The sequence below is a fragment of the Ochotona princeps genome, chromosome 2 (genome assembly GCF_030435755.1).
Source record: "Ochotona princeps isolate mOchPri1 chromosome 2, mOchPri1.hap1, whole genome shotgun sequence".
Lineage (NCBI taxonomy): Eukaryota > Metazoa > Chordata > Mammalia > Lagomorpha > Ochotonidae > Ochotona > Ochotona princeps.
In genome coordinates, this window is record NC_080833.1 from 80,529,488 (window position 1) to 80,661,663 (window position 132,176).

At 46.6% G+C, this 132,176-nt stretch overlaps 2 protein-coding genes across 5 annotated transcripts; one reads left to right on the forward strand and one right to left on the reverse strand.

Annotated features, from left to right (window-relative positions):
* Window positions 1-11,697: 11,697 nt before the first annotated feature.
* Window positions 11,698-88,407, forward strand: SLC44A3 (solute carrier family 44 member 3). 4 transcript variants are annotated; one of them, XM_058659343.1, is made up of 15 exons: window positions 11,698-11,789; window positions 12,520-12,627; window positions 16,503-16,645; window positions 18,650-18,786; window positions 19,639-19,732; window positions 30,861-31,021; window positions 32,773-32,862; window positions 33,994-34,118; window positions 37,363-37,549; window positions 50,285-50,450; window positions 58,829-58,985; window positions 61,587-61,673; window positions 83,431-83,568; window positions 86,854-87,090; window positions 88,050-88,407. In XM_058659343.1, the coding sequence occupies exons 2-15, from the start codon at window positions 12,589-12,591 to the stop codon at window positions 88,167-88,169; spliced, it is 1,881 nt and encodes a 626-aa protein (XP_058515326.1). In that variant the 5' UTR covers window positions 11,698-11,789; window positions 12,520-12,588; the 3' UTR covers window positions 88,170-88,407. The 4 variants fall into 4 exon arrangements, with proteins under 4 accessions (XP_058515326.1, XP_058515332.1, XP_058515311.1 ...); XM_058659349.1 differs by having other exon boundaries at window positions 11,701-11,806; XM_058659328.1 differs by lacking the exon at window positions 11,698-11,789 and adding an exon at window positions 11,976-12,088.
* Window positions 88,408-90,363: 1,956 nt separating this feature from the next.
* On the reverse strand, window positions 90,364-121,204 carry CNN3 (calponin 3). Its single transcript, XM_004582031.4, has 7 exons — window positions 120,855-121,204; window positions 97,323-97,444; window positions 97,056-97,122; window positions 95,299-95,436; window positions 94,852-94,968; window positions 93,130-93,276; window positions 90,364-91,498 (listed from the first exon to the last, which is right to left on the reverse strand). The coding sequence occupies exons 1-7, from the start codon at window positions 120,909-120,911 to the stop codon at window positions 91,157-91,159; spliced, it is 990 nt and encodes a 329-aa protein (XP_004582088.1). The 5' UTR covers window positions 120,912-121,204; the 3' UTR covers window positions 90,364-91,156.
* Window positions 121,205-132,176: the final 10,972 nt, after the last annotated feature.

A 132,176-nucleotide genomic window follows, 5' to 3' on the forward strand; every position in this document is an offset into this window, starting at 1 on the left:
CCTCATAGTTCTAGAGGCCGGACATCTGAGATGAAGGTGTCAGTGGGTGTGGGGTCTGCCCACTGCTGGACGGCATCATCTCACCTGGTCCGTCTGTGACTGTGACTGGGGCCAAATACCCACTTCAATTGAACCCCATGTTCAATTACTTATATCTTCAAAGACCCTGGCTTAAGCCACAGTCGCATTCCAAAGACGTGGGGTGCGAGGGTTACAGCTTCAACATGCTTCCGCCCAAAACAATGTGGCCATTTTAAGATGAGGTTCTCTGGAACTCCCATTCCCCAACGGAGAGTTCTCCTCGTTGGACTGTTGCGCAAGACGCGGACGGACAGCTCCGGCCCCATCCTCGGCCACGCCCCTCCACCACGGAGCGGGCAGCTCCTGCAGGTGGAGAAACAGAAGGTATCAGAGTGCCCTACAGCTTGCTTCTTCTGTCTGCTCACAAGTCACGTATCATTCAGGTATCCCCGAAAGGAAATAAAATAACCACAAAGCATTCCAGAAATGAAATAAAATAACCAGGAACACATCAGAGTTAGTCCTGTCCGCACGCCTTCAGACACGTGGAGAGCAGATGACGGAGTCTTACTTGGAGAGATGGGCCCAGGAACCTCCAGCTGAATGGGAGGTTCTGCTCTGGGAGCCTCTCGGTTGGGGACCACAGGCGGTGGTCACTAAACACGGGGCTTGTTCCGAACCCCCTGGGAGCCAGCTGGCTAAGTCACTGCCCAGTGCAGGCACATCCTTCCCTCTCCTAACAGATAGGTCTGTCTCATGTATCATTGTTTAAAACTTACATAACATTATTGAATCTGTTTGGGGCCAAGTTCTGTGGCAGGAATAAAATAACAATCCAGTGAATTTTGTTTTAAAGCTAAAGGCCACTGAGGCCTCCTGCAGGAGAGTGCTTCCCCCAAGCAAGGTCACACAGTGGTTAGGTGTCCAAGCCCAGCTTCAAAGCCAAGTGCGCCCTGCCCCAGGGTTCCAGTGAATTCTACACAATTAAATAAGGCATCTTTAAAAGTTCTGCAGGATCCGGCTCCCTGCTTGTGGCCTGGTAAAGCAGTAGAGGAGGTCTCAAGGCCTTGGGATCCTACACCCACGTGGGATACCTGGAAGAGGCTCCTGGCTCCTGGCTTTGGAAGAACTTGCAGTCAGGGCATTTGAAAGCTCAGGAACTTAACTCATTCCAAGTGGTGCTCAGCTTTAAATGTTCTCCATTCTAAAAAAAAAAGAAAAAAAGAAAAAAAAAAGAAAGAAAGAAAGAAAAGAAAGAAAAAAAATTAAGAACTAGCAAGCAAGCCCAGCACAATAGCCTTGTGGCTAAATCCTTGCCTTGGATCTGCCCATATGGACACCAGTTCATGTTCCATATCCCATCCAGCTCCTTGCTTGTAGCCTGGGAAAGCAATCAATGATGGCCCAAGGCCTTGGGACCCTACACCTGTGTGGGAGACCCAGAAGAAACTCCAGGCTCCTGGCTTTGGATTGGCTCAGCTCCAGCAGTTCAGAACACTCGAGGAGTGAACCAGTGCATTGAAGCCCTTTCTCTCAGTCTCTTCTCTCTGTAAATCTATGTTTCAATCAATCAATAAATAAATCTTATTAAAAAAAGAAAAAGACTAGTAAGCAACAACTAACTTTAATAACAGATTTTTGAGAGATAAAGCATTAAAGTAAATATCAATGTCTAGCTTAATGTATCTAAAAACTTTTGAAATATGAAAATAATGCAAATAATGCAAAGATTGAACCAACTAAAAAGCACATAATTTACAGCTGATTGGACAACACAGCCACTAGCCTACAGTACCACCTGCTGGACAGATGTGGAAACTACAATAGCCCTTAGAGTTGGGGATTTCCCAGGTATTTTGGTACCCAGGTATCCAACAAAGTGAGTGCCCGCACCTCAGTTAAGGCATGGATACAGAAAAAAGTAGCATCTAGAACAAGTCTTAAAATAATATGAGAAACAGAAAGAATTGGGTAGAAGAAACAGAGCAGAATAGGAAGAAGATATCATCCCTCTGATTAACATCTATCTCTTATGTGCCAAGATTTTTGAATATTTATCTCCAATCCATTTCATTAACCTTTTCCATTCACCCAGTTTTATTCCAAACAATATGCTTTTGTTTCTATGGAGCCTCTCTATCACATTTTTATGCTCTGTTTTACTGGCCTCTGCTTGTCTCTGCTTTTGGCTTTCACACATTTGCATTGGACTTGGTGCTCACACTTGTACCTGGTGATTTTCAGTCATAGGATTTCAGAGCTGGGTGGACAGTACACCGGTGGGGAAACAGAGAGGCATACTGCAAAACAGCTTCACTTCCTGGTGTGCTAGTCTCCATTGCACAGTTCATCTATGAGAAATATGTGTATACTTGTCCACCTATACATTTGTTTTATATTTATATTTTTGTATGAATGTTACCTTACATATGATGTTGTCTTTTGGGGATTGGCTTATTTCACTGAGCATACTGGTGTCTACTTGGGACCATTTTGTTGCAAATAAGAGGGTTTCTTCTTCTCCGTGGCAACGTAGCATTCCATGGAGTAGATGCACCACAGCTTCTTCATCCATTCATCTGTGGACGGGCATCTGGGTTGTTTCCTTGTCTTCCACATCTTCGCTAGCGTGGATTGTGCTGCTACAAATATAGAGTGTCATGTCACTTTCTCATGTGCAGATTTCACATCATTTGGATATATTCCCAGGAGTGAGATAGCTGGGTCATATGGTCCATCAATTTTCAATTGTCTTAGCACTGTCCGTACTGACTTCCACAGCGGCCGCACTAGGCTATGATCTCACCAACAGTGAACCAGAGTACCTTTTTACCTACACCCTCTAACCAGCCTCCTCAAAATGTTTCTCACCAGCACGGACAGTTGTTACACACACACATTCCATGGTCAAATCTCTAATATAATTGTCACATTCTACAGGAATGGAGACTAGAGTTTCCCGAATATATCTAACCCCTGTTCAAGCAGCATACATTTAGAGGTCTGCTACTGCTCAGAACACATGAGGGGTAAGAGAGAGACCCTAGGACCATGAAGAATTCATTTTAAGGGCTTCCCTCATGCTTTATGTTGGGAATTCAAACAGAGAGGTGGGGGGCTGGTATAGCCATTGAGACCCTGAATAGGATGCCCACATTGGAGTGCCCGGGTCCAAGCCCCAGCTCCACTCCATTACAAAGTCTGCCTTCCTGCTTTGTGCACCTGGGAATGCACCAGGTGAGGACTCAAGAAATTGGTCTGCACTTGGAATTATGGAAGTCCTGGCTTCTGACCTCAGTGACTTCAGCTTAGCTCAGCCCTGGATGTCGGAAGCATTTGAGGGAATAAAGCGGTGGATGGAAAACCTCTGTCTTCTCTCTCTCTCTCTCTCTCTCTCTCTCTCTCTCTTCTCTGCGATGATTTAATTATGTATTTCAAAGGCAGAGTTACTAAGAGAGGAGAAGAGATCAGACCTTTGATCTGGTGATTCACTCCCTAAATGGTCACAATGGCTAGGGCTGTGCTGAGTGGAAGCCAGGAGCCAAGAACTTCCTCTGGGCTTTCCACATAACGGCACAGAAGCCAATTATTCTGTATTTGAATTGGAGAAGCAGGAACAGTCATTGACACCATATGGGTTGCCAGCATTACAGACAGTAGTTTAACATACCTGCCCTTGTCTCGCTGTCTCAACTATCTTTCTCTGCCTTTCAAGTTAAAAATCAGTAGCTTTTTAAAAGGGATTCACATAGGTAGAAGAAAATGGTTTATTGTATGTATGCATGCATGCATGTATTTAAAATGCAGAGTGTCAGAGAGAGGGGGAGAAAGAGACAGATATTCCATCCACTGGCCACAGCAACTGGGACTTGTCCATGCTGAAGCCAGGGGCCCAGAACTCCATCCGGGTCTCCCCCGCAGAATGCAGGGGCCCAAGCACTTGTGCCATGATCCACTGCCTTTCCAAGTACATTAGCAGGAGCTGGATCAGAAGCAGCGCAGCTAGGAATAAATAACCCATTAAACCAGAGCTCCAACATAGGATGCTGAAATGGCAAGCAGTGGCTTAACCAATGGCACCAGAACCAGGTTGAACAAGACTGTTTCTGAAGTCTAACATGGACATGAAGCTCAAGTGCCCCTGCAAGAGGTGCCTTAGAGATGGGGACAAATACTTGACAAAGAAAGTAGTCTTGAGGTCATCCATAGGAGGGCTCTGTCCCACACCAACGCAGAAGACTGGAGAACAGAGGCATGCTGAGCTCACAAACAGCTCCCTCCCTAAGTGAATATGGTGGGACAGAAGAATGCCCACATACCAGACCAATCAGTCAGTCCCTGGCAGCTCACACATATTGGCCTCTATAGAAGGTAGAGACTCAATAATTGGACTGCTAAGATTCAGACAGACTAAGATTAAGTCTGTAAAGAAGCAATCTGAACTTTTAAAAAATATATATATTTATTTTTGTTGGAAAGGCATATCCACAGAGAGAAGGAGAGATAGAGAGATCATCCATCTGCTGTCTCACTCCCTAAATGGTTACAATGGCTGGAACTGAGCTGATCTGAAGCTGGGAGCAGGGAGTTCTTCCGGGTCTCTCACATGGATGCAGGGTTCCAAGGCTTTGGAGCATCCTTCTCTGCCTTTCCATGCCACAAGGAAGGAGCTGGGATGGGATGTGGAGCAGCTGGGATACGAACCAGAGGCCATATGGGATCCTGGCACTTGCAAGATGAGGATTTAGCCAGTTGAACCATCATGCTGGGCCCAGGAACAACCTGAATTTTAACCTAAACATGAAAGAAACCGATGTGGAATAAGAAGGTTCCAGATGATGCTACTATTCACAACACTATTTTTTCAAACATCCCCTAAAGAGTAAACTAAGTTATCTTACCTGAAGAGCGATGCTCAAAGGGTTGAGTGTATGGGAACCCGGCTGGTGATCTATGGCTCTGATCTATTGAGTGGCCGACTGCTCCAGAAAGTGGGTTTTGCTCTAGTGAGTTATTGCTCTAAAAAGAGGAAACTCGTAAGTAAATAATGAATGTATTTGGGACATCATCTGAATTCACAAATGACAAGGTCTTTTTTTTTTCCTTTGTTGGTTTGATTCTCAATTTGATTCTGGAATCAAGTCGATGCCGACCTCACATGCTGACTTCAAGATTGACCAGGCAATCTTTGCTCATTCTTTGTTTCTGTAGAAACTGGCATATTATAAGAAAACAGTTTTGTAGAAGCTAAGTTCCTCAAAAGCCTACAGACACATGTCAGGGTCATGAGGAGGACAAAGCAGATATTTGCTAAAATTTCAAAATTTCCACATTCACTGGCCTACTCAAGTTTTACCAAGTTTTATATATACATTTTCCATGAACTTACCCATTTTGTCCAGGTTTACATAACCCTTAGTTAATTCCTCTATCATGATCAGTTTTGTTTTAAATTTTCCTTTTTTTTTTTTTTTTTTTTTAAATCAATCTTGCCCAAGTTTGTCCTTGTAAATCTTTTCCATAGAACTGGCAGTGTTTTCTCCTCTTTTGTCTTTCCTTTGTTACCCTGCTTTCTGCCCATATCTTCTCTCATTCTTTCTTGCTTCATTTCACATGTTTGCCATCTTCTGGAGGAACACTTGGCGCCTTCATGTTTAACCGGTTTCCTGAAAGATGTGTGGAACTCTAAGTGTCTATCTGACTGGCACGTTAACCCTGTCTTGTGGCATTTTCATTAATGTGTGATTCTAAATATTTCTTGGTTTCCTTCAAAATTCATGTGGTTTCTGTTTTAATAAAACACTGTTTATAAATAGACTGAGTTTGGGCCTTCCCCCCCTATTCTGCTACATGCATTATTTATTATACACAGCAAACTACCAAAACTATAATCATTTTCAAACACTGCACATCTAGTATCTGGCAGTTTCTGGCATGTGGGAGTCCAGCCAGAGTCCAGCTGGGTTCTCTGTGCCCTTAGCTCCAGTCAGGACACGTTCCCCTCTGAAAACTGGACTAAACACTACTCTGCTCCCAAGCTCTTCCACAGAACCCACTCCCTCGCTGTACAGCCCTGAGCACTCCCATTTGGGGGCTGTCGGGCAAAGGCCATGCCCAGTTCTTCAAGGCTACAAGCAGAATGGTGAGGCAGCGCAGAGATATTCCACATCTGGTAAACCTGCATCTTCCAGAGCCACATATGATACTGCTATCACACGAGTGGCATCCTGTCTCCTTTGCCGTGATCTGCTGCTTGGGTCCTCAGAACTCTGCAGGGAACTGGAACCTCCAGGAGATATCTTATATATGAAGAGTTTTATGGGGTGGGCATCTGATGCCATCCTCCTGATGCCTCTTGAGTTGTCTGCCTTCCAGATCAAAGTGCCTGGTGTGAGTCCCAGCTCCTCTGCTCCCTTCCAAATCAGCTTTCTGCTCATGCATTCCCTACGAGGCAGTAAGTATATAGCAGCTCAAGTACTTGGATCCCTGTCACTTACCCACATAGGAGACTGAAATTGAATGTTGAGCTCCTGGATTTGAACTGGGCCACTCAGGGCTATCATGGGCATTTTGGGATAGAGCCAGTGGATAGAATATCCTGCAAATAAAATGAAAAAAAGTACACGAATTTAAAGAGCTTTATATGTGAAGAACTTGCTCACACAGTTATCGAGGTTGGCAAAGCCAAACTCTGCAGAACTGCTGCTCTAGCCCAAGTCCAAAGGCCAGAGCTGCCAGAGAAGCACAAAGCACTAAGTTCCAGTGCAGTGGACAGAAAATGGCTGCGGCACCAAGAAGAACCCATGTCCGACTTGTTCTTGTTGGGAGGCCGTTAGCGAAAGGACTCTGTTGCTGGTGGAGAGCCGGCCTTTGTTCTGTGCAGGTCTTCCACTGGACGGATGAGGCCTGTATCCTCCTCTGTTGTAACTGCTGCTCTGCTTAGGGGCAGTGTAGTATGGTGGCTCAGAGTGTGGGCTCTCACTACAGACTGCTGGGTTTAGGTCTCAGTTCTGCCATGTTCTAGCAAGTTACTTAACTTCAATTTCCTCACTTACAAACCAATGATGCTAGTAAGTGTATATCCATCCCCTACTTAGTTCCAACTTTGGCTCCCCACCCTCCCTTGCAATGACCATCAGGGTCACTTCAGAGCCACCCCACCAAAAAAAAGAAATAGATCAGATAGAGACCAATAAAGAAAGCCTAGAACAGACAGGAAACAGTCAGCTTGGACTCCCATATACCCTACTAGGTAGCATGCGAAGATTAATTACTCCTCACTAAAGCACTGAAAATTTCTCTGCACAACCCTCCTAAAATTGTTCTGCTCCTCAATTGTTAATATATGGCATGTTTGAGTTATAAGCCTGTTTGGACTAGCCTAAAATTCGTGAAGTTCAGAAGAAATCATGCTTGAATACTACAAGCTGCTAAATATAAAAATGAAAATAGACATGAGACAGCTGAATAGTACCCTATAGCAATTTTAAGATGGATAGCAGCTGATGTGCATAAACTAAAATTGAAATGTCAATGAAGCAGTCAAAGGATGTGGTTAAGAACTTACATTATCTAACATATTGGTCACTCAATACCATGTCAATTAACTCCATGATGTTATAAATTTCCATGTTTCTCCTTGTTGTTGAAGTTGTGTAGTGGCTTTTCACTGGAGGGGATGATATTCTTCCAGCTCTCTTTTCAGACCAGGGATGGTCTCCCAATGAAACTGTTGAATTTATCTGGACAATAAGATGCCAGACTTCTGCATGGTCCATGCTTGCAAAGAAGGAATAATGACTGATATGAACTGTACTACTGCAACAATATGGAGGAATTCAATATGGGGGGAGGGCTTTTTGGAGGGGTTGGGGGAATCCCAGAGCCTGTGAAACTGTGTCATAAAATGAAATTTAAATAAAGAGTATATCCATCTCATAAGGGAATTGTGAGCATTTAAAAGAAGCACTCAGAAGAGCATCCCAAATACAGTAAGTGCTCTGGGAATGTAAATTACTGAAGTTTATTTCTGTTATCAGATTGTGGACGTTTTCATCATTACACTTTCTTTTATTCGTTTTTCCTCTTTGTTCTAGCCTTTCATCAGATAGATATGAGCCGGAAAAGAAATTAATCTGCATCTCAACTCATCCAAAAAGTCTCAATGAAAATAGGGTCAGGGCCCGGCGTGATAGCGTAGTGGCTGGCATCCTCACCTTGAACGCACCGGGATCCCATATAGTGGCCGGTTTTAATCCCGGCGGTCCTGCTTCCCATCCAGCTCCCTGCTTGTGTCCTGGGAAGACAGTCAAGGACGACCCAGGCCTTGGGACCCTGCACCTGCGTGGGAGACCCGGAAGAGCTCTTGGCTCCTGGCTTTGGATTGGCGCAGCACCGGCCGTTGTGGTCACTTGGGGAGTGAACCATTGGACAGAAGATATTCCTCTCTGTCTCTCCTCCTCTCTGTATATCCGCCTTTCCAATAAAAATAAATAAATCTTTAAAAAAAAATAGGGTCAGCTGCACCCAAGAACTGACTTAAGATGTACCTGTGCTATACACTCACCTTCCCCAGAGCACCACCTCGCTGACTTCCATCACCGAGCACACCTTCGAGACCCCCGGGCTGCTGCGGTTCCCTCTGCAAGTGGCACGGCATGGACTTAGTGTAGTTTACGCAGCTGTTCACCCATTTCTGGACATTTGAGCAACTATGACAGAAGTTCCTCATCTTCTTTCTATGACAACAACTCATTCAGCCTAAATGTTTCTCCATTTTTACTACAAATATTGTATTGTTCCCTGAATGTGTTTTTCTTATTTGATTAGTTTCTCCAAGAATGTTATCCAAGTATTTCATAAAATATTTTCATTACATCCTTGTAGTCTAGTGATAATCTTGCAAAGAAATTATAGATTCAAGCTTATTGCTCCTTACTATGTCTTCTCCCATATGTGAAAGTTAATATTGAGTGCAAAAAAATAAGTGGATGTCATACTATTTGGTATATAGTTACATTGTCTTCACTGAATTATATCATTATGTAATAACAAGCCTTTGTTTCCTCACATTAGGATCATTCTCATGAATGCCACATAATGTGTTATTAATAATCCTGCTTTAAGAAAAAAAATAACAGGCACAATGGCTTAAAAGCTAAATCCTCACTTTGCAAGTGCGAGGATCCCATGTAGGCACTGGTTCAAGTCCCGCCTGCTCCACTTCTCCCATCCAGCTCCCTATTTGTGGCCTGGGGAAGTAGGGGAGGATGGCCCAGACCTTTGGGCCCTACACCCACACGTGAGACCTGGAGGAAGCTCCTGGCTCCTGACTTTGGATCAACTTGGCTTTGGATCAGCTCAGCTCTGGCCGTTGCAGCCACCTGGCAAGTGAACCACTGAATGGAAGATTTTTCTTTCTCTGTGTTTCTCCTTTGCTCTGTAAATCTGCCTTTCCAATTAAAAAAGAAAAAATCCCCACTGCCTCTGAGGTGTGATTCAAACTGCTCTTCCAATTACTATTCACCTTCAGTGCCTTTAATTCATTACTTCTCTCACGTCACTAATAAGTGGCACCAATACATACAACTACCCACAGTTTAATTTTCTATGGATTGAGTTACTCACTGTCAACACAGCCCAAACATGGAAAGTTCCAGAACTAAACAATTCATAACTCCTAAATTGCTTTCTGTTCTGAGGCACGTTGTCAAGTCTGGGCCACCTGAAGATGTGAATTTTTTCTCTGTATAGCGCATCCAGGCTGGGCAATCCTAAGTAACCAGATCTACTTTATGGGTATCCCAGTCCTGGCCTGCACATAACTCCTGTGTTACATAAACCTCCCCAAAGCACAAGTTGTGATGCTGGCAATTCAGATTTTCCAAAGAGAAACCATTGACTGCGTCCTTCAAGTGGAAACGAAGAATGAACGTTCTCAGTAAGGAAAGAAAATGATTATACGCTGCGAGTGCACTGTGCTGCGGGCATGCATCTGAAATGACAGAAATAAGGAAACAGCCGTGGCAGCTTTGCTGTCAGATCTCCGTCTGCAGAAATGACGGGCACAGTGGGCGGGGTAAGTGCTGAGCTAGGATGAAGACATTCAATTTGTGGATGGAAGTCATGATGAGACAATGTGCAACTTGTTATCAATGACCTATTTTATCAGTTATTGTCTTTTTTTTTTACTGTACGTTCATCTACAAACTTGACTTTATCACAGGTATGTGTTTAGCCAAGGTTAAAAAAAATACATAGTGGGGCCCGGCGGCATGGCCTAGCGGCTAAAGTCCTCGCCTTGAAAGCCCCGGGATCCCATATGGGCGCCGGTTCTAATCCCGGCAGCTCCACTTCCCATCCAGCTCCCTGCTTGTGGCCTGGAAAAGCAGTCGAGGACGGCCCAAAGCTTTGGGACCCTGCACCCGCGTGGGAGACCTGGAAGAGGTTCCTGGTCCCGGCATCGGATCGGCGCGTACTGGCCCGTTGCAGCTCACTTGGGGAGTGAAACATCGGATGGAAGAACTTCCTCTCTGTCTCTCCTCCTCTTTGTATATCCGGCTTTCCAATAACAATAAAAAAAAATAAAAAATTAAAAAAAAATTGATCACTGGTACCCAAAACAAAGATGAATAGGAAAGAATAGCATGAGAATTAGGTGTTTGGGCAAAGCAGAAAAGCTTCACCTTTAAAAAAAAAAAAAATACGTAGTATAGAAAGGATTAGGAATGAAGCCTCCGGGCATCCATGGGGTCTTGGAATATACCCTGCACAGATAAACAGACTACTGTATTCAGTCCACTACTCACCCCTAATATTTGTATTTATTTTAGCTCCAAATTTTGTCCTGGTCCATCCTGCCAACACCAGTCCTCATTTTCTTAAATGTATAGGTATTTATTACACCTGCTTAAAATCGTAGTTTTTCTCTTCTAACAATTCCGTTTCAATGGTGTGTTCACTTGGGGTCCTGTAATAGTCGTTACACTCCTCAGACGCCCAGATCCTGGACCATCCTCGCTGGTAAATGCGCTTCCGGAGGGTGGTGACGAGCTCCTGGGCGGTGTCCGGAACCTGAGAGCCACCCCACCGTCCGTCTGAGCCCCAGACTGTGAAAGGGGACGGGGAGCCGAGGGAGCCGCAGTTACTCCCATGCATGCCCCACCCAGCTCTTTGGCGCTAGTCCATTGCGCCTGAAGACTGCCCCACAGTGGCAGCGTGGGCTTGCCCCAGTTTCAATGGCGCAGTTGGCAATGGTGAGAGGTGATAGCCTTGGGCAATGCTTTCATCTCACCCTTTCCCACATGTGCACGGTGGTCTTCCCGCTCCTCGTGGCGGTTCCCAGAACTAGCGTGGCTTTCCAGGGCACACCACCCGGGAGGGAGCCAGCGGCCTCCTTGGTGGAGAGGGCAGCTTGGGGGCGCGCGCAGAAGAGCTTCAGAGAGGCCTCCTGAACAGCGTCTTGGCTCAAAGCCTGCCTGTGCCTCAGTTCCCGCCTCCCTGAGGGGTCGCAGTGGTGCCTTCCTTGGCGACTGGTTAGAAGCGCTCGGAAAGCGGTGGGCACACGCCCAGTGCCACCTGCCTGTCATCTGTATGGAATGTACCTGTCTGGGTCCCCGCCCGCAGGAGCGATCCGGGAGACTTTGTTCTTCCTGCTTCCAGCAGAAGCGGACAACTCAGCTTAACTCCAGCGAGGGCCCGCGCTGGGCCGGCTCTGCCCGGGGCCTCCTGATGGCGTCGCGGAAACGGACGGAGCCGCGGCCGTGCAGGTGCTTGAGGCCGGAGGGTAGGGTTCCAGACTTCTCCCGTCCCGACTTCCCTGTCAGGTCTTCTCCGACCCTTCGGGCTGCAGAGGCCGTGCAGGTAGCTAACGCGCAGCCGCCTCCTGAGCCGCGCGCAAAGGTGGCCGTGGGGCGGCGCTGCGCCCGGCCCGCCCCTCTCGCCGCCCGGCCGGGCCAGGCCGGGTGTGCCCGCTGCGGCCGCAGAGTCTCCACGCAGGGCAGGTGGTGCCGGCGGCTGCCAGGCCCCGGCCGAGCGCGCCATGCAGTGCCTGGGCGCCGAGTACCGGGTGAGTGTCCCACAGCGGCGGCTTTCCGGGGACATAGGAGGGAGAAAAGGTGGGCTCCTTCCTGCACACCCCTGGCCGGCCCAGATACTTCTGTTTCCTCTCTGTGTGCGTTTTTTCGGGGCCGCCTTGCCCTGGCGACACCTGGGTCAGGTGTTGGAGCAGAGGTGAGGGAGACACTGGCCGAGGGACACGAATTTAGGGCCGCCTGCAGCTGCATCTCCAGGTAATTATTTGGTGGGTGGAGACTTAAAATTCAAGCTGCGCACAGCAAGTGCTTCAAGGGCCCCCAAATCTTCAACTTGCCACGTTAAAAATAACAAATAAAAAAGATGTATGTGAAAGATTTTCTGGCAGGATTAGGGTTCGGTTTCTGGTTTGGAATCCGCCTGGCTTTTTAACCTCTTTTGCCCTCCTCTCCTCTTTTCTGGAAGGTTTCTGCGGAAGAAACGCCCAGGCCAAGAGAATGGCGACCCCAGATTTATAGGAAATGCACGGATAAGATGTGGTTGTTCCTGTTCTTTCTGTTTTGGGCTGGCTTGGTAAGTGTGAGTCTTGGCAGGGAGGAGGCCAGTGGGGGAGGGGGTCCGCTGGGAGAGCTGGGCGCCCTCTTGTAACCTGCCTAAGGTTTGTGCTGCCTCGAAGTACTCACCACGAGCCCAGGAAAACCATCCCACAGACAGACCTTATTCTCTAGAGTTCTTATCCCAGAGAAGCTGCTGAAGGCTAAGCCCTCAGGAGTAACCCATTAGGGCCTGGCAGTGGGATCATTCTTGAGGAGGGCCCCAGCATCAACTCTTGTTACCCTAGCTCCCAAAGACCCCCGCCACACCTGCAGATCAAATATTCCACAAGCCTGTGCTATCTGCTAACAGGAAAATTTCAGGGTGAGCCTAGAAATGAATGGCCTTGGCTTTAATGCTCTCGGCATGCTGTTTTAGAGGCTTAATATACCCTCAAGTTGAATCAAGAAGTGGTAGGCTTCCCTTCCCACTCAGGGCCCCTGACTGGTGCAGCTGCTGGTGGGCCACAGCAGGCAGTGCCTGGGCAGTCCTGGAAAAGTCTTTCAGGAGCTAAGTTTCCACACTTTTGCCCTTCTTTTTGAGTTGGAGGCAACTGCTGGCAAAGTCTCATTAAACTTGTTCCCCGAGGCCAAGTTGCTGAAATCAAGCCTGCCAGGTTGATGCCTGCTATTGGCTGCATGGTAAATGATTAATTTCCAGAGCCTGATAATAACTACCAGATAGTCTTTACCTTTGTTGAAAAGAATTCCGTTTGAACAAGGTCCTCAAACATGAGGTTTGTTCCTCTTCCCAAGTAAGAAAGGTATTTGTTCCCATGTTGACTTTCTGGACTGGTTTCATCTGAACACACTTGGCTGCAGGTGCAACGGATGGAAGGTTGGGCCTGGAAGGCCAACTGTGTGTGTGTGTGTGTGTGTGTGTGTGTGTGTGTGTGTGTGTGTTGCACTTAAGTTGTGGAACTTTCCTCTAGAAGTTGAAAAAGACAGCCACCTCAGTCACCTCCTGCTTGCCTTGCACACGGGAGTTGGGTGTTCTATCTGGGTCTGCTGTTCCATGAGCACCAGAAGCCAGGGTCCTGTCTGGTGCCTGGCAGCTTTGACCTTGCTGTGGTGACACTATTTGATAGTCCCTGCCAGCGACTCAGCAGTTCAAATCTAGCATCTCACTACCAAACTCTCCACCCTGCAGCCCTCCAAAGAGGAGAGCTGTAGCTGGCCCATCACAGTGAACAGAGTTATAAGCCAGCTTAGAGGTGGCTTGGAGCTGGAAACAGCTTGAACATGCCCAAGTTCTTCTTCCTGTATTCAGTCTTCATTATCAGAGCCCTTTCTTAGCTGGCTGGCTTTTAGATTCTTCCACTACATATTAGCCACAGATAGGCGTTTCCGACGGAGCAAGAAGAACTTTGTCTGCATCCTCTATTTAGCTCCCGGATCACAGGCTGGACTTCCCAAGAAGTCTTGAACTGGCCAGTATTATGCTGAGGGTATTCCCATGAGTTAGGGCAAGACAAAGGAGGTTTGGGGGAAGGGTCCAGAATTAGCAAGCAGAGATGCTCTTTTCAGATACAGTACCAGTCTGTGTATATGTGTATGCATAAAAATGAAAGTAGCTACATTTGCATATAAGACAAAGCCTGGACCATTTCTGCCTCTATTTGCCTCTCCTGTGTCTTCTCCTACCGTGCTCTTTCCAATTCATCTTCCATTTCCTGGATCTCTCCCTTCTTGGTGACCCCACTAGCCCCGTGTGCACACCTGCTGTGTCTCTCGTGGGATTGCACATGCATGTTTGAACCTGCATCAATAGCACTTTAAAGTTTATGGCAGGGATTTAGGAATACCAAACTCCTACCCCACTCTATCCCACCCTACTTATGCCCCCCTTAAAAAAAAAAAGCTTTTCATTTTTCCCCATAAGCTTTCCAAGGGACACATTACATAAATAATGATAGTAACTGGAAAGCAACACTTCCTGACTAGATCTCTGGTGAGCAAGGCAGAAGTGTGCCGTCCCTTTCCTCACCTGAAGTCCAAGTGCAATCAGGACCTCACTGCATTCCTCCTGGGGGAGACACGAGGCAAGCATGTCAAGGCTGCGCCTGCTTGCGATGCCAGCCTTGTGGGCACGTAAAGGGTCACACTACATCCTCAGCCTCTCAGCAGAGGGTCCCAGTCCACCAGCAAAGGTGACCCATTCATGCTGGAATCCAACCAGTTAGACCCCACGGGGGCTTGAGAGGCAAGCAGCAGCAGGAAGGCCCCTGTCCCCTAGCTCTGCTCAGCCTCTAGGTGGAGTTCCTGGAGTCCAGGGACTAGATGCCATCCATCCTTGTGTCCCCAGCAGCTGTGTCTCTGGCACACACTGAATACTTGAAGAAAGCTAGTAGTGACTGCAGAGAATCTTGAACATATTTGACCTTGGGACACTGTACCTGCAACATACATGTCAGTACCATGTACCATTGAATGATATAGTACATTATCTTTCATGAAATAAGCTTGTTAATATCAAATGTTGTTGGTATTGTACATATTGTATGTTAAAAAACTTAAACTAGAGTTTTACTTATTTATATTGGGAAACTTATAACACTAGGATGTGGGGAGATAGATATTCAGTTTTGATAGAGCGTGCACTGATGCAGATTAATACAATAGTTCTTTTGAATAAATGTTATGCATTCACCATGAAATCAGATAAACTGATTATAGATTGTTAGATATGCTTCTCCAAAAAAAACCCTGAAGTTTTTTTAATTGAATGTTTTAATCATTTATTTCCAAAACACTATTTTCCATCTTGTTGGGAACAGTATCTTGTTATAGTTATATAACAGTATAACAGTATCTTGTTATAGTTCAGCTTGTTATAGTTCAGCTGTGTTAACTCTACTGAGTCCCCTAAAAGTCACACAAAAAGGATATCAGGCTCAGTATTTGACACAGCAATTACAGCACCACTTAGTACACCCCCATTTCATATCAGAGTGCCTGGGTGTGAATCCCGGCTCCTTTTAGAACCCAGCTTCCTGCTAATGTGCCTTCTGACAGGTGGCAGGTGTTGGCTCTAATGACTGTATCCCTGCCACCCATGTGGGGAACCTCAAATGGGCTCCCAGCTCCTGGCTTGGTTCTGACTCAGCACCAACCTATAATGGGCATTTGGAGAGTGTACCAGCAGAAGCTGGGGTTGTCTCCCCATTTCTCTATCTGTCTCTGCCTTTCAGCTCATGATCATTTTTTTAAACAGAAGGTAAAACAACTCAGGGGGGGAAATTAGCCTAGTCCTTATGTACTTAAATTAACCAGGAACCTCAGGGAAAATAGATTGAAGTATCCTGATAGCTGAAAAAGAAAGGCAGGGGGAAGGAGGCGATGGTGCAACTGATCCTCCACCTGCAAGCTTCGGCATCCCATGTGGGCACCAGTTCTAGTCCCAGCTACTCCACTTCCTATCCAGCTCCCTGCTTGTCAGCTTGGGAAAGCAGCAGAAGATAGTTCAGAGCCTTGGGACCCTACAATCACATGGGAGACCCAGAACAAGTTCCTGGCTTTGGATTGGCTCAGCTGTTGTTATTGGGGCCACCTGGGGAGTGAAACAGTGGAAGAAGGATCTTTCAGGGTCTGTCCTGCTCTCTGTAAATCTGCCTTTTCAATAAGTTAATTTTTTAAAATATTCTTTTTAAAGAAAGAAGGTCAGAATCTTTACATTATGATCCCCACACCCTCCACCCCCAGTGTGCTAGAGCATGTCATCCAGTAGCTGGATCTAGGTGGCGCTGGACATGCTGTGGTCCTGGAGACTTGGGTTTGCCTGGTTCCATCGTGTGTCGGTGTCTGTGGGAGCATGGGGCTGTGGCCAGGCCCTCACGTTCCCCTGACTTTCGTTAGATGTTCCTCATGGGCTACTCGGTGGTGGCTGGCGCCGCAGGAAGACTGCTGTTTGGCTATGACAGCTTTGGCAACGTGTGTGGCAAGAAGAACTCCCCAGTGGAAGGGGCCCCTCTTTCAGGACAGGACATGACCCTGAAAAAGTAAGTAAGTCCCAACCTGTCGCGAGGCTGCATTTCAGAACTTTGAGTAAATCAGTCATTGAGAGGTAGAAATGGTTCTTCCATTCAAAACTATCAGCCTGTCTTATGGAAAGGCAGGCCATGGCACCATTAAAGACTCAAGCTTAAAAATTAGGTGGATTGGGCCTTAGCTCCTTTTTTCACCATGTGAGCCCGTTTGCCATCTTTCTAAGCTGGTTGTTGCACCCATCTCGGAGACTTGTTTTGAGCTAAGGGAGACATTGTAGAGCTAAGGCATGTTCATTGTTACCACTGTTATCCTCAGGGTGCAGAACCTGGATACCCAGGGGATGTGTGAACCCTACATGCTCTATAGCCATGTGTCTCTGCATGCAGATGGTGTAGACATGACTGGCACTTCCGAGGACCTGCATCCCGCTGCTTCCTGAGCTGCACTGTCAGCAGAGGCAGGCACTGTGTTATCTAATGCTCCCATACCCGCAGGAGGCAGAGTTGGCCGAATTCCCCTGCTGCAATTCCCTTTGGAGGTGACCGCCATATAACAACTTTTGAGACTCCAAGCAGCCCCAAAGAAGGAAACTCTAAGGATCTGAGGAGACCCAGAGTAGAACTTTGGAGTCACCAAAAGCAAATCTCAGATCCAGCCTCTTGTCCTCTACACAGAGGCCTTGATGCGGTATCTGGGCATGGATTGCCTGGATTAGCTCAGTTTCTCCCTCTGTTCACAGTGCTGTACTGAAAAACAGCCATTCCTCTTTGAAGACAAAGTCCCGCATTCCTGTTAATACCTAAAAAGTGGCAGCCGCCCAAGTGTCCATGGAGAGGTGAACGTGTGAGCAAGACATGGTGCACACAAGCCGTGAGGTAGCAGTCACCCAAAAAGGCAGCAATTTCTGGCACCTTTGCAGCCTTGAAAACAACATGTTAAATGCAATGCACCTGTCTGCAGAAGATAACTTGTATAATTCCACTCATGTGAGGCATCCATATTTGCCAAACTCATAGCAAAAATAGAAAGCAGAATGGTGGTTGGTAGGGCTGAGGGAAAGGGGGATTGGAATGTTAGGGAAGTAAGTGCAGAGTTTCAGTTTCACAAGATGAAAAGTGTTGTGTGGTGTGGTGGTAGTAGCACAGTGGGAATGTGCTTAATGCCACTGAACTGTTCAGTAGAAATGGTTGAAGATGGTAAATGTCATGCATATCTTCACGCAACCTTAAAACCCAAGCCAAGTGTATGTTTATCAAACACCCAGGAAATCCATTTCCTTGCACCACCACCCTCTCTCCCATCTCCAGTTGGGGTCCAAGTAGTGCCTAGGTCCCTGCACAGAGGGCGGCGTACTAGGCTTTCCTGCGATCTCAGCAGTCCATGTAGCATCAGGCAAGGGTCCAAGAACCATCCCCACCAAAATATAACTCATGAGTAGCAACAACTAGCTTTGCTCTTGGGCCACCTCACCCAGTACTGTGGCTGGCTGGCTGCAGACAGAGTCCCCTGAGTAACCTGGCAAGGACATCACACTGCAAGGAGGACCAGCGTTTCCTTCCTAGCTTGGCCCCTCGTAGCTAAACATCACTTCCTGTGTTCTGCTCTTCCCCAGCGATGTGCATTTGGGCACCTGGGACTCAGATACGCTTTGCAAGGATTCCATTGAGCTGTGTCTGCACTGGGTCAGAGCTAGCAGTCCAAAGCAGTCTGATTAATCTCTTCCTTGGCAACCTCCTAAGGTGACTTCCTAGAGTTACCCTCCCCAAAATGCTGAATCTGGAGAAGGGATATTTTGTTAGGTCATGAGTGTGGTTTGCACACACAATTTGTGCAACTCCACACATGAGGCCCACTTGACATCATACACGTTCAAGGTTGCTGAAACACTTGGCTGGCAGAGTCTGCCTTGATAATTTCTTCATCTGCTGGCATACAAATACATTGCTAAAGCCCACAGTTAAACCCACCGAGGGTCAAGCCTCTAAGATGCTCTCTGGGCTCATCTGTCTCCTCAGACACGTGTTCTTTATGAATTCATGCACCCAGGCACTCAAAGATGAGAAGCCCGGACCCACTGCCCTTTGCGTATCCAGCTGTCCAGAAGAGCAACTCAACACCCTGGAAGACGTCCAGCTGTTCGCCAACACCACTGGTAGGCTCCCAGAGGCTGCCCCTGCCCAGCGCCGTGACCAGAACATGGGCTTCATGGGGTAACCTGTGGGGACCTCGATGAGATATCTTATCCTGGCCCTGCTTCCTCTGGATACCACCATTCCTTACTATGGTACAAAGGCTGTAGATGCTTTCTCTTGAGCTTTTTCACTCGCAGTCAGGTCCATTAAGGTTTCTTTGAGACCTATGCTGCTCCAGCTGAACTACCTGGGTCTTATATAGGCAGCACAGGGTAGACAGTGGACATATAGGGCCCAGAGTCTGATTCAGACAGAGACCAAAGGGCTTCGTGCACCAGGCACGGCTGGTCCTAGAGAGGCCCCCGTGGCCTTCTGATTGGACTGCTAGCCAGTGGCTACTATCACTGACCAATGGCATAGTCCTGAATTAAACATTTGTGTAACTCAGGAAGCTTGGTCTGGGTGTGTTACTCAGATTTACCTTATAAGGATGAAATTAACAAAGTGGAGAACAAAGAAACTTGAGGCAACCCACTGTAAATATTATCTGATTAATGGCATGGCAAATTTTAAAAAATATTTGCAAAGTCATTTCTCTACAACAGATACAGATAACCTTTAAATCGTCTCAGGGCCAATTATTGAACTTTTAGGTTAGAATTTGGGGTTTTAGGAAGAAAAGGAAACCTGACTCAACCTTGGGTTGTAAGCATCTATCTGTTGGTAGTTAGGTCACCTGTTTCTAAATATGGGGTGGGAGGGTGTGTTCTGTCTCCTTCTCCATTTGGTAAAATAACTGCTTTCCTTACCTGCTCTGCTGGAACATGCTGATGATACAGAGGCATGTACAGTCTGTGTGTCTTCCTTCCCAGGGTCCTTCCTCTGCATCTACAGTTTGAATCCTTACAACTACACCCAGAGTCTGAATGCCTACTCATTGTGCCCCAAGCTGCCAGTTCCACCAAGGTAAACACTCCCATGCTTTTCTGCTTGTTATCAATAGATTTTATTGGGTACTTGGTGTAAGTCTGTTAGTCTTCCAAGCAGTGTAGGGGAACCCTGGCTGTTGGGAATTTACAGTCTATAGAAGGCCAAGAATAAACAAAGAGGAACTGCTTACAGTGTACATAGTGGAAAACAGATTAGTAACCAGGCTGAATGAGAAGAAAACTTAGCCAAGCAAAAAGGTGTATGTAGACTTCAACTAACAACAGAGTCAGCAAAACAGACATGAATGATCAGATGATTGATTTTGTAAATTAGTTGATACAATTTTCTCTTCTTCAATTGTTTAGTACAAAGTAGAAATTGGTTACTTTAGCATTTTCTTTGAAAGCAGGCAATGTTCTTTTTCATAGCTCTATATTTCTCCATAGAAACAAGCCTGGGTGGGCAAGTCAAGTACCTCTCTTTCTTTTCCATGGAAACAGAGAATACAGCTCCTTACCAACATTATACTTGGTAATCTTCTCGCAAGTTCTTATTTATCTCTATCAATTCATGTACTACCTGGTGCATGGAAGGCACCTTGTGTGTATTTGTGGAGTGAGCTCACAATGACGAAGTGGTGATTGCCAGGGCGAAGTGGCTCACCGTCGCAGCCTGGAGAAAGCTAAGGGGAAGTACACAGGAAGTGTTCATGGCCAACTCCGGTGTCTGAGCTGCAGTAAAGGAGGGCTTGAATTGATTTCCCATTGTCATGCTTTTCAGAAATTTAAGGCTATATATAATAAGTGAGAGCTTTGTGCAAAAAAAATAATATTCCTTATACCAATGAACAGTTAAGTAAAGCAAGGTATTCTGCCAGCCATCTAGTACAGCCTACATTTAATGCAGCCTCAGTTAATAAAAAGCGCAGTTCAGTGTATTACATCATAACCACAGTACACAAAAGCATAGTAAGTATACAACATCATACCCCAGTATACCGTACCTTCGTATGTATTTGTTTAACCAAAACATGAATCACACAGAGTTTTCCCCTGAAAACGTGATAGACACTAGTAGTTTATGTTCTGTTTCACTCTTTAAAAATAATTTTATTTCCCAATCATCTGGTCACAAATGCAGCTTAAAAAATGTGGATCCTGACCTGGCAGATAATCATAAAAAGCACTGAATGGAGGCTGCTTGCATATGGGCAGGTTGTGGTTCACCATCCCGGTGGGATTCCTTTCCAAAGGAAATGCTTGCGTTCTAGGTAATCACTGCAGAAGAGACTTGCTCGCAGGGGAGAATGCTCTTTCTATCTTTTCACTAGTCGCCTACATTTAAAATTTTTCTTATTGTCAGATCACAAACTTGTCTCCCTGAAACACAGCAAGCCCAGGAAATAGCTAGAACGTTTTAGTAGGTTAAAGAATAGTATTTAACACTTAGTAGAGTTTTCTGTTAGAACACTATTTTAACCACCTACACATGGAGTTGAAATGGACTGGAATTTTTTTTTAAGATTTTTTTTTATTGCTATTGGAAAGCCGGATATACAGAGAGGAGGAGAGACAGAGAGGAAGATCTTCCATCCGATGTTTCACTCCCCAAGTGAGCCGCAACGGGCTGGTGCACGCCGATCCAAAGCAGGGAACCAGGAACCTCTTCTGGGTCTCCCACGCGGGTGCAGGGTCCCAAAGCCTTGGGCCATCCTCGACTGCTTTCCCAGGCCACAAGCAGGGAGCTGGATGGGAAGTGGAGCTGCCGGGATTAGAACCGGCACCCATATGGGATCCCGGTGCGTTCAAGGTGAGGACTTTAGCCGCTAGGCCACGCCGCCAGGCCCAATGGACTGGAATTTTTAAGATTGTCATTAAGCCTCGATTAAATAATCTTCCTCCTACTATAATTAAGATAGCAACTGTAACTCCATGGAAAGCTTATGTCTTGGTACTGATAACAATAACAGCAAGCATTCTTTTTTTAAGATTTATTTTTTAAAGTCAGATATATAGAGAGGAGAAGAGCCAGAGAGGAAGATCTTTCATCCACTGGTTGATTCCCCAAGTGGCCAAAATGAACAGAGCTGAGCCAATCCAAAACCAGGAGCCTGGAGCTTCTTTCAGGTCTCCCATGCAGGTGCAGGGTCCCAAGGCTTTGGGTTGTCATCGACTGCTTTCCCAGGCCACTAGCAGAGAGCTGGATGGAAAGCAGGGCCGCCAGGATTAGAACCAGTGCCCAGATGGGATCCCAGTGCATGCAAGGGGAGGACTTTAGCCGCTAGGCTATTATACCAGGCCCCTACAGCACACATTCTTGAACCTTTGGGCCTTCATAGTTACTGTACTAGGCTCTTGGTATGCATTAACTTATTCAGGCCTCACAAAACCTCTATACTATAGGTATGTTTTCATCTCTGTTTTAGAACTGAAAAAATTGAGTAAGAGAGAGGCTTGGGTCATACAGCCAGCAGGTGGAAAACCTGACTCAGACAGCATCCAAATTCAGTTTTCTAGTCCAATGTAAACAGTGGAGGTTGAGTTGGTTTCATTCTGCCTGGCCAATGGCCTCTCCGGGTTCAACCAAGCTGGGGGCGGGGCTATAAATGTCCCCTCCCTGTGTCCTCAGGCCACCACCTTTCCTGTCTCAGAAGCAAGCCCTGGCCCTTTCTATCCTTCAATGCACAGCTTTCCCTACACTCCCTTTTCAAGTGAAGACAAAACTGCTGGTTGACTAGCCGTTCTTGGACAACGTGAGGGAGCTCTAAATAGCCTTAAGGGTTCCATTTCCTTTTCCTACACAAGCAAGTGCTTGTTGAAGTTGGAAATTATCATATTTAGCGTGAAAGAGCTCTGCCAAGATTAAAAGACTGGAAAACATGAGAAGCGTGGCTAGATGGTCAAAGGACATTTTCTAAATACCTTTTTTATTTAATTCACTTGTTTTCCTCTTCCTATCGGTCATATGAGGTACAGCATGCCCTTTTACACCAGCAGCCTCAGTGTCTGCCTGCAAAAATATGAGCTTTCAAGAGCAGTGGAAAAAGCAACGCAGAAGGTAACAGGCAGGCAGATCTGTTTCCCTTTGATGGTCAGCATAATATTGTATTTGGAGTTCCTTATTTATTTAAACTTTAAAACACTTTGAATTTTCTCCCCCCAGTAAACTTTGTATCTAGCCTCCCATATAAGTGCTCATGCATGTCACTGCCTTATTCACTTAGGTGAATCCCATATAAAGGGTTATCTAACATGCAGGGAGTTCTCCAGGTTATTCACTGCAATGTTAGAAAAGTTTTGTTAATGGGAAAAACAGTAGAATTGAGGGAAAACCTCAAGCTGTGATCTAAAGAAACACCCGTGCGGGGCTGCTATTCTAGTACTGTGGGTTAAGCTGCCACTTAACAATTCTGGCATCCCGTATCAGCCTGCTGATTTGAATCCTGCTGCTCTACTTCCAGTCTAGCTCCTCACAATTGCTTGCACCTGGGAGAGCAGTACAAGTTGGTTGAAAAGCTTGAGCCCCTGCCACCCCTGGGAACATGAATGAAGTTCCTGGTTTCTGGTTTCAGCCTGGCCCAACCCCAACCATTGTGGCCTTTGAAGTGTAAACCAGTGAATGGAAGATCTCTCTCTTTGTGTGTGTACATGCATGTGTGCTCTCTATATCTGACTCTATACCCTTCAAATAAATAAAAATAAGGAATGGTAATAAATCAATTTTAAAAATATATAAATAGGGCCCAGTGCCGTGGCCTAGCAGTTAAAGTCCTCGCCTTGAACACCCCGGGATCCCATATGGGCGCTGGTTCTAATCCCAGCAGCTCCACTTCCTATCCAGCTCCCTGCTAGTGGCCTGGGAAAGCAGTGAAGGATGACCCAAAGCCTTGGGACCCTGCACCCACGTGGGAGACCCAGAAGAGGTTCCTGGTTCCCGGCTTCGGATCGGCGCGCACCGGCCCATTGCAGTTACTTGGGGAGTGAATCATCAGATGGAAAATCTTCCTCTCTGTCTCTCCTCTCTGTATATCTGACTTTGTAATAAAAATAAACGAATCTTTAAAAAATAATAAAATAAAAATATATAAATAAAAGAAATATAAAATAAGGAAAAATGAATGCCCCAGTGAATGAAGCATCGAGGCAGTCACCTGATGTGGGTGACCTAAGCTTTACATGCTTCTTGGTGTCTCCCTCCAAAATAAGAGGGGTCACTTTTCATCAGCACAGGATTACCAAATGCCTACAAAACACCAGTGTTGTCAAAATTGAGGTCTTGGGAAAAGCAAATGACCTTAAATATCTATCTGATCTTATTTTTCAAAAACACTGAAGCAAGTTCACATAACATTCACTTTCAGAACAATCCAAACTTGTTAGGTGAAGAATCTGTTTAGTAATAGCAAGAAAAAAGAAATTAGAGGGTTTGGTAATTGGAAAGCAGGAGGTAGACTTGCTACTCAGCAGATAGTCTTCCCTCCCTAAAAGGCCACAGTGGCTGAAACTGGGCTAGTACAAAGATAGGAGCTTGGAGCTTCCTCTTGGTCTCCTGCATGGGTGCAGGGGCCCAAGGACTTGGCTCATCCTCTGCTGCTTTCCCGGGCACATTAGCAGGGAGCTGGATCAAAAGTGGAGCAGCCAGGACTCAAACCAGGCCTATATGGGCTGCTGGTGTCCTAAGCAGTGGCTTTACATGCTGTGACACAATGCCAGCCTCAAATCTGGACTTTTTTTAAACCTCATGCCATACATGAAAATAAATATGAGGTGAATCTTAGCCCTAACTCTTAAGGTTCTAGAAGAAAATGTACTCACACACATATACACATACAAACATATGTGTATGTGTGTATATATACACAATATTGCTGAAACCCAGAATATGTTTTAGATAGATGATAGATAGATACACACACATACATATATATCTAAAAGAATCTGTTTAAACCAAGGATAGCAAGGTTTTGGTGAAAGATCAGGTAAGCAAATATCTCAGACTTTGTAAGGCAGTGTGGGTTATATGTGCTCTGTGCGACTGTAGCACAAAGGCAAACATGGAACATGGGGAAAGGGCTTTATGACAAAAACAGACAGTGTTCAAATTTAGCTGTCTCTTGGTTTAAATCAATAAAAGACAAATAGCCCCCACAGAACCAGGCAACAGATTTAAACACGACTTAGAAGAAGATGTGCAAACAGCCGGTAGGTGTGTGACAATAGACTCACATCAAAGAAATTCAAATGAAAACTAAAGAGCAGACACATCTCCTAGAAGGACTTACAGTGTTTCTTTCAGTTCTGATAACATTTTCCTTTTTTTTCCCTTCAGAATGAGTCATAAAACAATTTATAAATAGATACCCAGTACTGGTGAGGATGTGCAACATCTAGATGTCTCATGTATCATTGGTACAAGTGTACAAAATAATGTAGTGTGGGAAAAATTGGTAGTTCTGCATAAAGTTTAGTATAAACTTACCATTCCACCCAGTGAACCCATTTGTAGGTATTAATCCCAAACGAGTGAAAAATGTCCATCCATAGATTATGATATATATGTACAAATATTTATAGCAACTGAATTTATAAGACCCCAAATGGAAACAGCTCACATGACAAAAAGCAGGAACGCAAATAAGCAAATTATGGCATGATTATACCGTGGAATGACAGTCATCGGAAGGATGCCATGGCTGCACAAAAGAAGAGGGGTTCAAAAGCATGCATCTCCAGTGACTCTGTTTCAGTGGAATTATGCAAGAGTCAAAAGTATTCTAGCAACAGAAATCGGGTCGGCGGTGCCTGGAAAGGGATGGGGCCAGATTGGAAGGTGCTCTGAGGAGATGTCGTGGGCTGCTGGAAATGCTCCCCGTCCAGAGAGGAACAGGGCAAAAGTGGCTCCCTGGATGCTTTTAAAATCTGCCTGTCGCTGCATGCAAATTGCACCTCATTAAAAATCAGAGAAATCTCTTCCTCTCTGTCTCTTCTCCTCTCCGTATATCTGCATTTCCAATAAAAATTAATTAATAATTAGTTAATTTTTAAATAAAAGGGCCCAGCACAGCGACCTAATGGCTAAAGTCCTCGCCTTGAATGCGCCGGGATCCCATGTAGGCACCAGTTCTAATCCCAGCAGCCCCACTTCCCGTCCAGCTCCCTACTAGGAAAGCAGTCGAGGATGGCCCAAAGCCTTGGGACCTTGCACCCACGTGGGAGACCCAGTAGAGACTCTGGTCTCTGGCTTCAGATCAGCACAGCTCCACCGTTGCGGTCACATGGAGAGTGAATCAACGAATGGGAGATCTTCCTCTCCTTCTCTCCTCCTCTCTGTGTATCTGCCTTTCCAATTAAAAAAAAAAATCAGAGCAGTCCCTTGCAGGCTGCTATGAACAGAGCTACAAGGTGTACTAATATTTGCTCAAGCCAACTAAAGAGCAGTATGCTTTTTGCCTAAAGAGAAGTACTGTATGTGTGCTTTATGTTTGTATACAGGCATAAACGAATAGATGAATACATTTTGTGTGTAACAATTAAGCAAGAGCAAATGATCAGAAATCGGCTTTATTTTTGTTTCTCTCATCTGTTTATGTATATCCAGTGGGGCTAGTTCCTTATCTACCCCTGCAGGAAAACAGGCAGGCAGCCAAGACTTCTCTGATCTTGTGTATGTTAAATTGAAAAGATGTTTTTGATTCCAACATTAGAATGTTCAACCCAACATGATCGACTTCTAGTGTAAGGGAAGGGTCAGACTTCTTCCCCTCCCCAGCTGAGACCAAAAGCATGTGAGGCTCAGGTCCCCAGGGGTTTGTGATCACCTCTCTCTCTCTCTCTCTCTCTCTCTCTCTCTCTGGACTTGCCCCACACTTCCTTCCCCAGCATGCAAAAGCAAGGAGAAAAGGGGAGAGGGCACCAGCTTTGTCTGGGCATGGGAGGGGTTCTGGCCAGTGCTTTTGGGGTCTTCAGGGCTCTCTTGCTGCAATGTCCTTCACATGCAACTGTCCTTCCTAAACATGGTCAACCACATTCTGCAAATTAACTAGAAAATAGCAGCATTGAACAATGCTAAATTGTGGACCATTTGGAGTAGCATGATGAAATCTTTGATTATGGTATAATGTTCAAATATTGAATTTATTGTTGTTACTCTGTTATGGAGTCATTTTTATAAGTTAAGCTTCATTGTAAGTATGTGTGGGTAGGAAAAAAAAAGCATAGTCTTTATAGGGTTTCATACTTGCTGTAGTGGCCGCCATCACCCCTGGGGTCCTTGGCACATACCCCTGTGCGTCAGGAGGATGTTGTACTCCAGGGCATCTCAATTCAGACTGGTCATTTGGGAGGCCCTTAAGCAACCACTTTAGCTTCCGTTAGAATCTCCACAACATTCTGTGTGACTGTGGTGGGTCTGAGCCACCGACTCCATGCTGGGACCCTTGCACATGTGGTCCACATCTGGACCTCAGGGAGCCACAGGGCAGGCAGTCAGCTGCTTAGCTGCAGCTATCCACTCTGTGCCCACACTCCCCCTCAGGTTGCTCAGGGTGGCTCAGAACATAACCCCTGGGGTTCCCTGAGCCCTCTCAGTTCCCCCTATAACCTCTCTCATCAGAGCTAGGAATAGCACCCTCCACCCCTCTTAGGGACAAGAGGGACAAGGATAGAGTCACACGAGTTCTCTAAAATAAATAAAAAACTTTTCAGAATTGCCTCTGCTCATATCAATGCCCAACATAGTGAACTTTATGCAAATAAAAAAGGTCTCAGAGAGCATAGCCTGACGGAAGAATCTAATCATTTGAGAAACGTATGATTGCTGCACAGAAAGGGGCAGAGAGAAAAGGAGCTCACTCAAAAACAGCTTTGCAACAGGGCATGGAAAGCTAAAAACAGAAAGAATTGTGTGTAACCATTGCTCTGGGTGCTAAGTCTGTACACAACAGGGGTATGGTTAGCCATTCAGAAAGTGTGTGGGAGGGATGACTGTAAGAGGGCCTGGAGCCAGTGAGTCCCCCAGTAGCAATGAGCACAATGAGCAGTGTCTATTTCTGCTCTCAAAGGGCTCCTTGGAGAAATGGTTGAGCCTAGAGCTTGGATCAAGAAAATATCAGCTAAGCCTGGAGTTACCTTGGAGAGCCAGAAAGCAAAGACAGCGGAGGGTGGGGATGGCAGGTGAAAGACCTCCAAGTGGCCAAAGATGGAACAGTTTGAGCAACAGGAAAAAAAGATTGAATTAAATTTTAAACCAAAAATGAATAAATGTGTAAATAAGATGCCCACAATTTACACTAATATAAATCAATGAGAAAATAAATGAGGGGAAAGAATTATATACTTCCTACTGGAGCTTTCCAAACAATATGGAGAGCTATTACTCCCTCTGGGAGTTGGAGCTTAATTTCCTTTCCCTTGAGCATGAGCCAGGCACCAGGGCTACCAAAGAAATGAATACAGAGGGCCCAGCGGCATGGCCTAACGGCTAAAGTCCTCACCTTGAACGCCTGGGATCCCATATGGGCGCCAGTTCTAATCCCAGCAGCTCCACTTCCCATCCAGCTCCCTGCTTGTGGCCTGGGAAAGCAGTTGAGGATGGCCCAATGCATTGGGACCCTGCACCCACATGGGAGACCCAGAAGAGGTTCCTGGTTCCCGGCATAGGATTGGGGTGCACAGGCCCGTTGCGGCTCACTTGGGGAGTGAATCATCGGACGGAAATCTTCCTCTCTGTCTCTCCTCCTCTGTGTATATCCGGCTTTCCAATAACAATTTAAAAAATCTTAAAAAAAAAAAAAAAAAGAAATGAATACAGAAAGAGAAAATCACTCCCCAGGCAGCCTGTGTCCAGGCATCCAAGTTAACCTCACCAGCAGTGTCATGTTGTCATTCCCTGATGTGATTCTAGGAGAGGGGCACTTCATCTCTGTGACAGTTTTTCTGAAGGCCCATCGTTGCAGTTTAAGGATGAAGAAAAAATAGGGGAGATTCTACAAATAGAGGACAATTTACAAAAATATGTGGTCATGAGAATCAGGGAGAAGTTAGGTAGTTCTCTCAGACAAAAGAGGAACCCGGACAATCCAATGCAGTGTGGTACCTTGGATTGGCTCCTGGAACAAGAAAGTTGTTAGACATAATACAGTGTGAACAAAGGCTTCAGAGTTTGGTTAATAGTACAGTTCTAATGCTAATTCTTGTGTAGTATGGCTATGTAAAATGCTAACCTTAGGGGTAGGGATTCATAGCAACTCTATCATCTTTGCAATTTTGTAATGTTTAAAATGCTTCTAAACTTAAACCCATTTAAAAAAAGAAAGATTTACATGTTTACTTGAAAGGGAGAGTGTCAGAGAAATGAGAAAGAGACAAAGACAGCGAGAGCTTCCATCCACCAATTCACTTCCTCCACTGCCTTCCTAGGCATATTGGCAGGAAGCTGGGCTGGAAATGGAATCGGGGAAACTTGAACTGGTGCTCTTACAGAATGTAAGCAGTAAGCAGTAGCCTAACCAACTGAACTACAACACTATTGTCATTTGCAACAATATGGATGAACCTGGAGTATGTGATACTAAGTTCAATAAGACAAACATAGGGACCAGCATTGTGGCACAACAGGTTTCACTGTTTCCTGTGATGCTGGTATCCTGTGAGAGAACTGGTTCAGGTCCCAGCTGCTCCACTTTCCATCCAGCTCCCAGCTAGTTTACCTGGGAAGACAGCAGAAAATGGCCCAAGGTCTTGGAACCTGCCACACTCGTAGGGGACCCAGCTGGAGTGGTTTCAGCCAGGCCTCGCCTTGACCGTTAAAGCTATTTGGAGACTACCAGTGGATGAAAGATCTCTCTCTCTTTTTTTATAAACATATATTTTTATTGCATTTCATTTTATAACAGCGTTTCTTCTGCTCTGATGTTCCCCCATCCTCTCCCCGCGCCCCCCATGGTGGATTACTCCATCTTATTGCAGTATTACAGTTCAAATCTAGTCTTGTTTCTTTCAATGCAAGCATGTGCCATGCATAGAGTCCAGTGTCTTTTTGTCCAGCTCAGTTCAACAGTTTCTTGGGGAGACCAATTCTGGTCTGAAGACATAGCTGGCAGAATATCATTCCATCCAATTAAATGCCATAACATAGCATCAACAACAGTTTCCAACATTATGGGGTTAATTAACATTGTAATGAGTGAATGATATGTTAGACAATGCGGAAGATCTCTGTTTCTTTCTTCGTCTCTTTTCCCGTCCCACTCTGTAAGTCTGCCTTTCAAATGTGTAAATGAATCTGCAAGGACAAATCCTTGCGTGATCGCATTGTATGTGAAATCCAGAAAAATGGCATTTATAGAAACAAATGTTGGGGCCAAGCGGGGGATGGCAGATGTCAGTCAAAACAGTATAGGTTTTATGGGCCCGGCGGCGTGGCCTAGCGGCTAAAGTCCTCGCCTTGAAAGCCCCGGGATCCCATATGGGCGCCGGTTCTAATCCCGGCAGCTCCACTTCCCATCCAGCTCCCTGCTTGTGGCCTGGGAAAGCAGTTGAGGACGGCCCAATGCGTTGGGACACTGCACCCGCATGGGAGACCCGGAAGAGGTTCCTGGTTCCCAGCATCGGATCGGCACGCACCGGCCCGTTGCAGCTCACTTGGGGAGTGAATCATCGGACGGAAGATCTTCCTCTCTGTCTCTCCTCTGTGTATATCTGGCTGTAATAAAATGAATAAATCTTAAAAAAAAAAAGTATAGGTTTCAGTTATGTAGGGTAATAAACTCTAGAGATATAATATATAACATGGTGACTATAGTTAATAATTTTCATTGGTAATTGAAATTCGCAAAGCAAGTAGGGTTAAGTGTTCTCACTAATAAAAATAGCAACTATGTAAGGTAATGCATATGTTAATTAGCTTGACTGAGGTAATTATTTCATAATTTGTGTGTCAAGACATCACTTTGGACACCTTAAACATATTCAGTTTTTGTTTTAAAATGTGACTCCCCAAGTTTAGGTGTTTCATGGACAGTTGTCCGTCCAAAGCACTAGTTAAGGACCAGTTTGCAAGCAAGGATTCATTGATATAAATCTTGGGCATTCTTGGTTGTTCAGGATTTTAAGGAAACATCTCTTTTTTTTAAAAGATAAGTAATGGACCTGTCTCTTATTTTTAGCAAGCCCTTTCCCTTGTTCAACCGGTGCATCCCTCAAACACCTGAGTGCTATTCCCTGTTCGCATCTGTTCTGATCAATGATGTCGACACCCTGCAGCAAATTCTGAGTGGGATCATGTCGGGAAGAGACACCATCCTCGGCCTTTGTATCCTCTCATTAGGTAATTTTTTTCCTTCTGTTTTAGTTGCTATTTATGGAATGCCTGAGTTTCTAATATTCATCTACATGAGACAGTGAAAATTAGTTTCTCTGCTTAAACACAAAACTTCATATGTATTTTTTTCTGGAAGCTTTCTGTATTTTGGTTTCAACTTGGGGAGGGAGCAATAGGAATGGGAGAAGACCAGCTGCTTCTGTGTGCCAAGAAGCCTCACTAGGTGGGGATACCAGGTGCAGTACCTAATCCACTGATCAAGTTCCAGTGTCTGGCCCTCAGCTCTGCATCGGGGTGAATGTGCAAGTTCAATGGCCCCGTTAGGAGCTGGCCAGGAGAGGCACAACCCCTGGGAAGAATGGAAACCATGTTCTCTGAGCAGAGTGCCCTCTCCGCATAGGGCTGCTGGTGAGCCAGGGCTGAGGACGGGGTGTCCAGGCAGGGGCCAGCTGCTCATGGGAGCACAGCTTCAGTGGAGCTGAGACCCACCTCCTGTCAGCATTTCTGAGAGCAGCTACTCACCTTGGCGCTTTGGCTTCCCATCTTTTATGCTTCTATTTGCCGAGCTCTGTGAAGAATCAGCACTGAATGGGTCAGGTCACTCCACCACTAATTTTAGACAATGCCGTTAGCATTTGGTCTCCCCTCTCTTTTCTATGGCAGCTTCTCCCTCAATTTCTTGTTTGAAAGAAATTCTTGGGTTAGGCATTAACGTGTTTCTAGAAGTTTATAAATTCGGTATTCTGTAATATTATTACCAAAGATGACCAGTTCCTGAAAACCTGAGGATGTTAATGACTCACAGCTCTGTAACTTCTAGACTTCTTATGTGGACTGAGAATGACTTTAGATAACTTATCTGGGATGCTGTGATTCCAAGAGTGACCAGCCATTCATGGGATCTTCAAGAATTTCAAGGAAAAATGTGCATCATGAACTATGCATGGTTTTGTACCAAAAGATACTTGCCCTTTAACTCAGTTGTTCCACAAGCTTCCTGAAAACCTGAAAGTAGAGACAGAGCTGAGGCCCAAGACCAGATCGGTCTGATTCCGTAATTTATATTGTTAACCATGGCACAGAAATATCCATGTGCAGTCTTGATTTCATGTTTCAAAACAAAATGTTTATAAATTGACTGAAATATTGAGGAAAAAGTCATAAGCCTAAAAGGCTAATTGGAAAATGAAATGACTGCTTATTTTATAATTAGAACTGGACATTTTCCATTTTAAAGGCATTCTTCTTTTGGATTTTCCGGGTGTCCCACGCCGGTGCAGGGCCCCAAATCTTTGGGCCATCCTCGACTGCTTTCCCAGGCCACAAGCAGGGAGCTGGATGGGAAGTGGAGCTGCCGGGATTAGAACCGGCGCCCATATGGGATCCCGGGGCTTTCAAGGTGAGGACTTTAGCCGCTAGGCCACGCCACCTGGCCCTAAAATTTAAAATCTTACACCTAGTCTTACAAGAGCAAAAAAAAGAGCTCTGAGTATTTGGAAATGATACTTAACTTTTCCGTTAGAAAGGAGTGTTGTCACTGTGAGAAGCTGCCTAACTGCCTTGCTTGACCTTGTCTGCGCTCCAAGGTCCAGAGTGTTATCTGGTTGTTTTCATTTGGGGTCTGCTAGGTGGCCCCAAATGTTGGGAGATTAGCTAAAACGCTCAACCTCTGCAATATTTGGTCATCGTCATCTCACCGTCTTTACCCTTTCCTCTGTTGTTGTTGAGCTTTGTAAGTTTCCCTTGTTTTTTTCCAGCCTTGTCTTTGGCCATGATGTTCACCTTCCGGTTCATCACAACCCTTCTGGTTCATATTTTCATCTCATTGGTTATTTTGGGAATGTTGTGTAAGTATCTTAATTGACATCTTTTGATTAATTGAAAAGCCTTCCCGTGAGTACACAACTTAGAATTTGGTAATTTTTTTTAATGACTTGGGGTCTTAGGGGCTACCTAGTCTAGCCCTAACATTTCACATCTGAGAAACCCCAGACCCCGAGACAACAGGAGCTTCTGACATCTCACAGACATGAGCCAAGGCAAGGCCTGGCCTGCTGCTCCTTCTGCTGTAGGTGTGTGGCCCTGGCGGGAGCCTGCCCACTGAGTGGTCCTGGGACAGGATCACATCCAGTCTTCCAATGTCTGTTGGAAGTATTTGAAGAATTTCTTCTGTGGAGAAAAGAGACATAGATCAGTGCAAGAGTAGGGTATTGGAGACTGTGTGCTGGATCTGTCATTTACCTCTGGGCCTTGGATTGTGAGTCTCACCGGAGGTTGTTTGGAAAGGTCTGTGGGTCAGGAACATGTGAGGGGCTCGAAGCATAGCAATTTGCCAACTGGTATGGCATGGTACTATTATGACTGCACTGATTCATTCATTCGATTAGGCAGCTCTGCCCCCAGCAGCAGGGTGCCCTGGAGCCCCATGAGGGCGGCCAGGCATGGCGACTCCTGAAGGATGTTCTCCATCTGGACTAGTAGACATCTGTGACCTTCCCATAGTAACAAGGACGTGGCATAGCGAGTGTTTGTACTGAAAGCTATTTACAGGGACAGTGTCTTCAGGAGGAGCCTCTCATGTACTTATTCCGACAGGTCCAACCGAACCACCTGGCTGTGTAGGTGAGTGGTCAGTACCCAAATCCCATGGGAGCATGTGTGAAAATTTTAGACTTTGGACCCTCCCGTGGCCCCTCACACACACACACACACACACACACAACCTATGGGCTAGACACCTGTGGTTCTGGGTCTTTCCAAGACAGGCAGAGGTCCCAAGACTAGCACATTCTCCACGGGCTGCCCCGGCTCGGCCCAGCCAGCCCTGCAGAGGGCAACAGCTGACAGCGGTGCAGTTCAGGGCCATTAGACCCTGTCTGGGCATGGCTGCCTGCTCTCCAGCAGGGAGCAGACTCCGGGGGACAGTTCCCCACCAGGCAGCTTCTCAGGGCAAAGTTCTAGTTGTGTGTGTTTTACAGTTGTCTGTGGCGTCTTGTGGTGGCTCTACTATGACTACACCAGCGGCCTCAGCATAGAGCTGGACACCGAGAGGGAGAACATGAAGTGTGTGCTGGGCTTCGCCATCGTGTCCACCATCCTCACGGTAAGAAAACCCTTGCCAGTAGGGCACCCAGTGGCCAGCCTAGACTCCGAAATCCAAGTCACTGAACCCTTGCTAGACTCAATGAACATTTGTTTTTCCTTCACCTCAGAGTGTGTATCCATGACTGTATCAAAGTTTCAGTCAGAAACTTCAAAGTAGAAAAAAAAGGGCTTTGGTCTCCTTGGGTTGGTTTTACCAGTCCAAGGGCTGCCTTGCATCCTGGTAGATGGCCACTGTCATCCCAATGCCCCTGGGTGCACCCGAGGTGGAGGGATAAGCTTAGGAGTGTCCGATTTCCTGTTTGGGAGGAAGCCACCCCTTCCAGCCAATCGCTGCCTGGCACTCTCGCTCCAGAGCTCACAGAGCCCTTTCTTTCCAAACCTGCTGGCCTGTGGGGTTATTTTGGTTCTCAGAGAACCTGCCACCTCCTCAGAGCACCTGCTTATTGAAAACAGGCAGACTGCAGGAACTGGTTCTTGGCCACTGCGACCCAGTAAAGTCCCTTGCTAAGTCGGGGATTTGGTTCAGGTAACTGCTGGTCATCAGGGCTGGTCAGTGGCCCTACTGGGCACTCCATAGACAAGTAGCAACAGGAGCGTTCCCCAAGCTCAGCGAGTCTCTCAGCCATGGCTGGTTCTCTCTCCCTGGAGAAGTGCTTCAGTTCCCGGATGTTGGGGTCTCTCATGCTAGGTGAGGCCATGGGAGAGGGGGTTGCTTTCACCTGTGTCCATTAGAACCCCACAGTGGCTGGTGGGAGGGCAGGATGCAGCCACGCCTCCAGGGGCAGAGTGAGCCAGCTCCGCTCTTCATCCTTAGAGCCCCAGATTCTTGGGCATCACCACTCTCACCCAGCTCCGACTGTGCACAGGGCTGTGTGCTTGGCAGTGCAGCCAGCCAGCCATAAAACACAAGCTAGCCCGTGCCCCACAAGAAGATGAAGGGCTACAGGGTGCTATGGCACGTAGGATAGGGGCCCAGCCCTTGCAGGTTGTGCTTCACCACCCACTGTATAAGCCTGAGACATGCCTGGGCCTCCTCATCTGTGCATTGTGAATGCTATCTCAAGGTTGTCTATGGGGGTGTGGCCTCCATCTCTCAAGGGGCGTATCCATCATGGAAGCTCAAAGGTAACCCGAAGTGGGTGGGGTGAGGTCCTAATGCCACCTGCAGGGCAGAGCCTGGTGCTCTGCTGGAGAACTTAGCAGGTTGTGCATCAAAGGAGAGGCCATGCCCCGGGGTCCAGCTTTAGATCCCCACTAGCCAGCCTTGCTCCTCCTCCCACAAGGCATTGCACAGCTCAGGAACAAGCCCATCAGAAGAGAAAGTCAAGTGCAGTCACTCTTGTCCAGCGTTGACCTCCAAAGGGAAGGAGGTGATGAGCCACTCTTCTCCTTTTCCCTCACTGCCCTTTCCTAGAGCAGAGGGAAAAGGGGGCCACCTGCCTTGCCTCTAATCCCTTCTTGCTCATCTCAACTTGTACCTCTCTGCCTTCCCATGTTACAACCTAGCAGTGACTCAGATAGCCTCAGTTAGTGGGGCTTGAATTGCAGAGAGACCCCTGCCCACTATGAGGACCAGCTGGGCAAAGTCTCTCCTGAGTTCCCCACAACTGCGTTACAGGCCAACTAGTGGACACTCTTCTAGAAGATGAGAGCCACCTGTGGACACTCTCTAAGTAGTTTCAACATAGCCTCCAGCAGCAACAGGTGCACTGGGGTGAGTGGCATTCAAGACTCACCCCAGGGCATCAGCTAGGAGGACATGTGGAAATTCAGCTCCCTGAAGCTGCTCAGCCCAGAAGAGCCAGAGTCTGGTCCTGACCTCTGCCACCTGCTTGCCTAGTCCAGGCAGCCTCGTCCCAGTCCAGGCCCGGTAGGTGACACTGATCTCTGTCAAGATTGGGGGAAGCAGTGAACGAGAGGTGACCCATCCCTTCTAATGGACATCCTTGCAGAGTGCCCTGAAATGTCAGGAGGGCATTGTCTCATCCATAAAGATTATGCCTGCATATATATAAAACATATATGTATTACAGACATGCATTTATATATACACATTTGTAAGCGTACCATTTGAGAACTAAAAGGCAAGTTTATTTGCTTAAACGTTTCCCTTGACTTTGATAAAATTGTAACTAATAGCTTAAGTCTGCCTTCTATGTTGATTGTGTTGGCAGTGAAGGCACAGGAAGCAAAGTCCCTGCTCAACACCCTGGACTCCCACTGGGGATCTTGCCTGGCCTCTCCTGACCCACACCGCAAGCACTGCAGACCCAGGAGGTTCTGCTTCCGGCATGGGCTTCTGCAGTTCATGCACTGCTCTTGAGTGTTCTGTCTCTACCGTGAGATCCTGCAGGGCAGCAGGAGACAGGACATCCCAGGGCACAGCAGCCATGAGGCCCCCTGGGCAGCCATGAGCCCCCTTGGCAGAACAGCTGATGTGAGTGTGAGAGGCAGGTCCTGGGAGGGCGTCACATGGTAAGGTCCCACTCTGCAGTCATTATCCAGAGACACTGAGAACCACAGATGGACTTGGAGCAGGCAGGGGGCATCTTGGCTGTGCCTTGCGCTGAGGTAGATGGAGGGATGGAGGCAGAGTGAGGATGTGGCTGGGGGTCCAGGGCAGAAAGACCACAAGGTTAGTGAGGTCTGGATGAGGTGAATCATCCATAGGGTATAAAGCTCTGGAGTTTGTGGACATTTGAAGAACAGGGCATGAGGGAATAGCTGGAGAGTATAGACAAGGCAGGAAGATTGGATGTGAGAATGAGAGGGATGGCAGTGGCTGGAGGGGATTGTGGGGCTGAAGGACAATTTTGGTTCATAGGAGAGATTTCTAGATACTTCCATGCGGGGAGGACTGCTTGGAGGTAACATCTCTGTCTTTCCCCTTTTTGCCCAATGTTCCTCAACCCTCTTTCAACATCTTGGCTTGGGACAGAGGGAACCACAGACATCTCCCTGGCCCTAGAGAACCTCATTCTCACTTTGTTCTCTTGCTATCTGAAAACTTCAGGAGTCTTTAGGGCAGGACCCTGTGTTGCCCATTCTGCCTGTAAGCCAGAGCACAGGGGCCAGCACACACAGGGGCTCAAGAAAGGGTTTGCACATTGCTATGTCCAATTGCAACAGAAGTGGAGAGCCTCTTCGCAGAGCTGTTGGCTGGGATGCAAGAGAGTGGGATTTGTTTCCCCCTGTACCTGGCATTTTGTTACCTTGAAATCACGTGTTGCTTCTCTCACCAGGCCGTGCTGCTCACCCTGATTTTGGTGCTGAGGAAGAGAATAGGGCTGACAGTTGAGATTTTCCAAGTCACGCATAAAGCCATCCGCAGTGCTCCGTTCCTGTTCTGGCAGCCACTGTGGACATTTGCCATCCTCATGTTCTTCTGGGTCCTCTGGGTGGCTGTGCTGCTGAGCCTGGGAACTGCAGGTAAGGGACTGGACAGGTCTGACATCTTGGCACTGTTTCTAGAAGCCATCACCATTTCTGTAAGCACCACGGCCCCTGTGCAGCCCGAGGTGTCTGATAACAGTGATGGAGCTGGGACTCGGTTGGTTGGGCTTGGGAGAGGCCCAGGGAATGAGGGAAGGGAGTGGGAAATACCTTTCCCTCTTTTATATGGGTTTTAAATAAAGAAGGCTAGCTTGTGTTTCATGAGAGAACAAGTTCAGTAAGGATTGAAAGCTTTAGGGAAAACTATAAGACTCATATGAACAAAGAATATTTATCAAATGTCTCCAAGTTTAATTTTCTCCAAGGGAATTAGCCAACCCCTATCAAGTCAGTAGGCAATAAAAGAAGGCAAGAAAGACTGTGTTTTAAAGTTTGTTGTGCCTAGCAGGCTCAGCTGAAGTTTAAAGCAAGTGCAGGTAGCAGTTCACATTGCTTTTGTCCCAAAACTAAAAGAGATACTATATCCTGTGTCCTCCTGTTACATCCAAACTATGGATCCCCACCAAAGGTATGCCTCAGGGTATGCAATGGTGCCTTCCTGAAACACAAACCCCTGGGACCTGTTCTCTTCTGAGATTTCAGATTCACATGATTTGGGTTGGAATGCAAATGTATGTATGTATGCCACCTCAAACCATGTGAATCTATATGTATACCCAGTTCTACAGCACTGCCATTCTTTTTTTTTAAAGATTTATTTATTTTTATTACAAAGTCAGATATACAGAGAGGAGGAGAGACAGAGAGGAAGATCTTCCATCCGATGATTCACTCCCCAAGTGAGCCGCAACAGCCGGTGCTGTGCCGATCTGAAGCCGGGAACCAGGAACCTCTTCCGGGTCTCCCACGCGGGTGCAGGGTCCCAAATCTTTGGGCCGTCCTCAACTGCTTTCCCAGGCCACAAGCAGGGAGCTGGATGGGAAGTGGAGCTGCTGGGATTAGAACCGGTGCCCATATGGGATCCCGGGGCCTTCAAGGCAAGGACTTGAGCCGCTAGGCCATGCCACCGGGCCCAGCACTGCCATTCTTAAGTGCTGACTTGGTAAGGAGCTTGATACCAGCATGTCTCATTCCACTGCTTCCTTCCCTGATAACCACAGCAACGAGCCGAGTGCTGTGGTCACTCTGCCTCTGGCCAAGCTCCTGATCACAGTGCACATACTTGTATCACAACGTGAGGCCATGTGGACTAGCAGCCACAGAGAGCCTGAGGACGGGCAGCTGGAAGGTGGGCTTCCTTTTGAGAGCCCCACTCTTGGTCTTCTTCAACACCTCTTCTTGATCTGCTCAGGCCCAGGTTCACACTCAGATATGAACACACATGAGCAAGTTGCTTTCTGAGACTGTATCACCACATCCGGTGTCAGAACTACCGAGTGAATGATGTGCTTTAACAGTTGGGTCAAGTGTGTTTTGTCCCTACATGGCTGTTTGATGTAAGAGCTGCTGTGTAGCAGCTTCTTGGGCACGGTCCTTTCCATCTCCACTGGAGTGTCTAATGGCTCACTGTCACGGCCAGCAGGCTCCCCAGAAGGGGCAGACCTCAGAAGCCCTGATTCCTAACTGCAGAGTGCCCTAGAGGCAGTCTGTTCTGCAGAGGGAGTCTGGAAGCTTACCAAGGACCTGTGTTGAACTTCTGGTCATTGTCAAGGAAGCAGCCTTGTCTAAACAGATACATCCTGTCATCAGTCAGCATGATGTTGTGTTCTGGGAGTGAATGAAAACTCAGAAGAACTGAGAAGCACTGATTTCTCTCTCCGGTAGATGAAATCCATCAGGAAGAGAGCCGTGCTAGCCTAACCAAGGACCCAGAAACCTTTTTTCTTGTTCCATATCCTCCATCCTTTGCATCCACTTCGTGGTTGAAACAGGCACTCCTGCTCCTACTTCTATGTGTTTTTTCTCAGGATAGTGATGGGGGGGAAGCCAAGTGACCCTTTCTGGAGGTCGCAGGCAGCACTTCCCACTCGCCTCATTGACCAAATCCTAATTCCATGGCACGCGTATGTGCACAGAAAGCCAGGAGATGTGATTCACCTGGGAGCATCTATGCACAATTCAAACCCTAGAGAAGAGGGAGGCAGCCGTGTCCGCTAGAGCAACACTGGGCAGTCTTCCTCGGCCTTGCTCTCTTCCTGTCCACTCAGTCCCAGTCGCCAAGGAGGGCCATGGCCTTGGCACAAGAAGGGATCGTGTTGAAGCTTCCTGCATATCCGCTGTGCACTGGGCGTTTGTCACATCCTCCCTTCTAAGCATCACATTCTCCTTGTGGTTTATGCACTATTGTGTTCAAGTTACAAGGAACAAGGCAGGGTTTCTTCGTAAGTCGGTTGGTGGACTTCGTTTAACTAGAGCCAGGAGTGCAATGAGTCCCTCGTTCAAAGCAAAGACATAAACACTAGATCTTGTCGGGTTTTTCTATTCAAGGTGAAGCACCATTGAAGGCTACAGGAACTGCCTTCCTCATGTAGGCGTTGGCCATGGAGTGGCCACAGTGTGCAGTTGCTGGGCAACATGGCAGCCAGAGCCAGTGGGAGTGCAGTCTGGCAGGAGGTGCCGGGGCCAGAGCACTAGGAAGTGGCTCTGAGGGACTGACAGAGCTGTTGGCCTTAGAAAATTGTCCAGCAGTGCATGAAATCTTAGAAGGCAGAGTATAGGATCATGGTCTGTTAGGGTCTGAGTGCCCTGACCACAGGCTGTTACTAGCTGTGGGTCTGGATGAAGTGGGCTATGTCTGTGAACAGAACCCAGCAGGGCACACCTGTCCTTCCTTTAATTCACAGGTATTTGGTAAGCACTGACGGGAGGAGGCGCTGGGTGAGGCACTAGAGAAAGAAAGGTGGGGAACAGGACCCCAGTGGCCTCTGCTCCCCATACTTCAAGTCGAGCAGGTAGACTGACCGCTGGACCTGCTCACAGTAAGGATTGATGAATGTGATGACGGGAAAGTGCGGGGAGCTCCAAGAGCGGCAGGACTGGCCCTGCTCGCCGGGTTGTGTCCGTCAGGGAAGGCTTCTCACAGGATAAGCTCTCTATTCATCTGTTTTCTGTTGATAGAACAAAATTCCCCTGGCTGGGCCATTTATAATGAATACAGGTTGATTTAACTCACAGCTTTGGAGGCTGAAAGTGCAAGCAGCAGTCCCTGCAGCTCTGGGAAGGACCTCACGGTGACTGGCATCATGTGGGAGTGCAGGCATGCGCATCCCATGGGCATGCAGGAAGCCCACGGCGGTGGGGAGGCGTCAGGCTATCCTCAGCCATCTCTCCAGAACAAACCAGCATCGCATTAGAACTAGATGTATCCCTGCAGAATGCCAGCAGCCCAGTTCCTAATCACCTCCAACTATGCTCTACTTCTTAAGGAGCCCTCTGCCTCCCAATATCTCCACACTGGAGACCGAGTGGCCAACAGATGGGCCTTTGGGAGACAAGGCACTTTGCAACCCTGGCAGGCTGGAAATCAGTAGAAGGGGATTCTGGGAAAAGAGAGCTAGGGGGTGGGGCCAGGGAGGGATAAGTTCTCAGCCTCCTCCCCCCGCGGATTCCCCCTATTTGGGCCTGAATTGGGCTCATGGCTTACAGAACCATGAGATGCCTTAGCTGCCAGGATTGGGACCAGGACAGGCAGGGAGGCCTGGAGCTTGTACTTTGTGTCTGAAGGAAATGTGGTGTTAAGGATCCTGCGGCGAGAGTGACCATTCTCCATCACCGGAAGGAGCAAGACGGCAAGGGTGAGAGGCACAGGAGGCCACACAGGAACGGGGCCCATGAGCTGGTGTCAGCAATTATAGGGCACAGGGTCACTGTTCCCCTCCCCACTCGGGTCGGGCATCAGACAAGCCATCACAGCCTGGCCTCTCGGGCCACATGACTCTCCTGCCACTCGCTGTGAGCTGACCCAGGTGCACAGAACCTCTTTTGTCTCCCAAAGTCTGTCCACCTGGTGCCGGAGCGGCCCATGGGCAGGTCTGCAGCTGCAGCCCGCTTTGATCTGCAGGAGGTGCCCCAGCTGCACTCCCGGGAGGCTGTGCGTGCACCCTGCACAGAGCATGTGCAACTCACTTCACGTCCCTTCCAACAGCTACATGAGCGCAAGGTCTGTCTTCCGTCTGGGGAGTGCTTTTGTGGAAGGGTTTCCAAAGTAGGCACAGAAAAAGCTGAGAGGATCATATTTGGCCAGATGAACTATTTCTCTTGTGACCCTCAATATATCAACTCGCTGACACATTCTGGCTTGTTAGGGACGTATTCCAACACAGCAGAACAAGGACTCCAGCAGTTATCTGTAACAGAACTCTGAGACGTTCAGTCTGGGACAGGTGGAAAGTGCAGTTACCCGCAGTGTCCAGCAGGTGCCGCTCGTGGGTTGGAAGGAGCCGGGATGATCTGTTCACTCCCGGTTGCCATTATGGTTGCCTAGTAGCCTGAAGTCTATGCAATGAAAAAAAAAAAAACGTAATAAAGAAATGCAGGGAGCGTTCCCTGTAGCTCCGAACTGTGGTTAGAAGAGGTGGATGCAGAATGCGTGCGTTTGATCGGCAAAGGCCCAGGCTTGGTAAGCAGACAGCGGAGGAGGCCCGGAATCCAGGCTGGCTCTGACTCCATGGATGTTAAGCCTCCCTGCCTGCTTCCTTTTGCCATTGTGGTTATGGGAAATGGTATGAAACCCCCTCTCAAGGATGAACTAAGTAGCACCAAACTGTTTAGTACCAGCTGCAGCTTGTGGTTCATTCTGAGCTCTTCCTGACACATTTTGAGAAGACAGTTTAAAAGGACATTGTCCATTTTTCTAGTTGTTTTTTTTAAAGAGGCTTACAAGATAATAGAAGTTATTTCACAAAAGCCTGCTAGCGACCACACCCTGCCCCAGGAGGAGAGTGAAGGGAGACTGCACGGGAGAGATTGGAAACAGCTCCTGCTCTTCAGGAGTTCAGGGTCAGTCTGGCAGGTGCAAAGGACAGGGCAGTGCTCATCTGCACTTCTGTGCCATGGCTCCCGCTGTGGTCTCCTTCCAGAAGCCCCTTCCCAACTCCCGTCCCAGCTCTGTGTCCCACACGGCTTCACAAGTTACTCATTCTCCAAGATCTGCTTCAGGTGTGAGATTTCTACTCGAGAGGCAGAGAGAAACCCAGAGAGCACTCTGGTCGGTTGGCTCACTCCGCAGGTGCCAGCAGCTCGACCCAGGTCTCCTACGTGGGTGGCCAGGGCTCAGCTATGGGGGCCATCACTGCTGCCCCGCCCCCCAGGTAGGCAATGAGCAGGAAGTGGGAATCAGGACCTGAAGTGGAGCATCAAACCCAGGCATTCTGGTGTGGGGCATGGGCATCCTAACCAGCAGTGGGCCAGATGCCTGCCCCTGAAACATGGTGCTTTGGGCCAAATTTGTTTTCTATTTCTGAGGTGCGCTTAGGTATGTCGGCCCTGCAGGGTTGTGTGTGTGCTCCATTCTTGGAGCAGGCGTGTATTCTATGCCCACTTGGTGTGGCGCACTGGGCTTGCTGAGTGCCCTGGGTGCTCGGGATACAGCGCTGAGTCAAGCCCGGGCCCAGTGCTCCATTTCCCTTACATGCTAGTGAGTGGTGACAGAAGTGATGTGTAAGTGTGTGTCCCTGGGGACAAGCGCCATGAAGAACAATAAAGCAACTCTGTCATCATGCCGCAAGAATCAGAGCCCCTGGAGGCGGGGGCCGGTTGTTTCCGCCCTGTGCCTTCTGGCTCGGTGTGCCACACCCTAGGAGCGCCAGGTGCACAGGCTCGGGGAAGGAATCCACACCAGTACCGTGGGTGTTGAAGGTCTGTCTGTGGGTGCCTTTTTCCTCTTTACCCCAAAGCCTCATTCCTCCAGGGCAGAAACCAGTCCCACTGGGAGATACAGACACCATGGCGGTGGGGGTCGGGGCAGAGTGCAGCCTGGGGGTTGGGGGCAACAGGATCCTGTGACCTGTCAGCTGACAGAGACCCAAAGAAACACACGGAATGTGCTAGAAAGTCGAACCCCTTCACATTGGGTCTGCTTCCTGTGGAAAGTCATCTTAACCAGCTGGCCTGGCTGCCTTAAGAAACTGCCAGTGGTGATGAAGCTTGCATTACCTTAGCTCCAGTCCGCCTTGCTGTAAGGCATGCTGATAACACGCAGGGTTCCCAGCAGCCACGTGGCGCCTCTCCTCCAGGCAGCTTGGGTGCTGCTGAGAAAGAACTCAGCTAAGCTGTCTGTAGATCTCTGATGGGGTTTATCACCCATTCACCCAACAAATGTTTATCTGACATTTACTGCATACCAGACCCTGTCAGATGCAAGACATGAAGCTGTTTCTGTTTGGGAAGGTGGAGAGAGATGGACATTAAAGAAAGCAGGGAACTCGATGGTAGTGTGAAAGTTAATAAGTGGAGAAAAATAAAGCAGAGATACATACTAGGAAATGCATGGGGCAGCATTGTTTTTTGTTTTTAAGATTTATTTATTTTATTGGAAAAGAAGATTTACAGAGAGGAGAGCAGAAAGATCTTCCATTCACTGGTTCACTCCCTAGGTGGCCACAATGGCTGGAGCTGAGCCAGTCCAAAGCCAGGAGCCAGGAGGTCCTTCCTGGTCTCCCACATGGGTGCAGGGTCCCAAGGCTTTGGGCCATCCTCTGCTGCTTTCCCAGGCCACAGGCAGGGAGCTGGAAGGGAAACCGAACAGCCAGGATATGAACCAGTGCTCGTATGAGATCCAGGCAAGACAAGGATTGAGCCACTGAGCCATCGCACCAGGTCCAGGAGTACAGTTTTAAGTTGGGTGATGAGGGCCTCATTGATAAGGTGATACCTGGCCAAAAGTTTGAAGATGAGGGCTGATGCCTGAGCCAAGGGGGCATAAACGTCACAGGTGGAGGGATTGGCACGGAAGCCTGGCCAACTGAGCAGGCTGGTGTGGGAGGGCATGGTGTCAAGATCCCAGGGCTTACTGGCCTTCAGAGGAACTTTGACTCCTCATCTGCTGTGGGGAATCTTATCAGGATTTTAAACAGAACAGAAACATGACCTGGCTTCCGGCTTGATCACAGTGGTCAGGGAGGAAATGGTTGTAGTGACCCAAATAGGGTCATCATGGTGAAGTGGTGTGACTGGTCGTGTCTACTGTGAGGTTGTGGGGTCTCCTGACGTGTTGGGGGAGGTGGCAGTGGCTCTGAGGTTTGCTGTCCTGAGCAACTGCACATGGTGGCCATCAGCTGAGGCAAGGCATGAAGTTGAGCTGAGTTTTCGGGGTAGACCGGAACCTGAGGTTTTGGCCGTGTTCATTGAGATGCCTTGTAGACACCCACGGGCACTGAGGTATGAGTCTGAAGTTGAGAACGGGGCAGAGTCCAAACTACAGGTGCACATTTAGGCATTTTCGTGCATCTGAATAGTAATTTAAAACCACAGGTGGAGGATGAATGTGGCTAGTGAAGGGGAGAAATCCAAAGCTGGTGCATTGAGGCACGTAGGTGTCCAGATGCCCCGGAGAAGAGGAAGAACCAGCAAGGGAGATGGACAGAATGTGGGCCCGGGAAGGAGGAGAAAGAGCCTGGTGTGCTGGATTCAAGGGAATTTAGATCATCCCGTGTGTCAAGTGCTGCTGCGGAGTCGAGCAAGATCTAAGGGCTGCGTTTAGAAAGCTGGAGGGGAGGCAGAGCAGTTTTGGAGAAGAGGTGAGATTGACAGCTGGAGTCGATAAACACCTGCACCCTGCCTTGGTGTGCCTGGATTGGATGCTCAGTGCCAACCTCTAGCTTCCCACGCGTGGGCACCTTTGGAGTCAGCAGGTGATGGTTCGCACCCGTGGGTGAGACCCAGACTGAGTTCTAGTCTCCTGGCTTCAGCCCAACCCGGCCCAGCTCAGCTCTGGATGTTGTAGGTTATTTTGGAGTAAATCGGTAAATGAGAAGTCTCTTTCCTTGTCTGTCCACCTTCAAATAAATAGGTAAAAATCTTTAAAAAAAAAAAAAAGCAATCAAATTTAAAACTGGGCAGGGGCATACATTGTGGCACATCAGTTAATATGCCAGTTGGAGTCAAGTTCCTATTCCACATTAGAGCCAGCATCTTGCTCTGGGTACCGTGGGAGGAGGCAGGTGGTGGCTTGCGTGATCAGGTCTCTGTCAGCCATATGAGACTGAACTTCTGGCTTTAGTCTCACTCATGCCTGGCTGGAACAAGCATTTGGCGAGTAAGCTAGCAACTCTGTCACTCTCTCTCTGCGTGTGTATCTGTGTATCTATCTCTCTTCTTCCCTCTTCCACCTGTCTGTATCTCTCTGTGTCCCGGCATTTCAAATACAGGCACTTTAAAAATTTTTAAAGAAACAAGATATTTAAAAAAGTAAAAGCCTGCGGTTTGCCTGAAGTTGAGACAGTACAGTGATAACCATCACAACCTATGTGATGCTCAAAGCCGGAGCTGCAGTCACTACCCCAGGGTGGTCCCGCCTACCTTAAAAGTGCCACAGGGAAAGTGTGGCCCAGATTGCTTACGGCACATACCAAAGCTGAGCCTGGAACCAAGCTGAGAGCCCTTACGACCACCCGTGCCAGAGAACCATTTAATTTGGTCTGTATCAATAGTCCGATTTCTTTTGACACCCGTTAGCTACCCTTCGTGATAGCTGTAGCTGGGTCCCTGCATGGCAACAAAGCAAAGGGCGGTTTCAGAGGGTGCTCTTGCCCGCACTGACACAACCGTCCAGGAGAGGGCAGTCGTGTACCTAAGCATGTCTGCCCCACCCACCCTGCGGTTCTGCACACATGGACTCCAGGCTGAATTTCATTTCATGGTTTCACCCTGAAGCTGGAGTTCCTGATTCCTTTAGGTGATTTGCAGGAAGCAATAGTTCTTAAAGAGCAGTTTTGCCCTGCAGGTGGCATCTGGCAGGATCTGGAGGCATTTGGGACCATTGTAAATGGGGAGGGGAGGGAAGCCCTAGGGTAGAAGTGAGACCTGCTGCTTAACACAGCCCCACCCCCATAGAGAAGCATCTGGTCCAAACTGTGCATCCAAGCATCGTGTGGGGGAAACACAGCCATAGGGAGAAGTCTATCAACAGCCTCAAAAAATTGTCCTGAATAAATAGAAAACTTAAACACTTTTATTTATTGGAAAGGCAGTGACAGACATGTCCACCACAGCCAGAGTGGGCCAAGCCAAAACCAGGAGCCTGGCACTCCTGTCCCACAGGAGCACCAGGGGCCCGCCTCCCCGGGGGCCACTACCCACTGCCTCCCAGCATGCGCATTAGCAGGAAGCCAGAAACCCAAACACAGACACTCCAATATTGGGTGTGGGTTCTCAGGCAGATCTTCACCGCTGCGCCAAACACCTGCTCTGGAGATGGTTTTGATAAAGACGATCCAAAGCAGCGCTGCAGAATCAAAGCTGATAGGTTTTGTTCTTTAGTGGTGGGGAGGGAGGGGCAAAGGTTTCAAGGCCTGGGTCGGTCTTGACTCAGCACCTCACCTACTCTGCTTGCCGCCTGTGACCTCCAGGGTGTGCGGCTGAGGTGCGTGGGACTGTGTGGTAGACAACACGGGCATCCTTAGGGACGCGACACACACACACACCCCCAGACAACACGGGCATCCTTAGGGGATGTCACACACACACACCCCCAGACAACACGGTCATCCTTACGGGATGTCACACACCCCCAGACAACACGGGCATCCTTACGGGATGTCACACACACACACCCAGACAACACGGGTCTCCTTAGGGGATGTCACACACACAGACAACACGGGCATCCTTAGGGGATGTCACACACACACACACACACAGACAACATGGGCATCCTTACGGGATGTCACACACCCCCAGACGACACGGGCATCCTTACGGGATGTCACACACCCCCAGACAACACGGGCATCCTTAGGGGATGTCACATACACCCCCAGACAACACGGGCATCCTTAGGGGATGTCACACACACACACACCCAGACAACACGGGCATCCTTACGGGATGTCACACACACACACACAGACAACACGGGTCTCCTTAGGGGATGTCACACACACAGACAACACGGGCATCCTTAGGGGATGTCACATACACACACACACACACACACACACACACACACATACCCTGCCCAGTACTCTCCACAGCCTGTGTCCTAGCCGTGGGATTTTCTGGAGGAAATACTGCTCCTGCCCTGTGGAGAGGTTCCCTGACCTGTGTGGCACTGTAAACTTGCTCTTGCAAAGCCGTACGAATGGGCTCTGGAGAAGGAAGCATGCGTTCTCCAGCCCTGAGCGTGCCTGCATTTCACAGTCGGCAAACCCGCAGCACCTGCATCCCCACCGCGAGGGCCTGCCCAGCTACTCTGGGAATGTTTCAGCAGAAGCACGGGTATTCGTCCCTGCCTTACCGAGGTAGAGATGGCTTTCAAGCCCAGGTGAGCCCCTTGTTCAGTCACCTGTTACCCTCTCTTTAACATAAGTCAAGCTGATTTGCTTTTTAAATGGATTTATGTTATTTGGCAGGGCAGTTGCAGAGAGAGGAAGAAAGATCTTCCACCTGATGGTTCATTCTCCAAGTGGCTATCATGGCTGGGGCTGACCAGGCCATAGCCAGGGACCAGGAACTTTTCCCAGGTCACCTACATGGGTGCAGGGACCCAAACACCAGGGCCATCTTCTGATACATTCCCAGGAGTCTCGGCAAGGAGCTGGATCAGAAGTGGAGTAGCCAGGACTTGAACCAGCATCCATCTGGATGCCGGCACTGCAGGTGGCAGCCCAACTCAGTACACCACAGTGCTGTCCCCACCCCCACCCCCACCCCCATCCCACTCTTTCCAACAGTGTGGCTTTTATTCAGCAGGACAGAACGCATAAGCAAAGAGGACGAGTCTTCATCGGTGGGACCAAGTTTGGTCTATAGCATAAGGATCCTGGCCCTTAACCTTGTGCACAGATCCTGTTGTGAACGTCTCAAACAAACATTCATAACGAACCCAGAGACAATTTATACCTACCGTAGGAAACAGGAAACCATCTTTAAATCTTATTGAGGTTGTAGCCATCACCAACGCCAAAGTGCCTGCCTTCTCCCTTGCAGTGGTTTATTGGCAATCCTCATGGCACAGGGGAGAGGGCCTGGATGCAGGAGGCAACTCACATATTCTGTGTTGGAGTGCGTGGGTTCAGGTCCTACCTTCACCTCCACTTCCAGCTTCCTGCTAATGTGTATCCCAGGAGGCAGAGCCTAATGGCTCTGTGCTTGGATCTCTGCCTCCCAGTGGGACACCCAGGTTACCTTCCCATCTCCTGGCTTCAGCCTGACCCAGCCCTACCCGAGCAGGAATTTAGTAAAGTGACCCACAAGATGGAAGATCTTTATCCATCTCTGTGTCTCTGTCTGAAGAGAGTATAAATAAAAAACTTCTTTTAAAAAAAAGCAAACTCAGGCCCAGCATGATAGCTCACTCGACTGAATATTGACTAAAAATCCCTTATAAAGCACCGGGATCCCATAGGGGTGCTGGTTTGTGTCCCAGCTGCTCCACTTCCGTTCCAGCTCTCTGTTTGTGGCCTGGGAAAGCAGCAGAGGATGGCCCAAAGCCTTGGGACCCTGTGCCCGTGTGGAAGAACCGGAAGAAGCTCCTAGCTCCTGGCTTTGGAGTGGCTCAGTTCCAGCTGTTGCGGTCACTTGGGGAGTGAACCAAAGGAAGGAAGATCCTTGTCTCTGTCTCTCCTTCTCTCTGTAAATCTTCTTTTCCAATAAAAGTAAATAAATCTTAAAAAAAAAAGTTGACTATAGTGGGAGGACATCTGAAAACCAAATGCCGGTTGAGGAACCAGTCTCGGCAGAGCTGCTGCTCCTCAGTGAGGGCAAGCCGGGCGGGCGTGGCCGTGAGAGTGCTCAGCCCTGTCGGAGCGGCTTCCCCGCCTGTGCTCCTGCGACACCAGTTGTCACCGTCACCGTTAGCGCTCGGGGAGTGATGTTCTGCACTAGGCCCCTATCCCGAGCGCATTCTGTCATCTCATTCCACTCCCTGCCAGGAAGGAGGACCTAAAAGGCCAAGTAACACGTTCTGGGAAGGGGTTAGGTGAGATTTGAAACTAAGAAGTTATACAATTGCTCAAAGAGTTTGCTTTTGACGTGAAATCTGAGTAAAATCCTTTGAGAAAGAGACGATCCTTGTTTATTTCAAGCGTAATATTTTGGTGATGTGTTCTCCATAACACAGTCCTTCCTAATGGCTTTATAAAATCTTTTTATTTTCCTTTAAGTATTGTTTACATAGTTAAGAGGAATACGCTCCCACGTGGGGCTCTGAGTCTTCCTAATGGCTTTGTAGGGTTTCATCAGTGAAGTGAGCTCAGTCGGTTTCGCAAACCACAGGTTTGGGGTCAGCCTCATCCTTCTGCCAGTCCGAAGCAGCGAGACTTCAGCAACGTGACTTGACCCTTGCCAACCTCGGGTTGCACACCTAGAAAGTGGGGTGAAAATTGGAGCACTTGTTTAAGAAGTTCCTGCACGTTGTCGGCCCAGCAGTCACTGTAATGACTGTCATGCCACATCTTGAATGTGTGTTACCAATCTTTAGTTTTTGCTTTGGAGACAATGGAGCCGGTAAATGCCGTTGGGAGGTTCAGCCTTTTTTACATCTGGCTTTCATGTTATGCTAAAGGCCAAGTGTGAAGAAAGTGATGGAAAGCATGCTTGTGTTTGAAACTTTAGGGACTGCCCGGGTTACTGAAGGTGGCCGGGTAGACTATGAGCCCCTGGCAGGCATCCGGCTCATGTGGTGGTACCACCTGGTGGGCCTCCTGTGGACAAGTGAATTCATCCTGGCATGCCAGCAGATGACCATCGCGGGAGCTGTGGTCACTTCTTACTTCAACAGGTGAGTTTGGCATTTCTGCTGTTTTGGATTGCTTTATGTGGTACTTGAGTATGATCTTTGACCTGATCCTTTAAGGAAATTGATACGAATCACAGATGAGATTATGATTTAGGCTGGGTGATCACTGGGTGGTAAGAAGAAAAGTCCCATCTCCAATCTGTCCCACTTCCAAGAGAATGAAGAAGGCAAAGAGGGAAGTGGTCATGTTGCTTGGAATGGAGACACGCCTGAAAGAAAAGGCCGAATTCTCCGAGACATGTTCAGTCTTCTTAACGTCAGAGTTGAAAAAACAAACAAAAAAGCAAATCCTGGCCTATGTTGTGTGAGACTCTTGTCTGGAGTAAAATCAGGAGAATGTTTTAAATCATGAAGATATTCTGTGGTACTGTAAAATACACTCCGTGTCTCTATAGCTAAGCACTAGTGAATCGATGACCTACTGCTGTGTTCACACTCCATTACCTCATGGAAGTGAGCACACACACATACACGCACATGCACACACACATGCACACACACACACACACACACACCCTTTGCCTCTTCTGCATGGGACTCACCGCCTCCACCGACAGGCCTAGCAGGACCAGGGCAATGACAGGGTTGGCCTTGAGACAGGAAGCTGACTCCCCGCAGGGCAGATCATCCTCTTGGTTCAAATGAATAGATAAACAGTTTTCATGGGGTGAAACAGTCAGTCCATGATGATTCATGCTTGGGAGCAGTTATCCCTGGCCATCAAGGGCACGGGGGCGGGGGGATGTTTCACATAGTCCTGCTGTGTGAAGGCCTAGTCCTTAGAGACCCTGGCAATCCACCAAGCAGCTCTTGCCCTTGGCATTGAGGACCTCAAAGCCGTGGGAAGTGGAAGATGCACTTTTGCTTGCTCATTAGAAGGGAAGCAAAAATTCCTCTCCCCAACTGGCCAGCAGGTGGAATGTGTTTAAGGTATTTTCTTAGAATTACAACTGAAGTATTTTCTTTTTTTTTTTTTTAAAGATTTATTCATTTTATTACAAAGTCAGATATACAGAGAGGAGAGACAGAGAGAAAGATCTTCCGTCCGATGATTCACTCCCCAAGTGCGTCGCAACGGCCAGTGCACGCCGAGCCGAAGCCAGGAGACAGGAACCTCTTCCGGGTCTCCCACGCGGGTGCAGGGTCCCAAAGCTTTGGGCCGTCCTCGACTGCTTTCCCAGGCCACAAGCAGGGAGCTGGAGGGGAAGTGGAGCTGCCGGGATTAGAACCGGCGCCCATATGGGATCCCGGGGCGTTCAAGGCAAGGACTTTAGCTGCTAGGCCACACCGCCGGGCCCACAACTGAAGTATTTTCAATGGGGGTATTTGGTTTGGAGTTCCTGAGAAGCATATGCATTTTTAAAATTTTCAAAATTTTATTCATTTATTTAAGAGATTTATTCTTTTTTTATTGGCAAGGCAGATTTACAGAGAAGGAGAGAAAAAACTTCCATCCGCTTTTTCACTCTTCAAGTGACCCCAACTGCCAAAGCTGAGCCAATCCAAAGCCAGGAACAAGGAGCTTCCCCCAGGTCTCCCACACGGGTGCAGGGTCCCAAGGCTTTGGGCCGTCCTTCACTGCTTTCCCAGGCCACAAGCAGGGAGCTGGATGGGAAGTGGAACAACCAGGGTACAAACATGCCCCTATGGGATCCTGATGCTTATAAAGAGAGGATTACCAACTGAGCCATCACACCCACCAGAAGCACATTCATGCATATGCATTTATCTCCTAATGCCTTCTCCTGTCTGAAACGTACTCCTCTCATTCCCATCTCCCAAATCACTAAAGGATGAAAAGGGAAGCATGCACTAGAGCGGTGATAGCCGCATCAGCAACAGGCAAGAAGCTTGAGGGCCATGGGAAGGGCTGAAGGCAACTGTCAACTGAAGGCAGATGCTTGGCCAACCCTGGAGGCCTGCCTGTGTTGGCTGCATGCAGTGGCACAAGGTTGCTCTGAGCCACCAAATCCCCGCAAGGCCCAGAAATTCAAGGAATGAATGAACTTCCAAGAGTAAGCTTAACATCCACCCCTCCTCCTTTCTCCCTTCTCCTCATACACAGCGGAGGATGGGAACCTTGCTCACCCTCGACCTGTAAGCCAGAAGAGGGTCTAGACTTGGGGTGCATGACCCAGAAGGGGCAAGGGCCAGGCTGTGTGCTGAAAGTGGGCAGTATAAGGGAAGGTTTAAGTGCTGAGTCTAGAGGACCCTGCTCCTAACTCACACTGTGCAGCTCAGCGCTGGGGGCAGAGAGCTCTTAGCTAGAGACCAGAGACTTCCCCACTGAGGACGCTGCCAAAGCAGAGACCTACAGATACTGTCCTGCAGAGACCCCCCAGAGAAACAAGCTCCCCCTGAACTGCAGAGTAAGACCCAGTGAGCAGCAAGCAGCCCACTCATCCAGGGCTTCCACGTCACCCTGTAGCCCTCACTTTGAAGCTGGGACTGGAAACTGTTGACTATGAAACATATAAAGAAGGAAGAGATCAAAATGGGCAACTAAAGCAAAAGGAATTGGGAAAATAGACATGATGCAGGATGTCAAAACCATATACAACATGAACAAAACCATACACAACATGAACAAAACCATACACAATATACAATAATAAAATAAAGGCATACTGTGTGAAGAATTAGTACATGTAAGTTAAGACTCCACTCTCCAAAAAAGAATGAGAGAGCCAAAAAAACGCATTAAGAATTAAAACTACAACTGTAGGAGTGAATTTTTTATTAAACTTTATATATATGAAGTTGAACTTTGCTGGAAGCTCAAACAAAAAGAGATTTTAAAAAACAAAACAGAAAGAATACAAAGAGGATAAATTTAGGAAATCCAACTTCTGACTAACATGAGTTCCAGAAATAACAGGAAAAATATTGTTGTTGTTGTTATTAAACAGAGAGAGAATTATCATAGAAAATTTCCCAGGGTTGTAGAACAGGAATAAAGGGAAGATTCCAGAAGCTTTTTAAAGGAAGGAGTGGGAAAGAAAAAGATTGTAAAGGGTCAGGAACCAGAATAGGATGTGAAGTTGAACAGCAGCAGCTCTGCAGAAGGGAGACAGCCAAGCAAGGCTGGCACAGTTCTGGTTAAAGATGCTTCCAGTGTAAGATTTTAAACCTTTTCCTAATGCCAGTCAAGGAGAAAGAAGAGTCACATTCATACACACACAGTACCCTAAAAATCTCACTCTACGTCCTGTCTAGGAAGAATGTTCTCCACTGAAACGCGTCAGGAAGCCAGGGAGGAAAATCTGAGTTTCAGAAAATGGGTGGCAGCCCAGGCATGAGAGAAGGGAATTCCCAAAGAGGTAGCTGTGCAGCAGGTGCAAGACGCAGTGAATCCCAGGAGCGGTGACACCTTGAAGAGACAAAGAAATGGAGAATAGACTGAATGGGCTCGAATGGGTTGAGAAGAGATCTACACCTTGGTGAACCTGTGGGGATGCCCACAGAAAATCAAGTGGGCAAGTGGGGAATAATTATCAGCACCAGGAAAAAAAAGGAACGTTGCGCAGGAAAGGAAAAAGTTGCTTGGATGAGGTGTGAATATTATTCACCATGCACGTTACTTTTGTACTCATGATGTAAATACCAAGCATTAATGAAAATCTTGACTTTAATTATATTGGGGAGAAGGGAGGATGGGTGAATGAGTGTGTGGAGGAGGGAAGTGGTTTTGATGGTATAGAAAAAGGATACCCAAATCTTCCATAGTTCGGAGACAGTAACCTATCTGAAACTGAAAAATTAAGACATAGCCCTCAGAACATGTAACTGTGCAGTGTGGAGCAAGTTCCAGAAGAAACTGCTTAGATAAACTCCACAGGGAGAGAGAATTGAGGATGGAGGAAAAAAACTGCTGAATTTTTCTATTAAGCCTGGGCTTAAGAAAAGAGAGAGAAAGGTTATTTATTTGACAGAGCTACAGAGATAGAGATCTTCCAAATGTCGATTCACTCCCCAATTGGCCGCAACAGCTAGGAGTGTGCCAGGTGGAAGCCAAGAGCCAGGAGCTTCATCCGGGTCTTCCACATGGGTTAAGTCTGGCATTTGAAAATACTTTGTCTACTTCTTTGATCTTAAAAATAAATTAATTTAAAATAAAGCACATGGATATTTTTAGCATGAATATTTCATTTTTTATCAAGTTCTGCTTTCTTTTTGGCTTCCTGTCTAAATTTGAAACCTCGGGTTTTTTCTTATCTCAGAGTTCACAATTCTTTAATACCATGTCCTCGCCAGCACACGGGATGCGGGTGAATCATAGCCAGAAAGCATTTGTCTTTGTCATTCACCTAAGCTCAAAGAAGGCTGGAGAACTTGTCTACAGGCCGTGCAAGTGCCAGGCTACGGGCAGCCTGCAAAATGTACCTTTTAGAGCCATTTACTTGAAGAGCCGTTGTCAACTGAGTGCCATCACGGTGCTGTTAGGCGAGTGGTAAGAAGGAACTAGAGCCATTTAACTCATAGAAGGGACACTTAAGGCATGACTTCATCATCATTTTCGAATACACAAAAGATGGATTCCAGCTGTTCTGGATCTGCTAAGGAGGAAGAGAGGAAGCAGCTTCATAGCAGAGCCTAAGCAAGGGATTTGGATGGAGACGAATGCATTTCCCCACCTGAACAAGAGTTCCACAGACAGCAAAAGAATCTGTTCTTTATACCATAGATAAGTCCCATCGTCTCTAGGATTGGCAGAGATGAACTTTACAACTCCCCTGCCCCATCATGCAGAGATTTTACTGAGAGAAAATCAAGAAAGGGACATGGCCTTTGAAGGGCCCTGGAAGTTCTCCCCGACTCTCACCCAGCTACACATTGGAGGCCACCAGCCTGTGCAGCCAGGTTGGTTCAAAAGCCTCATTGCAAAAACTCAATAGTGCCAGGAGAGTTGTTTTCTGAACACTAAGCTGGCTCTAACTGGAGCCAAAGCTCTGCTTTATGCTGTGTTGTCCAAGGGCACTGAAAGTTACAAAATAGTACCCGTGTACCATGACCAAAGGTATAATCAAACCTGAATAGGTGGACCATTAAACCCTTGTCTGATAACTTGGGCCAATGAGATTGGCATTCTGAGGATCTGGCTCCATTGCACAGCATCAGGCATTATTGCAGTCAGGCGGCCCCAACTCTCAGAAGAGAGGGGAGTTGAGTTTTGTGAGTACGTCCTGGAGTCAGATGAGGCTTTACATTGCCTGAGTCTGCCTTCCTACCACTGCCCCCCAGAGCAGGTGGATGTGGCCCAGTCGGACGGAGCTCTGTCCTCCTAACTCCCAGGAGACCCTTGAATATGTCTGACTGCCAGCCTTCCAATAGACTCATCAGTGATTTGCTCAACACTGCAATGCCAGCCCCTAGACTAATTTTCAAAATACGGTGACATACAGAGATGGGTAGCATTTTACACCTCACTGGCTACACCTATTCCTACAGGTGGATGTTGCTGGTGGGTGGGGGACAGAGCTGAGGGCACCAGTTGCTTTGTAGCAGGCAAGGGATGACAAGATGATGCTGCCTGGGAGTGTTTGAAAGAGCTGAGAAGATGGTACCTGAAGGGTCTTCCACTTACTTAGCTTTGGCTTGGATTGAAAGGGCCTTTGTTTGAAGTTCCCTTGTTCATCCAGCTTCTAGAATCTCTGCATCTTCTTCCAGACACGCCTCACTGAGCCTGGAGTCATAACCAGGATATGTTACACACTGATGAAGTTGAGGCCACACTCACACGCATCCCCCTGACATGGTTCATCTCATCACAGTGCAACCATTTCGGAAAGTGGGTGCCGGCTCCCATCCTCAGTAGCTGGAATTGAAATCCCCAAGACCTCTCTCCATGGGGGCCCAGAAGTCATTGATTCCCTTAGCAGATGGAAAGCAAGGGCTAACTCCTTCCCCCAGCAAGCTCTCTTGAGCACCGTAAGAGGTTCTAAGGCACATTAATCTCCATAATGGAAAAGCTGATTATTATTTTTTTCTTCAAAAAGAAAACAAAAAGAGATGAGGAAAAGGAAAACTGTGTTCGATTTTCCTGGCCTACACTCCTCTAGCTGACCAGTTTCAGACGACTCTTTGTCTGCTGTGGCCTCTTTGGCTTCCTATTTTGAACACACTTGGGAGTGGGTTGAAACTCATATCACCCTTTCTGGGGACGGCAGGTCTGCAGTTCTTTGGCTCCCAATACCACTTCCACGTTCTCATCTTCCTCCTAGCTGATTTCAGGAACAGCAGGATGCAGCCCTTGCCAACTCGTGAAACATTTCTGGCCGTATTCCCTTTCCCTCCCTCTAAACCTAGGCTGTTGTCAAACTCTTGAGTCATAGTGACTTATTAGCAACCAGACTAAGTGGTAGAAAAATCTATTATGCAGAAACCAAGCTTTACTTGGAATCTTTGAAGTCCCTTCTGGGAAAGGGCCCCGTTGTCAAGGACTGGCATCAGCAGGGACTGGAAGGGTCACCCAAGGGTCGCACCAGCCCTCCTGCTCCTCTTCCTCCCTTGCTTTATCCATCAGGTCTTGGGTAAGGCAAAGGCTGTGCCAATTCTGTCCCTTTTTACTTTTTTCCCCCTCCAGCCTGTAAAACTAATTTGTACACATTTTTGAGAGCTACGTCATGACAAGTCCTGTAAATGATTCACGCTGAAGTGACCTTTACAGGGCAGCAGAGAAATCAGCTGGGTTTCAGGAGCCTAGAGCTGTACAGAGGCCAAAACACACCGGGCTTTCTGTCTCTTCCCTCCGAGCCTGAGCTCATGTTACTGCTCTGGCTGCTGAGCCTGGGCATGTGATCTGGCAATGATGTTAATCATCGAGCTAATGCCAGCAATATTTACATGTGCTCCTGTGTAGCTTAAGCCTTGGACATTGTGGTCTAACCCAATGTCTAAAATTGAACTCAAGGGTTGGTTGAAGATATTTTAAAGAGTGAAATTTGTTTAACTCCTTAGTGTGTGTATATATGTACATCCTTTTTTCTGTCCTATATTTGCCTCCTTGAAAAACCACTGAAAATAATTAAATTATTCTGAGATAATAATTTAATCTTAGCCATGAAGGGACATAAAACTATTGCCAACTATATCATTGCTTTGTAAATTGCTAGTACATGGCAATTGTTAGTGGAGTAGATATTTGGTGCAAAAGACCTCAAGTCAAAATGTCTTTTTTTTTTATTTGAAAGGCAGATTCAGAAAGAATGAAAGGGAGAGACCTTCCATTTGGTGGCTCATTCCTCAAACAGGCCAGAGCATGAGCCTAACCTGATGTCAAGAGTGCCTCGTTCCAGTTCCCACTGTTCCACTTCTAATCCAGTTTCTTGCCAATGTGCACCCTGGTCTTGAGTACCTGAGTCCCTGCCACCACGGGAGACCTAGACAGATGTCTGGGCTCCTGGCTTTAGCCTCATGCAGCCTTGATTGTTGCAGGTATTTGGAGAGTGAACAAGTGGGTGGAAGATCTCTCTTTCTCACTGACTCACTCTCTGCCTTACAAACAAGGTAAACATAAATCAATAAAAATTAAGAACAAGGGGGCCCAACACGATGTCTTGATTGGCTAATCCTCCTTCAAGTGCTGCCGGTTTGTGTACCACCTGCTCCATTTCCCATCCAACTCCCTACTTGTGGCCTGGGAAAACAGAGGAGGATGACCGAAAACCTTGTGACCCCGTACCCATGTGCAAGACCTAGAAGAAGTTCCTGGCTTCTGGCTTCAGACTGGCTCAACTCCGGCTGAGGCAACCACTTGGGGAATAAACCAGCAGATGGAAGATCTTCTCTCTGTAGATTTGCCTTTGTAATAAAAATAAATAAATCTTTAAAGAAGAAAGAAAGAAGGAAGGAAGGAAGGAAGGAAGGAAGGAAGGAAGGAAGGAAGGAAGGAAGGAAGGAAGGAAAGAAAAGAAAAGAAGGGAAAAAAGAAAAGAGATCGGGAGACACTGATTCAATGCTAGAATAGGCTAAGCCTCCACCTGCATTGCCAGCATCCCATATTCCATATGGATGCCAGTGTGAGTCCTGGCTGTGCCACTTACCATCCAGCTCCCTGCTTATGATCTGGGAAAGCAACGCAGAATTGCTCAAGTCCTTGGATGCCTGCACCCACATGGGAGACGTGAAAGAAGGTTCTGGCTTCAGACCTGCCCAGCTCCAGCCATTGTGGCCACTTGGGGAGTAAACCAGTAAATGAACAATCTCTGTCTCTCCTCTCTGTGAATCTACCTCTCAAATAAAATAAATACATCTTTAAAAAATTAAAAACAAGAAAGCTGTTAGCAAATCAACAATTTTTATATAGATTTTGGTTGCCTTTTAAATAGTGTTTTTAAAACAATTCTTTTTCCAATTCTCAGAAACAAAAATGAGCCTCCCGATCATCCGATCCTCTCGTCTCTCTCCATTCTTTTCTGCTACCACCAAGGGACGGTCGTCAAAGGGTCATTTTTAATCACTGTGCTAAGGATTCCAAGAACCGTTGTCCTGTGCATTTCCAACACTCTGAGAGAGAAGGTAAGGCAGTGCCCTGGTCTGCAGTCCCAGTGGCTGTTTGGGTGGCATAAAAAGTTCATGATGGAAAAATAAAGTAAGCGCTAGGGCAGGAGGGTGTCCTGTGGTGGTGGACATGCACCCTCAGGTCCTACCCATCACCCGCAAAGCTTCTCCCATCCCATGTTTTGTTTCTGGTCTTCTTTGTTGGGTGTGCAACATCCTGGTGGTAGAGGTGGCATGGAGTGGGGGTGGTTCTGAGTTAATTGGTTTTCTTTCCTATTTAAACGCAGAACGAATGGCATGGATGCTTACAGTGAAATTGAAGTAAGCTTCTGTGGACATTTTTTTTCTTTGAAGTACGAAAATAGGTGCTCCTGGTGAAGTGGTGAAATATCCCTTTCTTTTGTGTTTCCCAGAAAGTACCAGAAAGAAACTTTCCCAGAAAGTTTCTTGTGTTGATGAAGAAGGGAAGAGATACAGGGAGAGAGCATGAGTGTGCTTACACGCACATTCACACTTGAAAGTGAGAAATGGGCAAGTTGACCTACATCCCAGCTTGAAGGACAGAAAACTGTAGTGCTTTTGTGCTTCAGTTTTTCTCCTCCCTGGTTTTTATTTCCATGCACATTTGGTTATGAATGCCAGTGGAAACCAGAACACCAGGAAAACAGCTGTTCTCATGGTATTTCTAAGCCTGCCAAACAAGGGAAGATTGGACTTCACCCAGCTTTCCTATTCTCACTCTCTGTTCATTGCCCCCTTCCTCACAGGTTTTGTAGACTTAAGCTGTCTTATAAACCTACTTGCTTCCAACTTCTGGGGCATAGCCATGTTGTCTCTGTACTTTGGGGAAAATTTACACATAGATTCATGGTATATTTTCCAATGATTTTTGTTGGGTCATTTAAGCAGAAATCTGAATTATTGATCTTTTCAAATATGTAATCAAGATCTAAGGCTTCTAGTCAGTTGGGAAGAACTGATTGAATGTCATTTAAAATTATTTGGCTTCCTTATCTTGAAATGCATTCCCAGTCATTCTGATCAGAATGCATTCTAATCACAGAATATTTTCTTGTATTCCTGATAACATCCTGCCTACCATTTGGTGACTTGAAGAGCCATTGCCAGTCAGGACAAATGTAGCTCTTCTGTTTTTCACTCTTTGAAATTAGCTATTCAATTTTAGGAAAATTAAAGGAAGATTTCTTGAAAAACACAAAGGATTTTTATTTTAAAGATTTAAGATTTTGTGTGTGTGTGTGTGTGTGTGTGTGTGTGTGTGTAAGAGAGAAAGGAGAAGAGATTCAGGGACATTACCAAAAGTTTGTGTAAATAGAATTATAAATGATGTGTTTATTTCGGTACCAGAGAATTTTTGAAATCCCTGTGTGATGTTTTCATGAGACATATTGTTCATGAATGTGTTGAAACCCCTCCATATATATACATTAGCAATGGAGAATCATTACCCACTAAGCAGCTGGGAGCCTGCCACCTCTCCTAAGGTTGGGGATCTTAACCTCTCCGGGAAACAGCTTTACATAGATCTGAAAGAGAAGGTGGGAAGAGACCCAGGGTCCCTCTGGCGGAGGTCCATAAGGCTATTTATTACTCCTCAGACGCCCGAAGGATGAGGGTCCGTGATGTCACTGTTGGGAAAATGTGTCCTTTCTTGAGTTAAGGAGAAGTGTCCTCCTCAGCACCCTTGCTGCCTGGGGCTGTGCCTACAGTTTAAACATTTCACACAGCCACTGCCTTGTAATCTTTGCTGCATTAAAGAGGCTCATTCAGAGCCACTGCGGTGCTGACAAGTCTAGATCAAGTTTCATCCAATTGAATTAACAATGGGACAAGAAAATGTCCATATAAGGCTGTGTTATTCTTGGGGTCCTCATCTTAAGCTATTTTAGGATTGTTTGGAGGGATTTCTTTTTTCTTTTTTTCTCACTGCTGATGGTGGGTAGGATGTGGTCCTTCACCCTGCCCCTAAGCGTTTTCTGGAACTATTATTCATTCTTCAGTTATGCACAAATTCAAGTTATATTTCAAAGGACTGAATTTATCCCTTGAAATGTAACCCTGACAGTCTCACTGTAGGATTTATTCCTCCAAATTTTGAGGCTTGATTTATTTATGTGAACATATAAACAGGATCTACAATGTATTATTTGTTTGGGGTTTGGAGTTGTGTGTTTTGTTTTGCTTTCCACCTCTGGGATGTGAATGTTTCTTGAATATAAGCTTTGAGTTGAAAAAGCCAAGTGTGCCATTTAAGGGACTTAAGGGCAGCTGATGAGAGGTTTTTTGGGGAAAGCCAGAACTGGAGGCCTGATTTCCCTTTGTCATTGAATGTGAGCTAATCGTTGGCCATTTCTGCTGAGGTTAAGAGCAGCCATACAGGAAGGCATGTAAGAGGGGAACTTGGTGGTTGGTAGCAGTACTAATAATTACCAGTCACATGTATGAAGCAGAAGCTCTCTCTTGCAGGGTGAGATTGCTGCCATATCCCGGGGTGTGTGAGTCCAAGCAGGGCACAAAGGGACCTCAGAAATTACTGTTGCTCACATCTTCCCTCTGTTGTATCTCCTCTCTGTTCCTGTGGTTGCAACCTGGTCCCAGCAGCACAGCATATGTGCGAGGTGCAAGTTCAGATGTGGCCACTGCTGTTTCCGATACCTTGACAAACACCTGTGCCAGCTCAACCAGGTAGGTCCCCTGCCATCTGCCTCACAGAGGGCTCCAACTAGCAAATCGTGTAACTATTTTAGGCTTTCGGGCCATCCAGACTCTCACACAGTCACTTACCTCTGCCATCAAAGTACACAAACGCAACCACCGACAAAACGGAAAAGAATAAGCGTGACTGTGTTCATGGATGCTGATGTCTGAATTTCATGTGATTTTCAGATGTCAAGGAATAGTTCTTGTCTTTCTGACAAATTGCCCAACCATCTGAAATAAAAAAAATCACTTTGGTCTCAATGGGTGGAAAGCAGGTGGGCGTGTAGACCTGGCCCCCAGGGCAATGTTTGTTAGTCTTTCCTTTAGACCATAAGAGCTAGTCTTCAGATTCTCCAAGAGATATATTCCTCTTTTCAGAAGTAAGAGGGGGAAGGAATCTTTCAAAACCCAGCATAATAAATATATATCAACTAATAACTAATTTTCAGTGTCTTCTCCAAGAGCTATAATTTTCTTGAGCTAGGGAAAGAATTGCCTCCCTAATTTTTTATATATTTCACTGAGCTTTTCCTTTCAAGCTATAAATATTCCTTTTCAAATGATTAAAATTATATACTATAATTGTTTGCATTTCAGATGTTTTTGTTCTTTCCCAAGTCTTTCAAATTGATGGAAATTTAAATATATGTTTTATTTTTCAGTAGATCACTTTGGGAAATTTTAATAGGCCCTTGGCCAAACTTACACCAAACAGTATTTTTGTAAGCCAACAGATTGTTTTGTAATTTCAGAGTTCACAGAAATCTCTCTTCTTATTGTTTCCCCTCTTTCTAATAAGCATACCATTATAAGTAAAGGGACTAATTATACCACCGATATTCATTGTGTTTAGAAGTGGCATTTAGAATGCCTTTCATTATTCACAGAGAAGTGTGGCCTTTTACAGTAAAGCTTTATTTTTAGGGCTCTGCTTAGAAATCTTGGAGCACATTCTAGATTGTATTTCTTGATTTTTTGTATTGGTGCAAGTCAGCATGTATAAAACACAATAAAATATAGCATCCTTCAAAATACTGAATAATATAGTAAGTAAGCCAAGCTCTATGAATATACTTATCACAACATCAGATGCATACTCTGTCTTTTTTAAATTGCGTACATAAATCCAGGGACCTGCTTAGTCCATAAACATTTTGAAATTTATTACAAAAACTCTGATGCATTATGCATACATAAAAAGTCAAGGGAAAGACACATAGACTGGAAAGTCAAAAGCGGTGGAAACAAATAGTAGGCCCCAAGGTAGCATTGCCTTCCTTGCCAACTATATAATGCAATTCAGGTTATGGCTGTGTTCCTCGTTCACTCCAGTTTCCAACCCACCCCGTGGAAGCCTTGAGGCTTTTTGTGGATTCTCCAGGAACCACCATATCTAGATGGGGGAGATGGGTAGGGAGAAGGAGATGAGGTGGGTGCTGACTTAATATCACCCCTCTCTGTCCTGCTTTTCCAGCAGAACAGCCCTGCTCTTATGTGAAGTAAGGTGGGAATCCATTGAAGGTTCCATCTGAAGGCAGAACCCTGCTGTTGAAAGCACTTTGAAAATCACTCTCTGATATCATTCGCATTTTTTAGTTCTCTGCCCTCTTTCTAAAGCACATGCTTGGTACCTTCTGAAATTCCACTGCCTTTTACTAAACCAGTTCTGTACCTTTGGGGAGTTTCCAAGTTCCTAAGTGGGATAGTGATGAATCCTTGTAACAGATACACTAGGGGGGGTAATTGTTCTTGGATCACACAAAGGCTAAGCTAGCATTGACCCAGTCAGTGGTGCATGCAGAGATAGGTCTTTGGGATTCTAATTTGGGGCCTGTGCACTAGACTGTGGCCAGAACAGCTGTCACAGTCTTGACCTTGAGATGACCCCTATGCAACTGGGCAGCACCAGCTGATGTGGGCACTGCTGGCAGGTTTAAGATTTAGGAGACTGAGAAAGAAAGAAGAAAGAATGGAAAGATACATTTTTTAAAAGAACTGGGATGAATATCAATGAAGAAGGTAGGGTCACATGTGGTATAAATCCACTCTGGGAAAGTAGATCAAGATTTTGAAGAATAAAGATGATGATTGGATAGTGGTGATCACAACTTTTGTTGACCTCATTTGCCTGTGAACAAAGGAAAGTGAGCTGGAGAACTTCCGTCAGCCTTCAGAGACATTTCTGGGCATCGGAATGAGTTTCTAGGGGAAGCTTTGGCGTCTCTGTCTCTGGAAACCAGAATTTAAAGGACTGAGACCTATTTTATTTAACTTGCTTTGTAAAACAGGAGCTGGGAAAAGCTACAGGGGGAATGACATCCATTTGTTGCCATCAAAACCCGGATGCGCTTCTGTACGTAACATCAAGGAGCTGGTTGTGTTTTACCAGCGCTTTTTAAAAGCTTCATCCATCTTCACTAAGTCCCAGGAGGGAGGCAGGTGGCAGTTGCTACACTTTGTCGACACCCAGCCTAAGGCTGTCTAGTAACTCAGTGGCGGATTGAGTTACTTTCGTTTGGGAATAAAACCCCAAATCTCATCATTTCTCAAGTATTTGTCCCTCTGTATTGAAAATACCAAGTGTATGCATACCTGAAAAACTGACGTGTTCACTTCACAGATTGATGTATCCAAGAATCGTTTATTTTTTAGCTGTATAAAAACCATTTGGGCTTTGTCATAGCAGGGGGAAAGACAGTGGTGACCCAGAGTTAATATGAGCGTATGTCCGAACCTCAAAGCATTAGTCTGGGGTCATGGGAAACATTAAAGGACAAATGCATGAGATGTTTTATGTGACAGTATAGAAAAAATGCATGTGCAAGTGGTGGAAGGAGGGCTGTGGAAGTTCATAAAAGGAATACTTATAACTGGGGACACTCATTTGACTTACTATTGGAAATTTCATAGAAGTTTGACCTGAATATAGCACTCAGCTGGCCTCACCATTCACTGTAGGCATCGGCACTTAGCTGTGTTGCCAGTTCTGTGCTAAGCATTTTTCCTAGGTTCTACCAGTTGTTAGACTTTGAGGCCCTTTGGGATAGCAACTCCAGGTTACAGATAAGAAAGCTGAGACACAGAGAAGGCACAGTGTTAATGGCAGAGCTAGGCTTTGAACCCATGTCTGTTTGGCTTCTGGATGCATTTTTTAAATAGCTGCAGAAGGACTCATGATTACCATCTGGGGTTGTTCTCTTCCAGACCATTCCAAGTCAGAGTCAGGACAAGTTACTTTGCTAGCAGATTAAGTCTCATTATGTGGCAGATTTTTCTGTGGGAAGACAAGAAAGGGAGCGAGTCATGGGAGGCAGTGAATGAAGAACTTGGAACTCCCTGGGTCAGGCTAAGGCTGTACCCGGGCTCCTCAGACAGGTCAGTGGTTACAGCTTCCAGCTGTCCATGCTGAGCTCAGAGATCTTTAGGTAAGGAGACCCCACAGCACCCCCTCTCAGTACTTCCCAGGGACCTGGCTGAGAAACCCCCATGGGAGTGAGCAGGGCAACAATGGCATGCCTTGCCATGTTCTGTGTGATATCCACATGCAGCTCCTCATGGACATGTCCCCCTAAGTGCACATGTCTTGTCCCTATGGACACACACACACACACACACACACACACACACACACACACGGGCCCAGTTCCACTGTCAGTTTTAGATCAATACTCTCTGAGGTGTAGCCCACTGTGGCTTCACACAGGTCAAGTGTTGTGGTGTTGTCCACAAGCGCTCATCCTAATGGTCCCAAATGGATCTGAACATTCCAGAAAAATTACTTCCAACTTTTACCAGGAAATTATAGAATTCCACAGAACTTCGTATTTGAGTATCATGAGAAGTGCTTTACTGATCAGCAAACTAGGTAGTACATTATTAAAAGTTCACTAAAATGTGTGCTTTTTTAAAGATTTATTTTATTTTTTATTGGAAAGATTCACAGATAAAACAAGAGAAACATCCTCCATATTTTTTTTCCGTATTTAAGATTCTGCATCTGTTAATTGACTCTGAAACTGAGCCAATCTGAAGCCAGAAGCCAGGAGATTCATCTGGGTCTCCCATACGGGTGCAAGGTCCCAAGGGCTTGGGCCGTCCTGCTCTGCTTTCGCAGGCCACAAGCAGAGAGCTGGATGGGAAATGTAGCATCTGGAATACAAACTGGCACTCATATGGGATCCCAGCCCACACAAAGCAAGGATTTTAGTTACTAGCCTATTGCACCAGGCCCAAAATGTGTTGTTTTCTTTTCTTTTCTTTTCTTTTTTAAGATTTTATTATTATTGGAAAGCCGGATATACAGAGAGGAGGAGAGACAGAGAGGAAGATCTTCCATCCGATGATTCACTCCCCAAGTGAACCGCAACGGGCCAGTGCGCGCCGATCCGAAGCCGGGACCAGGAACCTCTTCCGGGTCTCCCACGCGGGTGCAGTGTCCCAAAGCTTTGGGCCGTCCTCAACTGCTTTCCCAGGCCACAAGCAGGGAGCTAGATGGGAAGTGGAGCTGCCGGGATTAGAACCGGCACCCAAATGGGACCCCGGGGCGTTCAAGGCGAGGGCTTTAGCCGCTAGGCCACGCCGCCGGGCCCCAATGTGTTGTTTTCTAACCCACATTGGTGTTTTACTTAGTTTGTTGAAGATTTAAATCCCATTAGTCTAGTCAGGTGATGCCTGGCTACCTACAGAGTGCCTGGCAGAGCTGGGAGCTGCCTGGTTGGTCAGCTATCTTAATGAACATTTGCTTCTGTTTATCGTTTGGGTCCTGTTCAACCAGCTATGATATCTCTTATGCCTTGCCTTCCTCTTCAGGCTTTAGGTCTTTCCATGGAAGCAGGAGCAGGTGCAGAAGTGAGCTGAGGATTGATGTTAAAGGAGCTTGAGAACCACTCTTTGTATTCCAGATTTCTGGGAGAAGCCCCTGGGCAGAGGAGACTGCCTAGTCCAGTCTGGCTCTTCCCTTATTACATACCCTGAGTAAGCTTCTGCAGAGTGAGGAATTGGGTTGAAATGGCCCCGAAGGTTTTGTGCAGCTCTCTGAATCTTGCAGTATCCGGGCCAGAGCTGGGGCATGGGGGTGCCTCTTTTCTCCTTCGCATGAGACATGGAGTAGGAAGGGGAAAAATACAGACTGTTTTCCTGCTGTGTATCAAAATGACAGGGTCATTTTTTTTTCATGCTGTTTCTCATTTATGGCGAAGACTCAACCAGTAATCACAGAAATGAGCAATGTTCCCTGCTGCCCTGATCCTCACCTCCACGATCTTATAGAACAGTCTGAAAATGTGAGTGGGACAAGCAGAGCCTTGGATCTGTGTCCACTTGCTGTGATCTTCCCTGTTGAGCTGCTGTGTAGTGAGAAATGCGGTAGCTGGCAGTGCTGTTCTGGTAAAAGCCAGGCACATGCCCATCCTTAGCAGGAGGAAAGTGCTGTAGCAGCCGACGGTTTCACATTCCATTTTCTACATGCAGTGACCACACAGTGAGACTGATGCTGGCTGTCCTGGCGGTGGGGACAGGAGGAGCTATAGAGTATAGTACAGCCTAATCTCCCTTCTTCCTGCTACCCTCATCCTTTGCATCTAGACAGATGCATTGGTACTTCAATGTAAATGCACCCGGTGCTGCCTCTTTACAATTGCTCAGCAAGACCGGCAGCCTCCTGTCTTTCTGATGAACTAATACCCTGGTCAGAAAGGTCCCAGCTAATTTGGCAGAGTCTGGGCCCAGAAAACCTGTTGTCTCTTGGGAAACAGACACTTCTCTACCCCTCTCTCTCTCACAGTGCCCCCTCCCCAACCTATCCTGCCTGCCAATACTTCTTTTCCATGTTGGTCAGCCTTTGTATCCTAAAGCCTTTGTGGCTGACTTGACCCTGTAATATTTCAAAGCCTTCTCTTGCCCCTACTTCTTGCAGTAAGCTGTGTTTCAATGGTTCTTTTCCTCACGGTCCCTCAATGGCAAAAGCATTCGGTGACTTCCATGTCAGGTTCTGGTTCATTCCAAGCCAATTGACAGATCTCCAGTGACTCTTCTCAGAGCAGTCTCTCCCTCGCTCTTTCTCTCTCTCACACACACACGCATACCACAAAACCAGCTCATGAATGTTGTACAATTTCTCCCTAACTAGATTCTAAAAATGATGGTAGAGGACTTGAAGAAGCACTTCTTTAGTATCCATCCTGGCCATAAAGAGTGATGTCATCCCAGAACATCCAGCAGACAGCCATTCTTCTCACAACAGCAGCAGCTTTGCGTCCTGTCACCCATTTTATTAAGCATGCTGGGGCAACCAGCTGATGGTGAGGGCTCTCGAGAGATACCTCTTGGGTGTGTGTTTGGAAAGAAACTTGCATATGTGTCAATAGGAGAGTTTGCATTAAGGTTTCTGTATAAACAACGATAATCCCCACACCCAGCTGTTCCATGGCAAATGCTATGATCCCAGCTTCTTGAAATAGAAAGGAATGGAGGCACCTATGTTTCAGAGGCCCCAGACTGTCTGAGAAAGCAAACTGAATCTTGTGTCTTAGTGCCTGGTACAGAAGCTGCCAGGCATTTGGCCATGGCTTTGTGTGGCTCTCTCAGGCACAGCCTCTCTGGAGCCTAGCTCCCACCTGTTGCAGGCATACTGCAGAGGTCAGCTTCCAGGAGGGGGAGGTCCTTATGCTTTCTCCTCCAAGTGGGCCTGAGCAGCGTGTCAGTCCTTTGGGGCAAGGCCCAGGGAGCAGCTGTCATCTTATGTTAGAATACAGTCCTTCTGGGTTTGGAATTTTATTTTCTGAGAGGTGTGAATTAGTGTTTGATGAATTAATGATTGCATCACCGTAGAAAAAGGAAAGAAATTTTAATAAGGGCACTGGGAACTCCCCAGGAAGGCAGCTGGGTATTCAGCAGTGTTAATCGGCTTGACTTTCTCTGTAAAGTGTGCAGCTCCTTAAGACGAGAATAGCTACCATTTATCGGGCAGCTACTTTGTGCCAGCTGCTGTGCTGGCTTATATACCTTAACCACCAATAGCCTCACAAATATGCTCTTCCTTGCCAAATTCTGAGTGATTGAGACTATGCCAGTGAACATTAAAAATATCACCTTAAATGCCAAATTAGCCAAATGGAAAATGCACCACAGCAACAACTGTAGGCAATAAGCTGGTTAATATTTCACTCCCTGAATGTAAAAGACTAACCCAGGCCCAGTCAACAAGCGGGACTAACACAGGCCAAACCTTCTTGGAGCTGAGAAGGTGTGTGCTGGTTGACAAATGAGCTCCAAAACAGAGTGAAGAAGAGGTTGGGCCAGCTTGGGTTCTGCTCCTCCTTCAAACTCATCCAGTCCCTAAAGTGTGTCCCCTCCCCTGGCAACCAGTGAGAAGTATTTCCTGCCGTAGCAGAGGTCTCTGGCCATGGGAAGCGAAAGTCAGCAGAATCAAGATCACCACCATACCAGGACTCACACCCCTCTTCACCAGTGAGTCAGGGTGTTCCATCCATGGGCTGGGAACTCAGAACACAGAATGTTAAGAACATGGAGCACGTGCCCCTCTTGTAGCAAATCTGGGGTCCGGCATTTTGAATGTGCACAATGAGCAGGGCTCTTTATTATTGCCCACTTCTCTCTGCTGTGTCTTCTCTTCTCCTGCCCTTCTGAGTGCCACTGGAAAACGAAGACAGATAAATGTGTCACATCACACAGTGTGTTGTCAAGAGGTATCCTGGCCTATCCTTTGAGCAGAACTCCGTGTAAATCTCCCCTATCCCTTGGGCAGCATGGAAGACATGCTCACAGGAGCAGAGGGCCAGGAACACTGGGGCCCTGAGAAGGTCAAACTTTCACTGTTTATTCATGGGACCAAATCCTCCACTTTGCCCCACCCTGCCACACCTCCCCTGCACTCCTCACATTTCAGCCATTCCGTTCTTCCAGAAGATAGCAGCCCTGATCTTTGCAGAGCTACTTCTCCCCCTTTGGTTCTGGGTCCATTTTTCCAAACACGAGAATGAGAAAAGTGAGGCAGACAAATCTGGGTTTAAATTGTAGTTCCTGGACTCACCCCTCTTTTAGCATCTCTCTCTTTGACCTCAAAAAGTTCATAACAATTTACTGATTAATTCACTAAATATTAGAGATCTAAAGGGTATGAAAGAATCTCTTTCCTAGGGTTGTGCCTGCATGTATAAAGGTACTCACTGAATCAAAGAATGTGTTTTTTTTATCAGCCCACCAAGTATAAGAGTGCCTAGTTATAGCCTGTAGCACTTGGTACAAAGGTGAGTTCATGTTGAGATTCAGCACCTGCTCAGTTAGGGATGTGCTCACATTGGAAGAAGGGAACTTTCCTTGCAAGAATACCTATCTCTTCCTTGCCCCACCTCCAGCTAGCACCACTGCAGTAGTCATTTATTGGGGAAGTAAGGGGAAGGGATGAGAGCTGTCCTTCTGGTCCCTGGAATCCAGAAAATAATGCCCACATTTCACCCAACAGAAATGGTGATGATGTGAGAAAACCTGGTCCTCAAATCCAGACCAGGCGATAAAGAATGAATGAGACGTGAAACTGCCCACACATTCCCAGAAAGTGGGCTTCTGAGCCTGTTTGGATGAGGGCACAGCCCTCGCCCTGGTTCTCCACTGTTTGTCAGCACTCCAGAACAGCCCTGTCAGCTGCCTTGCAAAGGCACTGGGACTGTTTCCAACAACATGGGTTTAAAAAGTCACTTCCAAGGAACTGCCATTTGCTTCGTGTGAGACTCTTTCATGAACCTCAGCTCTCTGGCGAACATGAACCAGCCCCTTTATGTTGCTTGTAACCTCTTGTTGTGACATGTTCCAGGTACACTAGAAGTAGGCTGAGGGAGACTGCCCATGTTTTTCGCTTTGATCTTGATCTACAGAAAACACCTTTGCAGTCAGCCAAAAGCAACTTTCCTATAAGTAGGGGAGCAGGGGAGATGTGAAAAGTTTGCTCTGAATGGAGTGTTTAGATGTGAGTATCTGATGGCTGCGGATTCGCTCCCTCATGTCTTGTTCCCATCTACAGGCTGGTGTCTCAGGTGGGCAGCGTGCTTGCTTGGTAACTGAGGCTGGGTCAGGCCACCACCTGTGAAAACAGCTAGGGTGCGGTTAGGTATTGCACACTGTTCAAAACATTAACATTCCCCCAAGTGCTTAAGAAATGTAAAGATTATAGTTTAGCTTCAACATTCCCCTAAATTCATTTAGTGTAGGAAATGAAATTAAACCATGAGGCAGCTCCTACCACAAATCGAATCTTCCTGTTGATAAAGAGCAGGTTTGTTCCCATCATTTCTCTTTGGTTCTTCTTCTGGAACACAGCTGTTGTCAGAGGATTCTGCCTGCCCATCTTCAAACCTGCATCTGCCCCATCTCCCTTCCACACCCTTTTACGCAAGACACTTTCCGTGGGTGCATTCCTCAGTGATTGTTCTCCAGTATTCTTTTTCTTAGACAGGGAGAATTGTTGGGAGAAGGAAGTGTTTGTCGGTCAGAGACTAGAAAATGCACTCATGGAAGCAAGAAGGAAGCGTGAGTCATGGCAATTGAGGGAGTAAAAAGCCACTTCAGTTTAACAGTCACCAAATCTTGTTGTATTGCAAGCTGGAATCTGATGATGCTGTCTTCTTTGAATGTCCTCCTCATGGCTATGAATCTCAGCCACAAACTCAGATGAGCAGAAGTACTGTGTTACGTTTCTCGACCCCATTATTTTTAAGTTGAGCTCCTTTGTGTTGAACTGGTACAAACCTTAATCTCCTATTCTTGGATCCTCATTCCGTGGAGTGGTGGGAGGTGTCAGATGTTCCCAGGTACTTGCCCTTGAGACATCTGCTTTCCCATCCTTGTAGGTTCTGCAAGCTCTTCTTTAAAAGCAGGGATCTTTTGCAAGACTGGCAGTAAGTGACCCTCTGCCCTAGTCTTGTAAAAACCTCATGTCTCTAGAACATCCTCACTCCTGGACAAACCAGGGCCTAGGAGTGGTCATGGAAGGGTCTTACTACTTCTCCATGCTCTGCTACAGACAGCAGACATAAGTCCCCGGCCAGGCCCACAGACCTCTCTTCCTCACTTTCCCACTCAATGCTTAGAAAGAAGCCTGGCACACTTTACCTGTTACTCCAAGAATTTGCTCTCTGTTGGAGTTCCCTACCTTCACCTTTTGTACTAGAAAGTAAGGTCTTAGAAATCAAAGCCTGTACTAAGAGTTGCAAACTGAATGTTGTCATACCCTCACTCTTCACCTGACACATCTGTGGGGATGAATACTTAGCCTGAGTCCTGTTGGAACAGGGAATGCACAGAGCAGAAAAAGGAGAACATCCACAAGAAAAGAGAGTGTAAAGGAAACCATATATATTGGCAGCAGCTGGTCTGTCTTCCCCTTCTTTAGTTTTCTCTTCCAAGACTCTTGAGAAACAAATTCCATGAAAAGAAGGAGCGGAAGCAATTGAAAGAATTTTGGTTCAGTGGCTTTCTTATATAGGTGGGGCTAAAAAGTTCCTCAAAGTTTTGGCAAGTAGATCCAGGCTTAGCTTGCCAGGTGGTTTTGTCTGCCTCCTCCTGCTGCTTTTTACAGAATGCCTCAGTTGGCATTGGGTGGGGTAAAGAGCATTTGCCAGCCTTGCATTCCTCCAAGGAATGAGACAGCTGAGACAAAATGACTTCACCAGGTTGCATCTCAGTGGGGGTGGAGAAGAGCTCCTGGCTATGCATCTTGCCTCCTTCAAAGCAACAACAAAGAAACTTCCCGGAGTTTAAAGAACATAAAGGTACAGAGCTGACTTTTCTCACCAGAGCTTCCCTAATCACACCTTGAACCGACTACAAAGGAAGCAGTGCTCTGAGCAGAAATACCAGTGGAGAGGAGACGCTAGCCTGGGAGAGAGCCAGTGGCCTTGTGAAGTTCAGAAAGCGTCTGTCATTCCAAAGGCACAGTAGTTAAGACAGTGATACTGACAGAAACACAATACATAACGGAAAGGTGTGTGGATCACTGGAACAGAAGAGAGAGTGCCCAGATATGAACCCAGGCATGTATGCAACAGATTTTCAACAAAGCAGTTGGAAAAAGATAGTCTCTTCAACTGGTCTTGGGAAAACTCAATATCCAGACATAAAAGAATGAAATTGGATGTATGTAACATATTGTGTGTAAGAATTAACTCGAAATGGATTAAGGACCTAAAAGCCATTAAGACTCCTAGAAGAAAACATAAGGGGAAAGTGTTAGAACATTGAATATAGCAATGATTTAGTGAGTTTGATAGCAAAAGTACAGAAAATAAATTAAAAATAGACAAAGGGGACTTTGTAAAGCTTTGAAACTTCACATCCAAGAAAGTGACTAGTAGGGTGAAAAGTCATCCTCTGGAATGGGAGAAAATAATTGCAAATTGCATACTATAAAGGGTTAATATCCAGAATACATAAAGAACTTGTTCAACTCAATAACAACAACAGCAAAAAGCCCAAATGACTCAGTTTAAAAATGGGTAAAGAACTTGAGAGAGATTTCAACAAAGAAGCCATACAGATGGCTAATAAACACTTGAACAGATACTTGGCATCATGAATCATTAGGGAAAGGCAAACCAAAACAAGACAATTATCACCTCATACCCATCAGGCTCTCTGCTGCCTCAACAACAGAAAATAGCAAGTACTGGTGGGGACGCAGAGAAGTTGGAACCTTGTGCACCACTGTTAATGGCAATGTAAAATGGTGTAAGCATTGGAGACAGCAGGATGGCAGTCGCTCAACATCCTAAAACTTAAATTGCCAAATGATTTAGCACCCCCATTCCTGGTCTATAGCCCCCCAAATTCCAAGCAGGATTACAATAAATATTCACACACTTACATTTCTCATAGCATCATTCACAATAGCAAAGAGGTAGAAGCAACCCAAGCTGTTCACTGAAGTGTGAATGGCTGAAGGAAACATGGTGTGTACATCCAATGGAATAGATGGCCTTTATAATAGAAGAAATTGGCTACACTAGCATGTAGATGAACCTCAAGGATTTTAGGCTAAATTAAGTTGGTCACAAAAAGGACAAAAATTGTATGATGCCATCATATGAAATATCCGAAGTATTCAAAATGATAGAAGCAGATGGTAGGATGGTGGTTACCAACAGTTAGGGGGCAGGGGAGAGGAAGTAGCATCAGAGGGTTCAGAGTTAGAGTGTTGCAAGGAGAAAGAGTTGTAGAGAACCTTCACCCCAGATGTAAACATGCAGCACTATTGCTGAGCTGTCCTGTGAGATTTTGGCTAAGATGCTAACCTTAATGTTACAAGCTTTTTTTTTTTAAGATTTACTTATTTTTATTGGAAAGGCAGATTTACAGAGAGAGAGAGAGAGAGAGAGAGAGAGAGAGAGAGAATCTTCCATCCCCTGGTTCACTCCCCAAGTGGCTACAACGGCTAGAGCTGAGCCAATCTGAAGTCAGGAGCTTTTTCTCAGTCTCCACATGGGCACAGGGGCCCAAAGCTTTGGGCCATCCTCTACTGCTTTTCTATGCCACCAGCAGGGAGCTGGAAGGGAAGTGGAGCAGCTGGGTATGAACTGGCACCCATATGGGATCCTGGCACATGTAAGGCGAGGACTTTAGCCACTAGGCTACCATGCTAGGCCCAAATGTTACATGTCTTTTAACCACCATTAAAAAATAAATAAATAAGGGCAATCTGTTACTGTGAATGTCTTTGAAGAACATAATTTTTCTTATGAGAGTGTTTCACTGCAAGGCGGACCAAGCTATGGTATAGCTTGTATACTCATTCCCGACAACCAATGCCCTTTTAGATGTTTGATATTCTCTTAACTAAACCAACCTTTGAAATCTATAAATATCTGTCATTTATTATTGAGTCCGTACAGTTCTCAGACACTCTGACAAACATTTTGCACACACCTTCAAAGTTTATCCTCTCGAGTGTTCCGCGCAGTAGACAGTGTTCATGGTCTGTGGCTGAAACAGAATACATGACACTGGATATATAAAGGAAGGGAGGGAGGTTTCTGGAGGCTGACATCCCAGACAGGGCAGCCACATCTGGTGTGGGCCTCGTGTTGTGACGGAACATCACTGTGCAATGGCAGAATGGGCATGCAGCAGAGAGAGCAGGAGCCAAGGAAGCCTGGCTTGTTTTCAGAACTCTGCTCTCACAATAACCAATCTAGCCCCACAAAAAGGCATTCATTCCTCTTAACTAGCTGATTGAAGGCCTTGCTCACCAACAGCACCTCGGTGGCAGTCAAATATCAGCATGAGTCATGGAGGGAGCAAGCCGTACTCCAGTGCAGCTGACAGAGTGCACTGTCCACCTTTGGAGAAGAGATGAGCTTTGTTCTTGCACATGAACATGGAAGAGAACATGACTGAATTTGCCTCCCAGCCAGGGGGTCTCAGAGTCTTATTAACTGGATGGGAAACAGCTAATATGTGAAAAAGCTGGCAAGGTAAACAGCTTGTGTTGGGGGAGAAGGGATTGACAGGCCAGCCTGGAGTCATTGTGTCCTAAGTCCCTCTCTTAAGGAATCCAGGATTTAAAAAGATATGCTCAGGCCCTCTGTTAGAGTACAAAACAAGGAACTTTCAGGATAGAAATGGGGAAAGAAAAGAGGTTTTTAAATTTGCAGCCTTGGGGGAAACCCATTTAAGGGACAGTCAGAGCTTCTCTCAACAGTCTTAGCAGCAGATAGAAACCCATTGCACAAATGAGACTGAAACCAGGGGCTGGAGAGCTTACAAGCATGACAACGTTAAAACCACGTGGCCACCTCTGTGACTCCCAAAGCCACAGGCTTACCAGTTTCATCGTGCTTCCTGAAGCTCCTTTTCAAAGGTCGAGGTGGAGGAAGGCAGTGGTCCTGGCTAACCAGGGCCACGTCCCTCTGTTTAATCTTTCTAATGAAGCCTGGAGCGAGCACCAGCGCAGGCCTTGCCCATCCTCTGCATTTTCTGTTTTCACAGGTCCACAGTTTAATTGGGCCTTCCAGAAGACCAGACCTGCCTCTGGCTTGCTCATTTCCTGCACTGATTATGCATGGGTCCGGCAAGATAAATGGACAGAATAGCGTTCTGTGGCTGGGAACTAGGTAACACTTCTCCCACAGTCCTGAATCCCAGACCTGCCTGGTCCTTAGAGTCCCATGGTGGCTGTGGTGTGCTTTCATTGCAGAGTGTGGAGCTTTGCTAGCAGATCCGTGAAGAGTCAAGTTCATCAAGAAGCAGATAGCTAGTTGAGCTTTTTCTAGGTTTGTGGGAGAACAGGGTCTGTCTCACGCAGTGAAGATCTGACTCATGCCCATCGTCATCCCTTCCATCTGGTCAGTTAACCTTTTGAATATGGCCATTTCCTTCTCAGGAAAATGAATGGGCTTTTCCAGGGGATGTCTGAGATACCGTTAAATCTTAACGTTCTGCTAAAGAAACAAAGCGATGCAATCAATTGGCTGTGAGATTTTTGTGAAGGAATTGGACTTGGCCTGCCAAAGGCATCTTCTCTTGCTCAACATTTAGTCAGGGACAATGGAGACAGCCTCTACAGGTGACACAGAGGCGGTGGCAGTCACGTGACAGGGAAGGTGTCAGGTACCATGGCAGGCCTGGCTAGCCCCCTCCTAGGAACCAGGCCTGCTCACATGAAAGGGTCTGCAAATGTTTGAATCCTTGACAAAGTCAGACTAGTAATGAAATTCAGTAAGATTAGGAGGCAGAAGACGGCTCAGAAGGACTCCTCAGCAACACTGCAGAATGTACTCTACACTAAAAAAAGAAAAAAGAATCCTCTAGCCTCAATGTTTTTCATAAGGTCTTAGAAAGGTATTTCAGAAAGCTCATGTGAAGGTCCAATTCTGAAATTCAAATATTTCTTCAGTTTCAGTTTCAGTTTCTTTGGTGGCAAATTAGCATTTGTACCTTTATATAAATACCACATGGAGCGCTTGAGCTCGGTTCTCCCTTTCTCACATTTGTTTGTCTGTCTACCCTGCGTCCTTCCGTCTGATGGGCATAGAGAAGTGATGTTGTGGGGTGATGTCCTGAGGCTGCTGTTGAGCAATGATGATTTCAGAGGGATGGGCAAAGACTTGAGTTTCTCACTTTCTTCTTTTTCTCTTTCTCTGTGGCTTGATTCCATGAACGTAATAAAGCTGGGATCCTAAAAAATGAAGCTAAAAGCCCAGTGCATTGAAAGAGAGTGAAGGAAACAGCTCTGCCTTTGCCTTATCCAGCTCGCCATCCCCCCTCCCGGTCAGACTCCAGGCGGGGACTGGCATGCTTCCCCGCTCACCAACTCACTGGACTTTTGTTTGTAACCTGGCGACCAGTGGATTCCTGATGGGATCTGAACGGTGAACATGGGCTCTGGGAGGCCCGGAGGCTGTTTGTGTTTGTGATCGAAATAGAGCTCTGGATGGAACCAGTTTGGGGCGGTTCCTGCAAGCTTGGCTGTAAGTCCAAGGCGGGAGTCCTGGTTGTGTGGCACAGTGGTGCGTCTGGGCTCGGATTTCACTGTGTTTCTTTCTATGCTGGAGCAAATAGGAGCGCCAGTGTGCCTTATTCATCATTCGGTTTCTCAAGTTTGTTTTTCTGATTTTTGCCTGATTTTGAGTTAATAAATATCAGAACTCTGTTAAAAAGCATTCCTGAAATAAAGTGGACTATTCATAGCCAGGTTTTTGCCAAATACACCCTCTTCCTCCTCTTCCCCCTCCCCCTCCCCACAGAGGAAAATGTTTATTTTTCGAAGAGTCAACAGTGAGTCAGGTTCACGCTCCTGCCAGCAGCAGAAACCTCTGCCTGAGCCGGGGGACCCAGGCCACCCTCCACTGATGGTGACAGGGAACAGAACTGTGTGAGGTTTGGGGCTGGACTGAAGGAGCCCCGAGATACTCCTCCCTTGAAAAAGCTGTGAGGTACATCCTGGGATCACTCTCAAAAGAGATTAAAGAGGTGTGCTACAAGTTTGCTTGAATGGCTTTCATGTCTCTTCAGTAATTAGAGACTTGGGAAATGGGAATATTCAGACCCATGGGAGTGGATTGGTGTCAGGCTGCGGTGAGAAAAAGAGAAAAAAGATGATGATGACACGGACATGAGGGGGCGTGGTCCACAATGATGCCCTCCACAAACACAGGGTCTCCCCGCCTTTGGCAGACACCCTGCCCAAGTCAGGCAGTGGGCACCTGGAAGGGGACACGGCTTTTTAGAGGCTTCTCCCCAGCCCCAGCAAGGCTGTGGAGGCTACAGGGATTGGAGCCCCACCCCGTCCCCTTGAACCATCTGGCCATATTCTTGGCTCTTGTCCACGGAGCATCTCAGGACAGTGTCACTTTATTACTTTGAACCTTCCGGAAGGAAAAGCACCAATTGCAGTGTCAAGTACATGTTTTCCTGCAGATGGTCCTGAGTCAGAGCTGTTTCGTGTAAAGAGTGACGCAACACAGGTCACAGGTGTGGGACCCGGGCATGCCTCTTAGCCTCCCTGCGCCGCCTCACTAGGTTGGGGTTGTTAAGAGGCTGAAATGAGTGGGTGTTTCAGAAAGGGCACACAGAGCCTGGCATGTGGTAAGCCCTCGGGGCACATTGGCCACTGTTATTTGTTGTCATTGTTTATTTACATGGAAGTTGCATGCCTCCCTACTAACTGCAGAACAAAACCCAAAAAGGCTGCAGATAACAAACTGTGAGGCTACTGTTGGGCCTGGGCACAGACATTTGGGAGCGTGTCATAAGGCATCTCCTGAGGTCCCAGGGTGGAGGGATGTGGTGGTGGGGATGGGGACCAGTGTACCTGGAAATATTTGTGTTTCCTCCTCAAAAAAGGCCTCCCTTTCTTGGGGTCTGGCTTTTTTTTTTTTTTTGTATTAATTACATTGCATTATGTGACACAGTTTTATACCTGGGGCCTGGCTTTTGACCACTGATGGGGTCCGTGTGTGACTACATGTGTGCTGTGGATGTGTAGTCACACAGTAGTTATGCCCCGTTCCAGCACAGCCCTGTAGGCATCGTGGAGGTCCCTGGGGGTACCCCAAATCTCAGGTGGGACAGAGCCTTGGGCGGTCCAGAGCTTTGTAGCTTGGTGGAAGATGGTGATGAGCCTGAACTTATGTCTGGACAGTGTGGGATAGTTTCAGAAAGCAGAGGCTACAAAGCCTGAGACACTCTCCACCTTCCTGTCATCTGCCTCGATCCTCAGCATGGCTGTTCAGCCACACCTGGCAGGGTCCACGTCAAGATTCCTCAGATCCGTTCCCAAAGCACTCCTTTGCACAGGTGACAGCTCAAATCCCAGCTCCACAAGGTCCTCCCTAATCACCGCGCCCCCCATGCTCCCTCAGCCCCTGCACCACAGCTTGTTGCTCCCTGTGACGTTTGTGCTGTGTTAGCATCTGTGGTTCATCCCCACAGGACTGCCACTGATGCTCTTCCCTCCCATTCCCAAGCTGCCCAGAAAGACAGAGGGAGACATCAAGAGGTCCTTCATCTGTTAGTTCACTCCTCAAATGGCCACAATGGCTGAGGCTGGACCAGGCTGAAGCCAAGAGCCTGGAAATCCAGCTGGGTCCTCCATGTGAGTGACAGGGGCTAAGTACTTGGACCATTATCCACTGGTTTCCTAGGCACATTTGCAGGGAGCTGGATCAGAAGTGGAGCAGCCAGAACCAGAACCACCAGTCAAGTATAGGATGCAGGTGTCCTGCATAGTCATTTCACTCCTGAACTACAACTCCAGCCCATAGCCGGAGTCCTTGATCCCAAACAAGGGAGTGAGAATTGGTACCAAGGCATGAAATGCCACCATGGCCACGGGGAATCCTTGCTTGTATGCAGTCTGTGTTTTTATTGCTTTAACTTCAAGTCACATTTGCTTTGTGACACTTAAGAGATGTGTATGCTAAACTTTTTGTCTGCCATTAAATTAAAAGCTACTTCTGGTTTGCTTTAAGACGAGATTTCGGGATGTCCTGATTCACTTTCACAGCCAACAGAGCGTGCTTCCTAATTCATCTTAGAGCCAATCCTTCCATACCTTGAGCTCTGCAGATGACCCTCACGTAGTGACCCAGGAAGACACACATGCTCAGTGCAAGAACTTGGAATGGTGAGGAGTTAGTGCAGTCCATCTTCCAACTGCCTGACCAGGAGGCAGCTTCTCCTCAGGACAAGTATGACTTAGCTAACGCTGAAACCGCAGAAACGTTCACTCCCCATCCTGTACCTTCAGCGACCCTTCCCTCCTCCACCTATTCATCCCGACATTAATTCTAGGTTCTGCCTTGCGCTCAGGGTCGGATCTCGTGGTAAATGCTGCTGCCTAGTAACTGCAGGAAGGCATATATAATTTCCCTGTCAGAGTGGTTTTGATGCCCTCTTGCAGTGGGGCACGAATCATTAAAGAAAAGATAAATGGTTATGGCCCCCCCAAAACTGCAGTTAGTGCATGCATGAAAAAGTCCCATTTTCACCTTTAATCCCCTTAGCCATGGAGCAAAATCGATTTTTATTGCTTATGCACAGGCGGGTTGAATTGATTTTGAGACTGCGAGCTTCCAGAAAAGCCCTCATAAAACTACATCCTTTCCTCCTCCTTCCTCAACCTCGCATCTGACTCAGCTCAGAAGTATCCTTAGAAGCTTGATTCAGAGTCGGACAAGTGATGGGCTGGTGACAGAGCTCCAAATGCAAAGAGGGGTCCAGAGGCCAAGTGGCACCTCATGGGAGCAGGCCTCCCTGTGACCAGGATGTGGCGGAGAGGCAGGCCGCACCCTCCCAGGCCCTTGTGAGAGTAACTGAGGCTTTGGGCCAAGCAGCGTGGTCTTTTCCACACTGCCTGGGGGCATTTGCAGAGTGGCTTATCTGTTCCCAGTTGTAAAGGAGATCATCTTTGTTCAGGTCTGGATGACAGTGGCCGCCCTGGCCTGCTCAGGGTTTGTGTGCCAGGCGCTTCACTTCAAGGGCTTTATGGAGGGTGTGCTCTTTAACCCTCTTAACATGACCTTGGCAGTAGTTTCTACGACCTGCTTTATAGACGAGAAAATTGAGTTCTCGGGGAGGTGAAGTCGTTTGTCCAAGACCAACAGCTAGACAACAGTAGAACCAGGCTGTGACCTCAGAGTCTGGCTACAGAGCCAGTGCGTCCTTCAGCCACCGCACTTCAGATCGCACCTGTTCTCATGAATATTCATCGTGTAAAGCTCTCCTGATTCACCAGGGTCCTGGTCAGTGCTTTTGATCTGGGTTTCCACTCTGTGAAAGAACAATTAGGATTCTTTGTCCTCCAGATGTGTCTTGAAGGATTAATAAATTGGTCTTCAGGGTTTGGAGCGTTTTAGATGATTGAAGATGCTAGTTAACTAAAAGGAACAAATGTGATTCCACACAAATCCCCACACTGAAGCAGTTTCCCCCTCCAACAGCTGGTTGTGAGCTTAAGAACAAATTTCACATATATCCAGTATGAGTCAGAAACCTGATATTCTTTGTGGAGTACTATGAAGGCCTTTTGTACAGGGACTTAATCGGACGTCTGACCACAAAATCCCCTTTGAACAAGCAGGGCACCTGTGAGGCAGGATGGTCCCTAGCCTCCTGTCTTTGAAGCCAACCATTGCTCTCTGGTTGGCCTGGGGAGGAGGGCGTCAGTGAGGGCCAGGCCCTGCATCCCGTGCTTGCCACACTTAACCACGCCTTCCTTTTACTCTGACTAGGACCTGTATCTCCAGGGCAAGACTGATACCAGCAGAACCCAAACTTGTTTGCTTATGGTATTTATTAAAATATTTAATTTTTAATTGAAAAGCAGATTTACTGAGAGAACGCAAGACAGAGAGAGAACTTATTCCCTTAACTGGTTCATTCCCCAAATAACCCCAATGCTGGAGCTGAGCCGATCTGAAATCAGGAATCAGGAACCTCTTGCTGGGTCTCCCATGTGCATGCAGGGGCCCAAGAACTTGGGCCATCCTTCATGGCTTTCCCAGGCCATAAGCAAAGAGCTGGGTCAGAACAGGAGCAGCCAGGACACAAACTGGTCCCCATTTAGGATGTTGGCACCACAGGATGGAGGATTAGCCTACTGAGCCATGACACTGGCCCCACTTATGGTATTGTATATCATGAAATGAAAAATTTGATCCTTTGCCCACACCAAAATGAGTAACAGTCCAAGCAGTTAGCATCCCTGTGATTTCACCAGCACAGTTGTACATCCTTTATTGTACACTGAAATGCAAATAGCATTTTTAAGAAGATTTACTTGTTTAACTGAAAGACAGAGAGAGAGAGATTCCAACCCTCGATGGTTGCAATGCCCAGGGCGGGGTAAGTCCAAAGCCAGGAGAAAGGAGCTTCCTCCAGGTCTCTGACATGGGTAGCAGGGTCCCAGACACTTGGACCATGTTCCACTGTTTCAAACAGGTAGAGCAGGACAGGAGGTGGAGCAGCTGGAATGTGGATGGGGGTGTGTTACAGACTGGATGCTGGTGTTGCAGACTGAGGCTTTACTTGCCACACCACAGTGCCCGCCCCACAAACAGCATTTTAAAAGATTTCAAGAGAAATAGAGCTACAGGGTCTTGAACTGATATAGTCCTAAGGGGAATGTATTTTAGAAAAAGATTCTCATGTGAACACAAACACACACATACTATATTGTATTCTCTCTGACTTAATCTTATTTCTGGAAATTTATTCTTAAGAAATTATTCCAAATCAGGAAACTCAGATAGTAATTGCAAATATAACGCTTTTACAAAAACTGTAATAGCAAAATATTTGGAATTCATGTTTCTCACACACACACACCTGACAGATGTATATTAGTTTAAAAAATTGTAAAGCTATGAGGTAACATGAAATGACTATGGGAAGAACGATGTCAGATGTAAGTCAGGTACGGTTGCACAGGTTACATTGTCCACTTGGCATTTTTGGAGCTTTTGTTCTGTTTCTTTCCTACTCTACGCCTTCCTTTCTCATGTATCATGTGTGTTCCTGACGGACTATGCCACTCCCCATGTCTCCTTCACACCGTAGCAGTACTTTCCTGACCTTGGGTCACCTGTGCACTGTTTCCATGAGTGTTTTTTTTTATCAGCTGAGGGTCATTGTCTGTGGGACGCCATCATTCCTTAGCCTGAGAGAAGCCCTGGTGACATTGATGGTCCCAGTTGGGCAGTACATCTTCACACCACTTTCCTAGAAAGGTGGCCGAGTTTGAGTTGGATAGGAATCCTTAGTTTGTGTGGGAAACTCGGTTCTTCAACAAGGGCCTGAGCATTGCTGTTCTCCCTGAAGGGTTAAAGTCCAGCCCCCAAATCTTAAGCCTTTACTGTTTACATGCCCCTTGCACCTTTGGGTTTAGCTCTCACAAATCACCAGAGGCTGCTTGCTTTCCTGCCCTCAAACTCTGCTGTGCCTTAAAAAAAAAGAATGTATGTTTTACTCATCATTTCCATATGTTTGAGGTGGAGATTTCAAGCCACCATAATGACTAGGTGTACTTATTTATCTTTTCCATCCACTGCAACTGTATAGAAAAATACATATGCATATAACCAGAGGCTAGAAGGACTTGGGAGACAAACTGATTTGTTTTGGTAGAAACAGTGGGTTTATAGCAACTGTCGCCCTCCATTATACAATCATACCATCTTATCTTGAAAAAACTTATTTGGCTTATCCTTGTTTAAACTCTTGTCTTTTGTTTCAGAATGCATATACCACAACTGCCATCAATGGAACAGATTTTTGTACATCAGCAAAAGATGCATTCCAAATCTTGTCTAAGAATTCAAGTCATTTGACATCTGTTAACTGCTTTGGAAACTTCATAATTTTTCTAGGCAAGGTGAGATGTCTTGATTAAACAAGTAAGGAACCTGGGATTCAAGCAACTGAAGCCATGGGATCATGAAGTCGTAAGGGAACTAACGTGTTTTGAGCATCCTCTAGTTCCCTATAGTTCCCAACTGTTCCCTATAGTATCCAGTGGGTGCTGTGTTTTGTAACTCGCTTAGTCCTCAGTCCCGCAGGCTAGCCCTAGTTTGTGGATGATGAAACTAAAGCTAACTTGTCCAGGATCCCACCGTCAATAGAACCAGTGTTGATTCTAGTCTCACCATCTGGGATCAATTCTCTCTGCCATTCTGACCCCACCTTTTAGTGGCTGAAGTGAAAATAGAACATCAGAAAATGAGTTTGGTAATTTTTTTTGTCATAAAAATCTATGGAAATAGGGACTGGCATTGTGTGGCACAATAGGTTAGGCCACCAGCTGCTAATGTGAGCACTGTTTTAAATCCTAACTGCTCCACTTCCAGTCCAGCTCCTTGCTAGTGTGTCTGGGAAGGGAATGGAAAATGACCCAAGTGCTTGGGCCCCTGAATGAAGTGGAAGACCTGGCTGAGGTTCCTGGCTCCTGCCTTCAGGCTGGCCCAGCTCCTGCTGCTGTGGCCACGTGGAGAGTGACCCAGTGGTTAGAAGAGTGCATGTTCTCTCTCCCTTACTCCACCTTTTAAATGAATAAATATATAAATATATCTTTCAACCCAATGAGACTTGTACTTCATGATATTAGGCCCTTAAGTAAGTATGAGAATTGGTGCATGTCCTAAATGGAGCAAAAACTACATATCTGCTATTAAGTGAGTAAATTTTTTTTCAAGGAATTGTCTACCATTTTGATGTACAGAAACATCTTAGAAAATCAGCTATATTTCATGCTGTAACCACAAATCCCTGAGCTTAAAATCTGTTACCACCATACTGACTCATAGTTCTCAAACTTCAAGGGATTTTTTTGTTGTTTGTTTATAAAAATTGTTTATTTATTTGAGTTAGAGAGAGAGGGAGAGATTCGGAGACATAGCTCTTTCATCAACTGGATCACTCCCCTGATGGCTGCAACTGCTGAGTCAGGCATCAGGAACTTCTAGGTCTCCCACATGGGTAGCAGGGGCCCAAACATTTGAGCAATCTTATGCTGCTTTCCCCAGGCCATTAACAAGATATTGGATCACAAGTGGAACAGCAAAGACATGACCAGGCACCAGGATGGGGGGTGTGGGTGGCAGCTTCATCCACAATGCCACAACACTGCTCCCCTAAACTTCAGGTTTTTATCTGTAAAGATACTCATATTCTATCCAGGATTAGGGAAGAACTGAAACACTGACAAAATGTTCCACCAACCCCTGCCCTGGCGCATATCTGATGATGTTTCAAGTTAGAAGGTTCTTTATACCATGCCCCAGCATCTGTGTAATTTTTACCACCTGACTCAGTACATTTATGTGCCAAACCCACTTGACTACCCACGCCATGACCTTCCCACCATGGTCTCAGTATTCCAACCTAAGCTTCCTTGCTGCGTTCAGCCGTTTCATTTCAGTGCTCAGAAGTGAACCAATAGCTGTGATGTGACCAGTGTCAACTTTCGGCACTCCACTCCTCATTTCAGTGTGCTGTTTCTGTGGTAGTTGGTGTATACTTCCGGTGCAATAGTATCCTTGTCAGTGGGCCGGATCTCACAGGTGTATAATTACACATACATTTATGGTTCAGCTGGACCCCAAGTGTTTCATGTGACAGTAGCCATGAGTACAAAAATAACCATGCCTTTCAAAATTACCAGAATAATACAGCTTATAGTTGCACTTAAATAGATACTAGGTAAAGGCAGTTGGCCTAACAATGCTGGTAGAAGGCCTGCATCCATACCTGAGTGCTTGATTCAAATCCCAACTCCAACTTCTGACTCTAATTTCCTGCTAATGCACTCTGAGAGACAACAGGCTCAAGTAGCTGGGTTCCTACCACCTGTGCTGGAGACCTGGACTGAGTTTGCAACTCCCAGGTTAGGTTGGCTCAGTCCCAGTTCTTTTGGGAGTGAACTAGCAGAGGAATTTTCAGTGTCCCTGCCTTATTTATTTTTTTAAAGATGTACTTATTTTTATTGGAAAAGCAGGTTTACAGAGAGGAGAAAAAGAAAGATCTTCCATTTGCTGGCTCACATTTCCTAAATGGCTACAGTTGATAGAGCCGAGTCAATCTGAAGCCAGGAGCCAGGAGCTTCCTTGTGGTCTCCCACATGGGTGCAGGGTCCCAAGGCTTTGGGCCATCTTCAACCTGCTTTCCCAGGCCACAAGCAGGGGGCTGGATGCAGATGACATTTTCTAAAAATTTTCCAAAAAAACTTTGGAATGAGATTTCATCTTTATAATAAGCTGATCTATTATTTAATACTTCACTTTCTGATATTTCCCTTAGGGAACCTTTAACAGCTACTGAGTTTTTAATGATTGCAATAACCAGTGATTCTTTGATCTCTTGAATGAAATGGAATTCAGAGTTCCCCAATCATCATCATTCAGAGGCTATGTGAACCCATGGTGGACTCCATCTCATCTCTTAAAATATTAGGCTTGTACTCAGAGGCGTGGGAATCAATAACCAAAGATAGAGAGCAAGAGCCTCCCATGTATCCTATGATTTTCCCACACCAGCCCTGGAAAGCCCCTTCATTTTAACCCCCAAGGTGAAAGCAATCACTGATTTTGCAACATTAAGCCCACTTGGTAGATAGCTGGCATGTTAAATGGTTAAATAGTGCTATTTATTAACACATTTTTTTAAAAAAATAAAAATGCTTGTTGGAATGTGAAGTGAAAAATGGAATTAAGAGCCCAGTATGGTGGCCTAGCAGCTGAAGTCCTTGCCTTGAACACGCCTGGATCCCATATGGGCACCGGTTCTAATCTTGGCAGCCTTGCTTCACTTCCAGCTCCCTGCTTGTGGCTTGGGAAAGCAGTTGAGGACGGCCCAAAGCCTTGGGACCCTGCACCCGCGTGGGAGACCTGGAGCAAGTTCCAGGCTCCTGGCTTCTGATTGGTGCAGCACCGGCTGTTGTGGTCACTTCCTCTTTCTCTCCTCTGTTATCTGACTTGGCAATAAAAACAAAAAGGAATCAAAATGTAAACACAAAAATGAGAGGAAAGCACGTGCCACCTTCCCACCCACTCTCTTTTCCTTTTCTTTCAGTCACCATCACACACTCAGACTCATGTACGTATATGAGAACTATTGTAACTGAAAAGCCATCTTCGCTAAAATATTTCCAACTCTTTTTGGGCAGGTGTTGGTGGTGTGTTTCACCGTCTTTGGCGGGCTCATGGCCTTCAACTATGACCGTGCGCTGCAGGTGTGGGCAATCCCTCTCTTATTGGTGGCCTTTTTTGCCTACTTAGTGGCCCACAGTTTTTTATCTGTGTTTGACACTGTGCTGGATGCACTTTTCCTGTGTTTCACTGTTGACCTGGAGACAAATGATGGATCGTCAGAGAAGCCCTACTTTATGGACCAAGATTTGTGGGTGAGCAAACATACTTTGCAGTCTCTGCCCCACAATCCTAGAGAGACAGCTTCATGGACCCAGGTCCTTCAGAAGGCCTGTGGGCTTCTGCTGCCACATGGCCTGGTTGTGGCATGCGTGCAGCTTGCCCAGTTGGGATGAATTCTCAGAAGGAGCAGTGCTGATTGGCCCTGAAGGAAAAGGCGCTACACACAGGAGTCATCCAGGGTGGCCTTTTGGTCCTAATGGGTTGCTCTGGCCTTCTGGGTGGTCCAGAAGTTCCTAGAACATGGCTGAATATGCACACATGTCCCCCGCAGTGTATTCTGGGGAGAGTACACATGCCGAGTTGCCTGATGCCCTTCCGCAGCAGCATCCACAGGTCTGCAGTGCTCAGGCTCAGCAGCCACCAGTGCAGGCAGAACCACACCCTTCCCAGAGCCTCCCTCCCAGCTTCTATCTGCAAATAGCAGGCAGCTGTCTCCAACAGTTGTGCCTGTTTGCCTTATCCTGTGTGGACAGGGACATCTTAACAGCTGAATGATGCCTCCCTGCTTGGTTCTTAGATATTTTAGTTCTGCTGCCAAAACAAACTTAGGTAGTACAGCCCTCTTTGCTTGAAATAGAGTACCTTCCACTTGAGCAGGTACTGAAGTTTAACACACACTTCTTTTGTTGAAAATCATGTATGCATATCCTTCTCCACATCAACCATGAGGACACCACGTCTGCTTTTGCCATTTATTTTGGCTTATTTATAGGTGGCTGAAGAAAAGTATTTCACATTCTTCGAGATAAAAATCCATTTGAAATTCATTCCCACCACCCAAAATGCTTCATGTCAAGAGGAGAATCTTTCCTGAGGATTCATTCAATTCCTGAAATCATATTGACTAATATGGAGTAAATGGCTACCAACAGGACAGATTCCTAACACTGGATCTAACTCATTTTTGTGTTTTTTTTTTTTTTTTCCCCAGAACTTCGTAAAGAAGACCAATGAGTTAAACAATGTGAGGGCAGAGAGAGATGAGAACTCAGTAAAGAACAGAGAAACAGAACTCCGGCCCATGGTGAACAGGTGCCAGGCAGATGTATGAGCCTGAAGAGCAGACCTCCTCCAGAGAGCCATTACAGACCACCAGGTCCAACAGACCCTGTTCCTCTACTGTCTTTGTTGTTACTGTTCGGCTTTCTTCCAACAGTAGGACAGCCTTTTATGGACCAAATGGGATGGAAAAAGTAAACCACAGGTGTGTGCATCAATTTAAAAAGCACAGTATGTAAAAAAAATCTTATGTTTCTGAGGCAAATAATAAATAAACCTTTTGTTTGAGAAATTTCTAAAACTTTTTCTTAAATCATTTACTTCAAAGGCAGAGTTAATATAGAGAGGGATAGGCAGGGAGTTAAGTTCATCTATCTGCTGGTTCACTTTCCAAATGGCCAACAGCAGCCATGGCTGGGCCACAATGAAGTTAGGATCCAGGAGCTTCATTTAGGTCTCCCTTATTGGTGTAGAGACCCAAGCACCTGAGCCATCTTCCACTGATTTGCCAGGTGCATTACCAAGGAGCTGGATTGCAAGTGGAGAGCTGGGACTTCAACTGGTGCCCAGATGGGATGCCAGTGTCATAGGCAATGAATTAACCCACCTTACCCCAACATGAGCCCCTAAAACATTTAAAGTTTTGTTAACAGAAACCCCTAAGCTTTTACTTTCATACAAGGCAGAAATTCTCATTTACCCAGTTCTAGAAATATGCTAAGTGTATTAGCTTTTCAATATATGATTCCTAGGTTGAGTGAAAATAAAAACTAAAAGTTTAAACTCAAACTGGGACCACTCTCAGATGTGGTGGGCACATGGAAGAGAAAGAGTTTAGCTAGATCTGACTTAGCTGGTTAAAATCCAGAGCCGGGGCCAAGGCTGAAGCACAGTTGCTTAAGACAACAAATACCCACAATGCAAGCACTATATGTAAGTGCTGGTTCATATCTTGGGTGCTGCATTCCCAATCCAGCTCCCTGCTAATGCACTGGAAAAGCAGCAGCACATGGCTCAAGTGACTGGCTCCCTGCCACTCTCATGGGAGATGGGTGTGAAGTTCCCAGGTCCAAGCTATGGCCTGGCTCAGCTCCAGCCACTGTGGCCATTTGAGGAGTAAACTAGGGGATGGAAGATCTCTCTATAACTCTGCCTCTCTTGGAAAACAACAAAACCACCAGAGGCCCTCTTGGCAAGTACGACATGCCACAAAAATGGTTTCCAGCCACAGCCCCACCTGAGAATTCCCCAGGAGGTTTTTGAAAATACTTACCCCATGGTATCATTTTCAAAGACTCAGGGGGAGGGGGACACTTTTCCTTTTTAAAGTTTTAAGTAAGTAGGAGCATTTTCTCTGCTGACTGGCACCCTCATTTGTCAGATGGGAAGGTAAGATTGCTTGCTCAACAGGAGGACCACTCTGACTTCTTAAGCTCTTGACCAAAGAGGACAGGAAGCCAACTAGCAGCCCAGGTCTACATTCAATACAAATGACATTTTTCTTCAAAAGCACCATTTAAGTTAGCCGAGTGATCACAATCTCCCAATCTCCCTTAGGGATTTACAGAGAAGTTTCTCAGAAATAGTAAACCAGTCATGTGGAGTGATGACCAAATATACTTGACTCCTGTAGGCTCATTAAGTCCAGCCTGTATCCTCAGCAAACCAGGCATGTCCTAGGCCCAAGCCAAATACAGCCCATCCTATACGAATGATGGCTTGACTGAGACAGTGTCAGGTGGCTGTGGGTACCAATGCATTTCACTATCTCACTTAGATGTGGTTCAGCCTCTCATGATTGAAGGTTTACTTTAATTATAAACTCCAGCATATTACCAAACAGTGCACAATAGTTTTGATCCAGTCTGTTTCTTACTCATACTGACCCCAGAAAAGGAATATAAAATCCCCAACTCCTGACTCCCACACATATTCCTGAAGGTGACTAAGAGATCTCCCCACCTCTAAGTTGAATCTAAGATACATCTGGAGCAGCCAAGTTAGGGAGAAATAAAAGCAAGAGTCAGATACTGGCTTGGGTCCTGGCTGGCAATTACTAGGCAAGTCTTTTCATTTATCTAATCATCCACCTTTAAACATGGAGTGTAGTTTTGTATGGACAAAACTGAATAATGCTGAAGAATCTTAAAGCAATATACCTGGGAAAGGATTTCTTTAAAAAAAAAAAAGAAATCTAACTATGTGGAAGCTAGTCAACCAAAAAAATGACAAGTCTGAGGCTCATATGAATGTTCAAAAAAAATATTTATTTATAAAAAATACAATGGGATAAGTTTATGCTGAGAAATGCAGCAATAAATACAGTTGAAGAAAACAGAGCAACTCTATATTGAAACATTGGCACAGAAAGGAAGAGCATGCACCGCCCAGACCCGGAAGTGTGCAGGCCCCTTCCGTACACGCTCCTTCGTACAGGCTCCTTCAGCAATGCCGTTCCCAAAAGATCTTGTCAGCGCAGGTGCGAGAATGAGTACACATATTATCACAGGTGCACACTGATCAGGACTTTATTTAAAAATTAACAAACAATACTGTAGAAACATTGATATGTAAATTCCTAAAATGCTGCATATCTTAGATTTAGTTGGCAAAAACCACGATTAGCAACAAGCATGAGTTTAGTCTTCCATGTAGAAACCAGATATACTGAACTATCAAAAAAAAAAAAACCACCCTATTGTTTGAAAATACCAATTTTAAGTAGAAGATTGTAAAAATGCATAGATCTTTAATAAAAGAATTGGCTGTACAAGAGTATTCCCCTTTCACAGTATTCCTTTTTACTTCATGGTCGAGTTACTGGTTATGCTGTAGTATTTAACTGTTACAGCACTAAAAGGCAACTATTGAGGGAAGAGGCAGAGAAAGGAAAAAGGAATGTATGTAAGGCAATTTTTCTTTTTTAGGTATAATAAGCATAATAGTGTTTTAGGAAGACGAGATAAAAATTACTCAAGGCTAGCTTGGTTCTCACTGAATAGCAACAATGGACTAAATCCTGGGCTCCTCTGCGTCACTCTAGTAATCAATGCCCTGGTCACCATACTGGTACTCCCTGGGGTAATCATCCTGGTACTCGCCATGATACTCATCCGGGTACTCTGCCTGGGAATCGCTATCACTGATTTCCGACCCGTTGGTCCCTGTCCCTTGACTACCATTGTGAATGGCAGGCTCTGTTGGGGCGGCACAGTATTTGGGATCATATACTTGCCGCCCAAGCCCATACACACTCATTCCTTTTTGGGAAGCAACTTTGTTGGTCCCCATCTGTAGCGAGATCGTCGAGTTGTCCACTGGCTGTAATGTTAGCTTCTGATCATAGATATCTCTCCTGGTTCCTGGGGCCAACATCCCCGCCTGGCATCAAAACATAATATGGAAGTTAGCAGCTTCACATGTATTCCTGTATGATTTTCTAGATTATGAATGTGTGGATACAATATAGGAACGTTCAGGTGGCTCAGCAGTTAAGAAGCTAGTTTACCAAAATATCCAGACATTGAGCCACTTTCATGAAATGATATTCGTTGGTTTGCAGCTAGGTCAGACTTCCCTTCAAGTCCTTGTTCTGCTGTAAAACTGATCTATGGCCCCAAGCAAGCTGACTTTTAGTTTTAAGTATCTCACAGACCCAGTGGAGACAATCCTCCCTCCTTTGGATCTGAGAGAGGATCATGCATAAAGAATGTAAACACTGGAGTGGGTGCTGGAGCACAGCTGGTTGAGGCACTGTACGGGGATGCCTGCACCACACAGCAGGGTACTGGACAGAGTCCAGGCTGCTCTGCTCCCAGTCCAGCTTCCTGCTAAAACATCCTGGGAGGTAGCCCCGTGGGCCCTGCCAACTATATGGGAGACCCAGAGGAAATTTCTTGCAGGTTTTTGGGGAGTGAACTATAACAGAAAATCACCTATCCTTTTCAAATGGAAGAAAATCACATTTGTCTTAACGGGAGGAATGTAAAAATAATTCATGATGTGGGCACAGCTGACAGCTACATCTGAGTGCCTATCATGACCACAAATGTAGATTGCCCATTTCAAAAGCCTGGATTATCACATTCAAACAAAACAATGCTAAGCAAACCTTAGAGACCCCAGTCTTCTCAAAAGGCCTTGAGGCATGTCAGGTGCCACCTCAGAGCACCTATGCTAGGACTAGGTTTCGGCTACCTGGCCTGCCTTCTCCACTAGGTCTGAGACATGCACCCAGACTCAAAGGGCAGAAACACAAACCTAAGCAGCACCTGTGAGAGCATAGGCCACATTCCAGCAAAGACGAACAGCAAACCTCAATGCCCTGCCCACCTTTTGCTAGACTATGAGCCTCAACTGCTCTCAAATAGCTGTGGGAGCCTCTGCCTGGGTGCCAGCAGCTCACCTGTATGTGGCGACATATTTCTATGTGATGTGTGCTAGTACAGCTAGGGCAACCAGAAGGCATTTTCTATCTCCTGCTTAAGAACTACATACTGTTATTTTAGGACTATTTAACTGTCATTTAGTAGGAATCAGTACCTATTAATTCCCATTAAACCAATTCCTATTAAGTTCTAATTAAATAGTTATTTGCAGAACACCAGAATGTTCTTTACCTACTAACATAAAAGGGGATCCTTTTAAAACAAGGAATCCCCCACCATTACCACTACCACCACCAAAAGCCAACATTTAAATGCGAAAATCCTTGGCTGGATTTTGGAGCAAGAACAATCTAACAAACCACATTTGTACTTTCTGGTTGGGGAGCAAGGCCAATTGTTCCGACTGCCTAAAACACTATGAGCTATTTGCAAACTTGTGTACTGTTGAAAAGGTTAATTCTCTCTTCTTTCTTCAACACAGTTCCACTCATTAAGAAATATGATATAAATATACCACACAAAAGAATATCTACTTTCAACTTTTAGGCTAATCATAAGGTAAATGCTAACTTAAAAATAGTCCTTTTGTACTCTTGGTTGTAAACATTAAAAGGTATCACTTACCTGGCTGGCTCCTTTGTTGGTGCCCATTTGCAGACTAATTGTGGTCTGATCAAAAGGCTTGTCAGTTTGCATTTTGGGATCATAAAGATGCCTTCTGGTTCCATAAGCTGTCATTCCTGCCTGGCTGGCACACTTGTTGGTTCCCATCTTTCAAGTTAAAAAATAAGATTAATTAGCACTAATCATAGGAAGTCAACAAAATATACAACCCCAACCAAACTTTCTGTTATGAAGAACATGGAAGTGCAACTGATCAGTTCCGAAGCTAAGGCTTAAGTCAACCAGACTGTTCTCTCTGCTTTTAGATTTCAAGCACTAACTGTAAAATTCCCGTCCCCCCCAAAATTCACTGAATATGAAATCTGATAGCTAATTCACCACACATGAAGTGGCACCCACGAATACAAGCCACTATCACAGTGGCAGAACTCTGAGCCATCTATCAACACGCTCCTCTGTCCCCTTCACACTGCTGCACCACTTCAGTTACTTTAGGGGAGGAGCAACTTGGGCAGGACAATACACCTTCTACTCCAAATTTTTTATATAAGACCAAGTATTTTCTCTAGATTTGGAGGAGCTTCTTAGTTTCAAAATCATCATTTTCTTGGGGGGAAAGAACCCTACTTTATTCTGCTACTCCTCACACCAATGGACAGAGTGAAAGAGAGAGGCAGAATGAAGAATCTAAACCCAACTTAGGTCAGAAAAGAACTAACTTCTCCATCAAGGGCAACAGCTTCAGGACCAACCAGCACAGACTACTGCTGGTCCCCTTTTAGTTAAAGAGATGACTTCTTAGAAGAAATCTCTACTGCTGAAAGTAAAATCTGTTCAATGAAGAAGAGTCAGAAAATACACACAAGCAAAAAGAAAAATGGAAACCATCATTCTGATTCCAACATCCAGATACTGAAAATCAGTCAGCCATTGTGAAAGTTCCCCTCCTGTTTCACCGGTCTATAGCCACACATATCTGCACAAACATCTACAGGGCTAAAAATACATACATTGTTAAAAACAATCACACCTACCACAGTATTGTGTAACTTTTCTTTCCTTAACTGATCTTTTTCAAACTCCAGCTTATCATTGTTACAAGTTTCTTCCAAGGAGTTATAATTTAGCCAACTAACTATGGTTTGGAAATTGAAGTCTTTAATTTCTCACCATGGATACAGTTTTGTGCCATCTGAAAATAAACTCGGCTCACACAGTGAGTCAAACAAGGGCAAGGGACCATGCAGGTGTGAGAGCCCGGCCCACAGTGCTGAGGGCATTTAGCAATGCTGCTCTTGCGACACTGTCCCAGAGAACAATGTGAATGCGGGGAAAACATCTCAATTATTTAAGGAGAATTAAACTGACACATTTTGGCAGCATTTGCAGGCCACATCATGCTTTCTAGGGGAAATAAAAGACTTCTCCATTAAGGTCTTGAAAAACTGCTTCATTTTGTCAACAATATTTTTAGGAAGTCACAAAGTGCATTTTCTAAAATTAGAAAAAGACACTGTGATTAGAAAAAAACCTGTCATTTCCTAGACAACTGTCAAATGGAGTTTCTTCCAAAAACCATCATTGCCTCATAGGTTGTAAAGCATACAGCCATGCCCGAATATAGTTCCTTAATGTAGTCTCTATGTAGGAGAGACTTAACAGTTTACATAACAAAAATTAGTGATATTCAACAAGGGACTGAGCCGGCATCACATGACTTACCTGCAAACCAATTACACTCTGGCCAGCTTTTAGCTTTCCTTCATCAAAGCGTCTTGTTTGTTTTTCTGCATACTTAACTCCAATGTCAATGGTTGTATGGAAACCTTTTGTTTTAGCCTGGGTGGAAACACACAAACTAACTGAACAGACACTTCCACGCATATTCTGTGAAGAGTTTTATAGAAGGAACAGCAAAGTCTAACTGTCCACCAGATGAGGACCTCATGAGGAAAACCCAGACAAGAGTTAGGCTACTCACAGATGCACCGTTACCTGTGAAGGGGAGTGGCCTAGTTCTAGCCACCTAGCACAAGGCAGCAGCCTTTTCCCAGAGCTAACAAATTCAGCAGAGACAGGCCTCCCCACATCCGCTCTCCAACCCCAGGGCAATGATGCAATTTGTCACCGAGTAGGTTTTTAATCAGCCATTAAAAGACGTATACGTACCAGACCAGCCAGAGCCACCAACGTAGTCTGAACCTGGGTCATGTTTCCATTCTCGAAAAGATCATTGGCTTCAAATATGTCATGTGGCTTCATACCATAAGCCTGGATAGCTTTAATAAAGTTGCCAATGTTCTCCAACTACATAGAAAAAGGTTCAGATAGCATTTTAGAGTTTAACATTGGCTTTGGTCATATCTTTTAGGACTGAGCTGTAAGATGCTGGACAGAAAGCTACTTGGCAAAGATTCATAACCAGATACACACCAAGCATAGTCTCTGATTGCCAAAAAAAAAAAAAAAAAGCTTATCTCAATGTGGCTCACAACAATTTTATGTAGTTACACATCTTTAGTTCTTTCAGGGAAACATTTTCCTTACACGTTTTTAAGAATTCTACATCAGAGCTATGAAGTCCTGGAATTTTTTTTTTGTTTATCTGTAAGGCAGAGCAAACAAGAGAGATGCAGTGAGAGTTCCAATTCACTGGTTCACTGTTCAGATGCCCACAGTGGCTGGGGCCAAGGCCAAGGTCAGGATTAGGTGCTGAGAATTCAATCCTGTGAGTGGTAAGTAGTCATTTATTTAGTCATCACCACTGCCTCCCAACCAAGAATCAAATTCAGGTACTCTGATGTCATCACTAGTGGGCTAAAAAACTGATCTCAGTTGTAGAATTTTCTTAGTCAAACCACATCCATGAAAACAGAATAAAAACTCACATGCTTTACTTCTTATCTCAAAATAAACTTGTGGGAGGTGGACATTTGGCACAGTGGTTAAGATTCTCCTCTGGACGCTCCTGTCCCATACAGAAATGCCTGGATTTGAGCCCTGGCTCTGCTCCAGTTTCCAGCTTCCTGTTAATGGGTACCCTGGGAAATACCAAGGGATGCTCCAAGCAGCTGAGTTCCTGACACCCACACAGGAGACTCAGAGTGAGTTCCTGGCTTCTGCTTTCTCCTGGCACAGCTCTAGCTGTCGTGGACATTTAGAAAGTGAGTCAGCAGACCAGGGATCACTGTTTTTCCGACTTTGTACCCTCAAAAACTTTTTAGAAATTGCAGATATTAAAGCCTTATCCTTGTTTATTTTAGAACACTTACTCAAGACCAAATGAATGGCTAACTTGAACAGATCACAAATATTTGCGAACATTTCTGATACATTGTCCTATAACCAAACATTAGCTATTATATTCTTTTACTTTTTCCTCTTGATGATCCTTAAAGTTTAGATTACATTACTGCTTGTACACTGTGTCAAACCCTTTCTGAAAGTAGATATATTAAATATAGAAAAATTGGCATGTTTAGCCCAGGAGTTAAGACACCTGCATGCCACTTAGAGTGGATTGATTCTCGGCTCTGCTCCCGACTCCAGCTTCCTACTAATCTGGACTGAGGAAGGAGTGATGATGGTTCAAAACTGGGTTCCTGCGAACCACGTAGGACACCTGGATTAAGTTCCCAGCTCCTGGCTCTGGCCCAGCCCAGTACAGCTCCCGAGCACATGTGGAATGAACCAATAGATGGAAACTCTCTCTCCAATCAATCCATAAAGCAAATCTTCTAAGCTAAATATGCACTGATTATCAAATTGTTCAACACAGGTAGTTATGGAAACACAACCTGACAAAACCTATATAGAGTAATGTATATAAATTCCTGCTAAAAATCCTTTCAAAACAGCAAAAAACTTCAAGTTTTCAGGGCAGAAAAAATTAACCAGCTTGAACTGGAGGCTGGCTTGGCCATTACCTGAGGCCAGTTTAATGAGGACTCATTGACCTTCTTCACCGATCCTGGCTGCAGCTTGTTGATGAGTCTGCAAAGGAAAAGCAGCGAGAAACTGTATTTAGTGGTCACACAGAAACAAGCACTGCAACAGTTAGTTCCTTTAACAGCAGTAAAAGAAAGCATTCCATACATTTACAGAATACCGAGGCTCAACACCCTGGGTGGGGAAGGGAGGCCAGAGGCCAGGGGAAAGGATGGGCACACGTGGACCCCGAGGCCTCCACTCACTCGCAGAGGATGATGCCATCCTTCAGGCCCAGCTGGAAGTTGGTGCCGATGCTCATGCCCGTCACCTCTTCAATCCAGTTGCGAAGGTCTTCTTCAGCCTGGTGATCATACTTGGAAGCAATCTGAAACGCAAGTCAGCCAATGATCTCACTGCTGGCTCACAACCTGCTCCAGTTTCATTCATTCTCCCTTGAGCTCACAAAGCTCCCTGGAAAACTCAACCAACCAGCTTCAGTAAGAATTTTTAGCAGCATGGAGATAAGCTGGGACTCAGGAGAAAAATATTCACAGAGAACAGATTCCCATTCATGACGCACAGAAAGTGACAAGGCCTGAGGAGTAGATTTCAATTGGCATCACCTTATCCCAGAGAAACAGTGAGGATTCTGACACAACCAACTATTTTACATAGTATTTCATCTGGCCAAGACCTAGCACTCCAATAGCTTATTGCCTGGAAAATTTCAATGTTTGTCTTCAATTCATCTAAATACATACCACAAACTACCCTCATATATACATACTTTCTGCAGTACCATCTGTACTCACAGATAACGTGGCAACACCATTTATATAGTCTCTATCCCATGACATTCATTACAGGAAGGAAAAACCTAATCCACTTTTAGATCTTTGGACGCAGCATTCTACCTGAAAACCACTGAATAAATTAAAAAAAAAAAAGTTTTTACCTGCAGAATTCGATAGCAAAGGCAACTTAACATAAGTGCAATGCCATCACACATGCCAAAACAGGTTCTGAAAGCCCTTTGCATGGTAAGACCACAGATATCATTGAAATTTAAAATGGCCTCAATGGCCAGGCCTGACCCAGGAGCTTCATCCTGTCTCACACATGGGTGCAAGAAGCAAAGCACCCAGGCTATCTTCAGCTGCTATCCCAGGTGCATTATCAGAGAGCTAGATCAAAAGCAGAAAAGGTCAAACTCCAACTGAAGTTCACAGGGGAATGTGGGTGTTGGAGGCAGTGGCTTGACTTGCTACACCATTACACCAGCCCTAACAGAGCTTCCACAAAACAGAAGCTCCATGCTCCATTGACTAAATTCTCCCTGGTTCTCTAGTCCTAAAGGCAACTATCACGAAGAGCAGAGCCAGAAAGAATCATGCTTCATCCAGCTTCTCATGTAGCACAGGTGAAAGTGCCAATGCCTGGGAGACAGATTACAAGCAAGGGAGACAACTGTGACACTGCTGGAAATGACAATGACCAGCACAGATGTCTGCTCTTTGGCCAGTGTTGCAGCGGAGCAGGTAAAACAAAAACAAACAAAACCCCCCAAAACAAAACACACACACACACACACACCCTTGCCATTTGCAACATCAGCATCCCATATGGGCACTGGTTCATGTACTAGCTGTTGCACTTTCGATCCAGCTCCCTACTAATGTCCTGGAAAAGGCAGTAGAAGATGACCCAATGTTTGGGTTCCTGCCAACAAAAGGAAATGCTTGGCTTCGATCTGGCCCAGCCCTGGCCATTGTGGCCATCAGGGGAAGTGACCTAGCGGGTGGAAGGTCTCTCTGTAACTCCTGGTGTGTTGAATCTCAGTCCAGCCCAGTCACAGGACAAACAAGCACCATGATGCAGAATGCCCAAAGTTCCTAGGCTAGAGTGCAGGGCCGAGGGCTGCATTCAGGTACTTGCCAAGAGACAGCCACGAATCAGCAGCATTGAGACACGCATGCAAGAGGATAGATGGCTGACCATTCAGCCCCCTGAGAGCAAAAACCAGCCCTGTCACAACTGACTACTGTTTCATTTCATGTCAGTGCACAGCCATGACAGCCTCTTCTATTATCTTAGGTGGGGAAGATACCTCATTTCCCAGGACAGGAGGTGGAAAAGTGTACACTCTGTTCTGCATTTACAGGCTCTCTGCACACCTGCGTCTCCATATATGCCCTGGAACTTAATGAGACCACTTCGTACACCCCCACCCTACACTAAGAGGTGAGGCCTCTGCCCTGAGCACTTCTCAACCCTCTGCATCCCTCCCACCCCACCTCCCAACATGAGCCAGGGCTCTACACCTTCAACAGAACAGGAGAACTCAAGCTGTAGATTCACATCATGGGATCACCAGAGGAAATCCCAACAGTCCACATTTTCAGGTTAAGAGGAGTAGTGCTATGCAGTATTTTAGGGATCAATCTGGTTTGCAAAACTCAGCTTCAGACTCAACGTAAAGCTACTTAATGTGTGATAATTCTGGTCCCTTGTATTCCTACTCCCTAGCAGACACGTGTCAATTTCTATTTCCTGCCAGTTTTGGGTCCTGTGAGCATGCGGACTGGGGAATGGTAAACGAGGAGACGGTAGTGTGGGAAGATTCTGCCACAGGGACACTTGTCCCTGGTAAGCAGAGAAGAAGCCACTCATCCTATATATGTGCAGTCATTGTCCCTGCAAAGTATATCTCCTCTACCAAGGCAAACAAATCTGTTTACCTCTGGCACCCACACTGGCAGACAAACCCAAGTCTTGATTATATTTCCACAGTGGAGTGCTGCACTTAGGTGGCTAGAAAAAGATACTTTGTAAATTGGAGGTGGGGTGGGGTGGGGTTGAAGGAGGCACCAAAAGAAGGAAAGTGTGAGATGGGCTCCTAAGCATTACCCATTGGAAGCAAATTCTAATTTTGGGCTGAATGGTTTTCAAAAGGGAAGGGATTAAGTAGAACACGCATCTCAGTAAATCTGAAGAAATACATAGTGTGCTAGCAGTGTGCTAGCGTGAGCCAAGTTCTGTCTTAGCTCCAGTCGGGCCCAACCCGACTGGAGATCTTGGGGATCTCATCCAACTTCTGATCCAACAATTCCTGTCTATACAATGGGAAGGCTGAATTCGAGGAATGCGGGTCCCTTTCCTCTCTACTCTACCCTGCCTATGTAATTTTGTCAACCATCAAACTTGGCCAGAAGAGTTTCTCTTTGTTCCGTCAAATGCAGATGGAAGGGCTGGGGATTTATGCAGGATGATGATTGTAATTCTCACACCAAATGAAAACAACTATTATTTAACCTGAAAAATACAAAAATGTGTCCAGAAAGCCTCAAACCACAAAGTGATTACAGTCTAACTTGAAATATCTTAGTTCCCAGGGAGAAACTTTCATCTGGTTCTCCTCAAAGAATCAAGGAAATAGAAAAGTCAAGCACTCCAGTCAGATGAAACTGGAAGGACTAGTTATGGGTTGGGATTCTGGACAGGCAGCTCTGTCCCCTGAGACCAACTGTAACAGCAGGTGCATGGGAACAATTTCACAAGCACATATATCCCCAACTCAAAGGCCCACTTGATAGACTAAAATTTAAAACTAGCAACATATTCACATATTGTAACTGTTGTTTTTGATTTAAGATGTCCCTTTGGGACCCGGCACAATAGCTCAATTGGCTAATCCTTCCCCTTAAAGCGCTGAGATCCTATATGGGCATCAGTTTGCGTCCTGGTTGCTCCACTTCCGTCCCATCCAGCTCCATGCTTGTAGTCTGAGAAAGTAGTGGAGGAAGGCCCAGAGCTTTGGAACCCTGTACTCAACATCAGAGACCTGGAGGAAGCACCTGGCTTCAGCTCAGTACAGCTCCAGTCATTGCTGCCATTTGTGTAGTGAACCAGTGAGTGGAAAATTTTTTCTTTCTCTCTGTAAATCTGCCTTTTCAATAACTATAGATAAATCTTTAAAAAAGGAACAAGGGTCTTTCTACCTAAAAACTATTCATATTTGTCCAATAAGTGAGCCTTCTGCAGTCCACTTGGCTACACAGGGTTGGTTATCTTTTAATGTCAAGAGAATCTGAACATCAGAGAGAAAATGTAAATACTTCGTCCCTTACAATAAAAGATGGGTAGCTTAAAAAAAACCATGTGCCCTGACATCTCAGGAAATTTTCCTGCGGCCCGCTTAAACACCACTCCTCTGTATCGTTTCTAAGTTTTTTTTCTTATTTGACCTTCCCAAGTTAATTCCAAAGCTGTTTTATTTTGTTCAATCACACAGCATCCCCTTTCTTTATATACTCATTCTTCCCTTAAGAGGTGCCTCACCCCACTTTTCTCACTTCAAGGAGCTCACACCTGCTTGAAGCTCACACTACTTCCAGACACAACCAAAGGACAGACCAAGAATAAAGCCTCCTTGGGGACCAAATGTGGCTGACCATCCTCCCTGCCATTCAGGTCGTGGCTTGCTCTGCTCTGGGGCCTCTGCCAGGCTGTACTGCTGGGGAGACAGCTCAGATGCCTGGGGCTCAGTGCTCTGGCTCAGGGAGAATGCATGCTTGCAGGCAGTGCTCACTTCAGATGAAGCCAGCACCGTCCAGCGCTGTGACTTTCCTTCACTCTCCACGTTCAGAGTCCTAATATCGTCAAAACCAAAAATCAAACAGCATAGACATGCACGGCGTCTGCATTCAAGAAAGATGCTGTCCCTAACATGGGAGGGAACTGGTTCTTGTGATAGTGGGAAAAAAAATTAGATATTTCAAAGTCTTAACAATGCTCTAAACTCAATCCCAGTCAACAACATCTTGCTGCTTTGTGCTAAATCTAGTGGGGGCTGGGAAGCAATTAGGAGGAATGTCTAGAATTACTCCTAGGGAAGGCAGTAAGCAAAACAGGGTTGAGAAACACACTGAGATAACACAAAAGCAGCACATCTCTTTTCACTCCTCTCCTCACGACCACACTCCCTCGGGAAGCTGACTCTGCCTTCAGCCAGTTCTCTATCCGTGGGCGTCAGGGTTCATGCTATGTAAGACAGACCTGAGAAGATCCCCTTGAAAACACAGCCCCGCAGGCCTGTCTTCCTCACAGGAAAGGGAGACACTAGATCAGATAAAAGCTGTGGCTTGCCAAATGCTGAGGTCTGAGAAATTCCCTCTCAGGATCCTCCGAAGGGGAGGGAGAGCTTCCAAACCAGCCCAACAACTGACCCGAAAGCACAACTCCTGCACTGTTGGTGCACTTCTTGCTGAACACAGGCGGCATTCGGCCAAGGTGCGACTCCGGAACAGACAGGGCACACCTGGCATTAGGCAGCTACAGGCAGCTACAGGCAGCTACAAAGTTGGCCCTATCAGAGGGCTGGGGTCCAGTCCCTGCTCAACTCCAACTTGGAGCTTTCAGCTAAAGTGCACCCTGGGAGGCAGCAGGTGCCGACGGCTCAAGCACTGAGTCTCTGTCACCCCTGTAGGAGACCTGAACTGAGTGTCTAACTCTCAGTTTTAGCTTGGCCCAGCCCTGGTTCTTTTGGGTCTTTGGGGGAGTGAACCAGCAAATGAAAGATCTCTATTTCTCTCTGCTTTTCATATAGAATGAAAACCTTAAAAATTTTTTTTTAATTTTCTGATGATCCCCCCTGCTTACTCTCAAGCGCACTTTCAGATCTATTAGAGCCATGAAGACTGTCTGTCACACAGCTTCACAACATGCTCCACCAGAGAGCCAGCAGCAGACAGCCTCAGTTACCGTCTCTGGTGCCTACATCAGAATCTATTCCCAATCCCTTTCCTGTCTGAGCTCCTGAGGCTTCCCTCCCACAGCCGTGCAGATAATCCAGTATCACAATCCAGTTCCTCATTGACTTCTCTTTTAAGTCTTTTCTGTATTACAAGCTAACACCTCTCATTTTTGTCTTCTATTCAAATCACTGATACATAACCAGCTGCAGTTCAAAGACAGAGTCCCTTTCCTAAAAGCTTGCTTTCCAACAGAAAGAGACAATAAGGTGTGTCAGATGCTTGAGCAAAGGGGCCTGGTGCAGTAGCCTAGTGGCTAAATCCTCATCTTGCACATGCACCAGCATCCCATATGGGCACCATGGCCTGGGAAGGCAGTGGAGTATGGCCCAGTGCTTTGGGACCCTGCACCTATGTAGGAGACGCAGAAGAAGCACCCGGCTCCTGGCTTTGGATTGGCTCAGCGCTAGCCATTGTGACCACTTGGGGAGTGAACCAGGGGAGAAAAGGTCTTTCTATCTCTGCTTTTCTCTGTAAATTCGCCTTTCGGATGAAAATAAGTAAAAAAAAAATATGCTTGAGCAATGAGAAATATCTTTATATACTATCTACACACACACGCACGCGCAGGGCAGGGCACTGCAAACAGCAGCTTTAAAACTGGAACCAAACCCATTTCCATCTCAAATATCAAGAAGCTTCCTCCCTTTCATCGTCACCTGTCACACTGTTGATCCCTCATACAGACATACAAAATGTAATAAAATGTAAATACCCTTGTAAATTTCTTAAAGGCCCTTGCTAGAGATATAACAGACTCATTTTCACATGTTTTGAAGTTGATCCTCAGAACACTGCTCCTGCAACGCCGTGTGACCTGGCAACACGGTGGAATGCATGCCACCCCATTTCTCGTGAGAGGGTCTCATTCCTTCCATTCCAGAGGTGAACAGGATCACAGCTATCTTTGACTCCTGTCAGAACCAACATCCTCCATTTGCACCCACGCTTTCTCGTAGCCAAAGCCCACAGCACTCTCATCTCGCTCTCCACCACGCAGAAGCTTGCCCCAGGCGCTGGTCCTCACCATGGCCACTCGCTCCAGGGTCCATTTTGATGCCCAGGCCTTTCTGCCTCCCTGACTTTGCTCAAACTCATCTCTGTTTGCATCCCAAACTCTCATACTTTCTCAGATTGATGTTGATGAACAGAAGAAATAACTACTTTAAAAAAAAAACATTTCTATATCTAATGGAGGGCTAGAATGGGAAACCTGGAGAAAAATCATTTCATACTTGGGACAACGATGTCCATCTAGAATGCATGCCCTCTCAAGGTCACCAGAGAAATCTAAGACACTCTATGATGGTGCACTTGCCTAAGACACTGGAAAACTCCAGTGCAAAAAGTCAAATCTAGGAGCATCTTAAAGTCAGGTCCTTGGGCTGGTGCTGCGGCACAATGAGTAAAGCCACTGCCTGTGATGCCAGCATGCCACATGAGCACTGCTGCACTGCTGATCCAGCTCCCTGCCGGTGCACCTGGACAAACAGAACACGCCCCCAGTGCGTGGGCTCCTGCCACCCATGCGGGAGACATAGATGAACATGCTCCCAGCTCCTGGCTTCAGCCGCCAAGCCATTCTGGCCGAAGCTCTCCTTCTCCGTAACTTCCGCTTTTCAAATAAACAACTATTTTTAAAAAGAAAGTCAGTCTCTCTCAGAGGCACACTCCAATCTTCAGATCAAGGTATCAGCTTGTAACACCAGCCCAGTGTTTTCCTTCCAAACAGGACCAGTCAGAAATAAAAAGATACCATGACTCAGTGTCTAAGTACTGTGAAATCAACAAGAAACAGCTTTATAAACACCTACAGAGTCGGCCCAGTGCATAGAATAAATCATGTAACAAATAGTAAGGGACATTCAAAAAACCTGAATGTCAATTTTGTCTTCTCTGTCTAGAAAATACCATTCACTCTATAAAGATTAGAACACAGAGAGTTAATAGTAGATTCTGAAAGGTCATATTTCAACAAAGATGGAATTAAATATAGGGACTGGATTCCCAGAAGTAACAATTAACGACAGCTCAGTGTCACCAAAATTCTGGCCAGCAGTAGCAACATAAACCTAAAGTTAGGCCTACTCTCCCTCCACCCCCATCTCCAAAGCAAGGGCTTCTCCAACACTGGTTGAAAAGCCTGGCTGTCCCCCTACGTGGAGTCTAGCTGGGAGGCTGTGCAGTCCTGTTGGGGAGTGGAGGCAGTTACTACCAGCAGGCCGCCTGAGTGCAGTCAGGCATGTACATGAACACCATCCCCAGCCCCTCTGTGAGGCCAGGCTCTTGTCCAATATTCCCCCAGAGCCTATGCCTGGTGTATCAAACTCCAGAAAGGATCTTTCAGGCATGGACAACAGTATCAGTGGGAGGGTGAAAGGCTTCGGACCAGGAGGGACATCTGCATTTGAATGCTGCTGGTTTTCAGGGTTGTCAAAGCTCCTTGATCTGCCAAGCTGGTAATCTTAGATGAATCACTAGGGACAGACCTGCTTCACTTTTGGATAAGGGGCCTTTTTGTCTCTGATGCCCGCTAGGCACAGTCTGGAAACCCTAGCAGTAGGGGCGTGGTTAGAAGGAGCACCTAGTCAACATGCTGATCCATGTCAAGGTCAGAGAAGGAGGCACCGATGTGCGCCTCAAAGCCCAGATATAGATCTCTTTTCTACTATTTGTGTACTTTATGATTGGGAAACTTGACCCAGCACATTTAGGAAACTCAAAGAAACTGGGAATCAGAAAGATTTCACTTCGCTTAACAAACAAATGACTCACAGCATATCTAAAACTCTGCCCCCAAGTTCTAGACCTAGTGATGCTGACTCAGAGAGTTGGGTAAATTCAAATTTTTAAGTCCCTACCTTAAAAAGCTAATGCTGATGGGGTTTTCACAGTTACAAGATTTTAACATGTTATCGCTAGTCTTATTTGTTTGAATCACAAAGGCGTCATGCGGTAGCCAAGAAAAGCATTAAGCATTACTTACAGGAAATGGTTATGAAAGGAATATGTGAGCTACAAAAGGTTAGGCCATCATCATCTTCCTACTTTATGGAGAGGGGAAAAAAAACAACCTGCCAAAACCAGGATCAGAATCTGTCCATACATGGAGGTGTCTTGTCCACCTCACTGATCATATTGCTTAGTTAATATAGCAAGGGAGTTAATTAGCACACCCACCCTACCTGGTAGGTTAAACCGTACCTGTGGCTTTACTACGATCAACCCTGAGTGGCACATATGGAAGGGAACACTGATAAATTGACACCAGTTTCCAGAAGGAGTAAGCTGTGTAGTTAAAACAACCAACCAGAAAACCCTTCAACAGTCTGAGAAACTGGCTAGCCAGCAGTGGCTATGAATGAGCTAGAACAAACACTAAGGACTTAAGGGAAACAAGCTAGCTACCAGCTAAATATGTAGATGGAAGTCATGTAGCAGAGGCAGCCAATAACTGCCACACAGACAACAGATGCAGGGTAAGTACGTCTAAGTGACAGGCAGATGGACTTCAAGAAAATGGAATGGAAAAAAATACCACGTGACTGCCAACAAACGCACTGGTGTGAAAACGACCCCCAACAATGCCTGCTGGAGAACCTTCTGTCACTCAAAGGGATCCACCGTGTCTTAGATTTTAGAGATCTATAGAGATTTTATTCAAAGAGGATCTCAGCTGAAGTCCCACAGGAGAAGCCAACAAAGAGAGGCATTGCACATGCAGTGGTTTGGTCTTACCACTAGAATATCTCAGGGTCCACCACACTCCTGTGTTTGCTGGTCTCTGTAACACGGGCAGCCCTGGGAGGGGAGCTGGGTGCATGGACAGCCCTGGGAGGGGAGCTGGGTGCATGGGCAGCCTTGGGAGGGGAACTGGGTGCATGGGCAGCCTTGGGAGGCTGTTTCATCTTGTTCTACAACTATCAGGGTGGCATCACAAGGTGTACCTCCAAAATGGACGCCAGAGTGTACCCCATCCCCCAACCCTATTCTTTACTCGGTTCCCATCACAGGGCAAGTCTCAGTCAAGGAGGCCACCCTCACTGTCCTCAAAGTCACAAAGGAACTCTCTCTGCCAGATCATTGACAGTGGCCATCCTCTGCCCCAACCGTGAAGCTGAGAGCAAACACCACCCTGCTCCCCTGCCATGCCATAGGCTCCTGAAGGGACAAGGCTGCAGAGGCGGCCAGGGGAAACAGAATCAGGCAGCTTGGAGACACCTGGAACTGCCCAGCAGGGTCCAGAGCAAGACTGCAGATAGCCAATGCTCTTTCCTTGTGTCCTACAGTGGAGTCGCCCATGTGAGAGGAAGGACCTCATCCAATACCAGCTACCAACCAAATGTACATATAATCTGGTTTTTTTTTATTTTTTTTTGTAATCTGAAAGGCAGAGTCACAGAAAGGAGAGGCACAGAGAGAGATCTTCCACCCACTCATTCACTCCCCAAATGGCCACAATTGCCAGAGCTGAGCCAATCTAAAGCCAGAAACCTTTTTTTGGCCTCCCGTGTGGGTCCAGGTGCACCAAGGACCTGGACCATTCTCCACTGACCTTCCAGGCCCATATGTAGGGAACTGGACTAGAAGTAGAATAGCCAGGACACGAACTGGAAACCATATGGTATGTTAGTGCTGCAGGTAGAGGCTTAACCTACACACCACAGTGCAGACCCCAACTAGATACCTACTTTTTTTTTTTTAAGGCATAAAGGTGGTTTATTCAGGTTAGCCTAGGTCTCCCAACCACCTCCCCCAGCCCAGCAGGGCGAAAAAAAGAGCAGGAAGGCAAAAAAGGGGCGAGGTTGCACAGCACAAGGACAATTCCATATAATTATACAGTCATGATTGGTCAGTTTTAACTGTTAACTTTCAAAAAGAGTAAGTAGGAAGGCTTCTATTGGTGGGCTTAAAGCAAGCAACTTCCAAAAGGTACAAAGTGATGGGCTATAGGGCAGTGAATCTTATCAAACACCAGGGACCTCCTTCCTGGGGAATGGTCTGCCTACGTGACCTGCCAGGTGTCCTGCCAGGAGACACCTATTTTAAATGTGGAATAGATGCTGTATAGTGAGAGCTCACTTAAATCTTATAGATACATTAACTTTTCAAGACAGCACCATTATCTCCCTTAATGAAAATCAGATGATAAGAAATTCCCATTAGGCAGTAAGAGAGAAATCTCTCATTTTCTCCTTTAAAACAATTTATATTCTGCCCTCGTGAAGTGGCATCCAAAACATACACAATGCTTTTTGGGATCCCAAATAAATGTTTGGTTCATTTTCCCCTTATAGGGAAGTGTGAAAAGAGATAAAGTCAGGGTCAAGGTTCCAATACCTGCATTGCCACCAAGTCCTGCACAATGGCACCAAGGACAGGCTGGAGGCACATCACAATTCAATTGCTTTACGTGCCAAGACAAAGAAGGAAATAACCAGTTCTAAAATTCAGAGTCCCTTGGTTTTCTGTTGTTGCTTGCTTACTTTTTGCAACAACAACAACAACAACAAATCAGTTTGAACGCAGTCCTGAAGCCACCCAAGTGGATCCTGGCATTAGGTCACTGGGCACCTTGGTGTGGCCAGTCAGGCAGCCCCACATGTCCTCTGGCTATGATGTGATCCGAGCACCGCACCTCCCACCAGAATGCTGCCCCTGATACAATGGTCTCTTGGTGACCCTGCTGTGAAGGCACAAGCCAAAGAAACCCATTGTGTCTGAACCAACATCTCTCCCCATCCCATATCAAGGGTCCAAGGCATGGGAAGTGTCAGAGCTCAGCTGCCAAGTGGTCTTAGCAGGACTCAGCAAGAAGTAGCTGAATCAACAGTGTATTCCACACTCAGGCCTGAGCCTGGGCCACCCATCTCCATTCCTGCCATCAGAATCAGACACCATCAGGTATCAGTGGCTCGGGGATGACAAGAGGAGGAGCAAGCCCACGAGAACACTGACAAGGGGAAGGGCAATGGCGGCCTGGGGCCATCAGCAGTGTTTTCCCAGAGCACTTCCTTCTGCCTTCAGAGCTTGGCCCCTTCTGACAGCTGACCCTTCCCCCTCTGCTCTTTGCTCCCACTTTCTATCTGGACAGAAATTTTCCTTTCATTGGTCCCTCCGTGGGCACAGCCTACCCCACCTGGGATGAAACAATCAAACCTTTGATGAAAACTGCACCGAGCCTCAAATGCTGTCCCTGCTTCTTTTTCATGTCGTGCCAAGCCTCTCCATTTCTCCACTCGGCACTCCCTCTTACCCTCTGGGAATTGGCTCCACTGAAGATGATCTCTAAGAGGCCCCCAGTGAGCTCTCAGCGGCCAAGGCCAGTGCCCGCCCTGGCCCTCCTCCTGGCCTCTCAGCAGTGCTCCCCTGGAGGCCCCTCCACTCTCCATTCCCCTCCCCGCCGCCCCGTGTCCTTGTGAAGAACACTCACCTGGCACTCCTTGCTCCAAACTCTGGCCCTCCTCCTTTCCTTGAAGGACAGCAATTCTACCTAAGCTCAGGCCTCAACTGAACATGGCAGTGAGCTTGGTGAGGGTGGGGATGTGAGGCCCACCATGCATCCAGTTTCCTCGGCCGTGAACGAGGGCACTCACAATGGGTGTAATGAGTCACATACCTCGTGGGGAGTTCACAAGAGCCAAACTTATCCTTCCCACTTTGCTTGACTGACCAGCCCTCATTCACAATACCAGAAAGATTGCCTTCTTCAAATGCAATATATCATGGAAACAAACAACATGATGTAATAGCCATTGTGATAAGCGAGCACTGTAATGGTATTAGGCTTTCTATTTAAAAGTACTGCTTCTGTTAGCAAATAATTTATGAAAGAGATGCCCTTTCTCTCCTTATGCCCCAACTTCACCTAGTGCCAACTCCCACATGGGTCTGTGGGGACCAGAGATGGAGATAAAGAACTAAAACAAGTGCCTCCCTCCAGTGAAGCCATTTTGACCAAGTTTTGATCTTTATTTTAACATCAATGACAGATCTCTGGGGTTGGCATTGTGGCCCAGCAAGTTAAAAGGTGCTTTGTGATGCTGGCAGCCTCCTACAGTTGTTGGTTCAAATCCCAACTGCTCTACTTCTCATCCAGCTCACTGCTAATACAACTGGGAAAGCACTGGAAGATGACCCAAGTACTTGGGCCACTATATCCACATGAGACTTGGATGGAGTGCCAGGCTCCTGGCCTCAGCCTGGCCCAACTTCAGCCCCTCCAAACATCTGGAGAATACACCAGTGGAGGGAAGATCTCTCTGCTGTTTCACAGCTGTTCAATAAAACCAAACAAAAGCAATTCTATATCACTAATAGTATAAACTGATTTTTTAAGACAGCAATTGGCAATACTTAATTCATCCTTAAGCATTAAATCAATTATGCATTTTCCCACACAAGTAGTTAAAAAAAATCTAATATTGGAGTAGTAAGTAGCACAAATCCACACAATGCTTAAAATCTCTTCTCTAAAATGAATAAATGGATCCAGCACAATGGCTAAACCTTCGAATTACACATGCCAGGATCCCATATGGGTGCTGGCTCATGTCCTGGTTGCTCCACTTCCCATCCAGCTCCCTGGCTGTGGCCTGGGAAAGCAGTAGAGGACGGCCCAAAGCCTTGGGCCCTGCACCCATATGTGAGACCTGAAAGCAGCTCTGGCTCTTGGCTTCAGACTGACTTGCTCCAGCAGCTATTGTGGCCACTTGTGAAGTAAACCAGCAGACAAAAGATCTTTCCTCTCTGTAAATCTGTGTTTTTAACAAACAAATCCTATATGTGTGTGTGTGTGTATGAAGTAGTTGAACAAATATTTCAGTTTGCACGATGTGTTCAGATACATACTGGATTTCCTGGACTCATTGCCCAGTTCCCTACCAAGGCAAACCCTGGAAGGCAAAAGGTGATGGCTCAAATTACTGACATCCTGTCATATTGCTTCCTATCCCAGAACGGCAAACTTTGGAGGACTGAACCAGCAGATGGAAACTCTGTCTTTTGGTGTGGTGTGGTGTGGTGCAGGGAGGAAAGGAAGAGATAGGGAAGGGGGGTAGAGAGAGAGAGAGAGAGAGAGGGAGGGAGGGAGGGAGGGAGGGAGGGAGGGGCAGGCTGCTCTTTTGAGCAAGGGCCATGGCAGAGATGACTTGTCTGGAGGCTGTGGGCTTAGTTGGGGTTTGGACCCAGACGTGGCTCACAAGTGAAAAACTTTTTTACCCCTCAACGTTCTCCAGCCCCCTGTTGAGACAGAACTCCGTCCACTGCACAGTCTGCAGCACAGCACCTGTCCCACCTGCCTGAAGAGACTCACAGATGGCAGAAGGCAGGGAAGGGACTTAGGCTCTGGCTCAGGATAAAATCCTTCTAATTCATCCAGTCCTTCTAGTACATCCTGGTGGAGCCTTCACCAGCAATGCTGCTGCTGTGTTAAAGACAGCTTGGAAGCAAGCCACCTCCTCCAGCCCCAGGGGAATCTCCAAGATCCAAGGGCGTGGCCAGCACAGTTCAAAAGTTCATCACAGGATACCTAGCAGAGATGGCTCGCATCACAGTTTTAAGTTTTCCCCGGCCTCATGGTCTCTGCCACATGTTCGCCCAGCCATATGCAGACATGCAGGCTTTGGAAGATGCTGTGGGGAAGGCTGTGGGCAGCAGTTCTGTTGCTCAATGGAGGACAGCAGAACGCTCATCACCGAAAAAAAAAAAAAAAGAAAATCAGAAAATTGGCTGGCCACATGCAGGCCTGAATGCATGACTGGGAGGTAGGATATACAGGACCTATTTTATATGGATATAGAACATCTATGTAGATGCTGGAGAAATGGAAGGAGAATCCAGAAGCCAGTGGCTCCCAGTGTTCAGCCTGGGGCCTTTAACCCCATGAGAACTGGGAGGAGTACCCAAGGACTTCAGCTCGGCAGCTACGCCAGGCTCAGCGATTTCACCCTATGCAGCTGAATGTATGTGGAGCTTCTACACTCAATTAAAAGATAATATGATTGCTGATGCTAGTTTTGCATTCAAAGCGGGATCACATGCAGGTATTAGGCCAGAGTACACTGGTAACGAGCTACACACGGTGTTGATTATGTTCGCTCCTATTTCCTCCGGTGTGAATGGGGCTGGATTGGGGGGTGAGGAAAGCACAGCCCCGACCCAGCTGCAGGACTCGTGCAGCACTAAGGAAGACCTGGAAGCTGGCATAAGGAACAAAGATCTATGTCCAGATATAGGGAAAGCAGTAAGGCAGAAGTGATGCAAACACCCCAACCCACCCGGTTCCGCTACTCCACAGTCAGGCTCCCCTGGACCGTTCTTGCTGAGAAAGAAACAACTGAGAGGAACACTTTCAAGCACAAAGAGCCTGCTCTCCTCTGCATTCAAACCCCAACTCCCACTGCCCTTGTGTGACTGTTGGACGAACAGTGTGGCGTGGAGGCAGAGAAGTTCCCTCCCCACCTTGTGCGAGATTTAGCCACTTGGCTCATGTACTCCCAACACACACACACACACACACACACACACACACACACACACACACACACATATCCCGCTCCAGCCCTAGCGTGGTGGCCTAGTGGCTAAAATTCTTGCCTTACACGCCTGGGATTCCCTATAGGCGCCGGCTCTAATCCTGGCAGTTCCACTTCCCATCCAGCTCCCTGCTTGTGGCCTAGGGAAGCAGCAAAGTATGGCCCTTGGGATCCTGTACCCATATGGGAGACCCGGAAGGAGCTCTTGGCTCCTGGTTCAGACTGGCTCAGCTCCGGCCATTGTGGCTACATGGGGAGTGAATCAGGTGATGGAGGAGCTTTCTGTCTCTCCTTCACTCTGTAAATCCAACTTTCCAATAAAAATACATGAATCTTTAAAAAAAAAAAAAGACTTGCAACTTGAAGGTCTACACAAGCCGCATCTGAAGCCAAGGACCAGAAGACTTCTTTTGTTTCATAGAAACTAACCTCTCAAGAAAAAAGGCAGGGAAGCACCACCCCCCGAATGCAAGGCATGTGGCTCCCCAGTGATGTCATTGGCCACGAGGGCCATGCGGAATGAGACCAGACATTTTCTTCGCTGAGGAACTGTACTTCAGGCCAGCATGAGGAGGCTTCTCGGGTGAAGCTGCCTATGAGGGCTTGGTGTCATGGCCCCTGTCTGCTGCCAAGAGCTTTGTCATGTTCAGATTTTGGTCAACTTCCAGAAGACAAGGTTCAGACCACAGGAACAAACCTCCCCAGCACAGAACCAGCAAGGAGAACGGAACAGCTGCCAACACTTACATAACACGTACCTTGGTTCCAGGCACCATCTTAAACTTTGCATGGATGATCTTGCCTGTCTTGCTCTGCGCAACAGCCTCATAAGGGTGTTTACTACCCTGCTCTCATTCTGAAGATGAAACACGAAGCAGCTCAGCCTCCAGCCTAAAGCCCACAGTGAGATGGTGACTAATAGGGTTCTAAGCCGGTCTCCACGTTCATGACCAATAAGTAGTTCATTTTCATGGACCACAATCTTGCTTGACTAAAAGGTCTTCAGGTCCACAAGGGTTCACAGTCATTCTTACGTCACACAACATAAAACATACCACACCCTTGCAAAACATGTTTTTATTTTTCATCAAAACCTTTCATGCCAGTCCCTGGCAATGGCCTGGATTAGCCCTGGGTTCTTGAAATCCTTGACAAAAACCAGAGCATACAAGAACACACGGATCAGGGTTAAGAGACCATGTGCGGCAATGGGTTCACCAACGCACATGGTAAATGCTAGTAGAGGTTAGCGCCTGGGAAAAAATGGAATTGGCCAACAACATGCAACAGTAGGCTTTTTCCAGCCGCCATGTGGTCAAACAGAGTAAAAAGACAATGCATTTCCTCTCTCTCCTAATAAAATACTAATAACAAGTGGAAAAACCAAAGCATCCAGCGGTGCTTTTTAAATGCCAACAGATAATATTCATTGTGGCTTATGATACGCTGTGAAGTATGGGAATGAAAAACACTAAGCCTCATATGCCACCTGGAAAGCAAACAGGAGAAGGGGCAGGAAAGGCCTGCATCTCCCTCCGGATGACGGCAGCATTGCCAGTATCTTCACTGTCAGACTTATTGTTTAACAAGGGTGCTAAAAGCTGTAGGTTGTGGCTGGCACTGGCCTGTAGTGGGGCAAGCCTCGGCCTGTGGCACCAGTGACCCATCTGCACACCAGTTTTTAAGTCCTGGCTGGTCCACTTCCAATCCAACTCCCTGCTGATGGCCTGGGAAGACAGCAGAGGATGGCCCAAGGTCTTGGGTTGGTACTCACGGGAAGAGGTCCAGAAGAGGCTTTCGGCTCCCAGTTTTGGACCAACAAAGCTCTGGCCATTCGAGTCATTTGGGTAGGGAACCAGAGGATGGAAGACAGCTCTCTGCCTCCTCCTCTCTGTAACTCTGCCTTCCAAATAAACATTCAATAAATGCTTAAAAAAAAAGCTATAGGTTAATGTGACAGTAAACCTTATATGACATGATCTGATCCATATTAAGATTCCAGTCATTCTGAGCATTTTTTAGATTAATTTGTTTTTATTTGAAAGGCAGATTTTTACAGAGAAGAAACAAAGAGATGTCTTACATCTGCTGGGTCACTCCCCAAATGGCCACAACGCTGATCCAAGCCAAGAGCTTCTTCCAGGCCTCCCACATGGGTGCAAGAGGCCCAAGGACCTGGCCATCCTCTACTGTTTTCTCATACACATAACCCGGGAGTTGGATTAGAAGTGGAGCAGCTGGCACACAAACCAGCGCCCATGTGGGATGCCTGCACCAGACAGGATTAGCAAGGAGCATGCTACCTCTGCTCGTGTTAGCAAATGGGATCTGCTTCATTACTTTCCATCAAGAACGGGAGGTGGCCATGTGGGAGAAACCATACTGCTGGTCCCTTGCAGGAACAAGGACCCTGACCTGGCAGCACACACACACTCTCGTCATCTCCTGGGAGGTGCTAGCATCGGACACAGCTTTGCAGCGAGAACTCGGTCACTGCCTCCTAATCTAGAACTGTAAAAAGAATAAGCAGTGGTGCGTCAGCTAGAACCCCAAAATCAGCAGCAAAAGAGAAATTAACTTAGTGACAATTCTGATAACCTTCATTAAAAAAAAATCAGCACAACCTTCAAAAATATCACACTGACGCTACAGAATTCCCTTATGCAGATGAACAAGATCAATTTCCAATTTCCAGAGATAATCAAATCTATTCTTCATGGATAAATTCAACAAAACAACAGAAATGTATTGAGCATTAACTATGTACCAAGTCATATTCTCAAATATACTTGGTCCTACTAGCATATGATGGAATTTTGAGTCTCAGCTGCTCCACTTCTGATCCAGCTCCCTGCTAATGCGCTTGGGAAAGCAGAAGAGGGCTCAAGCAGTTGAGGCCCTGTCACCCATGCAGAAGATCTGGACAGATTTCCAGGTTCAGCCCTGGTCACAGTATCCACCTGGGGAGTGAACCAGTGGATAGAAGATCTGTTTTTCCTTCCCTCTCTAACTTTCCCTTTTGAATAAATTAATCAACCCTTGAAAGAAAATCACCCATCACTGGGGTGGGTGTTGGCCTAGCAGTTAAGAAACCAGGATTGGGGCTTGGGTTGTGGGGTAGCCGGTTAAACTGCTGCCTGTGGTGTTCAGCATCCCATAGGAACACTGGTTTCAATCCCAGCTGCTCTACTTTGATCCATCTGCCTGCTGATGCACCTGGGAAAGCAGCAGAAGATGGCCAAGGACTTGTACCCCAGCACCCATGTGGTAGACATAGATGGGGTTCCAGGCTCCTGCTTCAGCCTGGCTCAGCCCTTGTCACTGTAGCCATTTTGGCAGAAAATGAGTGGATAGAAGCACCCTCTGTCTCTGTATGTATGTATGCGTCTACTCTCCTTTTCTCTCTGCAACTTTGCTTTACAAATAAACAGATAAATACACCTTTTAGGAAAAAAAAAACCATGCCGGGTGCCCATGTTCCAATTGGGAGTATGTGGGTCAGATACAACCCTGGATCCTGACTCCAGTCTGCTAGCAATTCAGATTGTGGAGAGCTGCAGTGATACCTCAAAAACTTGGGTTTCTGCCACTTGCCTAGAGACCTGGTTTGTGCTGCAGGCAACTGGGACGTGAACCAGAAATGGGAACTCCCATTTTTTTCCTCTTTCCCGAACAACAATTTTTTTTAATTTTTTAAATCATGAAATATAATAGTAGATCATACATCATTTAATCTCTAATGAAAAGAAACAGTTTTGGGCCAAGTGCGGTGGCCTAGTGGCCAGGGTCCTCGCCTTGAATGCAATGGGATCCCATGTGTGCGCCAGTTCTAGTCCCGGTGGCCTCGCTTCCCATCCAGCCCCCTGCCTGTGGCCTGGGAAAGCAATAGAGGACAGCCCAAAGCCTTGGGACCCTGTGCCCACATGGGAGACCCAGAGGCTCCTGGTTCCTGGCTTCAGATCAGCTCAGTTCTGGCCAGTGCAGTCACTTGAGGAGTGAATCATCAGTCGGAAGATCTTCCTCTCTATCTCCTCCTCTCTGTATATCGGACTTTGCAATAAAAATAAATAAATCTTAAAAAAAAAACAGGTTTTAACTGAAAACATCTAGTTGTACACTTCAACATTTAAACAGAAAGCAGCGCTGCACTGCGGTGTAGTAAGCAAAGCTACCACTTGCAACACCAGCACCCCAGCTGCTCCAGGGACAATCCAGCTCCCTGCCACTGTGCCTGGGAAAGCAGAATATGGCCCAAGTGGCTGAGCCCCTGTATCTACATAGGAGACTAGCAGACGCTCCTGGATTCCACCTGGCCTCAGCCATAACTGTTGCAGCCATTTGGAAAGCAAACTAGCAGATGGAAGAACCCTCCTCCCTAACTCTGACTTTCAAAAACATAAGTACTTCAAAGCTAAAGTCATCCACGTGTTTTTGCTAAGATTCCAGTACTGCAGCAGCCGACGTGGCAGCCCACCATGAGGCAGAGTTCAGAGCTGAGGCCACAGTGGGTCACTCTGATTAGGCCACCCTCGTCCACAGGGTAGACAGGCTGTGAGCACCTATGGGTTCCATCAGAGGTTATTCAATTTACTCTTCAGTGTAAATTCAGTGACTTAAGATTTGAGCAGTTAAGTCTTCCAAAAATGGTTTTTACTGTTTAGGAATACAATTTTTTTTTTTTACTTATTTTTCTTGGACAGGCAGATTTACAGAGAGAAGAGACAGAAAGATCTTCCATCTACTGTTTCACTCCCCAAGTGACCACAACAACCAGAGATGAACTGATCTGAAGCCACGAGCCTGGAGCCTCTTTCAGGTTTCCCACACGGGTGCAGGTACCAAGGCTTTGGGCCATCCTCCACTGCTCTCCCCAACCATAAGCAGGGAACTTCAAGCAAAGTGGAGTAGCCAGGACACAAACCAGTGCCACATGGGATCCCAGTAAATCTAAGGTGAGGACTTTAGCCACTAGGCTACCTCACTGGGCCTTGAGGAATACCATTTTTTTTACAGGCCAGGAGTTCTGAAACTCATTGCCCAATATTAGACATTCCATAGGGACAAAAGACTACAATTGTACATTCCACAGCTTCCCCTATGGCACTTGCACTTTGAGTCCTGGCTGTTCCTTTTCCAATTCAGCCTCCTGCAAATGTACCTGGGAAGGCAGCAGCAGAGGACCCTAAATGCTCGGGTCCCTATACCCATGCCCCTGGATGGAGTGCAGGGCTCACATCCTGGCAGTTGTAGCCAGAGAATTAGAGAATGAACCATCCAATGCAATCCGTCTCAATTTCAAATAAGTAAATACATCAAGGAAGAAAGGCAGGAAGGCAGGGTGGAAGGAAGGAGACGAGAGGCAGTGAGAATGGAGAAGCTTAGGGAGGGGACACGTCCCTGGCAGCACTGGCCCCAGGCCTGCCGAGGGCATGCTTTGTTGCATGCTCCCTATTCCAGGAAACTGCTCTGACTCCCCCACGGTGCTCAGGACACACACTGCTTCCCTCGAGGGCCTGTTCTGCTTTTTCATGGCTTATGAGGCACACAGCTGCTTCCCTTTTCATTGTAGCCCACAAGATGCAATCCAAGGCTTGGTGCAACCTGGGAGCCGCAGGTCAGACCCCAGCACTGGGCGTGTTCCCATGTACCACAGACCCATCACTACCAGCTCCTACTTTCCCTGGCCCTGTGATGGTTTTTTGTAGACTGAAAATTACTAATCCTTTTGTTCTTACTAAGAAAGAATGTTGATTCGCCAGGATTAAAGCGTCTTAGTTTTTAGGCTGGTTTCAAACATCTTTCTGTCTATTTAAAAAAAAAAAATCTGTATTATCTCAAGCTTTTTCCCCTAGAATTTTCTTGATAGATATATACTTAAGACCAAAGACTGTCTAAATCCACTGATGAATGACTTCCACAGGTAAAGTATAAAGAGACTAAAGGTTTACTAATACAAGTGAGTACTCACAGTGGTGAGGAATCACAAATTCAACACATGTAACACCAATCCTAATTTTCTACTACTAAGAGCTAACAGTCACCAGGTACTTACATGAAGCCAGAGGCATCTCGGCAACATGAATTTGCAGAGGGGAGAGAGTATGTGACCATCACATCCCCATATTCACAGGTTAGGAAACCAAGACAAAGATGCCAAGCCCAACATCATGTTGGTAGGCAGTGGCAGAGACAGGAGGCTGGAACCCAAAAGCTCCGGACCCAAAGTCCACTCTATGCTGTTTCTCCAAGATGTTCTTTACTGTTTTTTTTAAACTTGGTTAAAAGAGGATTAAGAAAAAAAAATGAACACTAAAACGATATATCAATTACATAGTGCCTGAAGAAAAACAAGTAAGGAATCAAAACCCAGTAAAGTCTAAATTCACATTTCCAACCACCCTCCCCACCCAGTCAGTCCCGAGTTTTCTCAAGGCAATCTCATAGAAAGGCTGAGCAAACACTGATGTTTGATTTCCAAGTCTAGAACAAATTCCAACCAGCATGACATGAATAATCACAACCTCAAGAAGTAACAGGTGGAGAGCAAAACTGGGGGTGGGGTGGGGCAGAAACCAGGATTCATACTAAGGCACTGTTGTCAGGAATTGGAATTCTTCGAATACCCCAGCTTCCTTTGTGACTGTGGGCAGGCCACACTCCAGAAGCCAGCATCCCCATCTGCAGAGGCGACTGGATAATCCCAGCCATCCTTCCCACTTCACAGGGCTGCGAATATCAAAGCTTTGCTATGAAAGAATCCCGTATGAAAGGAACATGTAAGAGGTGATTAAAGAACAGGTTAGATGCTTCCATGTAGATGCAAACCCACAGCGTTTACAACTTTCCAAAGGTTCGTGAGCCAGCCTCCGCACCTCCTGTGTCTGCTCCATACATTAGTCAGCAGCATAAAGGAAAATCAGCAAGGATGTGGCCATCCTAGGAAAGTCGGTGCCTTGAAGGGCAGCCAAAGTTATCAGACACTCATTTACAACGCAAAAGGTAAAAAGACGGCCAGCCAAGAATCACGGGAAGAGTTAGAATTAACCTGCGGGAGCCCGGCCAGGGGTTAGTACAAACTCATTCCTGGCACAGGCTCCTGAGGTTTGCAAACCTCAACCTGGGAGAGGACACAACAACATTTTGCAAGTCTTCAACTGGCGAGGCGTGGATTCAGCGCATCACACAAACACCTTTCAATTCTTGGGGGGCTGGGGGAAGTGCTCCGGAAATCATGTTCTAACTTGATTAACACATTTGAAAAGGAAAAGGACTTGAATCTATTTTAGATGCGCGGACTGAATCCGACGGCTTTTAGAAGAGCTACATCTTTGGCCCCGCGGCTCACCCCGTAGCCCCCAGGGATATGCTGGCTCCGAGCAGTCAGGACGGTGCCATAGGGATCCCCACGGGCCACGGCTCCCGGGAGGCTAATGGGAATGAAACCCGCAGCAGCCTCCTTTGTGGCGCTCGGACCGGAACAGCAGAGAGCAGACAATGAGCGGTCTGTGCGCAGTTCCGCGCCGATTGGCTGGTCTCTCCCCCCTCCAGAAACCCCTGATGTCATGGGCTTGGAATGCAGGGAGGGAGGAAGGAAGGAGAGGATTTGGGGAGGGGGACGCCTCTCATCTCTTTCCCAGGCCGAAAGTCCCAAAGATAAACCCAGCGCATTCCTAACGTTCGATGGAAAAGCGGAGCGTCACCAAACACCAATCACTCCCAACTGCCACCCGACACACAAGCCCTCAACAAAAGCGGCCCATGGCTATGCTGAGAGTCGAATGGGCTGCGAACTTCCCTGGCACGCTGCTTTATTTAGACTCGGGTATCTCCGACGCTAATGCTCCCACCGCGGCGCGCTAGGGCTTTGTCTGGGACCCCCGCACCGCAGCAGTGCTGGACCTAGGGCGCCGGCATTCGGACGCTGCCCTGGGTTTCCAGGAACAATGAGGAGCCCCACCGAGGCTTACGCAGCTGCCTAACTTGCCCCCCCGCCCTCGGCGCAGCGCAGCTGAGGAGGGAAGCGCCCAGGAGGCCAGGAGCCCCGCGCCGGGACTCGCCGGACACCCGGGCGCACGGGCCGGCCCCGCCTAGAAGCCCACAGCAGCGGGGAGCGGCGAGCGCCCCCTTCCCCGAGGAGCGCGTCGAGCAGCCCGAGAGGCCCGCGCAGCGGAGCTCCGGGCGGCCGGGAACGCACTACCCGCCGCCGCCGCCTAGTCCCAGCCCCCGGGGCGGGAACAAAGCCAAAAGAGAGCTTGGGAGCCGGCGCCCCGGGCCCTGGGGAGAGGACGCGCCGAGGACGCCCGGCCACCGGCGCACCATCCCGACGCCTCCTTTTCCTCTGGACCCTTCAGGAGCCTGGAAGCACGGCTCAGCTCCGACTCCAGTCGTCGGGGCTCCCGCCCCCCCGCCTCATCTTGCACCCCTGGCCATCCCCCGAGCCCGGCAGTACCTTGTTCTTGACCTCGGCCGAGAGCCCGTAGGAAGGGCCCTTGTTGAAGTGGGTCATGGTGCTTTAGGAGGCTGCGCTGGGGGTGGGGGGGTGTCCCGCCGTCTGTCGCACTCGGCTTCCCCCTCCTGGCCCCGAGGAGTGGCCGCCGCGGAGGGATGCTCGGAGCTCGCTTCTCTGGGCAGCGCGAGGGACGCCCGGACGCGACGGCGGGGCGCGGCCGGTGCCTGGGCGACTCGGTCCCGACTGGGTCCGCAGAGCCTGACCGTGCGCTCCGGAGCCCCGCTGGCCGCCTCGCTCGCTGCCCGCCCCGCGGCGCCGCACGCTCTGCCCCACCGCCTCCCCGGGGCTTTCGGGGATTGGCCGGCGCCGGGCCAATGGGGGGCCGCCGGCTCCCGCCTCTCCGGAGAGGGGGCGGTGCGGCCAATGGCACGGCGGCGAGCGCGGCGCTTCCCCCGCCCTGCGCGCGGGGCCCGGGTCCCCGCCCCTGCTCACGCCACCCGGACCCGCGGCGAGGCGGCCACGCCCCCCTGGACCCGGCCAGCGGCCGCCTGGGCGTCGGCCTCTCGCCCGCGCTTGGGGGGCTTCCCGGCCGCGGTGTCTCACGTCCCGTCTGCGAGCGCCTGGCGGCGACCGGCTGAGAAGCCCCCCTACCCGGGCTTGACCCGCCGCCTTCTTGCCTGCCCGGGGCGTCCCCACCGAGGATAGGGCCTGTCCACCCGCTGCTGCGCTTCCACCGTGAGGGTTCACCACCGACACCTGCTGCTCCTCCCTGCCTCACCTGGCGGCCTCTCACACCTGTTGATTTCGCCTGCATCTCGCTTGCTCCAGACAAAACTTTTTGGCTCAGCTTTTAACTGGTGTGCGCCCCTCAGCCAAACCTGAGTCTGTCCGTGGATTCGCAGCCCCCTCTGTTCATTCTTTGTTAATCCAAAAAATTCCGTTGGTTCCAAACGCCAGATGTCTGTGGCTCTCTCGCGCTGTTTTCTTCTTCATTTTGAAATTGGGACTCTTTGTGCGGAGATGAGTGAACATTCTTTAGACAAAAGTGGACTCACCATCCTCTCCTGGTTCCGTGTCCGACCATCCTTGCAGTCATGTGCTAGGAGCAGAGAACCTGTGCAGTCACCCACCAGTTCCCCTGTGGCTAGCCGTACTACGTGGTTACCGAACGCTGAACCACTCACTCCACATCAACACACTAGAGAGTCTGCTTCAGAGGCATGAAAGCTCAGAGCCTTAAGCATCCTGCTTAAGGTCAGCTGCCTCAAGAGCTGCCCCGTCGCCATCACTTTGTGGTCTCCTTTCCAGGTAAGTTTCAATCCCCCAGATCCTAGCGTGAGAGCTTTACTTGCCAAACACCAGCTACCTACCTTGTGTGCCAACCTGCCTGAGAACAGGAGCAAGAAAGATCTCACTATAGCAAAACCATTCCGGGAATGAAATAAGGTCATTTACAAAGGAATGCTAAGGGACCGGCGCTGAGGGTAATAGAGGTTAGGCTAAGCTTCTGCCGCGGGCGCCTACATCCTGTATGGGTACCAGTTCTGGTCCCGCCTGTTCCACTTCAATGCAGCTCCACTGCTTATGGCCTGGAAAAGCAGTGGAGGATGACCCAAGTCCTTGAACCCCTGCACCCACGTGGAAACCATGGAAGAACTCCTGGCTTTGGGTTGGCTCAGTTCTGGCCCTTGCAGCCATTTGCAGTGTGAACCAGCAGATGGAAGACTCTCCCTTTCTGCCTCTCTCTCCTTACTCTGTAACTCTGCCTTTCAAGTGAAAGTAAATAATTGTTAAAGAAGAACAGGAAAAAGGAGGAGGAGGAGAAGAAAAAGAAGGAGTTGCATAGAAACCATTGATTTTGCAAAGATTTCCCAGTGACATGGTGGCAGGAGGTGCTTTGAAGGAAGAGGGTGGCGGAGGAGGCAATTAGAGAGGAAAGTGAGATGATTTATAAGTGATTTGCTGACTTTAGAGGGTGGTGATGATAATTAGGTCATCTTCCCACACAGCAATGACACAATTGACCCACTACAGGTGTGGCAGGCAGTTTGGGCTGTTCGTCCAGTGGGGTGGCAACACTAGCATGTCACGCTAAGACTTCACCCACTTTTCTTTAGGAGACACTAGCCAGGTTTGAGGTCCAGATCAGAATCCAGCTTGTCCAGCCTTTCTGCAGCCACTTACTCCTGTTCTACCACAGCTGAGAGGGAAAATAGTCACAATTATCGTAATTACTATGGTTTGAATGAGAGGTAGCTCTGAACTCATGCAATCTTAAGAGTGAAGACTAAACACAATGCTGGTGTCTAGGAGGTGGCCCTAGTGAATGGTCCCTCACTCTGGGAGAATGCCTGGAAGTGGTTTGCCATTTGCCAAACCAATGGGGCTGGCCTGGTCTCTGACTTAGAACCATGAAGAGCCATGAGCCCAAATGAACTTCTTTGCTTCAGAATTAGCCTGTTCCAGGTATTTAGTTGTTGTGAGGAAAAGCTAGTTCATCCACCCGAAGGTCATTGCTTACAGAATATTTAAGAGTTATATTCAATTTCTTGTGAAAATGTGAGCTTCATTGCCTAATGCAAGTAACTGCATGAAGAGTACACTTTTGGGTGATGAAGAAGTTCTGAAGATAGATACGAGGGGTGGTAGCTGAACAGTGAAGTGTACTTCATGTTACTGTATACTTACGTGGCTTTACGTACTTGAAATTCTGATGTTGCCACTGGAATTTACTATTAAAGTATCATTGATCATATTGGATTCCATCGGTACTCTGGAGGCTTCTTTCATTTCTAATCAAACTCATTATTTAAGAATAAGTAAATGAGTAAAACTTTAAAAATTTGTGATCTTGTGGGAGCAGGTGGTTAGCCTTGTGGTTAACGTGCCAATTAGAGTGCCAGCATCTCAGCTCCGAGTTGAGTGCCAGCCCCAAATTACAACTTCCCGCCAGTGCAGACCCTGGGAGACAGCAGTGATAGTTCAAGTAGTTGGGGTCCTGCCACCCACTTGAAAGACCTGAACTGATTTCCTAGCTCCCTACTTTGACCTGGCTAATTCAGGCCAGGCGAGTGAACCAGCTGATAAGAAAGCTGTCCCTGGGCCTGATGCGATAGTGTAGTGATTAAAGTCCTCGCCTTGCACACACCCTGGATCCCACATGGGTGCTGGTTCTAATCCCGGCAGCTCCACTTCCCATCCAGCTCCCTGCTTGTGGCCTGGGAAAGCAGTCGAGGACGGCCCAATGCATTGGGACACTGCACCCGCGTGGGAGACCCGGAAGATGTTCCTGGTTCCCGTCTTTGGATCGGCACACACCGGCCATTGCAGTCACTTGGGGAGTGAATCATTAGACGGAAGGTCTTCCTTTTTGTCTGTCCTCCTCTCTGTATATATGACTTTGCAATAAAAAAAAATAAATAAATCTTCAAAAAAATAGAGAGAGCTCTCCCTGTGTTGTTGTTTGTCTCCCATTTGCTTCTTAAATAAATAGAAATAAAAGGGTTTTTTTTTAAAGATTTATTTACTTTTGTTACAAAGTCAGATATACACAGAGGAGGAAAGACAGAGAGGAAGATCTTCCGTCTTATGACTCACTCCCCAAGTGACTGCAACAGCCGGAGTTGAGCCAATCCGAAGTCAGGAGCCAGGAGCTCTTCCGGGTCTCCCACACGGGTGCAGGGTCCCAAGGCTTTGGTCCATCCTTGACTGCTTTTCCAGGCCACAAGCAGGGAGCTGGATGGGAAATGGGACTGCTGGGATTAGAACCAGCGCCCAGATGGGATCCCGGTGCGTTTAAGGCGAGGACTTTAGCTGCTAGGCCACGCCACTGGACCCAAAATAAAAGTTTAAAAAAGGGATAATTTTAACAACTTTGTATAACTCATACACTGCAAACTATACGTAAAGAGTATCGTTTTATACAGACATATGCACATACACCCTTAAAACTCGCCAGCACAACCAGACAATGAACATATCCATCATTTCTTTTTTTTTAATTTATTCATTTTATTACAGCCAGATATACAGAGAGGAGGAGAGACAGAGAGGAACATCTTCTGTCCGATGATTCACTCCCCAAGTGAGCCGCGCGCCGATCCAAAGCCGGGAACCTGGAACCTCTTCCGGGTCTCCCATGCGGGTGCAGTGTCCCAATGCATTGGGCCGTCCTCGACTGCTTTCCCAGGCCACAGGCAGGGAGCTGGATGGGAAGTGGAGCTGCCGGGATTAGAACCGGCGCCCATATGGGATCCCGGGGCTTTCAAGGCGAGGACTTTAGCCGCTAGGCCACGCCACATCATTTCTTAAATCTTCTTCATGTAACCCCTAAATCCCATCTCTCCTTGCCTGCAACCTCACTAGGCAATCACTAATGAATTTTTATTACTATACATTCGTTTATATTTGCTAGGATTTTAGAGAAATGAACCCCTTAGTTTTAGAGTCTATTTTGATGGCTTCTTTCACTCAGAAATATTGTTTTGAGATTCACTGATGTTGTAGCACATATCATTAGTTCATTCGCTCATTGCTTAGCTTAGTATTCCTTTGTAGGAATATGCCTTAGTGGAGTTTTGTCTTTCTTTTTTTTTCCTTTTTTTTCCTTTTTTTTTTTAACTCTGTGCTGATGGAAGATTATTTATCTTTTTGTTATTATTTTATATTTTTATTATTTATTTATCCCATAGCCTCTGGGATTTCCAGTCCCTTTCCCTAACTCTCCTCCCCCTCACTACTGATTTCCCCTCTAGTATTGCAATGAGTAGTCCTTCATGGCTAGTCATTAGTCCATCATTCTGCTATTGAAGTGTTTCCAGACATTGTATATGCCTTTCCTTTTTAAGGAACGTTTTGATTGATTGCCACTTGGGGCTATTACTGATACACTATTATGTCCCAATAAACCTTCATAAGTAGAAAATGTCATAAGTAAAAATGCATTTAATACATTTACTATACTGAACATCACAGCATCACAGTATATTGTGAAGTGTCAGGTGTTCACTTTTGTGGTCATAGGTGATTTCCTGTATCCTAAGAGGGTGCTGTACTGCATGTCACTAGCCTAGAAAAAATAGCAAAACTCAAAGTGCAGTTTCAATAATGTGATCATGTTCATATCACTATAAAATCTGAAACATTCAGACATTCATGTATAGTCTTTGTGTGGACATCTGCTTTCACTTCTCTTCAATAAATACCTGCAAATGGAATGCCTGGATGATGTCAAAGATTTAACTTTAGAAAACTGCCAGTTTTTTCCCCAGTGGTTTTACCACTTTACATTGCCCACTTCTATGGGAGTTCCTGTTCCTGTACTTCCTTGCCAACACTTAGTACAGTCAAGCTTTTTACACTTAGCCATTCTTGTGGGAGTTGAATGGTGTCTCATTTGGCTTTAATTTGAATTTTCTCTATAGGCAATGAAGTCAGGCTTCTCATGCGTTTATTGCTTTCTGTATATCATGTGGGCATGAAATGCTTGTCCAGATCATAAACCTATCTGTTAACTGGGTTGTGCATTTTTCGTATTGTAGTTTATATCTTTAACTTGTTAGTTTTGGAATAAATTTGGAAAATGTGGACCAAGATTTAACAGTAGAATGTGTCTTATCTTAGTCTGTTTTCTGTGGCTCTAATGAAATACCTGAGACCAGCAGTTCATACAGAATGGAGGTGAATTGTGTTTGTTTTAGCTCACAGTATTAGAGATAGGAAGACCAACAGCATGGCTCTGGCATTTGGTTGGGGGCTTATTACTGCCGCATGACACGATAGAGAGCATCACATGCTGAGACAAACCCAGCATGCTCGCTTCAGTCTCTTCTTCTTCTTATAAAACCACTAGCGCCATCTTGGGAGTACTGTGCTCACAACTTCACTAATCCTAATTACCTCCCAAAGGCCACCCACAAATACTAAATCGATTTGGAAATGAACTTTTTTTAGAGATTTATTTTGTCTTTATTTTAAAGGCAGAATTACAGAGAGAAGGAGAGACAGATTTTCTGTCTGTTGATTCACGCCTCCAGTGGCTACAATGGCAGAAACTGGGCTGGTACACAGCCAGGAGTCGGGAGCCAGGAGCCAAGAGCTTCTTCCAGGTCTCCCAAGTGGGCACAGGGGCCCAATGGCTTGGACCAGCCTCTACTGCTTGCCCAGACCACTAGCAGAATCTGGATGAGAAATGCAGCAGCCAGGACACAGACAAGCACTCACTCATATGAGATGCTAGGACTACAAGTGGAAACCGATCCTGATAAGCTCCTGCACAGGTCCCTTAGCATTTTTTTAAGATTGATTTATTTTTACTGGAAAGGCAGATGTACAAAGGGAAGGAGAGACAGAGAGAAAGATCTTCCATCCTTTGGTTCATTTTCCAAATGGCTATAATGGCTGGAACTATGCTGATGCAAAGCCAGGAGCCAGGAGCTTCTTCTGGGCTTCCCATGAGGGTACAAGATTCCAATACTTAGGGCCACCCTCCACTGCTTTTCCAGGCCACAGGCAAGGAGCTGGATAAAGTGTAGCAGCCAAGACAAAAACTGGTACTCATATGGGATCCTGGTGTTTGCAGAAGAATTAACCAATTCAGCTATCATGCTGGGCTCTCAGACATTCTTTAGTATGTCGATGTTTGAGGGGCACGTTCAAATTTCAGCACCTTATAAATCCACCATGCCAGAGTTACAAAGAATAAGAAAGGAGATGATTCGTTAAGTGAAAGTTAGAAGAAACACTACAAAGTTCAAAATATTAAGAAGTTTGAGAACTATGTGCTGAACACCATTATTTACATAATGGACAGGGAGCTCACATAATGTGTCAGCCATATAGAGACACTTTGGATGATGAAAAGTATTGGTTTGCATTTTATGTTTATTTTCATGTTGAAAAGTGGAGAGAGCATAAGAACATGAGCCCAAATAAGAGAAAGAGCAAGAGAGAGGTCTTCCTGCTGATGATTCACTTCCCGAAAGCCAGCAGCAGCTTGGGCTTGGCCATGCCAAAGGTGGGAGCCCAGAACTCAAATCAAGTCTCCCTTGTGACTGGCAGGGACCGAACTGCTTGACCCGTCACCTGCTGCCTCCCAGAGCATCCACTCTCAGGAAGCTGAACGCAAGAGTGGAGCTGAACTTGAACCCAGATACTCCAACATGGAATGCACGCATCCCCAGCTGTCTCACCCACTGCACAGAATGTCTGCCCTTAGAACACTATTGAAAATGGCGGGCAATCCTGACCTAATCCCCTCATAGTACACTAACTTTTATCATCAAACACTTCCCTGAAGCAATGGCAAGCTGAAGTTACCCCATGTGTAGGAATAAATCACAACAGCCCTGTAATGGCAAATGTCATCTATTCCCATTTTATATCATCAGAAACTAAGATTTTTGTGAGGAAGGATAGCAGACTTGACACTGAAAACCAGACATGGTTTAAGCTAAGTTCTGAAGATCAACTTCAAAGACCCTTGAGGTATCCGAAATCATATTTTTTGATGCTTCATGGAATTTGTTATAAAAATTACATAGAGCTTATCTTTTCCCTTATGGTACAGTTGAGTGTGGAATTTCATCATCACTCTTGATTGTTGTGCATTGTCAGGTAACGTCAGCTTTCCTGAACAATGATCAGCCAGATCCAAGGGAGGCCTTGGTGGGGTAGGAGAGCAAGGAAACAGAGTTTCCAGGGCCACCCCGGCTGTCCCACCCCCCAGGAGCCTCCTAGAATCATTCTTGCAAGGCACATCTGCTCCTTGCTTCCTGCACAGCATCTCATTTTGCTGGTGTTCCCTGCACACTACAGGTGGTACTGTTACTTACCTGTGGCGATCTTGTGCCAAGACACTCCAGGGGACACAGACATCACTGAACCCTATAAATGCCTTTTCCTATACATGCGTACCTTTGAGAAAGCTTAATTTGTAAATTAGGCACAGTTAAAGATGAATGGTGGCCAATACTGACAGAGTATAAAACTGTAATAATGTAGTACAATAATAGGTATGGGAATGTGGTTGCTGTCTTTCTCAAAATATCTTATTTGGCTGAGCTCACCTTTCTTCTTGCGATGCTATTAGGTGATACCTAAAGGAAGCGCTTTGGGGTGGATGCTGTGCCATAGCAGGGTAAGCCCCAGTCTGGGATGTCTGCATGCCGTATTGCCCTGTGTGGAATCGAGTCCTGCCTCTGCCTGCTGATCCAGCTTCTGCTAATGTGCCTGGGAGGCAGCAAATGATGGCTCAAGTGCTTGAGCCTCTGCCCCCCCCATCCCCCATGAAGGAACTGGATGCAGTTCCTGGCTCCTGGCTTCATCTTGCTCCAGCATTGACAGTTGCAAGATTTAGGAAAATAATCCAGCAGATGGAAAGACAATTTCTGTCTCTATCACTCTGTTTATTGAAAAACAGCACTACAGGGAGCAATTTACAGATTATCTGTAGCCTATCTGAATTGTTAGTATCACTACTGCTGCATTTGGGATCCGTAAATAAAATAAGCCTTACCTGAATATAAATACTATGGTACCACAGCACCCAATCTGAGAACCAGCATGGTCACTAGAAGACTAATGGGCATATGGAGTGAGAACATGCTGGACAAAGGCATGGTTCATGTCCTGGGTGGGAAGGAACAGGACCACTCAAAGTTTCATTACACTATTCAGACAGCAAGAAATGTAAAACCCATGAATTATTTCTGGAATTTTCATTTAATCTGGTTGGCCCTTGGTTGACTGCAAGTAGCTGAAATTGCTGACAGCAAAACCACAGATAAGGGAGGGCTAACGTATTCCCCATTTCCCAGCAGAGGTGAGCTTGTGGCAGACTTGTCAAAGAAATTACTATATCCCACTAGCCCCAGTTACTGGGTCTAAGGAGGTCTAATGGTCCCAGCTGGGTCTGTCAGAGGTTTATTTTACACACACACACACATATATATATAATATACACATATAAACAGCTTACATGGTAATTGTACACTAGTGGGGCGCAGTGTGATGTTCCCATATGTAACAATAACATGCAACATTCAGATCACAGTACCTGGTATATCTGTCACCTCAGACATTTATCATTTCTTTCTTTGGTCTGACAAGAGCCGAGGAAAGGAAGAAACCCAGATTCAGAGGAAAACCAGAAGGAAAAGGTACTAGGTAGGGCAAGCAAAGCTGATGCTCGTTGCACCTGCTCTTCTCTTGCGGGTCTCCATGACTGTATCTCTTCAGAGTCTTGCATTCGATTTTTTCAAAATGATTTTTTTAAATTTTAAAGTCAGAGTTACAGAGAGAGAGAGACACACACACAGAAAGATCTTCCATCCACAGGTTCACACTCCCCAGATGGTTACCATGGCAAACTCTGGATCTCACAGAAACCAGTAGTCAGGAGCTTCATCCTGGTCTGACACGTGAAAGGCAGGGGGCTAAAAACTTGGGCCATCTTCCACTGCCTCCCAAGTACATTAGTAGGAAACCAAGCCAGAAGTGGAGCACCTGGGATTCAAACAGGCCATCAAAGTGGGATGCAAGCATCCCAAGTGGTAGCTTAGTCTACTGTACCACAATATAAACCCCATATTTTAGGGTTTTAAAAAAATGTGTTTATTGATTTTGATTCTCAAAAAGGGCCACTAAAGTGTATGAACTTTAGGCCCTCAAATGAGGACACCGTTTAAATAGCCTGAAGCTGAAATTCTTCTGACCTCTTGCCATATGAAAGCCTTCCCCTTTCATATGCATCTACAAATAAATCTTTGAGCATGGTGGTCCTCAAACAAAAATTTTTTTTAAAGAATTAGCATTTCATCCTACAATCCTACTCCTGCATATGCACCCCATTTAATTGAATGGGATGCTCAAAGCAAGCATTTGCATACCTGTGTTCACAGCAGTACAATTACCAAAATGTGGAAAGAAATTGTGTTAGTGTGGATAAACACAGGTGGCAGGTGCATGCTATGGGTTATCATTTAGCCCTAAAATAAAAAGAAGTTTTGATACGTGCCCCAATGTGACCTAGCTTTAAAGATAGCATGTTAACCAAAACAAACCATAAAGCAGTTCATTATTACACTCCATTAATCCACATAGTATTCAAGATACTATGATTCAAACAGAGGCTAAAAGGAATGTGCCTTAGGAGTTATTCCTTAATGGGCACAGGGTGTCAATTTCATGAGATGAATAGTCCTGTGAATGGGTGGTGGTGAAGACAGCACAAGGATGCAAATTATGGAGCCAGTGTTGTGGAGTAACATGGTAAGCTGCCACTTGCAACACCAGCATCCCATGTCAGAGTGCTATTTGAGCCCTGGTTGCTTCACTTCCTAATCTGACTCCCTGCCAATGCACTGGCAAGGCAGCAAAAGATGATGCGAGTGCTGAATTCCTGCCACCCAAATGGGAGACCCAAATGGAGTTCTAGACTCCTAGTTTCGGACTGACCCAGCCCCTGGCTATTACAGCCCTTTTGGAAGAGAATTAGCAGGTGAAAATTTCTCAACTCTCTTGCTCTCCTATGTCACTGTGACTTTCAAAGAAATTTTTATAAAATAAACCTTTAAAATAATGTGAATGCAGTTAATGTTGCATGCACACTTTGAAACAGTTAAGATGATAAATTTCTTGTGTATTTCACAGTTCAGATGATCCAGTGCCTTAGTAACTTCTCTAAATACACATATTATGATTACTCAAAAGTCTAGTGGCCCTTTGGCCACAGGGCTTAGCCTGAGCTCTTTAACTCAGGACGACAGCCATAATGAGGATTTTAAAAACCACATATGGAAAGTGCTTCTTCATACAGAGTGCCTGACAGAGGATAATCACTCAGTAATTGGATGTTATTACATTGTTGTTACTGAGAGGCTTATCTGGCCTCTCCCCCTTTTACCCATCTTCTGTCACTTCTAACTTGGAGCTTTAACTTTAGCAACAGCCCTGTCTAGTCACACTTAATAGATGCTTGTTAACTACTGCTTGTTAACTTTTATCTTGCAAAAATCTAACTCAAGGAGCAGGCTTGGTGTGCAGCAGGCTGAGCCATCTTTTGAGAAATTCCCATTCCATATCAATGTCGGAGTTCCTTCATCCAGGTCTCAGTTATTCCACTTTAATCCAGCCTGGGAAGACAAAGGGATGCCCGGAGTGTTTGGATCCCTGCATCCACGTGAGAAATGTGTTCTCAACTCCTGGCTGTTGGGAGTAAACTAACAGATGGAAAATTTCTCTTTCTCCCTCTGATATGCTGACTTCCAAACTAAGGGAAACAGATGAACAAATAAGCATTAGCAAACAGTCTTTTATAAAAAC

Bases quoted from the DNA above. Each gene is read 5' to 3' on its own strand.
- CNN3 (XM_004582031.4), bottom strand. From the start codon at position 120,911: ATGACCCACTTCAACAAGGGCCCTTCCTACGGGCTCTCGGCCGAGGTC. The intron at 97,445-120,854 runs GTACTGCCGGGC...CTTGCGTTTCAG, and splicing joins CGGCCGAGGTCAAGAACAAG to ATTGCTTCCAAGTATGATCA. The intron at 91,499-93,129 runs GTAAGTGATACC...TTTTGATGCCAG, and splicing joins CCAACAAAGGAGCCAGCCAG to GCGGGGATGTTGGCCCCAGG.
- SLC44A3 (XM_058659328.1), top strand. From the start codon at position 12,062: ATGCAGTGCCTGGGCGCCGAGTACCGG. The intron at 18,787-19,638 runs GTAGGCTCCCAG...CTTCCTTCCCAG, and splicing joins GCTGTTCGCCAACACCACTG to GGTCCTTCCTCTGCATCTAC. The intron at 32,863-33,993 runs GTAAGTATCTTA...TGTGTTTTACAG, and splicing joins GGTTATTTTGGGAATGTTGT to TTGTCTGTGGCGTCTTGTGG.